The following is a 144,179-nucleotide window of genomic DNA, read 5'->3' on the forward strand; positions in this document are numbered from 1 at the left end:
ATATAAAAATATAAGAAGAAGAAGTAGAAAGTACAGATACTTGTGTAAAAATGTAGGGAGTAAAAGTAAAAAGTAGTCAGAAAAATAAATACTCAAGTAAAGTACAGATACCTGAAAAATCTACTTAAGTACAGTAATGAAGTATTTGTACTTTGTTACTTCCCACCTCTGGTGAGGTCAGACAGTGATGTTGGACGAAAAGGCCCGGCTCACAGTCTCCTCTCTAATTGATACCAACGGTGTTCTGTTGAGTTGAGGTCAGGACGCTGTGCAGTCAAGTTCTTTATGGACCTGCTTTGTGCACTGGTGTGCAGTCATGTTAGAACAGGAAGGGGCCATCCCTAAACTGTTCCCACAAAGTTGGGAGCATGAAATGATCAAAAATGTTTTGGTATGCTGAAGGATTAAGAGTGCCTTTCACTGGAACTAAGGGGCAGAGCCCAGCTCCTGAAAAACACCCCCACACTATAACCCCCTGCACCAAACTTTACACTTGGGACAGTGCAGGCAGACAGGTATCGTTCTCCTGGCAACCGCCAAATCCAAACTGAAACTCGTCCATTGGATCCCCAGACGGAGAAGACGTCTCCACTGCTCTTGAGTCCTGTGGCAGCATGTTTTAGACCACTGCATCCAACACTTTGCATTGCACTTGGTGACATTAGACTTGGATGCCATGGAAACCCATATATGGAGGTTTGTAGTGATTGATTCTGCAAAAAGTTGGTGACCTCTGCACGCTCTGGACATCAGCATCCACTGACCGCACTCTGTGATTTTATGTGGCCTAACACTTCATGGCTGAGTTGCTGTCATTTCCCATAACCGTCACTTGCATTTTGCTGTCAATGCATTTTTATACCAGGGTCATTTTTTTTTTTCTTAACTGAAGGTGGTTCCTCATTATGCAACAGATGAAGTTTCTTATCCTGTGAATACTGAAATTACATATTCTCATAGTTATGCTCTGTTAACAGTGTATGCACAATAATATTAGATCCAGTGTAAATATTATTTTACAAGTTTGCTCAATTCTGTTTGATAGAAGTGTGGTGATAGCACGTTTATGTATTTAGACTGTAAGCCTTAATTTGATCTGTGTAAACACACTGATGTGATGCAGCTGTTTTTCAGTTCAACTATTTTTCCCCAGACAACCTTCCAAAGAACATGAGATCATCTTGGGAATCATTTCAATTTTATCCAGGCTCTCTCTCTCACTCACTCACACACACACACACACACAAACACACACACAAACACACACACACACACACACACACACACACACACACACACACACACACACACACACACACACACACACACACACACACACACACACACACACACACACACAGGATAGTTTGCTATGGAAATTACTTTATTTTAGACGAGCTTCAGAGTTCTTTCATGGGAGAGAAGAGACAGAATGCTACATCACTGAATATTAACCATACACAGAGTTCATCACAGCTGCACCGTATGGCTCCGGTGGATCTGAGAGATTTTATTTGAGCTGTTAAATATAAAGCCACAGACTGTAACCATACAGAGGGAGCAGGGCTGACAAAGCTGTTAGAATAGGATGAGACTGCAAGCCAGAGTACCTGCAGAGTTCCTGAGATAGTTTGGCTGTGTGAGATGGGACTGTTGTCAGGCAGAGTTGTTTTCCACAGATTGTTGCAGACCATAATTGGTCATTTCCATTTTTGTGCACCACTCGAGGACAGTGAGTCTGCTTCTGACAAGGCCTTTAGAGCATAATCAACAATTTAGGGGCGATATTAACAAACTATAAGAATAAACAATGTTGTAACAGGGTTATAACAATGACATGTTTTTTTTTAAAAAAAAAGACAAAACAAAGAGAACGTGTTCCCTTTCCCTTTCTGAATCCCAAAGTTCAGCCACTTCACTTAACTTATACACCAACAAGGAAAAACAGGTATAGAGAAGGTGGGAAAGCCCTTTTCTACTAAGATGCTCATTCTCTGCCCCAGACGAGCAGGTGCTCAATAACTGCGTCCAAACAAAGTGTAGCACTGGGCCGGCTCCTTGCCACTGACACACATCTGTCCAGCTTGGAGGGTCTTCAGGGGGGAAAATGGGATACAGAGACTCTTGGCTCCCATGGACGGAGCTCCAGGCTCCAGGTCCTGGTCCCTAAAAAATAAAGCAGCAAAAAGACCTTTAGTGATTTAAATTAAAACACGATGAGCATAACAAGCAAACTGGGGAGGACTCACCTTCCTAAAATTCCATTAATTATAGCTATACAATACCAAAATGTGGTGAAGTGACAGCATAGGGTGTGACCGTCACATGAAATATCAGACTTACTTGGCAGTGGTTTTCTTGATCCAGTCCTCGCATTCAATTCCTCCACAGAACGGGATCTGGACAATCTATCAAGCAAGGAAAATATAGGCGATCAATTATTTACTCTGACGAGGACAGACGGCGGGATATGTGAGCTGTTGTGGGTTGTGTTGCTCACCTTGCCCTGATCCAGCTCTTTCTGGAACTGCTCCATTGTGTCTACAGCCACCATGTGACTCTTCAGGTCATCCGAAGCTCTGACAAATACACATTAAGTCCCTTAATCAATGCTTCCGCATGGTTATAGGCACCGTGCAATCTCTCTTTTCATTGGCATAATTCAAACTGTCTTTGTCACAAACTGTGTACATTATTTCTAATGCAACATTGCCCCCAGCTGGTTGGTCTGTTTTAAGTTTGACACTTTTATGCCGTAATTATAATTCCACTAACACTCCCAGTTATGGTGTTGTCCTTGCTTGCTGATATGTCTTTTCTTAACAAAACGTCAGTGTCTTCCAATTCCAGTTCAGACCCTGATATGTAGTAAATAATACCATACTTTTTGAACAGGCTGTTCTGGATGTCCTCCAACATGCTGAGCAGATTCTTCTCCACCTCGGCCTCTGGTATCGTCACCTTTGCACCCGAGTCTCTCCTCACTGCAACACACTGCTTCTGCTGCATGTCTTTAGGGCCCACTTCCAGTCGAATAGGAACCCCCTGGATGAAAGGCGTCAGCACAGACAATAAGAGAGTCAGAAAAACAAAGGCCGACATCTCTTTTTTCATTTAATATTCTCCATATCAGGTTAAAACTGTAATTAGGATCATCATAATGTTGTTACTGACCTTCAGTTCCCAATGATTGAACTTCCACCCGGGTGAGTAATTGTCTCGGAGGTCAGACTTCACCCTGATACCAGCCTCCTGCAGCCTTGTCACATATTTGGTGCACTGGGCCAACAGCGCCTCCTTCTCCTGCTCTGGCAAGGATGCGGTGATCCCACATGGAATGACAACAACCTAGGAAAGGAAAGAGAAATCTCAGGTTGGCTGTAGCAGCATTTTTAAACCAATATAACAAGATAAAAAGAATGCATCTTTATGTCTTTGTTACAAAAATAAAAATCCATCAAGTATTTGTACTGTATCCCATGTCTACATGTGACTGATTGTTCACCTGGAGGCAAGCGACTTTGGGTGGCAGCACGAGCCCCATGTTGTCTCCATGGACCATGGTGAGAACACCGATGGTCCTGGTTGTGATTCCCCAGGAGTTCTGGAAAGCCAGCTGCTTCTCACCCGGCCTCTTGGGGTCCTCAAACACGATCTCAAACATCCTGGAGAAGTTCTGGCCCAGATGGTGGGATGTAGCACCCTGAGGAGACAGACACCTCTCTCTTTAATGATAGTTTACTTACTTACTTGAATAACATGAATAAGAAAATGAAGCTAGTGTATTACCTGAATGGCTCGGCCGCTGGCAGAGATGAATGCCTCCACAGTTGTTGTGTAATCTCCTCCTGCAAATTTCTCCTTCTCCGTCTTCCTCCCCTTCACCACAGGGATGGCCATCAGCTCCTCATACACTTTGGCATACAGATCCAGGATCTGCAGCACCTGCATTAACATAATGCATAAACAACCTTTCAGAAACACTGTACAGGAAAACCACTTATGCCTCCATACGACAGTTTTATGTCGTATGGATACATTCAGATACTGTCGTGTCTGTTACCTCCTCAGCTGCCTCCTCCTTTGTGGCAAATGCCGTGTGTCCCTCCTGCCACAGGAACTCTCTTGTCCTCAGGAAAGGCTGGGGATGCTTGAACTCCCATCTCTATAAAATGGAGAAGAGATGTACACTAAACTGGGCACTAGTCCATGAGCAACCTTTTTCTACCATTAATTAAAGAAAATAAAGCAACACTGACCACAACATTACACCACTGGTTGAGTTTGATTGGCAGGTCTCTGTGGGACTGGACCCACTTTGCGTAGGCCGGATACATCACTGAAATAAACAAAGAGAGAAAATTAGGTTCAGAGTATGAAACAACATTAAATGTTTTAAAAGCTATATGTTGAATGCAAGTCTGCAGAGCTTTGGCTTAAACAGGTTCAGACCTGTCTCACTGGTGGGTCTGACAGCGATGGGCTCTGCCAGCTCGGTCTTTCCTGACCGAGTTACCCAAGCAACCTGAAAAAAAGAGAAACCACCACCATTATAACAGGATATTGTGCATTTACAGGTCTGTATTTTTATTCTGGGGTTCTACTGGGTTATCTTGTCTGATTATCATACATTCACGATCATACATGCTCTTTCTGTAAAGAGCACTCATCTCTTTGTCCTGCTTCCACTGGCTGTTTTGACTTGCAGGGAGCATTTTTACATGCAGCCACCTTAAATATTAGAACTTGGCCATTTCAATATACTGACTTTTGACATCATACTAAAATAGAAATGACGTAAGATCACAAAGATCATGACAGAGCCCCATTTAAAGATCAAGTCTGAGCTTTTAAATTGGTACATGTGTAATTATAAAGTTTTTTTTAGCTGCTCATTTCTTCAATTTATGTCATTTTCCTGTTTCCTTTTTGGAAACATTAGACAATGCCAAGAAAAGTCTCGTTTACCTCTGGAGCAAAGTCTGCAATATGGGACTTCTCCTTCTCCAGAGCTGCCTGAGAGACAAACATGGGGAAGTAGCAGTTCTCCACACCCAGTTTCTTAATTTCCTTGTCAAAAAACTCTTTAATAGACTCCCAGATTGAGTAGGCCCAGGGTCGCAGCACATAGCAGCCGCTGACATCATAGTACTCAATCATCTCTGATTTAGTGATGACCTGAGGAGGAAAAAGAACATTAACAGGATTTTTTAAATAAAATTTCAGAAATGCTTGACCTCTTCCTACAATGGCACATAACATGATGTGCCATTAGAACAAAGGGTAGTACTCACCTGAGAGTACCATTCAGCCAGGTTCTCCTCTTTTTTGGCCTCCAAACCCAACCTGACAAGAGATATGCAAATGATTAAGTCTGATGGAAACCTTATATAGTTTATTTAAGCACAGATTATTGTTAATCACATGTTGTCTTCAACAGAATTTTATTTATTGTTCCTCACACATTTGAGAAAGCAGTGATGAAGCACTGACAGAGCAACGCAAACACAAAAATCCGGTAATTCATGGTTAGTGATCATTACTCCTGAGTGCAGAAACACTAAGAGTAATAACTGCAATCATGCTGCTCAAAGGAAACTCAATTTCTACAGCAAACCGCCAAACAGAGCCAGACCACGAGGGCAAAATGATAATCCTTTCTCTTTTTTTTTTTTTTGGCACAACAATACTTTTACTTATCTGAGGAACAAAAGCATCCATACAGATGTACGTCTGAAAATCATTCTCTCTCTCAGCAGGTTTCCAATTCAATTCAAATCAAATCAAAGTTTATTTGTCACATGCATGCAAGGTACAACCAGCAGTGAAATGCTGTGACGACTATCCTTACACCATTGCACAAGATGAGGATGTAAATTGGATGATTTAAAGAATATAATCAGAATGTACACTGAGATAAAATGAAGGGAAATAATTAACAAAATACAGTCAAAATAATATAAATTGTAACAAAATATATACACTAGAATGTATCAAATATCGAAAGTTTCAAGTGTGCAAATGTGCCCAAAACAAGACTAGAAGTCTAAAACCATGTTAGCATCAAGGCTTTATGCTCATACTCTACAACCTTAGCATTAGCATGCTTACATGCTAACTATTAGTTCAGTGTGTTAGCATTTAGCTAAAGCGCTGAAACTCAAGTAAAGTTGAGGCTGAGGGAGGTGTCAGCTCAGCAGGTATTCTGCTGAAAAGACCAATTTTTGGACACATACTATTTACACAATCATAACTTAAGAACCGTAAAAGTTGTGCATTATCTAGTAAACAAGGGGCAAATACAAGACTTGTGATTATTACATTATTGCACCAAATTCCATCACAATTCATGTAGTAGTTGTCAAGATATTTCACCAAAAATATCAAACTCTTTATGCTGATAAAGATAAAGTTTCCTCCAGGGATTATGAATGTCTACAGAATATTTCCACTCATCCGATAGTTGATGAGATATTTCAATCTGGACCAACAGTGGCAACAGTGCCCTGTCTTGACAAATGCTACTAGAATGGCTTAATCATGAATATACAAAATTAGTACTGTAGCACCACTTTAAAGCCAGTGATCTTGAGACTGTCAGCAGACAACAAGCACTCAATATGCAGAGAAAAGCACACCAACAAATTCAGACTCACCAAATCTGATTTCAAAACCCTCCTCAGTCACTAAAGCCACAGCAGCATACGGTTGTGCTTACAGATGATCCATCTTCAGTTTCCAAATCAACACAGCCAAATAGCAGTGTGTGTGTGTGTGTGTGTGTGTGTTTCACAACTGTTCTAAGACAAGCCACTAAAACTGACCGGCAGCTGGAGGTCTGCTCATACCAACAACAGTCCTGCTTAAAATGTGCAACTCATGGGAGAGCAATATCATCACCTGCCAGTGACTTTATGCTAAACGTTCAAATACAATTTACTAAACAGTGCATCTGCTAATGAGCTCAAATCAGAAGTCTGAGAATGTGACTCAATGCAAATGCTTTTTATTCAAGTCTCCATTTCTAGTCAACCAACTGCAAACTGCTGTATTATTTATGCACATCTGCTGTCGTCACCTGTAAATGTCTCCATCAGTCGTTACAGTCAGATATACCAAAATAAGACATTTTGAGGTCCTGAAAAGCCAAAGGCAAAAAGTAAAAGAAGATTTTGTTCCTCCATGTTCAATGTTCACGGTATTGCCTGTAATAAGGATTATCATTTCTCCTGAAATCAGATCAGAGCCGCGATTATGGAGACCCATTTTAAACCAAACACTGTGTTAGCTGGAAATGTAAATCTAAGCTAGAGCTTGTTCATCTGCATTTGGAAACATGTGAAAGGAGAGAGGTGAAGGAGTACATCCAGTCTCTCACCGTGTCTGTTTCTTGGGTCCTTGACCCTCTCCTGCACCTCCTGCTCCTCCTGATGACTCCTTGCTCTGACCTCCCTTGTCTCCTTTACCCTTCTTCCCTCCTCCTCCTCCTCCACCCTGTTTCTCAGACTTGTTCTCTCTCTCCTTGCGGTTTTTGTCCTCTCCACCAGTACCCCCAGCAGCAGCCACGGGCTTGTAGTCTTCTCCGGTTAGAGTCTTGTATTTGTTCTTCAGGTCCAGTAGAGTCTTCACAGCTTCGTCCACCTGGTCCTGAAAAAGGAGATCTGTGTGTTTATGTTCTTTCCCCCTGCAATATTAGCTGTATTTAATTCCACTCTGTAACTTCATACCTTGGGTGCCTTCTCAGACTTCAGCTTCCTCACCAGCTCTCCCTGTTGGGCTACCTGTGAGAACAGTTCCTGGGCCTGTGGGGAGGAGCTGGACTGAGCGGGGGCAGAGCTGGCCTGGGTCTGGACCTGAGCCGGGCTAGCTGGTACTTGCGATCCTGGTTTGTAATCTTGTCCAGTCTGCTGTTTGTACTCTGCCTTCAGAGCCAACAGCTGCTTCACTGCAGCATCTACTTGATCCTGAAAAAGAGCCCATAAGAGGAGAAACATCTAGTCACCCTGATACGTACAATCCCACTGGATTAACCTCCCTCGGTTAGCAATTAAAGGAAATGTGCATCTAATTTGCTTTTCAACTAAAAGGTGGAAATAATTCGGTGAAAAGAGTATGTTAGACACTAACTTAAAATATAAAACAAAGTTAAAGTAGTGCAGCAAACACCTGCAAATAAAGCCAAAGCACTGTCATCAGTGTTCATAAGGAGATTCAAAGACGTGGTGACATGTAATTTATGCCAAAGCAAGAAATAATCAAATGTACAGTCACAGTTTGGGAGCTGTAACAGCTCCGTTAACAGGAACAGTGTTGTGTTCTGTTATTAAGAATGAATCTAACAACTGGTTCTTCTTCTGGATTGGATGACGTGTTTCTGACGAACATTAATAACTATAAATAAGCCAAGAATTTGTTTTGCACAGGACAACTACTGTCTAGATTCTTCATGCATCTGAATACCTTGGGGGCTTTTTCCGACTTCAGTTTCCTCACCACCTCCCCTTGCTGTGCAACACGCTCATACAGGCCCGAAGAAGAAGGGGAGGGGGAAGATGTGGAGGTCACAGGAGGCGGAGCAGAGGAGGTGGGTGTGACCATCCCAGGTTTATAATCCTGACCGGTCAGCTTTTTAAACTCGGCCTTGAGAGCGAGGAGCTGCTTCACTGCAGCATCGATCTGGTCCTGGTTCCATTAAAAATGATCTTATAGTAACGGGCATTTCAGAATAAGCTTGACTGTCATGCAAATGGCACAAGAGGATGGGACACTTGACTTCACAAATTATATGGGACACCATGAGGAAATGACCAAACAAGCGATTATTGATGGAAGCATTCAGCGGACAATGAAAGGGGACACGAAATATGAGCGGACAAACGACGCCGGACGTAAAACGATGATCTGACAAACAGATGTGGATGTGATTATGGATTGGAAAACGCCCTTTACCTTCGGTGCCTGCTCTGCTTTCAGTTTCCTCACTAGCTCCCCCTGCTGGGAAACACATGTGTATGGGCAGGAGGCAGAGACTGATGAAGAGGTGGGTGGGGCTGGTGCTGAGGCAGGAGGAGCTGATGCTGAGGTAGGAGGAGCCATGCCTGGCTTGTATTCCACGCCAGTTTGTTGCTTAAACTGCTCCTGCAGATAAATAAAAGATCAGACTGTCAGTAGTTTGCTCCAAAGAATCAGACCTCGGTATTCGCCACAGTTGTCTTTTCTCACACACATCAGGAAACAATAGCACCACTTCAGTGCATGTCTTTATCTTTATAATATTTTTATTTAAAGCCAACATACCTTTAGAGAAAGCAGCTGCTTAACAGCTTTATCTACTTCGTCCTTGGACGCTTTGGCAGCTTTGAGCTGGCGGACAACTTCACCCTGTGCTACGATGCTCGAAAACAGGTCAGCTGCTGAGGCAGGGGCTGGGGCTGGCACAGAGGTTGTAGGAGCCTTGGCAGGGCTGGCAGGCTTTTACAACAGAAATGGAGAAAACGAAACTGACAGTTACCAGTTTGTCCGAGATGTCTCAGATGTTTAGCCCAGTTTCTGGGGTTTCCTTAAGTGTATTACAACCTCACATTCCTGATGGGGGATAAGCTGAGGTTCTACGCACCATGGATTTTTAGTTTTAGACAAAGGCTACAACAATTTGGTTATCTAATAAATCTTATAAGCCCACTATTTCCAATAACCATTTCTGTGTAAAAATGGCTCATAAAGATTTCATTTAGAAGTTTAAAAAAAACTTCATTAATGTACAGGTTAAAAACACATGCACACACTTTTCGCTTCATGCTAAAAGCGGGAATAAATAAACTTCCCAGTGTGTCCCTTTCATCCTGTGTGTGAAATTAGCATGACAGCAGCTGGATAGCTTTACACAAATAGTCAGTTTTTAAGGGGAAAAACCCTCAAGTGTAATAAAGCAAAAGGTTGCCTGGTGGCTTTAAAACTGGGCCTGTCCCTCATTTAGTCTCTGACTATTATTTGTCCAACCTTTGCTTTACTGGTTAAACCAGTTGGCAATTACAGAGTAGGTTCCTGCTACTGCTACAAATGTCCCTGTGCTTGTTGTTTTAGTCTTAGTACATCCATAACCAATGCACAAATCAGAGCATACTTAAGTCTAAGTAATTAACACGGCTTTAGGGAAATTGACTTCTGGTTATAGCTGAACAAGTCTTTCATCTGGGTCCTACACACTGATTTCCAGATACAACTGGAAAAAAAGGTGCAACTGGCATATAATTGCCAATCATTTTCTTTTTAAAATTTTTTTTTAAACTCACTGTGTTGTTGGAAGTCTGCGTCTTGTTCTTTTCCTTGGATCCAGCTGTTGGCATCTCCTTAGTGTGACCATCGGGAATGTAGATGAGGACACAAGGACTCTCCTTGCAGCTGTTAGGACTGCAGAGATAACCTCAGTTAATACAAACAGTAGGACAATCAAACTGGATAAGACACCTTTCAGGTGTGTTGGCGCTGAGCAGATTGAGGTTCTCTCTTCTTTACCTGACTGGCTCATAGGGCTCGTCACAGATGTAGAAGCCCCGCCTCTGGAGCTGGATGATGTCGCCTTTCTTGAGATTCTTCAGACAGGGGTCGCCAAGCATCTTCTCCTCCAACTGAGAGCGAAGACGAATACGAATAAGCACATGAAGCTCAAGCCGCACAGTAAGGCGCACGCACAGAGCAAAGAACTGACCTTGCTGTTTTTGTTAATGTAGTCCTTGAAGTTGTCGTCTTTGGTGATGACAGCTTTGGAGATCAGTGGTTGATAGTTGATGCAGACGGCCGGCAGCAGGGGGGCACTGCTTGTTTCAGCCAGCCATGTGATCTTTGTTGTCTTCTTGTAGTCTTTATTGTCCAGATTCAAACGCGCCTCTATGGACAAAACCCTACCATCGGCCCCTCTGTGATGAGAAAGGAGGACAACGGGAACAGATGAGAAGGAATTCTGATTCTTAACAGAAGAAGTGCAGATCTGCTGATTATAGTCATACTTTTTGATCTTGGTGATGATGAGGTTTCCCCAGTTGATGAAAGTGACCACCTCTCCCTCTGTGAAGGTCTCAGCATCGGCTCCTTCAATCAGAACTCTAGGACCATACCAAACCTCCTTCATCCCCACCTCGGTGTTCTAGACAAGCACAGAAATGGCATCAGCTCAATAACACTGCAGCGAAGTGCCGTTCACTGTATCACTGATACAGTCACTGAGCTGATTCACACTATAGTCAAAAGCTGCAGTTCTTGGAGTAGCTGGTTTTCGAGTAAGAGCGTCAATCCCCACTGAAGAAGCTAATGAGCCTTATAAATAGGAATCTTTCAATTAAAAACAAGGTCTGTTTCTCACAAGAGTTTTACAATGCATGAAAAGTCATCACAGCAAAAAAGACTGTTTTATCAGTGAAATCACAATTACTCTGAGGTATAAATGACAAGTGGTTTGATGGGAGAAAAATAAGTAATCAAATTAAAAATAGGCTGCAACCTGGACCCCCCCCCCCCCCCCAAAAAAAAACAAAAAAAAACTGCTAACCTTGGGATGTTTGGCCACTTCCTTCATCTCCTCCGTAGCCTCTGGAACAGACACTGGAACCACATAGGAGCCGGACAGAGCTGTGTACCTGGGAGCTACCGGGTCAATCACCTAAAACACCAACACAGAGAAAGACACACACACACACACACACACACACACACAGAGGTCAGTAAGAGAAAAGGCAGAGTAACACTTCACATACAAAATGCTGCGTAATGAAAGGAAAAAGCAAAATATGATGCAACTTTAAGGGTTTCTTTAAAAAGAAATCAAAACAAAAATCTGGACAGAGATGCCTCAGCTCAGTAAGTGATAAATAACAGGAAGCCAGAGGAGGAGGGAAAAAAAAAAGATGATGATTTCAATAGTGAATCGTGACTATGCAAGTCAGGAAACAAGCTTTAATTCAGCTGCTTATTCAGCCTCCATCCACTTCCACTATTTTACCAGCCAGCCGGAGTATAAATGACAGCTGAATGATTTGGGGGAGTTCCCAGCAGATTATACCACCACAGAAGAGTTGGTAGAAGAAGCATCTACAACTCTTCTACACATTACACCGAATGTATGGCTTTAACATTAAGGCTCCAATGAAAGCAGCCACTAAATGTGGAACCTGCCTCCCTTTTAACTAGCAACACATACACACTTGATTTTCATGTTTTTGCACAAAATTCAATTTATACTCCTGCTCAAAAGTTTGGAGTCAATTTGTGTACTTTTTTTTTTTTTTAAAGTAAATATGCCATTTAATATAACAAAAATACTCAGAAAAGTGGGAAATGACAATCATGAATGGAACCACTGACCATAAATCATTTATGATTTTTAATGGAATTAGCCCATGTACAGATTGTAGATATGCCGGCCCGTTTCCAGCAACCATCAGTGATGTGTTTCAGTGGCACACTGCTTTACCTAATGCAAGCTCATTATGTTAAAAGGCAAACAGACTATAAGTACAGATGAAAGCCATAGTACTGATTAAAGAAACAATAACTTTGGCTGGTTGATTGGAATATCAACCTTTAAGGATTTGAATGTAATCTTGAGCAAAAAGAATATGTTAAGGTGCAATTGTTCCACGTTTTATTTCTACAAAAATTATGATTCCACACACATTGTGTACAATCTTATGTACAATTTTATGAATCCGCCAGTTGAGGACCTGCAATCCATGATTTAATTTACAAAGGGCAACTTTTTTAATCACAAAAAAAAACTGGAGTGAAATAACAGATGAAAAGAGGCACCTGATGCAGAGGAAGACAAAGATGCTGTTTAGGACAATTAATATAGTTAAAATTAAGCTAACATATTGAAGCGTTTCCACTTTCCTGTATCAGATTTGACTGAATTCCTTCAGTCTGTGTAAATGTGTAAAGAACAAAAACTGCCACATTTACTTTACTCATGTTACTACATGCAGCATGTTTCTGAACTGAAGCTTAAATTCCTGTAACCCAAAATAACCACTTTATTAAAAACCTTATTTTATATTGACATAAATCTGTCTGTTACGTTGTGCTAACCTAGTCTTTAGAATCCTTTTGTTTTGGCTGGTAAAATAGCGCAAGCCATTGATGGACTTTCAGATTAACCAGCACAAGATGGAAGCAGGGAGGGTGACAATGAGGAAGAGGAGGAGGAGGAGGAGGAGCAGGAAGTGGAGGAGTACCTTCAGACAGCTAACGGGCAGCTTGGAAACAGAAGAGTGAGATGCTGTTTAATGTCAGATACGATAGAGGAAGAGAGAGGAAAGAGATAGAGACACATTTACACAGAATGATCCATTCACATAACTTATCCTTGCTGCTTTGTCCTTCGTTACGCTCTCCTGATTTGGTTGGTCTCTAACCTCAACCTCTAACTGAGGCCCACTTTGCTCATTTCTCCTGTTTTGGAAATCATCCAATGATGCTAATGTAGCCTCTTCTACTTTGTTAGCAACTGACAAACCCTGACCACATGTACATTTATAAATAAAATCTAATATTGTTTTTCTAAAAGGGACCAAAAACATTCTTAAAGAGACTCTACGCAGAGAAATCAAAACAGGAGAAGCAGAAGTGGAAGTGAAAGCTGAATTAATATGAGCAATGCAATGGTGGAATAAACTGAAAATATGCAACAGTGGCTACTATGGATTATACTTAATTTCACTGAGCTCAGTATAATCTCCATTTCATTCAATAAAAGGGGACTCATTCTACCTTTCTACATTAAACATGACCAAAGTTTCAAATAATGAGTTCAGTGTATGTACACATAAACCCTGTAAGCCAAAAACTCAGGCAGTTTTATTACTACGATGTCAGTATTACTGGATACCCCTACACTGCTCATCTGAGGCTGGCTGTGAGCACAAAAGCTCCTCCCACATACTGTTAACGAGGGGCACCCAATCAGACAAACAAAGCTTGCTTAAAGGGAGGGGGAGACGAGACAGTGGATGAATTGATTAGGCCGTTTAGGATGAATTTCACTATTAATCATGTAAATCCACTGCAGTCGAGTCCACGATCAAAAATATAGAGCTAGAAATCAGCATGAAAGTAACGTTTTGCTTTCACACAATGCGGAAAAACGTCTACATGGACAGCAAATATCTAAGATCACAACAGTATCAAACTACTGTGTGTAAATACCATCCAAAAACACCTAACAATGGCAGGCGTATTACTTCAGAGCTATGGGAGTATTACAGCTTTGACGAACAGACTATGCTGCAGAGCAGCATTTGTAAAAACCGAACTGTCCTGTTCAAGCACGTAAGAAGAACGCAAAAAATGTTCTGTGTGCAGATGTCATAAAAACAAATGATCTCTTCTTAGCTGATACAATACATAACACAATATATATAATTCATGATTTTATGTAGCACACTTTCAGTTTACCTTTAATTAAAGATTTTTATTATGAAGCATTCTCAGAGTTAATGTATGTAAAAAGCAAATAGCTTTGCTAGTGGTGTTTTTCTTTTTTGTGTGTGTGTGTGTGTGTGTGTTACTTGTGCAGCCCGAGTCACATGTTTCGATAAAGAACTGAAAATTATGACTCATCACCACAGACATTAAACGTGCCGTTTGATGTTTTGGCTGTGATTGTCCAGCTCTGTTTCAAACTTGTTTTTGGCGGCGCTTAAAATATAAGTGAAGTTCAATCAAAAGTTTTCAGACCCAAATGTCTGCAAACGTGCTGAGGCGTCGCAGTGGGAACTGTATGAGGTACGGGTGAGCAAACGGTCCTTTAAAAAAGCCACACAGTTGAAGATGCATTAGAGACGCACTGATCTGATATTAATATCGGTATCGGTCCCGATATTGAATAAAAATTCTAGATCGGGTATCGGTGACAATGTGACCATCCATAAAGGCAGATCTATTCAGATCTAATTCTATGCTGTGTGCTCTGCAACATCATAGATTGTTTTCAAAATGGAGCGAACGAAAGGATCAGCCATCTGGAACTTTTTCTGAACTTCATTGTCATGGATGGGCAGCCGCTCTCTGTTGTTTGGGATAAGGGATTCCGGGCGGCTAGTTAACCACCTGGAACCCGGGCTACGACACGGTGAGCCGAAAATATTTGTTGAAGACGGCACTACCTGAACTGCACGGTGAAGTGCGCAAACACATATTGAAGGAGACAAAAGATGTCAAATCGATAAGTTTCACGACAGACATCTGGAGCGCTGACGTTTCCCCTGTGTCAGTTTTAAGTTGGCTGGATGAGAGTTTTGTGCCACACAGTGCAATGTTAAATGCAACAAACTTTTGTGGGTCACACACCAGCGAAGCGATAGCGGCTAGCCTAAAGGAAATGTTTGACAAGTGGCAAATCCCGTTGAGCAAAATCCATGTGATTCTGAGGACAACGCCAGCAGCATGAGAAAAGTGATGGACAACCTGGGGCCGCGTAGCTTCGGCTGCGTTGCACATACAATGCAGCTAGTTGTTAACGAGGGACTTCTGTCACAGCGTGCGGGTTGAATGTGTGAGACAGATTGTCAAGACACTTTAGACATTCTCCTCTAGCATATTCACGGCTGCAAGATATCCAGCTCGAGATGAACATGCAACCTAAACGCCTGCAGCAGGATGTCTAAACCAGGTGGAACAGCACTTACTACATGGTCGAGAGTCTGAACGGAAACGAGCACCGTCTGCTTATTCTGCTGACCATGAGCTGCACAGTCTCTCCACCATCCTGGATGAGAAGTGAAACGGACTCACAGCTGAGAAAGCAGAAATGCTAGCTTTCTTAAGCAAAACCTGCCAGTGATGCTTAAGCTTGATCTTGAGAAGCTTGAAATAATCTGCTTCATCAAAACTTGACAAGTAGCAACTATATCTGATTTAAAAAACAACAAAACTAAACTAGCTTGTGAAGTTTTTGTTTTAAGTTGCTTTTATAATGGATGGTTCATTTCTATTGGCACAATTGAACTAAATCATTGGAAAGAGCTGACTGCTGTTTATTTTAAATATCTGTCAACCAAGCTAGTGAAGCTATTGTTTCCTCTTATTTCAGCTCCTTATTTATTTTAAATTATATTTAGAATTCCTGAACCATTTCAAAGGTTTCTTGCAGTTTATTTTTTTCATGTTTGACCAAAGCTGTGAACCTATTGTTTTTGTCAGTTTCAGATTTGATGTTATATTCATAATTGCACTCACTGAACAAATGCAAGTTGTGCTGTTTTTATGTGTGTTTAAGTGTGCTGTACTGGTGCAGCATTTTCAGTAAATTTGTAATTCAGTACATTTATGTCTGTGTTTAAAAAAAAAAAATGATGTTTTAAGTCGATTCAGCCCCGTTTTTCTCTATCAGATCGGTATCGGCCGATACTAAGCCTCAGATATCTGTATTGGTATCGTAAGTGAAAAACGTGGATCGGTGCATCCCTAATTTATATATTTTTTTTAAAAAGGAGCTGTTTAGTGAATTAAAAGCAGGCAGCTGCTCACAGCTAAGAAGTCTTGATTAGCGTAAGGTGGCAAAACTCATCTACAACAAACACCTGAAAAGAACAGCAAACTTACTGTAAATATCCCCTTGTTAGTATGAAGGAAGTTTAGGGGAATAATGAAAATATCTGAAGAGGGCAGGAAGCAGTTGGTTAGTTGAACATGCACATGAAGGCCTTTGCATAAACAGACACAGCTGTCCTTAAATCCACCTCACTGTGACATGATCACTACATTTAGTAGCAGCTGAATGTGTCAGATATGCCCTATATCACCCTTGGACATCAATCCTTGTACCTGCCATTTGTTTAAAATATACTATTAATAAATAAAAACTGCCTTCACTTTCTGTACAGTTTTAAACTGATGGTTCACACTTTCTTCTTGACTCTGGGATGAAGCAGCAAGTGCCAGCAAGGAAGACCACACAGAGAAAGCAACACTGACATCCAGACAGATGAAAATGGAGACATCAAATCATGAATGCCAATATATGTGGGACGTGAAATGAAGCAGCTGGTTTAGTCTGTTACTGGGGTTAATAAGCAGGCTTTGGTTGGGGTAATGAGCCAGGGAAGGAGGTGGCACATGAAAGCATTTAAGAGAATGAAAAGAGCGCAGCCAATAAAAGCCATGCCAGCAGTGGATTTGCTGAGCCTGTGTTTACTACAGATTCATTCATTACCTATAATTGTACTCTGGTAGACTTGGGTTTGACCATGTTTGTATTCATGGGACCTCTACTCTCACTCATGAAATCTCAGACATACAAGCCCTTTTTTAAAAATTCAAAACTAATTTACAAAACAGGAAATAAAGTCTATTTTTGTGTGTAATTAACATCAAACTTCTATCCACTCTGCTATTATAAGACCAATAAACATGTAGTTTACATTAATTTGTGCTGGAGCAGCAAAGCCAAAAAAGCTTTGGCAACAGCTGATCACAATTCATGATCACAAAAACAATTTTAAATGCTGTGTTCACAAAGTTAGACACGGGTGAAACATAACATTTAAAATTTACCTTCTTATTGAAGGCCCAGATCTTGTCCCACTCCATGTTTACCACAGACCTTGATCCACCCTAGAAAAAGAGGGATAAATAAATGAAAAAAAATATAATTTTTTAGAATATACTAATTTGCAACGACACTGCGACGTTCAGTTGGCACAGAATATTGCATCCTGTTTAAAATGCACCTGGGCTGCTATGAACTGCTTCAGACCCTCCACAGTCATTCCTCTCCTAAGGACTCCTCTGACAGTGGGGAAGCGAGGATCATCCCTGGAGGACACATCAAAAAAAAAAAAAAAAAAAAACAAAGAGTCAAAAGAGCATGTAAGGGGGGGGGAGAGACAAGAACAAGAACATGAACTAAGCCAAACTCACCATCCATCGACATATCCCTGGTCAACAAACCAGGTGAGCTTCCTCTTGGAGAGCACTGTGTTGTTGAGGTTGAGTCTGGCATACTCCCAGATGTAGGGCTTCCTGATGCCCAGGGCACTGATTATCCAGTAGAACTGCTCGTCACGATCATGATACTCAGTAGTCCTAAGAGCATGGGTAACGCCCTCGAAGCTGTCCACAATGGGGCAGGCAAAGTCGTATGTTGGATAGACTCTGAAAGAAATGCAGACGGGGTTATTTTCAACCATGTTTATTCGAATATGTTCAACATTTAACACAAATACCTTAGATGTGACTGTGTTTTTGTGCATACCTACCATGTCAAAGTCTGCTTTCTTAAGCATCATGCAAACAAAACTGGTTCTAACTGGGGCAGAGTAAAGGAGGAGCCTGACTTTGCCAGGAAGGGGTATTGTTTTCTTTCTGTCAGTCTCTGTGTTAACAATATTACAGCAAAACTCCCCAATTATGGCAAAAGATTTAATCAGGTAATCTAGGGATAATTGGGCATCTTTCGTGAAAATTTGGTATGACTCGGACTGGTAGTTTTGCTGTAATACAGTTAACAAACAGACAGACAGACGTACCAAAAAGTATACCCCGTTTTCTCCTCCGCGGGTGGAGGTTGAGTTTGAATCTCCACGACCTTGACCTCAAGGTAAAGGTCAAGTTTTCTGAACAATCTTGTAAACGTGTAAACTCGAGAACGATGTCACCCAAGATGTTCAAATTCACACCACAGATGCATCTACTAAAAAAATCTGGGATGAGTTTGAACCTTGGTGACCTTGAGCTAAATGTGAGGTCAGAGGTCAATTTGGTTTAAAAGTGAAACTGATCCCATCCAGATTCTGGATTTGCTGGGTACCTGAATATGACATGGAAAACTACATGTCATAGACCGCTGTGGAAGGCAGGTCGAGGACCCAAAGCAGGACTCTAGACAAAACTCAGCTTAACTTCAGCTTTTACTGCTGGAAAAACTAGGAAACTCACTTTACCTAACAGACAGACAGATGAGAGAGCACACAGCGGGAGGAAAACCAATGATGACGACGTGACAAGAACTAAGGGAAATGCAGACCACGCGCGCACACAATATCAGAACAATCAGGGTAATAGGACACACTAGGGAACAGAGCTGAACAGAGCACACGACACCAAAGCAAAACAGGAACTGGAAAATAGAGACTCAGACTAAAATACATGAACCTGACACAAAGACAGACTAAAGGCAGGGCACCAAGGACTAAAGGCAGAAACGAGACTAGGACAGAATATGGGAACACAATATCCATAACTCAGGACAAAGCTCCGATATCTGACTGAGAATGATACCAAGACAAAACACCTGAAAATCCAAAAACAGAACACAGGGTCCAAGACCCAGGACCATGACACTCCATTCATAAAATTAAAGTTATTTTAGTTCAACTTTTTAAACCTTGTAAAATTATGGGCATGGACAACAGGACCTCTGTGTTATCTCTGTGATTCAGTGCTTGAACAGTGACATGTTTGTGAGAGACAACATTCAAATCAGCTACAACGTCTGCAGGGGGGGAGTTTGTTGTGCTCGGCACCACTTCTTGTTTTTTTTTTTTCCCCATCATCCATAGTTTTCTTTATGTTCTCAGAGTCCATCAGATGGACTGCAAAGTGGCTTCTGTCTTGCTGCTCAACAATAAAAGCCTTTGACTGATAAACTGTTGCTGTAATGTAAGCTTTCCCGTGTTATCTCATCTCTGCAGAGGACCTCCTAAGACAGAGCAACTATAGGATCCCGGTCACAAACTCAACCAAGGTTCTACTTGCTGGGTTATTAAATTTACCTGAAGCCACTGTGCTTCACTCAACTACAGAAAAATGTTTAAACCCTTGCATGGAATCTGCCTTGATTGCTTTTTTTTTGTTTGTCATGATGTGCAGTGCTTTAATTTGGTTATTGTGTACATAAATGCAGCAATTAAGACTAACAGCTGAACAAAGCCACATACTTGTAGGTGTCTCCTGTGCGAGGGTGGGGAGTGTTCTTGCAGCGGTAGAGGGTGGGGTCTCTCATGCAGCCATTGTTGGAGTTCATGTCAATCTTTGCCCTCATGCAGCAGGTCTGACCGTACTCTGTTCCCGCTTTCATCTCCGCCCACATCTTCATGTTCTGCTCCAAGGCTGCAAAAGAGAGAAACAGAGAGCAGTTGTACAGAAAACTGCATGCTGTCAAGTCACTGACTAGTTCATCATGGCGTGTCCCCCACCCCCGGCGTACAATTCTTCCTGCATTTGGACTCAACACGCTGCTCCCTCTCCTGCTTCATCTCCTCAGGTGGGGTGTTGTCGATGTAAGCCTTGCCCTCAGTAAGCAGCTTCTCTGCAAACTTCATTATGATGGGAAAGTGGTCACTGGTGTAGGTGAACTGGTCTGGATGGATCTGGAGCCTGGCAACATCTTCCAGGATCACCTAAAGCATGGCGAAGCGAAGATGTAGAAATAAGAACACAAAATTTTATTTATCTGAATAATGGCAAAAAATACTAATAACTAATGAATAGAGAATTTGGATGAAATTACAGCTTTCTCACCTTCTCAAAGTCCTCCTTCTCCTTCTCAGGGTTGGTGTCATCGAAGCGCATGATAAGCTTGCCCTTAAATGTGACCTGGTAGTGCTGGTTGAGCAGGGCAGCTTTGGCATGTCCAATGTGCAGGTATCTGTCCAGAATGAGGCAGAGAACAAGTTAGGAAAGGCAGTAAATAAATAATAGCTTCTTCTAAACTCCACATTCAAGTCGTACCCGCTGGCTTCAGGAGGAAATCGAACCACCACCTTGCCCACTTCAGCTCCTGGCAACTCCACAAACTTCCCAACATCTGGCTTCTTCCCGTTCGACTGTTAAATAGAGAAACAGTCAAAAACATGGCTAAAAGGTGCATTTATCTCTTAATCTTTCCTTCAATCCTTCAAGATTCATTCAATACTCGGGTAACAAACATAATAATCAAGTAATAAATATGAAAATATGAAGATTGAATGTATCAGTTTAGTTTAAACACAGAGAAACAACAGGTTTACTGGCTTTGTAAACATTAACATGTTTTTTTTTTTCTTCATATCTTCAGGTTAAGGCTCCGGTCAGTTTTACAGTCAGAATTTGCCACATTGATCTTTGAATGTTTCTTTAAACGATCAAAATAACACTCACGTTGGATTTGTTTGTTGGAGCTTTCTTACTGGTGTACTTGCTGCCCACAGTGGTGAAGGGAACCTGAGAGCTCAGGAAGGAGAACCAGCGACTGACATGAGAGAAGGATTTGCTCTGGTTTGTCCATTCCCAGTGATCTGTGGATTAACAGCCATAATCTCTAGTGCTGATTTTTAAAATTTTGTTTAAGTGCAATCAGACAGACTGGTAAGGCTGGTACATCCAGGATGTTCCTGACCTTTGAGGGCAGCCCAGACAGACAGATCAGCCAGGGTGAGGGCGTGCCAACCAGGAAGGTCCGCAGGGACACAGGGCCTTGTTCCAGTTCACCCAGTGCCACAGTCAAATCTGGCTGATTACACAGACGGCGAGCACTAAACTCCAGCCAGTGGTCAACCTAAAGACACCAGGACAAAAGAAATATCTCAAGTGAGCACCATGAATCCCGAACAATTACAAAAATATCACAGACGTGCACAAACATACACACCTCAGTCTGCTCCATTGTGTTGGATCCATAGAGGCCAAGAGTGGGAGCAACCCGGGCCAAGTAGCGGCTGATGGAGTTGGCATCGTTGAACTGGACCGAACTGAAAGACGGAAAGTGGAAAGAGAAAGTTGAGATAAATGAGTAAGAAATTCCACATTTTGTGAAAAATAAAACTCGATCAGCAGCTTGATAATGGTGGCACCCACTCTGAGACGTGAAGCTGAGTGTCTTTGCCTTCCTCCACTGATACCTTCACACTGCTCTTCACGTGCTCGGCTGCCAGAAGTGCCCCTGCAGGACAGACGAGACAATGCAGTGTGTTAATGTTTCTCCCTCAACCGCCCAGCAAAACAGTTCCAGAAAATAGCTTTGATCAGTCAGCTTCCATCACATATCTGACAACCAGCTGAACTGGTCCTGTGGTGCGAAGCACGCACACCGCAACGTTTCCTGTAAGTCTGCACAACAACCGCCACGAATTCAGTCTGCTTCAATTCACTCAGTCTGCTTTTTCTGCCAAATGCATATTCAACTCCAAATCTTTTATCTTAAGGCTTGTAATGGGTGATGCATATTTAATCATATGTTGGACTGTCCAACATATGATTAAATATGTGTGTATGTGAATAAAAAAAACATGTGTATGTACGTGTATGTTTACAGGTGTACCCCAACACATATTTCATATTGTATGATTATAACGTACTTGCAGCTTCTCTCTGAATTGGTTTTGTCCTGATTAACTAAACGTGCAGATCTATTCCATCTGTTTCACTTTCCAGTAGCAATGCAGGGACCCAGAACCCGAACCAGAGCACAGTGTAGGAGTAATCATCCCATCCACGACTCCACGTTTCAGGATGCTTGCATCAGCCGGCTGTATTCAGTACAAACAGCGACACAAGGGCGCTGTTCAGCAGTTATAAGCACGATGTATTTCATAAGCTCACCTTGGTGACTCACTTCCATACAGTAATCACTGGGAATGATTTTCCACACTTGATTAAACATGTCAGAGTGGACTGACACGATGCATTCAGTGTCAGCAGTTTCTAAAAACCGAAAGCTACCCAGCTGAGCTAACCGGCCGGTCTTTAGCTAATGTCAACGTGTCAACGGGTGTTTGTCATTTACAAGTTCAAAAATACTTTTTCTGTGTAAAGTACTCATGATATAGGTATGCTGCAGTGAAACGGGGTGACTAACACACACGACAGCTGCTTTTTAATAACAGGAACATTTCAGGAAGCGTTCACATTGTTGTGGTTTTGGTTTTAGTTTTATAAAAGCCTAGCCACTAGCTTGAGCTAGTGGGGCGCATACCCCGCTCACCAATCTCCACTGAATTACGGGTGAATTTACACACTTAACGCCGTAGTTTCTTTGGAGCGAGAGCTACTAGCTATTTCACGATATTTTAACAGTTTACCTCATCTGCTATTACATTCGGCTGGTTTATAATGATCAAATTGAGGTAATTTTAATACAAAACAAAACTTCACTGATTATTTTCACTGTTCATGTCTTGCGTTGATTTTAATACAAAACAAAACTTCACTGATTATTTTCACCTGTCTCATGTCTGCCTCATGAAATACGGCAGATTTCTCAAATTTAGGGCCGCAGTCTCTTTTTAATTATACATTATATATTTTCCAGTTTATTATGAAACACAGCGACGCTTACAACTAAGAAAGCTGATGCCACCTCTCCTTACATGCACACAGAGGGCTCGATGCAGAAAGTCGCGTTATTTAGTATTGCGGGATCTCAGGCTGCAACTCACCGAGAGGCGGATTGCTCGTGTTGATGATAAGATTTAACGCCATACTGCGAAATCCGGCTTCCACACAGGTGGTTACGAGATCCAGCTGAAGTTAACAGACACACACGAGGGACCAGCGACAATCCCAGAATCACTTCACTGCCCGGAGAGAGAGCTCGGCTTCTTCTTCGACCTTCTTGGGGATTTAGGGCAGGTGGCATCTCTTTCAGTTACACTACTGCCACCTTCTGGTTGTAATGGTCAATTGTCTGTTCCATAAGACGTGTAGAAATTCAGGGTTGCACCTGTTGTCTGTGCAGTTGTTCAAGTCTCATTTCACACAGTTCCAGTAAGCTGGTACCTACTTGAATATTATCTTTACTCCTCAGCTAACCTTGAGTTAACCCTTGTATAGTGTTCATTACTGTGGGAATGGTTTTCCATCTTTACCATAAGAAAAAATATTCCTTGGTATTTGTTCAAGATTTTTTCCGTCCAATCTTGGTTATGATAGTTTCTTTTAATTACAATATATTAAAAGAAAAATCCAAAATTGCTTTTACTCATAAATGTGCTCTAATATAGGTAAATTTCAAATGTTAAAGTAATTTTTGTAATCCTGCCACTTCAAACAAAACAATCAAACCAATCCATCAATACATAAAGTAGAAAAATACACAGTCAGAGGTGAAAGACATACGACCAAGGTTTTTATTGTTAACTAAAAAAAGAAACAAACTGAAATAATTCTTGTTACTCACAAAAGTCAAATAAAAATAAAAATGTAGGAAATATCCTGAGTTTTGGTCTTTGTCAGTATGATCAAAAAGCTTTGGTTCACGCATATATGGAGGATAGGATGTGTTTGTGTTGTAACTTCTTAATTCTGCCCCGACAAATACCTCAAAATAAATAAATAAATATAAAAGACTAAAGCCAAGAGTCAAACTGATACAAACTAATCTGAAATGTAAATTAAAATTAAAAAATAAAACAAAACTTAAAACTAATAAAAGAATATAAAGCAACAATAAATCTGATACAAATATATAAAGACACACTCAGTTGTATTCTTTGCTAAACTGGAAAAAACATCAGTACAATAAAAACAAACAAATCTAATTGAATAAAAAAGAATGAATCAAAAAAGATAATAAAATAAAGATAAATATAAAACCATAGTAACCTGTTTCCCCGTCATTTGTGTGACCTGCGTTTCTGTTTGCATTCGAACTCCGTCTTTGTGGCGGAACTGAAAGAAAAGGCGCAAGTTTCCACCCGGACCGTGATGCTTGTGAGTCTCCTGCGCCGCGGTTGTGTTTAATTGATGTTTTGTACGAAGTTTGATGGCTGTGGATCTATGAGAGTCTCTCCTGCCAGCAGAAACAACCGGCGTCGCTGCTCATTAATCTGATTCGGTAACAAACGTTCTGCACGACGGTCACGCTCTCGTTACAGTCTGAAAGCTTTGGTCCATAAAAGCTGTCCTGCTGTCTCTTCTGTGCATCTTTGTGCACAGATTTCTGCCCATTTCTTTAAGTAGTCTTCAGGAATAGTTCTCCAGGCTTTGGATGTTGGCTGCCTGAAAAACGAAGTTGTCAATCACATGCTTTCCAGATGGTATTGCATGGTGGATCAAAAATGTGACACAGTGTATTTTTCTGTGTTCATCAATCAACACCACTGGCTGAAATGCAGTCCTGAGCCATGACAGAGCCTTCACCGTGTTCTACAGATGGCTGTAGATGCTCACTGTTGTACCTCTTATGTGGTTTTGTGACAGTCTACAAAGTGCTTTTAAAGGAGACCAGGGCTGTTTTTTAAAGATACAAACGATACAATTTAAAATTAGTTCTTTGCTAAGTTGTCTGTAGTGTAGCTGGAACACTGGTTCATCCCTTAAGTTAGGTGTCCTTTTCTGCTTGAATAATTCATAGATCAGTTTTAAGTGGCTTCAAAAAAAAAAAAAAAAAACACACAATTCCTCTAAAAATGGTCAGATAAAGATGAGTGAAAAAAACAGCCAATGTCCAAGAAAAGCTTTGAAAGACCTTCAGAAAGCCTGGAGGACTGTTGCTCAAGAGCTCTATTAAAAGATTACATGAATGTCCGGCTCCTTGGAAGCAAAAAGAAATGAGGGGTGGCTCAAGAATTTTGCACAGTACTGTAGCTTTGGCAAAACAAAGACTTTCTCAGTTAGAAACCATCGAACCGTCACCAGGCTCTGTAATTATTCACACTAGATTAATAAAATTCTTTAAGCTGTTATTTGGCCTTAAGTCTTCTAATCACTGCAGATCAAATCAGGGGAAAGTTTCAGTGATACGCGTCTCTGTGCACCCTTGTAAATAATCACTCACATGAATCACTCTTGGCTTCTCTCACTCATAGCCTCTGTTTCTGTGATTCAGGCATGTCTCAGGACAGTCAGCATGGCAAGTGGACCATCTCCAGCAGTGATGACGATGATGAGGCTCTTCCCCCTTCCGGGACTGCAAAATCTGAGTGCCGTCGAACCACCGAGTCCAATCACAGCTCCCACAGGTCTGCCACTCCGTCGCCACCCGTGGAGGTGAAACCAGAGCCGGCCAAACCCCCCGTGTCCTCGCTTGCTGTCGGCTCCGAAGCCAGGCAGTCAGCTGCTAAGAACCAGTTAAATCCGGTGAAGTATGAAACCAGCCCTTCGCTGGCTGGAAAGCGGAAGAAAGTGGTGTTAGATAGCACAGGCTGGGCTCTCTCTGAGAGCGATGAAGATGATGGAGAGGTGAAGGCAAAGAGTCTGAGTGACGTGCCAAAGAAGGCGCCTCCGAGTCCCAAAACAAAGAAACCCAAGGTGGAGAATGAGCGTCCTCCAAGTCCTCACGGCCGACTTTACTACATCGATGAGCCAGATGACTTCTTTGAGTCCCGTATTCCTCCTCTAAATGACACCTACAGTTTTTACCTCAACAAAGTCACAGGACTGAACAAAGAGTACAACAGTGGAGCGCTGCACATCAGGGGTGAGTTTGGTTTGACACTTCAAGAAGAAAGAACAAAACTTCAGGTGAAGAGAAGAGTTACTAGTTACCAGTTAGACATCACAGACCAGCATTCATTTCATGTTTATTACATCACCAAAGAGCTCGTGTGATTGGTTTGGTATTCTCTCTGTTCATTAGCAGCTTTACTAAAGAAGTTTGATTTGAAAAAGTTTAAAGTGATCAACTTTAGGAGTGGAGCCAGTAATTTTTGGAAAGAACATTTTGCATCATGTCCTCTCAAATGCATATCGAATAGGAAAAATGAAAAAACATTGTCATGATGTTTTCAAGGAAATAATCACAAACTAATCCCCATCCATGTAGTTCTGGATCCAAGGACTCAGTTCATACACTGTGGTGGCTGCACGTACACTCACACTGCTCTTCATTGTGTATCAGCACCAATTCACAACAGTAACCATCTCAAGGCACTTTATGCTGTGGGGTAAAGACATTACAGTAATACAGAGAGAAACCCAGTGATCCCATTTGAGCAATCACTTACCAACAGCGGGAAGATAAAAGAAGAAACATCTGGCAGACCCAAGAGAGCGGCCATCTGCCAAACAGTGACAAACAATGCAACAAGGAAGGAAAAGCAGGAAAAAAGGGAAACTGACAGTTATATTTGCCATTTGTGGCTCAACTTGTTTAAAATAATGGTTTTTGCTTTGTTTCTGACATGTGATTTCCCCACAGAAATCTCTGCTGTGGAGCTGCTGCCTCCTAATACTTAATGCTTTACTTTTATCTATTAATCCAAACTTCTTTCTTTCATTCAGACATTCTTTCTCCATTATTTGGCACCCTGAAAGAATCTGTTCAGGTGAGTAAAAATTATCCTTTTTTTTTTTTTTTTGCAAAAATGTCTTTATTTTAAAAAAAAGAGTGAAGAGAAACCAAACAGCAACCTCCTCCTCATAGTTAACACATTGTTTTCATCTGCTTTCTCAAAAGGAAACATCCACTCCAGGAAAAAAAAGAGCAATTAGAAAATGCAAAAAAAAAATCCAAAAACTACATATTTAAAAAAAAAAAAAATGTTATGGTTGACTTTTTGTTAGACTCACATCCCCTACAAAACTCCAAAACGGGCCCCCAAACCTGTTCAAATACCCCTTATTTACCTTTCAATACATGTTATTCTTTCTAGCGGAAGGTTTGAAGTGATCCACTCTGTAACATTTGGTCTGAATTTGTTTATTTTTATTCTTTTCAAAAATAATATCTTATTTACATTCATATTAACTAATGTTTGTTCATTTTCGGCTCGGCTGTTTCGAAGACAAGTTTGAGCTGTCGGTGTCTGTTCCACAAAAACTTTGTTGGCCATAAATCGAGAACGGTGTGATCTAGGATGTTCAAATTCACACCATAGATGTATTATTCACAGCCTTTACTCTAACAGTATGATGCTCTCTTCTGGATAAAACCAAATAGAAACAGCTTTTGGTGGAAAATCTGTCCGCCATTGATCTTCAAATGTTTAAATCTCTGTGCTCTTTTAGGCTCTGTGGAGATCTTTAGTTAAACTGAAAGCTCTCGATAGAAGTTACTGGGCTTCGGATGAATAGTCTAAAAATGTTACCCCCTGCATCTTTTCCTAAACACTTTTCCTTCACTTTGATTAAAAAATGAGGTGAAGGAGAATTCATACGGAGTTAGGAAACAGAGAATCCGACTGCACTTGCACGAGGCTGCTTAGTAATATGACACGATGTTGTAGAACAAAGAGCCCATGAAGGGAAATGAAACATTTGCCACGTTGAGATTAGTTGCTCATCCTGTCGACTCATATTTTCTTTTGTCGGTGGAGAGATGTTCCAGTTTAACTCCTGTTTTTATTAAAGCTTTCTGTGACTGAAGTCAAAATACAGCATTACTTAATCTGAGTTATGGTAAACTTTAAATTCACCGTGATCAGTTTAATGCAGCTCATAATTGTACATAAATGTCTACGCTCTTCATGCAAGGTCGCAGCTTGTTAAAGAAGCAGATTTTATTACAGCAGCTTTATATTCAGAGCTCACCTGTGGGTTTAACAGGTTGCTTAAAACATATCAGCAGGTTCTGGCATGACATAAAAAAACACTATTAATTGCCATTTACGTCATCTGCATCACTTGTCAGTCATGGTGGTGTCTCATGGAGAGTTGTGGGATGACTTTTATCTTCTTTCCTTTTTTAAAGGATGGCCCAGCATATCCTCTGCTTAAGGAGGTCACAAAGGAGCTGTTGAAGCCCATTTTTTAAGCGTTTTAGAGAATTTGACCGGCTCTTACCTGTAGTTCACCTAGGAACCAGTTAGGAACCTTCCTAAACAAACTTGACTATCCACACAGCTCCGGTCTCCAGACTTTCTGTAGTTCCATCATGGGGCTGAAATATGTGGTTAATGTAACAGCTGACACATACATACAGAGCCCTCAGGATGAATTTGATGCCTTTACTTTTAATGCGTAAGGTGCACCATCAGGCGCAAACCTTGGCTCAGTGCAAAGAAATAAAAGTATGGCTGTAAACTCTCATTAATAATGGTCCACTCTGTCTTTATAGTTTAACTACTGCTTTGATATTGGCTGGATGGTGAAGCAGTACCCATCAGAGTTTAGGTAAGTGGGGGGTGGGGGCCGTGTATTCAGCAGTGGACTGAATGGGCTGACTCCATCAGGGCGGAGGACGGTAATGATGCAGTGAAAACTATACTCTCTGTTGTGTTTTCAGGGATCGCCCAGTTCTGATCGTCCATGGTGATAAGAGGGAGGCCAAAGCTCGGCTCATCCAGCAGGCTCAGCCCTTCCCACATGTGCGCTTCTGCCAGGTACAGAGTGAGCCACACAGGAAACAGATGTTTCTCAAAGGCAAATGGTTGATTACTATGTTCATTTTTAATTGCCCTTTAAGTTGAGCTAATGTTTTTAATAATTTTTTTTTATTTTTACAGGCCAAGCTGGATATTGCTTTTGGAACTCACCACACGTAAGCATTTCTCTTCATCAATGTTGCTGCTCCCTGTTATTAATCTAGTCCCATTTGTTGGTTAAATTATGATTCTTTCTTTACTTTGTGTCAGTACCTTGAATATGGGGTGGACAAACGAGTGTGTGTTGACATTTTGACTTTGATAACTGCACCACATGTAAGGTTTTTTTTTTCTTTTGCTTACTGGAATAACTCAGCCATAGGTGGAGTTTGTATTTACATAAATCTAAATTAAAAGTTATATCACAAAAATAAAAAAACTCTCAGCTCTGTGTGATGTCATAGAGCGAGGATATCGAGAATGTGTTGACCACACACTTCTAGTTATGAGCACAGAAGCCCCACCCTCCTGCTGCTCAGATCTTCTGTTTGTGAGGGGCATCCAATCAGAAGAAAGATGTCTTAAAGGGGAGGAGCTAAAACTGTTTCCTTCATACATAGAAAGAACTTAGTGGCTGCACAGAAGCACATTAAAAGTCAAAGATTACTTTGAACCGTGAGTCATGAAAAGCTACCACAGAAGAATAAAAATACAGAGATGAGCATAAAAAGTCCCCTTTAAAATTATTGATCATTACAAACTAGCATAACTGTGTTGCAGTAGGCTGTTGAAACTGTTACGTAACCATATCACACTTTGCATCATATTTTGTTATTTTTGTTATCATGTTAAAAATTGTATTAAATTTCATTGTATGTGGTACGAAAAGGTCATGAATTTAACTTGGAGAACAGTGTTTAAAAGACAGTGTGAGATATGATGATGATGCGAGAGACTGATAAAATCATACAAAAATTATTACTTCAAGTTATTGCTGCTAAAGATAATTTGCAAGCTGCATAATAATGGTGTGCACTTGTCACAAAACTGTGTCCTGTAAAAACATTCTTTCTCACGTGAGTGTGCTTACGTTTATGGGATTCACATTATACACAGTATAATAAATACATATTGTTATGTGTCATCAGGAAAATGATGTTGCTGTGGTATGAGGAAGGATTCAGGGTCATCATTTTGACCTCTAATCTCATCAGAGCTGATTGGTACCAGAAAACACAAGGGTATGTCTTTAATCTATATTTATTGTCATCATTGTGGTTTGTTTCTGTGTTTTGTCTGTCATCAAGAACACAGAAAGACTATTGAGCCAAGTTTCATGCAGCGTGGCAGAGATGTGGCAAAGGAAGAACACAGATCCAGGTCACTTTGCTTAAACTGGATGCAGGCTCTAAGTGCCCTTCTAGTTCAAGAAGGGTTGCCGTACTGCTTATGAGCTACTTTAAAAGTAGAGATACTCATACATGAGACTTATATAATGCTTAAATGTCAGGTTTGGTTGTGGAAATGCCCCTAAAACAATTTTTTTTCTAACCTAGGATGTGGATGAGCCCTCTGTTTCCTCGGTTACCAAAGGGAAGCAGTCCGAGCGCAGGTGAGTCGCCCACCTTCTTTAAGAGAGACCTGCTGGAGTATCTGGGCTCGTACCGAGCGCCAGAACTTGAAGAGTGGATCCAGAGAATCAAAGAGCACGACCTGTCAGAGACGAGGTATACACAAGGCACCCACACCCACACCCACACACAAATACAGCACTATCAGTGGCCGCTTTTCCTCCGACAGGGTGCCGGTGCCAGTATTTGAACCATTCAGCATTTTTTTCCACTGTGAAGGCACTCGGTGCTCGGCCAAAAATCTGGTTCAACTCTGCCCCACAAACTAGCTGGTCTCGAACCAAGAAAACGTGACGAAAGTGGCAGAAGGGCGTGACTCTGCCATCTCAACATCAAGTTTTCTACCATATTACATGTGTATTACATGAGAAAAGCGAAGTGATTTTTCACGGCTGTGAATTAGGCTGGGCTCTAAGGCTGAACTTGCTGCTTTGTATCAGTTCATATCGCAGCTAAAAGGACACAAAGTGCGTACTTGTAGTCTTGCTCATATTTTCTGTCTGTGTTTACCTCTGTGCTGCACACAGATGCTGCAGTAGTTTTGTTTGGACCATAAAATGTGTTCGCAGCACAAGAAAGGGGAGCGTGTTCTCCCACGTTTGCACTCTTCGGCTTCCGTGTCCAGACGAGGACCCGCCCACACTCATACGTAAAGGAGCAGTTCACAGAAACGCGGTGGAAACGCGGGCCCGTTCTTAAGCGTTTAACCTGGCACGAGCACCGGGACATTGTTGGTGGAAAAGTAGCACAGTGAACTGTTGGTACAAGGCAGGAAGGATCCACATGTTGTTTGTGCCAAATTCTGACCCTACGATCCAAGTGTCACAGCAGATATGAAGGCTCATCAGGCAACATTTTTCCAATCTTCTGTTGTTCCAATTTCAGTGAGCCTGTGTGAATTGTAGCTTCAGTTTTCTGTTCTTAGCTGACAGAAGTGGCACCCACTTCAAGGTTGTAACGAGTGGTTATTGTACTGTTTTCCTCTCCGGTCGAAGCCGTCTGGCCATTCTCAACAAGGCATTTTCACCCAGAGAAATGCCCCTCACTGCATATTTTCTCTTTTCCAGACCATTTCTGTAAACCCTAGTTGTGTGGGGAAAATCCCAGCAGATCAGCAGTTTCTGAAATACTCAGACCAGCCCGTCTGGCTCCAACAATCATGCCACGTTCAAAGTCACTTACATTAACGTTCTTCCCCATTCTGATCCTCTGTTTGACCTTCAGGAGGTCTTCTTGTCGATGTGTACATGCCTAAATTCATTGATTTGCTTCCATGTGATTGGTTGATTACAGGTTGCTCTACCTTTTTGTTTTCTGTTATCAGGGTGTATTTAGTCGCCTCAACACCAGGCAGATACGTAGGTTCAGAAATGGAGCGCTGGGGCCACCTGAGACTGAGGAAGGTAAAGATTTTGAAACTTGACTGTGTGACTTTACTTTAAAAAGTTGTGGTATGGTCCAATGGTCTGTAAAATCAATTAGAAGCAACACACAGGAATATTTCTTTAATGTTCTCTCACATGACTGGATCTCCCATTTTTCTGTGTTTTTTGTTTTGTTTGTTGTTAAGCTGCTGTATGAACACACAGACCCTATTCCTGGCGAGGAAAGGTGGCCCGTGATTGGCCAATTCTCCAGCATCGGCTCTATGGGATTGGATAAATCCAAATGGTTGGCAGGGGAATTTCAGCGCACCCTGACCACGCTAGGAAAATCCTCTCTTCGCCCAGACGCTCCTATGCACTTGGTCTGTTCCTCCAACACACTTTTTTTTCCCTCACAAAGTGCCATGAAAAGTATTTGCCCCACTACTGATTTCTTAGGTTTTTCCATATTTGTCACACTTATATGTTTCAGCTCATCAGACTAATTTTAATGGTAGACAAGGTAACCTGAGTAAATACAAAATACAGTTTTTAAATGATGATTTCATTTATTAAGGGGAAAAAAGCTATCCAAACCTGCCTGCCCTGTGTGAAAGTTAATTGCCCCTAAACCTAATAACTGGTTGTGCCACCTTTTGGCAGTAAGAACAATCAAGCGATTAGTGGCTGAATTTTAAAATTGGAGGATACATAGGAGCATGACCAGCCTGTTTAAGATGATGCCAAAGCATCTCAGTTGGATGTAAGTCTGGACTTGGACTAGGCCACTCCAAAATCTTTTTTTTTGTTTTTTTTGTTAGTCATTCAGAGGTGGGCTTGCTGGTGTGTTTTGGATCATTGTCCTGCTGCATAACCCAAGTGAGCTTGAGCTTCAGAGCATGAACTGATGGCTGGACATTCTCCTTCAGGATTTCCTGGTAGAGAGCAGAATTCATGGTTCCATCGATTTCGGTGGGTCGTCCTGAAGCGGCAAAGCAGCCCCAGACTATCACACTACCACCGCCATATTTGACTGTTGGGATAATGTTCTTTTTGTGAAATGCTATGCTGGTTTTACGCCAGATGTAACGGTACTCAAACCTTTCAGAAAGTTCAGCTTTTGTCTTGTCTCTTTCTTATTGTTGAATCATGAACTCTGACCTTAACTGGGACAAGTGAGACCTGCAGTTCTTTAGATGTTGTTCTCGGTTCTTTTGTGACCTCCTGGGTGAATTACTCCTGATCCTCTCTTGGAGTCATTTTGGTAGGCCAGCTCTCCAGGGAAGGTTCACCACTGTTCCACGTTTTCTCCATGTGTGGATAACTGTGCTCACTGTGGTTCACTGGAGTCCCAGAGCCTTAGAAAGGGCTTTGTAACCCTTTCCAGATGGTAGATGTCAATGACTTTGTTTCTCATTCTTGAGCTTCTTTAGATTGTGGCATGATGTGCTGCTTTTTGAGATCTGCTTCACTTTGTGATTTCTTGATTCAAAAGCTCTAGCAGCACTCAGGCCTGTCTAGAAAAATTGAACTCAGCTTTCCAAAAAAATGTAGTTAATTATAGTTAATTAAAGATTTAACAAGGGGAGGCAGTTACTGTTTCATAAAGGGTCTGGTGGGTTTGAATGGCTTTTTTTCCCCCCATAAAAAATGAAATCATCATTTTAAAAATTGGATTTTGTATTTACTCAGGTTATCTTTGTCTAATATTAAAATTTGTTTGATGATCTGAAGCATGTTAGTGAGACAAATATGCAAAACAAAACAAAACAAATTAAATAATGAATGGGCCAAATACTTTTTCACAGCACTGTAAGAAAACTTCAGCACTAAGCAATGAATCAAAACTCTGCTGAGTTCAGTACACTCAGGGGTTTGTTGTTACTCTCTTACTTGGTCTAGTGGTTCCTGATGTTAGAAAACCTGATAGTACGAGGGTGGGCTGAAAAGTTCGTAGGCTGACCACGATGCAATGTTCGAACTTGACCAAATGTATTTTATTTTTCGACATAGTTTCCCCCGCGGTCCACACACTCGGTTTTGCAGCACTTGGTATAGAAGCTCTCATCCTGACCCTCAAAAAAGTCCTCAACAGCAGAGATGACCTCATCATCGGTCCGATACTGCTTCCCAGCCAAGTTTTTTCATGTTGGGGAAAAGAAAATAGTCAGATGGTGCCAAATCAGGAGAATATGGAGGGTGATCAACCAGCTCAAAGCCACAGTCGCACACTGCAGCCACTGAAACCATGGACTTGTGTACAGGAGCATTGTCCTGGTGAAACAGGACCCCCTTCGTCAGTTTTCCAGGCCATTTTGACTTGATTGCCTTTCGCAGCTGCCTCAGGAGGTTGGCATAGTATTCTCCATTGATAGTATGGCCTTTTTTTAAGGTAATCTATGACCACAATGCCTTTTGCATCCCAGAAGACAGAGATCATCACCTTCCCTGCTGATGACACCACCTTGGCCTTCTCTGGTGTGGGAGAAGATGGGTGTTTCCACTGCATGGATTCCCGTTTGGTCTCTGGCTCATAGTGATGAACTCAACATTCATCTTGGGCGAGGAAACGTTCAAGAAAACCGTCTTGATTTGCTTCAAAAAGTGCCAAGTTCACCTGAGACGTGACCAGCCTGGTGCACTTTTGATCAGGCGTCAGATGTCGTGGCACCCACCGAGCGGAAACCTTTGACATGCCAGTTTTGTTATGCAGAATGTTTTCAACTCGTCCCTGGGAGATGGCTACAGCATTAGCTATCTGATTAACAGTTAAACGTCTTTCATCCATCACCATGTGGTGAACAAGGTCAGTGTTTTCTTGGATAGTGGCTGTGGCAGGATGTTTGAACCTTGGGTCATCTTCAAGTCTCTCCCTACCCCTCTTGAATTCAGCTGCCCACTTTTGCACAGTTGATAAAGTTGGAGTATCATCCCCTAATGTAGCAACCATGTCAGCATGAATGTCCTTGGGGGTTATCCCCTTTTTCTGCAGATATTTGATAACACCACGGTGCCAAATTTCATCAATTTTCACAAAATGTCTCTAGTACTTCTTTACCAAGTTCTCAGTTTTGTATCCAGTGCAGGTTTATCTGGAAAGAAAACCTGCAGTTGGCATCAGTAAAGGTTTAATTTAAGGCATGCCAAATTTAATTACTGTATGGTAACTCCTTCTTAGTCAGCCTCTGAACCTTTCAGCCCACCCTCGTATATCATGCTGTTGCTCAGATTATTGAGCCACTCAGCTCATTTATGACTTTTCTGTTCTGAAGCAGTAACAGTTACTCTGTAGCTGCTGTGTTTGACTGGCAGTCACCAGGACGTTTTTTTGCAGCTGTATCCATCAGTCGAAGATGTGAGGATGAGTTTAGAGGGATATCCAGGTAAATGTGCCTCACATTTGAATTTTTATTAATGCTGTATAATTCAAGGAAACAACGCAATGTTTTCCAAAATGTTTTTAATTTTGGAACCTTTCATTTTTTTTTATTTTTCTGCTTTTATTATTGTGCATTTACTTGTAATCTAAACCTTTTTGCATTCTAGCTGGAGGCTCTCTTCCCTACAGTATCCAGACAGCTCAGAAACAACTTTGGCTCCACTCTTACTTCCAGTGAGTTTATTCTGTCAATGCAAAATTCAGATCTGCTGTTCGGGTGTGGAGTTAATCAGTCACTTCCAGTGTGCAAGTAAAAAGGATTCCAGGCTTTCTTTTTGGATTCATGGCCACTTTCTGGCTAAGGATTTTAGCGAGGTGGACGACCTGACCAGCAGTTTAGAGCTGCTACTCAGCGCTGTACCTTTTTAGTGCACTGAACCAACTAAGGCTCGTAAATGACCTGAATTATATAATGGTGTCCCAGGTCTAACAGATAAGCTGGGACTTGCTGATTGAAACAGTTATTAATAACCAACAAAATGTTACAGCTTGTCTGAGCCTGAACAGATGACGTAACAATGCCAAGACAGGAGAGCATTATTGAATGCTCCATGGCGTTTGGCTGCCAGGTTGTGTTGTATCATCTGTGAGCCAGTGGAATTCTGGTTCTAACTCCCAGATAACATAATCATTCATGTGGTCCATAGACCACATGAGAATTTTGGCCACTTCCGGTTTGCTCGGTTAACTTCTGGCTTACATTTGGCATTCGGGAAGAAGAGTTATTTCATGCACGACATGGTTCAAAACTAAGCCAGAATTTTTGCTTCTAGGCTTTTTTTCTGTATTATTTAGAATATACAAGTAGACCTACTATTGCTCTACATTCTGCACGCCTACTGAACATGGTTTAGGTGATCTCTGGTTTTGTGTGTGTGGTTTTTTAGCTGCTGGAATGCAGATGCTACAGGGAGGAGTCACGCTATGCCACATATCAAGACATATATGAGAACATCTCCAGATTTCTCTCAGCTTGCCTGGTTCCTTGTCACAAGGTGTGTGTGTGTGTGTGTGGTGTTGTGTGTCCTCTTATTTTGCATATAGTATTTACTGCTAAAATAGACAGCTTTACATTTTCTTACAAGGCTAGAAATAAGTTTTTTTTTTTATGGATTACAGAATTAAGATGAATGGTGGGTGCTTTTATAATTGTTCTGTTATATAAATACACTATATGGTTGATGAAATTAGCTATTCTATAAATTCTATAATCAGTGAAAGGATATTCTTATGAAATGGTTACACTGTGTGTTGTAGCATTGTGTTTGTCATCTGTCTGGTCATTTCCTTGTTGGCTGAGCTGTAATAAAAAGGTTCACTTTGTGTGTGCTGTGCGTTTCAGTGCCAATCTGTCCAAGGCAGCGTGGGGTGCGCTGGAGAAGAACAACACTCAGATGATGATCCGCTCGTACGAGCTGGGAGTCCTCTACGTGCCGTCGGCCTTTGTAAGAGGAACATACAAACAAACGTGGATGAAAGCGGCATTGTTTCATTATGAACAGAAGCTTTTCTATTGCCTTTAATAAAGGTGCATTATTATACAGACTTAATGTATAGTAATATGACAGTTGTCTCCTCTGCAGAACATGAAGATATTCCCCATTGACAAAATCCATTTCCGGTCTCCTCGTCCTCCTCAGGTTTCCCTGTGCCATTTGATCTCCCCCCTACATCCTACACTGCTAAAGGTACAGGGCTTCTGTATGTATGCATGAAATCTGGATACATCATTGATCCACTGCACTGTTGTGTTTTTTTTTTGTGTGTTTTTTTTTTTTAGGTTGAACAGCCATGTTTGGTAATAACACTATTGTGGGTTTGAGTGTTCTTAATCAGTGGGAATAATTTAAAACAGACTGTGTTTAAAAGATTGATGTAATTTCTGGACATCAAATTTTGAAGACCCACAGTTAGGCTTCTGGGTCTGACATTAAAAGATGAATATGAGACAAAAGATCAACACCTCAGCTTTATTTCCAGGTATTTACATCTGGGTTTGGTACACAGGTACCAAAGCAACCCATTTTTCTTATGAGCAAAAGTATTGGAACATGTGACTGACAGGTGTGTTTTGTTGCCCAGGTGTGTCCTGTTACATTGATTATTCAAACAGTAAATAGCGCTGAGTGTCTCGGTTTGGGTTTTGCCTGTGCAGACTGTGCATTTATAGTTAGAGGAGTCACCACATGAAAACCAGAGCGCTGTCTGTGGGTGCAAAACAATTGTGAAGACAGAAAATCAATCAGAGCCAATGCACAAACATTGGTCATAGCCAGCACAACCATTTGGAACATCCCGAAGAAGAAAGTGGTCACTGGTGTACTAAGTAACAGGTGTTGAACAGGTAGACCAAGGAAAACAACAACAGCTGATGACAGAAAGATTGTAAGTGCTGTAAAGAAAGACCCTAAAACAGCTGTTAGTGACATCAGCAACACCTCCAGAGGGCAGGAGTGAAGGGATCACGATCTACTGTTCACACTTCATGAACTAAAGTACAGAAGCTTCACCAGAAGATGCAAACCACTAATTAGCAAGAAGAAGAGGAAGGCCGGGCTGGAATTTGCCAAGAAGTACAGAGACAAGCCTCATTAATCTTCATTGATGATGTCACACATGATGGCAGCAGTACAATGAATTCAGAAGTCCACAGAAAACATTCTGTCCATTTAAAGAAGATACAAGCAAACTGATTGTGAGATCCTTCATCATGCAGCGAGATAATGACCCAAAACACGCTGCCAAACCGCAGAGGAGTTCATCAGGGGCAGGAAGTGGAAGGCTTTAGACTGACCTAGTCAATCTCCAGACTTAAAGTATGAACACTTTGAATTTTACTGCACTCTTTCTCTGCTTTCAGATCAGCCTTGGATCTGGAACATTCCTTACAGCCAGGCTCCTGACACGCACGGCAACATCTGGGTTCCCCTCTGATCATGTGCACACACACATTTCATTTTGTCTGTACCTGTCAGTACTGTGTCTAGCTGTTAGTGGTCAGTAGTTTTTTTTTTTCCTAAATATTTTATACTGTACTGTAGACTCACATGATTTCTACCAATAAACAAAATATTGTTAGAATTGCAGTGTCAGTTGTGTTGTTTCTGCAGTGTTGGAGCAGGATTTAAACATGAAAGGTTGCACCCAAAGAGAATTACAAACGTTCATTTGTGATTTCCTCACCCCCCCAACCGGCAGATGGCTGCCCCTCCCCGAGCCTGGTTCTGCCAGAGCTTTCCTTCCCACTGTTGCCAAAAGTACTTGCTCATAGGAGCTCGTTTTGATGGTTGGGGTTTTTCTGTGTTATTGTATAGCCTCTACCTTACAATATAAAGCAGCTTGAGGCGACTGTGAGTTGTGATTGAATTTCAATCTAGGATTCCAGGAAAATTCTGGTGGGATATTATTTTGCATAGTGGGGCAGATTCTGGATAATTGTGCTTGATTTAAAGCGACAGCATTGTATAAATCACTGCTTTGAAATGAAACCTGCTGGACAGCAACTGTTCAATAAGTATGTTTGCTTCTTAATATCATAAAGGATAAAGCTTGTACAGGATTTGGGGAAACCATTAATGTCTAGGTTTTCTTTGTTTTGTTTTTTAACCATGTTTTGGTTGTCAGGATTTACAGCACTTCATGTTTCTTACCTACCAGGTTGATGATTGCGTTTCTTTGTATTCCTTGGGCTAAATTAATCATTGAGCGGTTGAAGGCAAACCAGTATTGGTGATAAAGATCCATATCCAGTTTTTTTTTTTTTCCTGCTTCACTTGGGGAGTTCAGGATTGTGTAAGTTTATCTCAGCGATGGGCTTTTTTTTTTCATCTGTTTTTTAGTGTTAATTAACTACATGTTTAAACTGAGTAGAATTTAATCAATACCAGTACACTTCTTCTCCATTCTTCAGTCCACTGCCCTCTCTCCTAGACATCTCCATACCTCCACAGGTGTGCCATCTGGCCCAACTGCCTTTCCGCTCTTCATCCTCTTCACAGCTGCCTGCCCTTCCTCTTTACTAATTCTCCTCATTTCATGATTCCCTGACTGTCCTCCATCTGTCTCTCCCTCTCTCATTTTCTTCATTCATCAGCTCCTCAATGAACTCCTTCCATCTTCTCAACACACTCTTCATTTGTTAGTTCCTTTTCACCCCTTTCCTTAATCATCCTATCCTGCTGCACATCCTTTCCAGCTCGATCTCTCTGCTCAGCCAAGCAATACAAGTCCTTTGTAGTTGTAATGAATTTCCTATGTATTCCTTAGGTTAATTCATACATTACACAAAAATGCACATAGTGTGCATTTAGTCAGAATGCCCAAAGGGATTCAGCCACTAGACTAGGAATCGGAGTCTGAAAAGTTATTTTTGTGAATGTAAACATGGGTATGTACTTGGTGGTCTTTTTAAAACAAACAAAAACAACCAATGCGGGACAAATAAAGGGTTAACTTATCTTAACCCAAAACAAAAAAAAAAAAAACAAAAGTAAGATTACACTTTCAGTTGCTACTTGGTTTCATATTTCTTCTTTTTTCTCGACTGCTCCCTTTAGGGGTCGCCACAGTGAGGCATCTGCCTCCATCTTGTGGTCTGTGGTCTTCCTCCTTTCCTCCAGCCTGGCTGCTCCATATTCAACATCGTTTGTCCAATATATCGACTATCCCTCCTCTGCACATGTCCAACCCATCTGAACCTTGGCTCTGCAACTTTGTCTCCAAACTGCTCAGCCTGAGCCGCCCCGCTGATCTGCTCATTTCTAATCTTGTCCATCCTGGTCACTCCCAATGAAAATATTAACATCTTCAACTCTGCCACCTCCAGCTCTGCCTCCTGTCTTTTTGTCAGTGCTGCAGTCTCCAAACCATACTCATAGCAGGTCTCACTACCATCTTGTAAACCTTCCCTTTCACTCTTGCTGCTATCCTTCTGTCACAAATCACCCCTGACACTCGACTTCACCCAGCCTTCACTCTCTTCTTCACCTCTGAGTTTCTTGATTTCATATTTGTCCAAAGATAAATAAAGTTACAGTTTAAATTAAAGAACAAGGGAAAAAAAATAGCATAACCTCTGTTTCTATGATCTCTGTGAAGGTAAAAGAAAAGTGAAAGTGAGTGCAGCCCTTAAGTATGGAGGAAAGGAAATACTGTGTAAAAAGTGAGAGAAAAGTTAATGAAATAGGAATCCTAACTACAAACAGTAGTGAAAAGTAATACATTTAGACACTAAAAAAAAAAAAAAAAAAAAGTGGGCAAGCTGTCTGAAGCTATTTATTGCGATAAGCAAAAATTTATAGTAGACAAAATGATTATTGAAATCTCACAGAACTGCTTCCAGCCAGCAGCTCTCTGCCACCGCACTGGATCATATCTGCAGCCAGGTGTCCCTAATAAACTGGCACCTCTGTTTACTGTACGCTGTAAACTGCGACTCCCGTCGTTCTTTGCGTCGCTGTGTCAACATGGCGCCTGTCTGCCGGACAAAAGGCGAATCTGTCTGACGGCGGATTGAAGCCCAATTAGAAGCAGAGGAGACATTTTGGGAAAACTGTCAGTGTCTGTGCGTCCCTGCGCCCCGAGGCAATAGATTTATGGTAAAACAAACACCCGCGGAGGCTCTTATACTGGAATAATAAGGTAAGTTAAGTCCTGCAGCTCCAACTACTGCTGTCTTCAAACGGTCCTGCCAGGAGCCCGATGCATTTCCTTTTTTCTGTCTGATAACTGCAAACTCCTTAAAAAATCCCCAATGCCGCCGCGGCGGTGTTTTCCCGCGGCGGTTAAGTTTCACACCACCTAAACTGATATTAACGGTGTTGACTGAAAAATAAAGACTCGGGCTCTTATTCGGCAGCTGTGTAGTTCTCCAAGAGTCCCTTAATAAAAAATAATGTCAACTTTTCCAGTTGCTGTACAACGCTTCCTAATGCGGCGCACGGTGTATGCCAGCAGAGCGTCGTAATTAAGCTGAATAATGAAAGTCATAATAAATGCCTTATTATAGGGTGCTTACTAGGAGTTAGTTTATAAGATATATGCCGAATTGACGTGTTGTTTCCCATTATTTGTAAAACGTCTAAACGCACCTTCTACCGGACAGTCCCTGTTTCCTCGAAGCAGGGAAAAATTAAAATCCAATTTTTTTTAAACGCGATTCGGCGTCGAAGTTGATCTAAAGACGGACCTCTGCATCGGATTTACCTTATTAAGACGGGGGGAACTGTTACAGTGTAACCTCTGGCTACAACAGTCGACTGGTCTTTTTGTTTTTTTCTTGCAGGTTTCGAGTCCAGTTGAAAAGTTTCCTACTGTAATTTAAGGACTTTGTGCATGTGCACAGCTGGCACATGCCTGCGACCAGTTCATGCCACGTCTGGATAGGACTATAAGTAGGTCACTGGGTTCAGGAATGGTGATAGTTTATCTTTACGTCTTTCGCGTTTCTTTCTTCAAGTAGAGCAAATAGAGTAACAGCCCGGATTTGCACGGTGTGTAGTTTTTTTCAGGGAGACAGTTGTTGAATTGGTTGACTGATTATAATGTAAAAATATCTGGAGAGTAAAACTTTGATGTCCTCAAGATCCTGGTGTCCTACAGTGTCAGCATAAATCAAGAGGGAAGAGCTCCAAAATTTTGTTTACAGAAATAGCAGATGGAATAAGAGTCTGGATTTATTCTCCGAATCTAACTTTGGGAAGAACAAGCATTCGCTTTTAATTGGAGATCCTGCAACTCGAAGGATGCTGAGGGTCCAAAATGGTCCCAAACCGTTCCTCCAGATGCTGAAGGTCACTAAAGGTGGCACTGGCAGTCTTGGAGCACACCTTGACAGATTTCTCCAGCTTGTGCCTAAAGTGGCACAATAAGGGAGGAATAAAACATTTTCATTATTGTCATGTTTACAGTAAAATGTATCCACTTCCTTAAAAAGAGGAACCGTTGACTTGACTTTTTACATATAGCACAAATCAATCATATTAGGCACTGTTCTTGACTGCACCTCAAAAGGAAGCGTGTATATGTGTGTGTTCATGCACTCTAAACAGTGCTTAGCAGGCATGACACAGGAAATAAAGCAGTGCCAAACACTATTCAGTTATTATTAAATCTGCATACATATCCTGTCAGTCTTATGCTGGTTTGGCGGCAAAGCTGCATGCATCCATTTAAAAACTAAACAGAGGGTTATTATTTTTCTGGCATTTTGGCATCATATGAAGGGCGTTTCTCAGATTTTGTTTAAATGGGGCGGCACAAGAAAAGAACAAGGCAGGAGGGGCCCACAGGAAATCAGAATATTTGATGATAAAATTAAATGCACTGCAGGAACTCAGTGAGCATGATTTTTAAAGTTTCACAAGAACATGAACATTGCAAAACTTTTCAGTACAAAACAAAGTGGTGAAAAAATGTTTCGACCTTTTACTTAAATACAACTCAGAATCCTACTTAAGTAGCCTAATGGTACTAAAGGTTTACCATCAAAATATACCTCCAGACTCATAGACATTATATTATCTCATCATACTTATTGATTCATTGATGTGTTGATCACTTTAATGCTGCAGCTGGAGATGCTTTTAAATACTTTATATACTACTAAGTAACTTTATCCATAATATTGCGGTAGATTTCTATTTTTAAAGCTTCAAAATAATAAGTGCAGCTTTGAAATAAATGGTATGGAATACAAAATGTAGTGAAGGGGAGCATAACAAATAGAAACAGAAATACTTAAAGTACAAATACATTAAAATGCACTTCAGTGAAGTTCTAGAGTACATTTACTGGATGCCTGTGCTGCATCCTTGTTATAATAATGATTAAAACTATTAAAGGTTAAATTTGGACTACTTTAACACGGTACCTTGTCTGTGCCTTGCCTGTGTTGTTGTTTTACCAAAATCAGCGTGGCTGCCAGACAGTGTTAACACTTTTTTAATGACAAACCTCAGCTGGCTGGATGAAAACCTGATCTGGAAGCTGCAGTTTCAAATATAACAAATAAATGTTGGTTTCCTGTCTTAATATGGTTCACTGCTATTGTTCCTTACTGAAAGGAAAGCTTGGTTTTTGGTGGCATTCACTCATGTCTGCTGGGCATTGGTAATCGACCCTAGTCTGACTACTTTCTCATTCGCCTCCTGATCACATGTAGTCATTGTATGTTTAAAATTGTGTCTCTGAAAAACGTGTTTAGTAGAGACTGATTTTGCTGTTGCTCCGTACAACAAGTAAGAAATAAAATATCCAAGCTTTCCTGTGTTAACTAAAACTGATGGTTTTTGTGACGTTCTTTGCTTTCTAACCTCTTAACATCCTCCGGGTCACCAGTGAGCAGATTAGTGTTAGACTCACCATTCAAATCAAGACTCTGACCTTCTGTTCTAATTAAAACTACTAAACTAAAGGGGTAGCTGTAACATTTTTTAGTTTCTGAAACTATGCTTGTTTGTTATGTAACTAAAATGCAACCCCATCCCTGCTCCTACCCCTGAGCAGCTCACCGGTGACCTGCTGGATGTTAAGAGAGGTTCAGTTTCAGACTTTAAAGTCCGACTGTGATCAGTCCCGCCAGTCTGAACACACAGTACGTTTTCTTTTAAAATGCCTTGATTGGAGCTTTCTTTGTTTAAAACTTAAATAAATGTAAAAGTCTAAATTCAAAGTATGTTTGTGCGTAAAGTAAGTTTGTTAATCTTAGTTTACAAACTGGGGTTGAATCTACAGATTATGAGAATTCAGATGTGTTTGATTAGAAGCTTGTTTACCCCTTTCTTTTCTTTTAAAGTCATTTTTGTTAGCACATCTTCCTCCTGCTGGACCATAAAACCCAATCTGGTTTCATGCAGATTAGCGAAATTACCGTTTTCACACGTGAACCCTGGACTTTATCCGAAACTGCACACAGTGCTAGACAGTTGCTTCAGATGCGCTGTCCTGGCTCAGGTGAGGGTGCTGCCTGGGAGGAGCGTGCAGGAGGGTGTCCACTCGCTCTCTCTGAATTCTCTGGATGATTACTCTTTTTAATTTCTCATATGGGGTCAATGGAACATCACAAGGACTTTGTACTGGGGAGCTGGCAAGTTAAAGACTTTTTTAATGCTCGATTTGATTGAGTCGGACATTTGCGTTCTCAGCTACAGCGCTGCTGGGTAACGAGCAGAAAAAGTTCAGGGCTGCAGTGCATGTGTGAAAGTCAGTTCCCCTCAAAGTAATGTGTGTAAAACATCTTATATTAATATGTACAGTGATCAACTAATTTACCAGGGCTATTTGGATATTTCTTCCTTGCATGCTTCAGGTTTGTCAGAGGATACCTGGTTTAAAGACTCATTGTAAAGAATACAGATGCTGTGTAATGTTTGCATCTGTGCTAAAACTGAAAACCTTTTTTTAGTTTTAATTATATGTTTAATTAAGTAAAGCAAAAAAACTGCAGATAAAGCTTCATAAATGCTACACCGAAACAATAGAAAATGGTGCATATTTGATTTTTAATATGCAGTAAAATATTGCACAGGTGATTGTGATCAGTGATCATCAAATTAAACGAAGTATATAAATAGTTTTTCGAATCGTTTTGCAGTAATGTTTTCTTTATTGATCTTGTGTATCAGTCCAACTTCATTCGGCATGAGTCATCCTCTGCAGCAGGGAGGGAAAGTATGAAGCTTTGCTGCCTGAAATGTAAATTTTTCTTGGCATTCTTCCCAAGATGCACACACACACACACACACACACACACACACACACACACACACACACACACACACACACACACACACTTACACATACGTACACACACTCGCCCGCAACCTCCCTCCCTCTTATATCTGTACGTGTTGATATGCCTGCTGACTTTGATTTTCTGCTGTGGCCTGTTTTTCTTCTCTGCGCCAGAAAGAAAAGCACTGAGACAGATGTTTTATCTCTTATTTCTCTGTTTATCTTCCTCTCTTGCTCTCCCGCTTTTTCCCCCTCGGTTCAGCCTTGTGACTGTTATGACAGTTTTTTTTTTTTTTCCAGATGAAAAATTTGCTTTGCAGTTATTGATAAGAATTCACTTTAATATGCTAGAGCTGCACTGAGAGGAGAATGCATTCGATTTAAAATCGTACAACAGTACACAACAAACTGGGTGAATAACATATTTGTGTAACTTTAAATGATTACACGTGTTGAAAAGTCATTAACTATAATAAAATCCTTATTAAATTTGTAGGAATGCACTTCATATCTGGACAGCAGCTGCTGAGTAGTGATGTCTTGGTGTGTGTGTGTGTGTGTGTGTGTGTGTGCGTGTGTGTGTGTTGTAAATCTGCAGGCAGGAAGCTACCAGATGTGACTGTACTAGCATTTTTTTCTGTGATTGTTTCAGTGATGTGAAGCTCATTGTGCAGAGGAAGGTCTCCAATGAGCTAAAAACTAGGGATTTTTATTTTGCATTATAGTACGGCAGTATTTATGGAAAGCATTTTTCCAATAATCATTTCAAGTGTGCACATTCTATAAATGCAGCTAAAATGTAAGTAATGTTGTCAGTACAACGTTCATTCACAAGGTTAATATTAATGTGCAGGGGACATTAATTACCTTCAGCTAGGGGTGGATGATGTAGCCTCAGAATTTTATATTTCTCATTATACATATAAAAAAATTCTGAACAATGTTTTATCAGTGCTTGCAGCTTGCAGGCAGCAGCATTTATAAGTGTAAGTAAATGAGGGGCATTTTCCATCCCTCTTTTCCAATGAGCTGCTGTCACTGATGACTAGTCCAAAGTAACTGCTTAACACTTAGTTTACAATAACTAAACTAGCTTAACCTTGTAAGTTGCACAGTATTGTTACATAATAACCCGCTGATTAAAGTCCTGCTTTTCCACATCTGTAATTTCCATCCACCATTTGCTCTTTCTGTCGTATGCAGTGCAGCTTGTGATGCTTGGTTGAATAATTTTTTTACATTTGGGTCGCACGTTGTGAGCTGCTAGCATCCTCTCCTTCCTAGCCTGGTTGGACCTGATGCTGTGTTTTTGCCTCGAGTGGTGAAACATGTTTGTGGTTTGCATCTTTAGTGGGAACAGTTTTCTTGCATATTTTGCAAAGCACCGGTGCTTTATCAGAAGGTTGAAGTAGCTTCCTTTGTAGGCGCTAAATTGTCATCGGAGTCTGATGTGTGGCTCTCTCAGACATGTCAGGCTGGTTTTGTTGCAAACACTCTGGAACGTAAACGCACGGTGTTGCCATAGCAATCATATTGCAATATGACATTTTTATATCACGTAAAAATGAATGCTGGTATCATTGTGGACAGTATGATATGGCACATCCCTGCTCCACAGTGGGTTTTAGTCTCCATTGATTAAACCTTTTTTGTTTATTTCCACCTTTTGCGGGAACACTTTTCTTGCATATTTTACAAAATATTGTGCTTTGTCGGAGGCTGTTGAGGTAGCTCCCTAACTCGTTGCTGTTTCACTGTCAGACATGCCCAGGCTTGTGTCCTTGTTAAGCTCACAAGCGAATGTAAATGCATGGCATTGCTATTGTACAGATATCGTGATATGACACTTTTATTTATCCATCCATTTTCTTCAATTTGTGTGTGTGTGTGGGGGGGGGGGGGGGTATTTGATATTCTGAAGAAATGGATTTTATCTGACTTACACATAAAATGGATTTTTTCTTTTACAAGTCGGATTAAATTCCATGGGCCATTTGAATCTGACTTAGGCGATTTTTACTGTATCAGATAGGTTGGGGTCTAATATCAAATTTTGCTGCAATGGCTTTCTGCTTCACCCCGGATTTGCTTCAGCAAATTTTATGATCTCATATTTTTGCTCATAAGGGCGAGTTTGTAGCTTATGCTTGAGTCCTGTGCTTGCCATGATTGTCTCCAGTGAAATGAACTGATTTGCCCAGTGCAGCCAATTCAGACATCACGTGACTGCATAGACACTCAAGCAATCTCCAGGTGTCGTTTGTGTATGTAGTTGTACATGAACAAGCCCATGCATGGAGTTTGCCTAGATAGTAGATATTGGAATTGGGCGTGGCGGCAGCTGAGGAGGACTTTAGCGCTAAACTCATCCTCCTTCACATTTAATTGAAAATGCATTACAATGGGACCAGATTTTTCATCCGAGGCAGGCGAAAATCCGACTTGTATGATCCAATTTAGGTGATGATTTTATTGAAATTAACGTTAGAAAAAATTGGGACCTGCAGAAGCCATCTGACTAGAGTGAAAATCCGATTTGTGCATCTTCGACTTAGGTGATGTCTACTGTAATGGTCATTAATTGTCTGTAAACATGTTTATTAAAATCTTCTGCCTGTAACAGTCATAAAATAATCTCCTGCAGGATGTTCCAGCAGTGTGAGGAGCCTCGCTTCACCATTGAGCAGATTGACCTCCTCCAGAGACTACGGAGGACGGGCATCACCCAGGCGGAGGTCCTCCACGCGCTGGACACCCTGGACCACCTGGACCGGCAACATGGGCACAAGTTGACCCATAAACCTTCTTACATGCCACCCTCGTCTTCCAACACGGTCGCCGCCTCTTCTTCCATGACTTCGACCGCCACTCAGACAAGTTTTCCCAACAACCGACTCTCATTGTCCCCTAACAACAACTTTGACACCACCTCCCCACCTCTGCCGGTTCCAGTAGCGTCACCTAATACCATGACAGCAGTGGTGCCAAACGGTTTAGTTTCCGTTACCAATGGGAAGCTTTCACCGCCCCGGTTTCCTCTTGGTGTGGTTACGGCCAGTGTTGCCACACCAGGGTATGCGTTTGAAGCCAGCGAAGAAGACATAGATGTTGATGACAAAGTGGAGGACTTGATGAGGTAAAACCATCTGGTATAAGGCCAGGTAAAAGCAGGCCACAGTAGCTCAGATCAGATTAGGTATTCTGGGAAGTATTTTGGGTGGTTGTTTTTCAGGGTGTGCTTTCAGACAGCAGTAGTGGGAAACAGCTTTTTTTAAAATTGCTTTTTGAATTTTTTTAAGTGTTGGCCACAAGGGACAGCAATGGCTCCATTTCCCATTCAAAGACTCACAATGGTGCTACTTCTGGTTTATTGAAAGAGATTTCTAACACATTGTTTTGGTTGAATGAAAGGCTTCAAGACTGAGGTGTATCAGTTACATCTAGTGAACTTATCTATTTCTAATAAAGCACAGCAGACAAGTGCTTTGCCAAGTGTTTCAGTCCGGTCCTCCACACAGTTAATGACAATAGACCAGCTTTCCCTTTCTTCAATAAAATAAATGAAGAGGATACTTTATACTAATGAGTATAGACATTTCTAACGGATGTTGTTTCACTGTAGGCAAACTGGAACTCAAATGGCTGCAGTCCTGTACAGGTGAACTTATAACAGCAGCTGTTATATTTACTGTTTTTACAAACTACTATTGAAATTACATAACTGTTATCTTAAACAATAGATAAATCACAGAGTGCTTGTTTACTTGCTACTGCTTGCTCTGTTTTCACCAATACCCAGATCGTAAGTGATCTCAGAGTGGTGACTGTGGACCAGCGGCACCTTGTCTAGCATGCTAGTCTCCTGTCAGTCTCCTGCCAAAGACCAGGGGTTTACCTACAATGTGCATGCACAAACAACCAAAACAGGTTGCTGGTCTCACAGCTTGACAAGCTCCAGCCTTTTTTAACGGGGTGCAGACATGCACGTGCAAATGAAATCGACAGGTGTTACTGATTTCAGTGTCTCGTAGTCAAGTAGAGTGTAGCAAGATAGCGGTAATTTAAAAGGATGAATGCAAAGAGGGGAGAAGCTTTATGACAGAACACTTTTGCTACAGATTAATTAATGCCTGTTTTTTAGTTTCACTGGTCAAGCACTGCCTGCCTTGCTTGCTGTGAGAATCAATTATGTTAGCCTTAAGAAGAAATTTTAGACAATGTTAGCCTAAAGAAGATGACAATAACCATTTGTCAGCTTTAAATAAGATAACATTAGCTGCTATTTAGCCTAAAGATAAAGTTAGCTGCTGCATTAGCCTAGATAAGATAACATCAGCCACTATGTTAGCCACTATCTTACACTAAAGAAGATGACATTAGCTGCTGTGTTAACTGCTAGATTAGCCTAAATAAGATAGCATTAGCTGTTATGTTAGCCTAAAGATGACCGTGTTAACTTAAAGATAACATTAGCTGCTAAATTAGCCTAAATAAGGTCACATAGCCAATATGTTAGCTAAAAAAAGATAGCACATATCAGCTTTAAAGATAACTGGAAACCTTTCTAAAATTTGCTGATCAAATAAACATTTTGTTTTAAACATTTTGACAATAAACTAAAAATGTAATGTAAAGTTAAACACCAACTTCTGCAGTCAAGCCTACGACGTAGCTTACACAAGTGGTTTACACTGTTGCTAGCATTTATACCTGTGCGTACTACATTGGCTGTGATGTTTAGTTACATCTCTAGGGAGGTGCATGTTGGGTTATATTGGGATTTTTGGTTATATCGTACCCACGTATAGCTTGTCCCTGATCACCTAATAGAAATGTCTCCATACTCAGCTGGGAGTGTATTTACTTTTCTCGTGTCACTGCACTTGAGCTTGCCACCACCACTGTTGGAGTTCAACTGTTGTCCTGCAGAGACCTCAGGTTGCATGTATTTGTTGTGGTCCAGCATCTCCTACATTAAACAGTGAAGCATAGGTTTTTGTTCATGTATGTAACACATCACTATTAAATAAACTGGAAATGGTAACAAAGTAGGAACTTACATGTGCGATAGTTTGATAGTGTGCCCTGGTAAAGAGTGATTGAACTCATGGAAAAGTGACTCTTGCTAACCAACTTCATTTAGAGCTGTAAAATTATAACAGTATTTTCTTTAGTTTACTGCAAACACAATAATAATTAGTCATTCATAAGGGTGGATGTTGCTTTTAAAGACGCATACAATCAGCAGAGGGTATGTGTTACCACAGAGAGCCCTGATGGTTGACAAGCCTGCCTGTAGCTCACTCTGAATATGAATATGATGTGATGATTACTGCCAAACATACACTCACACATACAAAACGAACACAAGTACACACATGCAGTCTAGTGCCTCTCATCTGTAGTCTGCAGCCAGACGGCAGCAATCAGCGGTATTGATTTGAAGATGTGTGAAAATGAAATCAAAGGAGAAGGAGAGCAAGGAATATTACAGCAGCATGTGTTCAGGTACAACAGCCTGTAACATATATGTGAGCTGCAGACAGTTACATCTGGTATAAGTATAGTGACTGTTGTGTTGTTGTGTGCGTTAATTAATGGCAAACTTGTAATGTTGAATATTTAAATATGTGTTGTAATTTGTTCTTCTCCCTGCTCGAAGGAGGGACAGTGCTGTGATCAAAGAGGAGATTAAATCCTTCCTGGCGAACAGACGTATATCCCAGGCTGTGGTTGCTCAGGTAACAGGTGAGTATATACTCATTTGTCCAATAAGACACAAGCAGAAAGAGCTGGCATGCGAGCAATCATCAGACCCCCCCCCCCAGATCTGACTCTGGTCCTCTTCCTCCAGGGATCAGTCAGAGCCGGATCTCCCACTGGCTCCTACAGCAGGGATCGGACCTCAGTGAGCAGAAGAAGCGAGCCTTCTTCCGCTGGTACCAGCTGGAGAAGACCAACCCTGGTAATGCCTCCCTTCTCTGCCAGCTCCACATCTCTCACATAACTTCTGACTTTTCCACCTGTGGAAAAAAAATACTGTAAAATAAAACAGTAGGGGAGAGTTTATTAATAAATAGTGTGCTGCTTTGAATCCATGACTCACTCTGCTGTCTGGTTTCAACATGAACTGAAAGATATTTTTTTAGCTGTAATCAAAGATGTTTAGAGTCTAAACACTAACATTGAATATTTAAAATTACAAAACAACATGCAACCAATAGATCCCGGATAAAAAGGATCACAGTAAAACAAAACAATAGACAAGTACAGTTAATTGAGAGACAGCTCAAGTAAAATTGGCACAGACAGAAGATAAGTAATTTAATTGAAGAATTATTAAGGAATTCATTTTTAAGGGTGCATTGTATTGAGTTCCAGGTGGTCTAAGCACAGAAAATAAGCTCAGCAGACTTGAGGGTCTTGCAGTGACAGATAGTATCACTGCAAATGTTGTAATGAAATATTCTTTTGAAAGACAATAAACCATAGCTTTTTTTTTTAAACATTTTTGGGGATTTTTGAGAAGGCTATAGTTATGGAAATAAAGTGTGGAATAAACAATGACTACATTGTGTTAAACATGAGATCAGCATATTGGAATGTACAGTATGAAAAAAACAGCACAGTCTAATTCTAGTTTACTGTGTCCTCCCCAGAGGAAAAACAAACTAATATGTTACTTCTTCCAGAAATCATCACTCTGATCTGGTTTACTTACTGATTTACTTATTTATTAAGAATTTAGTTCGCCTGGGCCCTATTTCAGAAAGCAGGTTTAACAAATTCTGAGCCTATCAATAAACTCTGAGTTGATTAACTGAGATCGACAGCTCTGAGCGCCCCGTTCCAGAAAGGCTGATCAGAGCAAGTTCAAACAACTCTGGGTATGAGTTAAGCATTTGTTTATCTTACAAAAACCCGACGAGAGAACGGAGGCATTTTAATTAGCTTGGGCCACTCTGTCACCATATCTGAGCATAAAAGTTTGATATAAAATATACATTTTTGATACTGTCGGTTGAATTTTCATTAGATCAAGCTGGAATCCTAATTGTACATTTGATTTTTAAATCAAATTATTCAGCTGTAACCTGGCAGGGACAAAGCGTAGGTGAAACATTAGAGACTGTTTACTTATGGACTTGTGATATTAGTTACCCGGAGAGCAACAGGGTCAAGGGTGGATCCACCCTCAAAAGTAAGCGTTTTATTAAATAAAGAAGTAAAAATGAGTTTTACTCAGCTTTAATGTTCCTCAGTGTAAGCATTTAGAATGTCAGCCTTCACTGATAGATACCGGTGCTCTTACAACCACAGCAGAGATGTTTTACTGAGTTACAATTAGTATTAAGAGTTAAATGATAGTAACTGTTTAAAGTTTAAAATAGCAAAAATATGAATACAGTTTTGGAAGTTATTTTAAGTGTGATTAGTGGTAAAATTGTCAGCTGACCGTATGGATTAGCTTATCTAGTCCTGTCCCCATTGCATTTTACAAGTTCATAATTAAACTGGATTATAATATTAACCAAACATATCTATGCACATGCATACACTGACACAAGAATGCATGGCTACACACACACCTACCCACGCCAAAGTACCCAAAGATACAATCTACCCAATCCTCTATAGATCATTTTAATGTACATGAATCTACAATTCAATAATAACAAAACATATCTCATTTGTATTTATACACATTATTTATATGCTCCTTATATTTTTTCTTGAATTGTGCAATATTTGTACTTAGCTTAATTTCATCATCTAAACCATTCCACAAACGCACTCCACAAACTGATACACACATACTTTTAAGATTGGAGCGAACACATGGTTGAACAAAATTATATTTCCCTCTCAGATCAAACCTTTCTTCTCTATTTTTAAAGAAATTTTGAATATTCTTTGGAAGCATACTGTTTTTTGCTTTAAACATCACCTGAGCAGTTTTAAATTTTACTAAATCCATAAATTTCATAAGTTTTGATTTAAAGAATAGTGGATTTGTATGTTCCCGATACCAAATATTATATATCATTCTCAGTGCTCTTTTTTTGCATAATACATATTTTTTGTAGAGAGCTCTTATATGTGTTACCCCAAACTTCAACACAATACTCTAAATATGGTAATAACATTGTACAGTAAAGAGTGTGCAAAGTTTTAATATTCAAGATATGCCTAATATCCCTATAATTTTTGCCATCTTATTACACACATTTGTTATGGGGTTTCCAACATAACTTATGATCCAAAATTACTCCTAGAAACTTATGTTGAAAAACTTGTTCAATCCTTACATTATTAATTTCTAACTTTACCATTTTATTAATTTCTTTATTTCCAAACAACATAAATTTTGTCTTAGTTAAATTTAAAGATAATTTATTTCTGTCAAACCAATATTTAAGTTTATCAATTTCTTTGCCAACATCATCCAAAACCTGTTTCAAATCATCCCCAGAACAAAAAATAGTTGTATCATCAGCAAATATAACAAAATTTGGAAATTTTGTATTGTGGTTAGTGGTTAAATTGTTAGCTAACCTAATGAACTAGTTGAAATTATAACCTAAAAGTACAAATGAAACAGTTCACTCTAATAACTAACAAAGTAAGAACTAGAAGAGCTGTCATACTCCATCATAAACTACTAGGTCACAAATATTAGAACAGATAAAAGCATATATATAGTTGGGATTTATTTTATTCAGTTTATGTACAATACTATCATCCTCTAAAATAACTAAATGGAAAAAAAGGAAAACAAAGCATTTGCAGAGATATAAATTGTATATGTGTATGTCATTTTTGTGTAGGGTTTGTAGTTCACTTTGTAATATTTTAATTGAAAATAGAAAAGATGATGAATTACCAATTAGTATATACCCGAGTACCAGATTTCATCAGGAAAGATGAAAAATTCTCTATGAATTTTAAAATTGCCAGTAATGACACAGAAATTTTTCTTTTTAATTTTTGAAAATTATTGTTTACCTTGAGCTTTGACATTGAAATTGAAATCATATGTTCTTGTGGCCCCTAAGGAATATTTCCACAAAGTTTAATTCATTTTGGTTCAAAACAGGTGAAAACATAATCTCCCTCCACCCATCGGTGGACGAGGTAATAATGGATAAACCTCTAAAGTAGCTGGTTAAAGTGTGAATAAATATTGGAATGGTTAGCAGTTAAATTGTTATCTAGGTCTACAGATGAACTGTTAAAAAATCTAGATGAAATAATGTAGTAACATTTTAAACCTTTAACAGTGGCAATCGCCGCTGATCCCCCTGTTACCTGCCCTTACTGCTGGTTAACGCTGAGGCTATCACCGCTGAGACGTCTGATCAAACGCACTTTGAATTACCGTAATTACGTGACCGTGTGTCCTATTAAAAAAAACATTCAAACTGTTCCTGAAAGCTGAGAAATTGCACTTCACACCCAACATAGGGTTATTACATAATTGTTTCCGGAAGTCTGTGAATGGTGGCACTTTTGAAGTTAACGGGCCCGTGGTAAATAAAGGGGTAAATTATTGGATAACAGTACAAACAAAAATGTTGGTTCAACAGCAGATAATGTTAAATGGAGTGGTAGCTAAAAGTAGTAAGACAATACTTGTAGTTGGGTGAAATAATAGGCAGCTTAGATCCAACTTAAAAGCAGTTTAAATGAACATATTTGGGTGTTTCAGATGAAAAGTTTGGAAACACAAATAAACATCAAGAAAAATAGTTCACCATTTGTCCCATGACTTGATGATTATGATGTTGGTAATCCAAAGGAAAAGCACAGAACATAGTAAATGTTGTTATTAATGTTGTGTTTGATGCTCCAGGTGCTACTCTGGCAATGCGAGCCACCCCCATAGCACTGGAGGAGGTGATGGACTGGAACCAGGCCCCGCCCACGTTTGGTTCGGCTCCCGGTGGCTTCCGTCTGCGGCGAGGGAGCAGATTTACCTGGAGGAAGGAGTGTCTGACTGTCATGGAGAGGTGAGGAGGACGGGTACTGAGGTAGAATTTGAAAAGAAGTGAAAGTAACAAAGCGCAATGTGTATCTGCAGCTACTTCAATGATAACCAGTATCCTGATGAAGCCAAGAGAGAGGAGATCGCCACCGCCTGCAATGCTGTCATTCAGAAACCAGGTAGAGTATTATTGGCTAATGGCTATGAATTATTTATTAGCGAATGGGTTCTTTTTATGGGTAAACTTAGTATAAATATGTGATTTGATGTTAACTACTTCCTTGGCTTTAAGTGTATTTATAAAATAAATACAAAGAAATCAAGCTTAATTATATTACAAGTTATCCACTAGACTGATTCCGTCTTCCTGTTAAAAGGAAGTTCGTCCTCTCCACTGTCATTAAATGCTTATTCATATGTGATCATTGGGGTTCCATACAATTAAAAAAACACCCGGCGGGCTGTTGTTGTGATCTGGTGCTAAATAAATAAATCCAAATTAAGTTAAAAAAAAGAAAGTAATATGACTTTTTGTTGACTTAAAAGATATGCAGTACTTGAATATGCTTTCAAAAACAAACGCAGTCAGAGATTAAGGAGTCCGGATGTCTGATTTTTGTGTGTGTGTGTGTGTGCGCGCGTGTGTACACGTGCATGTGTGTTACAGGAAAGAAGCTGTCTGATTTGGAGAGGGTAACATCCCTGAAGGTCTACAACTGGTTTGCCAACCGCCGCAAAGACATCAAGAGGCGTGCTAATATTGGTAATGTCTATGTCTGTGTGTGCGTGTGTGTGTGTGTGTGTGTGTGTGAGTGAGAGACAGAAAAATGTTAGATGTTGCTAAAGTTTTATCTACAGTATGTTTTGATGTAATTAAAGGACTCAGCAACCAGCTGGGACTCGCTTGTACTCTATGTTAATATTTAAGAGCATTATATGCAAGTGGCACACACAAGAGCTTGTGTTGCTCTTTAACACAAATCCTGATTGTGTTTAATTTTTTTCCTCCTCTCTGTCACCGAGCTCATGCTGGTCATCACAAACCAGAGTGTTAGATTTCTCACACACCTGAAGAAGAAACAGGATGTTGTTTTATTTCCCAGAAGAGCAGCTTCTGAATTGCGTCACTGTTTCTTGCATCTCGAGTGCGTTGCTGTGTAGAGTCGATATGCTATGATGACGTTTGTGTTTTTGAAGAAGCAGCCATCTTGGAGAGTCATGGAATTGAGGTTCAAAGTCCAGGAGGTCAGTCCAACAGTGATGATGTGGATGGCAATGACTTTCCTGACCAGGTAAACATCTTGGTGTCTGAACAAGTCAAAACTGTCTTGCACAGTTATGTTGCACTGCTGTATGTTTTATATATTATAAAACTGAGGGGACAGACTATCGTTACAATGATAACTGACACAATGTTGGCTATTACGGTTGAAAGCATATATTAGTTATACATCTTTGCTTTGTAAATCTGGTGATGATTATTTGTAACTTTATCAAATTATTTATCTGGCCATTTTCAAATAAATTTATCAGATCAGCCCCGAGACTTTGGATGAATGAACCTACTGTATCTGTTCACGACAGCGTTCTCAGAACATGTAACAGCTTGGATTTCATCCATGTTACAGGCACACTAGCTTTAGTCACTACTTGTCAGAATAAAGAAAGCTCTGGGTTGGATTTTATCCTGAAAACTGAAACATTTGTCCCAATCCTTCATGTAGAAATCACTCCACAGGCTGTTAGGGAGAACAGAGAGGTGGGGATCTTTACAGTTGGTCCAGACAAAGGCCATAAAGTGTCTGATACATGAAGAAATAGCACAACACAAATTTAACTCATGTTCACTTTCCCCTCATGTATTTGTATAGCTCCAATATGATGATTTGTTAAGTAGTGACTCTGATAAGTCATCTCAGTGTGGGAATTTTTTTCCTGTATGTTGAATAAAAATTAATCATTGAAATCACAGCAGTATATAGTGATATTGATAACTTGCCCCTCCCCTGTATAACCTGTTTGCTGGTTTCTCACAGGCTTGTGAGGTGTCCTTATTTGATAAGAGAGCTTCAGCAAGGCAGTTCAGTTTCAGTCGAGCTGACCTATCCTCTCCAACACAGGTACAGCTGGACTTCATCTACAGCCCCCCCCCCATATGCAATTATCTGAAAATCCACATGGCGCTACAGATCCACTGACCCTCCTCTTTTCTTATCTCCTCACTCAGGTTCCCACGCTGCTTCCCAGCTGGTTTTCTGCCCTGGGTAGAGGGGGCGTGTCTGGACAGAGGGGCACATCTCTGATTGGTCGCGCCCTAATATCAGGCACAGTTCCTCAGGCAGAAGGCTCCAGACTAACAGGCGTTTCGTGGTCCCCTCCTTCCCCCTCTCTCCAGGATGAACCCACGGTTCACAGCGCCTTGTCCGAGGCCCAGGATCCAATCAGTTTGGAGAACGTGGCGGTGAGTGACAGCAGCCCAGTGGTAACCAATCAGGTGGATGGTGCAGGGTGCAGCATGGGGAATGACATCAAGACGGAGACTCTGGAGGACGACTGAGGGGAGTGGCGGATATCGGAGCTTTCAGAGTGCTAAACAGGTGTCATTATATGCAAGCAGATTTTATAGGAATGTAATAAGTGGAAAAAAAAAATGACCAAAAGTCGTGTAAAGTCCAACCCTGAGATACCTCCCAACCCTACCTCCAACCACCAACCTGCTCTGCTACGCTCGTATAGGCATTATTAGTGTATTATAATTATAATATTAACAATAAGCTTTTGTTTGTTAGTGTTCCCCAGCAAGCTATGGAAAATTTAAAATGTACCTAAAAACAAATCGAGCAAAGAAAGTGAAGTAGGGCGCACATATAAGGGAACACGCCATAGCAGTCTTTCTTCGCTGACTTGTTTATTTCTCGGGATTTTAAGTCTTCCATAGCAGGCTGACAAACAGGACTTTCATGCATTGTGCAGATTTTCTTGGAAAACTGCTTTTTCACAGCAGGACAACACTGTATTAGACATGGGATTCAAATCGTTTCAGGGTCTTGCACTGTGATCACAACACAACTGAACAGCCTCAAAAGATAAATGCATTCATTTTAGTTTATATTAACTGATAGTTTTAAAGTGTTGCAGCACATTTCTTCACAGTTCTTTATATTTGAAATTCCTGCTGTTTCTCCAGCAGAATAATCTCCGGGCCGCGGCGCGTAGGTAACGTTTCTCTGAGCCCAAAATGACTGAAAAATGTAAAAAACTGAAAGAAAAAAAAACAAACAGTATGAGCCTTCCCTGCCTGATAAAATAAGCTCAATGTATGGAAGCAACGAAAGGCCATAAAATCTAATTTCATGAACAACCCAACACCCAACCCAACACCATTACTGTCATTACCGAATCCTTCAGAATTTATTGTATTTAAGGATTTTGCTTGTATTCCTGTGATTAATTTGAAATATTATTTTGGTCTTCTTTAGTTTTTTTGCTTTTTTCCCCTCTACTGCCGCAAGTTTATATTGAAAATTCAACGGCCTAAATTTGGACTAAAATGCGATTTTATTTGAAATTACCCATTATAAATATTTAAATACTGTGAATTTAACGGCATTTAAACTAATTAGGGCTTCAGTTTCCATGGAGATTATAATCCTGAATGGCTGTACTTTGCTTCCAGATCAATAACAAGTGTTTTTTATTTTTTTACTTTAAGCCAAAACTGTTGACAGAGTTCTATAAAAACTAGAAACCTGGGCATCCATGTGACCTGGTCATGTTTATTCATTTGTACCCAGTTACCTGCTGGGTTATATAATTAATAATCAACACATATCAGTCAGCTGAGAGGAATTCAATAGTGTCATAAAGCTGTTTAAATACTAAAGATTCAAGTGTAAAGTGAATACATGCAGATGGGTGACAAATTAAAGGAAACTGAACCTTTGACCTCTACAGTGTTGCGGTCCAGTGGCTCTGTTGTGCGTTTTGTTGGCACGGTTTGGGCCTTTTTGTTAGCAAACATTTCTACCTTAATGAGAGCGTTCTCTCTTCCAGGCTGGCAGCTCATTGTGTCTGCAGGCAGTAAAAATTTAACAAAGCAGATCCTGTCTTTGGATTTTTTTAATTGATTGTGTTTTGAGATGCATTTTTTTTGTTTTTTTTGATGAACCCTCTCATTGATAGTGTTTGGTGTTGATGGCACTGGTTATAGGTCATTGCTGGAAGGTGGTGCTTTATTAGGGGGCAGGTCATCCATTAATTGGAAGGTCAGTGGTTCAATCCCAGCTCCTTCTGTCTGCATGTTGAAGTGTCCTTGGGCAAGACAGTGAATCCCAAGTTAGAGCCTGAGCAATATAAGCTTTTTAAGACAGGTATTGATATGATATTTGGCAATTTAAAAAAAAAATCTGATATTCGGATATATCGGCCAATATTTTTTTCTTTCACACACATGAAACACAATCAGATTTCCCTAATATTTTCCAAGCGTAGGTATTTATTTACTCGTTTACACTCTGCCCAACTCTGCTTGGATCAGCTGATGATGCCTGTTGGCAACAGGGAAGATGCATAGTGCCCTCTGTTGGAGAAACTCTGGAACAGCAACACTCATAATGTGTTTCTGCCGTCTCTTACTGTTATAATTGCAGATACAATAGATTGGTAGATAGCTAATATTGGCTGGTAATGTTAATGCCCCCAGATGTAGGTGTGCACAATAGAACACTTAAAGGCCCAGAGTATAGAAGCACTATATGAGCACCAGTCAATTTAACATTTATCACTTTGGCAGTGTTTGGTTGTGAGCAGATGAACAGCTCAAAAATGAGCCAAGAAAACAATTTTTCATTTTTTTAGGCTTTTGAGACTAGAAAGAAAACTCTCGTAAGCTGTGAAGAGTCTGCAAAGGTTTGTGCTGCACCGTGGAAGCTGCCGTTAGTTAGATCTGCCCGCATCTCTGCCCATGCACCCACCGCTGAGCTCTCCTTCTGTGATGGTGCATGGGTACTGTGAAATCAGGTCACGCCGCACGAGGTCATTGACTGGTTTAATGAGGATGAAAGTGATGCGAATCATACTGTGTGCTTTTGCCTTCATAGTCACCAGAATTTAACCCACTTGAGCACCTGTGGGAGAGTGTGGGCTGGCATGTTAGACAGCACTCTGAAAATACCAAGTAGAGTTTTAGAAATTTGGAGAATGACTGAATCTGCAGCACATGGAGGACCAACACCTCCACAAGACACTCGGTGTTTGTTTTTCCTTTAATTTCTTACCCATCTTTTTATTATGTGTGTGTGCATAGACACACAGACTATACTTATATACAGTATATGTACCCAAATCCATTTCTATATACAGTATATAGACATATTAGCTTCAAATGAGAGAAACTTATCAGTATGAGTCTATCATGTTGGTGAAAGATGAGTGAAACATTAGCCAAAGTATTAAGTTTAAAATTTTTTGTGTATTTTCTGAGTGTATGAATGAAACTGTGTGTGAGGTATGCTAATCAAAGACGCATCAGATGTGTCAAACAATTTCAAGCAAAATGCATCGTTTTTAATTTTCTTTTTCAGGCGTATCCGTGTCTGTGCTCGATATGCCATGTGTTCGAAACACACACTGTCACTTTTAAGTTTTTATTTTCATTTTGAATGACACTTAATTTGTTCATGGTGCTTTGAGTCCTTGTTGAAATATTTCATTGATCACTAAGAGTGACTGACAGACCAGAGAAAAAAAAATGTTCTCGTTAGTTAAATTCTCTTGAAATGAGCGTGAGAAGAAGTCTTCTTTAACTAAAAAACTACTAAATATCTGACTGAGGTGAAATCGAGAATATGTAAGGTGAGTGCAGCCGTTGTAGAAGTCCAAAAATACGTTTCTTTTTGTGCGTGTGCTTGTCAAACAATCACTGAGTCACATTTTTAACTTTATGTCGTAAATATTTTAAAGTTTAAATACACAACATCACAAATGAAAAATACTAAGTGTTGAATTACACAGAAACCCTGACATTTACTAAACCTTTAGGTTTTAAATGTATTTTTTAAAAACTGGGAGCATGGATGTATGTTGTTGGCCATAATTTAACTGTCTCAGTCAGATCCACTTATTGGTTCAAACCACCCAAGATGTGATTTCAAAGAAGTCCAGATGTGACTTAATTGATCAGTGGGTGATGTCACATCTGGACTACATCTTTGCTGAAGTGTTTGTTGTTTATATTACTGAAGCTCCAGAACCCCAAAATGATTTCTGGAGCAGTGAGTGCAAAGTGAGTAAGGGCTTTGGGGCCTCCACCCTGCTGGGATGGAAGGATCCAGTGTTGAGGCTGAGTTTGTGGGCCAGAAAACCAAAACAGTGAGAAGTGACTGCAGTCAGCACTGTGAGCTACTCCTTTCACATCACACAGACATTCATCCACCTTACATCCACAAAATAAATTAAAAACTGAGTGCAGCATTCAGCTCTGATGATTGAACATGATCCTGTAGGCGATAACTGCTGACCCCATCAAACACTATCAGACATGAACAGTCTTAGGCTACGTTCACAGGGCAGCCTGAAGTGACCCAAAAACGATTTTGTTGGCCTTATGCGACCTGTATCTGATCTTTTCATGACTGAACACCACAGATCCGATTTTTTTCAAATGCGACCGAGGCCACTTGGATATGTGGTCCTAAATCCGATACGTATCCGATCTTTTCAAATACGATCTGTGTCTGTACGGCCAGCTCGCATTCATCCGACCAGCACGTCATTGATACTCGTCAAACGTCACTCTTCTGCGGCCTGCTACGCGGAAGTGGGAAGAAAAACAAACTTACTTCCGCAAACACTGAGGACGCTCGCTACGTGTGATGTTATTGCGTCCTCTACTGCGCATGCGGGACACTTAGGTTCGTTTGTAGTTCATCATGTCTGTGTAGATTCTCAGTTATCCAGGTCATAGTAGTCTCTGGAGCTTGAAAACCAAATTTGGTTGAGAACCAAATTTGGTTCCAAATTTGGTTCTCAACCAAATTTGGTTGAGAACTGAAGAAGCCTTTCGGATGAGAGGTGAAACGTCTTCAAGAAACAAAAAGAAGTCCAGTCGCCTTTTTCAAGCTCCAGAGACTTTGTAGTTCATCACATACACGACCACGCAAAAAAAAAAAAAATCGGAATTGGGTCGCTTCAGGCTGCAGTGTGAACGTAGCCTTAGTTTGCTTTGTCGGAATCATCTGCTAACCTTTTACAGCTGACACTAAAACGTTAATAATACTAAAGTGCAGTGTAACAATTGATGGAAACCTAAATGCTAATGAACACAAGCTGAACTGTTTTCAGTTTTACTCTTTGTTTTATGTTGAAGTGCCTCATTTCTGTCAGTGTGCTAACAGACTTCTACAATGGCTGCACATTCCTGCTCGTACTACAACTAACAACACGACGTTCTGTTACAGCCAGCACTAAAGCGGCTTCACTCAAACCGGTTCATCGTCACCAGGTGCTTTACAGGCTAAGCTACTAGTTGAGAGTTTAAAAAAACTCAACGTATATACCTCGCTCACTCCCGTTCTCCTATAAGCTACTCCCCGCAGGTTCGTCCACAATGTGAATCAAAGCTTCAAAACTAACCGTAGAGCCGGTTTCTGCCGGTCCCGCCGGGATCGAACTGTGACGAGGTCGTAAAGGCGCTTCACGCTGGCTGACAACAGAAAAGTCAGCGGCTCTTCAAAAGGGAAACCCCTCCTCAAACTACAGCCAGTAAATATCAAATTTAAAGGGAATTTACTCATTTATGAGCTCCGATAAACCCCGGGGGCCATAAAATACCAAAATGGTTCCTCCATCATTCTGGTGGGTTTCAGTGTTTCAGACTAAAATGTGTCTTTAATCGTGTGGCAGCACAGCTGTCCTGAGTGTCTTTGACACATTGTCAGTTATGTAGTTTTCTGTCATTTAATAATTATTTACACCAAAATTTACAAACCCGTGAAAGGGTTACAGATTATTATTGTTTGTTTTTAATCTGCTAAGCAGAAGCCTTTCTGAAATGAGTCTGTGGATTCATTTAGGACATTGTGCTGTTGGAGATTATTCTTTTCTGGACCTGCCTTCACGACCTCCTCATGATATTGCGTTTTGGAGGACTGAAGCAGCCAGTTAGTGTGAGTTTGTGTCATTTAAGCTATTTTGTAAACAAAAAAGAAAAAAAAAATAGAAGCTGAAAAAAGTAAGAAAAAAAACTGCAAATGAAAAGGAAAGGCGAGTCCGCTGTCAGTTTGACTGCCCATCACGGTCTGATAAAACGATTGGATCAGTGAGTCTGAGGTGGATTTCGTTATGTGTCAATAATTTGTTAAGAACCACCAGGAGACCTTAGAAAATTAAGAGCAAACACTGATTTAAATGTTAAAAAAAATAAGCTGGACTTAATAACTGCTTTTAGTAACAGAAACCTCACAGTCTTTCCTGGATTTCGCTGTGCTTTCCATTAGTTTCTGTTTCGATCTAAATTGAATATTATTTGTGCCAGAAAGTGTATTTTTAAACTGCCTAATATACTTCGAGTTTTCATGAAATGAAAACGCAGTAGGACCGAAACAGAAAAGCCTTCGCTCGTGCTGCTCTGTCAGGCCATTCATGCCGTGTCTTTCCATCGGTTAGAATGAAGTTTTACCATCTGCCTTCAGTCCTCTGTTGCCTTGTTGAACTGTTTTCTTTCACCTACCTGTACAAACACGTTTGGCACTGACTTAACCTCGACTCGTCTTTACCTGTGCCATATCCAGCAGCCTCTTCGGGCGAGGGTCCAGACAGTGCAACAAATACTTTGTTCAACAGGGCAGTTTGGATGTGAGATGCTTCCTTTAACACTCAGCTGGGAAAAAAAGAAAAAAAAAAAAAAAATCAGGGTGCATGTTGAGGATCTGATTTGAGAACTGATACCTCAGAGCTGAGATGTTGTCATTTCTCCTTCATTGCTCAGTGTTGTGATATGCAGTTTCATGTTTAAAGAGCAAAAATGCTGTTTTTTATTAAGGTGAAAAACACATTTATCATTCATGCAGTCGACATGAAGCGGAGACGCTCCGGTCTTGATGTTCTCATGTAATCAGCCAGAAGGGAAACAAGCAGCGGTTGCCATTTCACTCTGGCAGTAAGCTCATCAATGAATCTCTGTAAAATGAAAGAAAAAAAGAAAAATCAAACCTCAGCAGGATCTTTGTCAGTTTATCAGTTTAAATTGATTTTTTTTTATCTGCTTCTTTTCTATTTCAGGATTTAGTGCCTTTTTGGACAGTAGACTGTTCTGTAATCGCTATGTAGAAAAACTACATGGGCCTTTTGTTACTTTTTCATCTGTTGGATAAACCTTATGTTATATTTAAGGCGTGTTTTTATTGATATTCTATTTACAAAGGAATAAAAACTGATCAGACTCCATCAGTGTGCTGCTGTTTTGTTTTCCTGAGCCAAATTGCCTAGTGGTCACTTGTGGTATTGCAACAACAAAAAAATCCCATGGATCTAAATAATTTCTGTAAAACTGAGTGTAACTGCAGTATCAGAACAGTGTGGCCTTTATGAGCTGAGCTGGCCTCACCCATGGGGAGGACACTAATGTCCTAAAATCTTGTCTCGTTCTTGCACAAGGTGAGCTTTTTAAAAAAATAAATTAAAAAAAAGATAAGGTGCCTTTTTTCTGGTTCAAAGACAGACCTGAAACACTAAATACAGTATGATTTTAACATTTTATATCTGTATAAGTGTTGCAAATCTGTATATCTTAATGTGATCTCCTTTTCCCATCTGAGCTCAGCCCACTGACATGAAATAAGCAACTCAATAAGCTGCTCAGGTCTGCAGTTTTAATGCTTTAATCAACGGCATATCCTACAGCATCAAGAGGTTAATCCATCCTGCTGTATTCCCATTTAATGTGGCTGAGAATTACCAAATTTGGGGAAAAAAAACCCCCAGCAGCTTTGTGAAGTTTTAAAAAAAGCACTTCAAGTATTTTCTACGTGAAGCGTTTTAAAATATGGGAACAAATTCAACTCTTTGGCTCACTGTATGTTGTCTTGTGCAGCTAATTGTTTCTCACATGTACAGCCAAAGGGGAGAGAAACCTACCTTTTAAACGAGTTTTATGAGGAATCTGACTGAATTAAGGTGATTTTAAAGCAAAGAGATTTTGTCTTGACCTTGAGTGGTGTAAACGACCTGAGGAAAGAGGAGGCAGAGCTCTCACAGTCAATCTGCTATAATCTGAACAAATTATACAAACTGCAGACTTTGCAGCGAGACACTCATTTGGTTCATTCTTTGCAATTTCCACATTTTGCAGAGCCATGCCCTGGGCCACACCGGACTCTTTGGTGGCTCAGTTCTGGTCCACAGGCTGCATGTTTGACATCCCTCCTCTAGCAAAGTTTCAGTAGTGTTTTTTCAGTAGACACAGCTGTGTTTGATGATAATAAATACATCTTATTTTATTCCTAAAAAAACACATTTTAAGCATTAAATCTGTTCAGGACAAAAACAACAAATACTCTTAATAATCCGCGTTTTTTTTTTTTTTTTTTATTCTTACCAGATTACCATTCAGATGATTTAAAAAAAAAAAAAAGAAGAAAATAATAAAATGTATTATAATACATGTTTATTCTTTGGATTGCAGCATAGAATTACATAAAACAATTAAATTAATCAAAACCCAAACTTGTGCTCAGATTTTTTCTTTTTTAAGTCTTAATATAAGCATACACCCACACACCCACACACACAGACACACACACACACACACACCCCAAACGAGCACTTGATGGTGCATTCCACACACAAATGACACATCAGGACAAACCCGCCCCAAAGGATCAATAGTAGCAGTGATTGATAATGATTAGTTAGGATGATAGATGGCCTTTATTAATACTGCTGACCAGGCTGAAGCCCAATAAAACAAACATTTGACTATTTAAAATTTTCAGCTGAATGGGTGAAAACACACACGACTGAAGAGGCTGTTTGTTTTTGCAGGAGTAACAATAGGACTAAACTCTCTGACTCAGCAAACACCAAACGCTCAGCTCAGTAAAAATATGGCTGTTGGTACCTCAGAGGAATATTGGTGACAGCAGCCTTTAAAATGCACCAGCAGAAGTTTTATCTGAAGCGAAATGATGCGCATGCAACAAGGCTGCGCTGCATCACCTGATGCCCTCGTATTGCTCGTTTGTGTGGTTTATGCACGCACAGAAGAGGAAGTGGCTGTAGCCACATCAGCAGTGAAAGGCTCTTTAACCCAAAAAAAGGTCTCAGAGAAGAGGGTGGCACATAAGCAAAGGCCGCCAGAGGTAGTTACAAGGTGAAAACTTAACTACCCGGGCCAGAAACATATGCTTCTGTCCAACACAAATCTAAAAATCTATAATTTAGAAGATGCGATTTGATCCCAGGTAGCGGTTAGGCTACTGCAGGGCAGTGGTGAGTTATTTTCTGGCTGTATAGAAAATTCCCTGTTAGAAAGTTAGGCATGGTACCCACAAGGGCGGCAACACATTAGCCTTTTTACTTAAAAAGAGTAAGAAACCTAACAGCTCCTGTGGACCAAAGCATCAAAAATTAACACAGACTGGCTTTCTGTGGTTTTGGAATGACCCACTTTAATAACGCTGAGTTCAGTGCAGAGCAGAGCTGAGATTGTTGCTGCTAAAACTAGTCTGGCTCCAGGCCACATTAAGGCAGGGGGTCGCTCCAAACCAGTGATCCCATAATCAGCACGGAGCTGCAGGCAGTGCGACAGACGATGCAGACGTGGGATTGAATGTGAGCAAAATAAAAGCACTTTAAGTAAGACAACAAAATTTTTAAAAAAAAAAAAAAAGTGAAGAAGAAACCACGTGAGGGACTGAAGATTTGTACAGACGGGGTGCGCTCTGCTCCAAATCACAGGAATAAAACTAAAACTAAATGTGGTTCTGATGGTTGTCAGAGTCACAGAAACAACACTGGTGGCTCTGCTTTCATCTCTACAGCAGCAGAGATGCAGACCACTGACATTAAGCTACAAAATTACTAATGCTAATTTCTTTTAGTTCAGTTCTTTATTAGAATGACTTTTGTGACCTGTAGATCTTGAGCATCGAGCAGCCTTTGGAGCTGCGCTCTCATCTGCTTTATACCCTCGTCACACCTGATTGGACGCTGTGGAGAGTTTAAAGAGGAAGGTGTGCTGGAAAAGAAGAGCGACTACATTTGAGCTCAACTCTGTTGTGGCATATTTTACATGTTAACTTGGGGGTGGGGGTGAGGTGTAGGTAGTGAATAATCTTAAATAATCATACTAAGAAGAAGAAGAAGAAGAAGAAGAACAGGTAACTTGAAAAACACTTCATCTTAAAAAACAGGTTGTATTTTTCTTCTTACATATACAATTGTTCCAGAAATTTAATCTTCAATTCCCTCTGGAGACGTTTGTGCAAATGAATTGAAGCGTTGATATGAAAACAGTGTGTGGAAGATACGTGGTCACATGGTTTCTGAGGCACAACAACATAAAGGAGCATCCAGAAGCCTGAAGTGATCTCAAACCCACAAAGCAGAGCGGAGACCAGGACGGGAAAGTCCGCCGGCCGCATTTTTTCCAGGAGAGCAGTGAGGGCGAAGGTCGGCCGCTCTCTGCTGAAATCCCGGGAAAAGTAGGTAAAACGGCCACAGCGGCGGTCATTCCCATCTTGGCAACAACTCAAAGACAACTGAATCAGAGACAGGTCCACTCAACTCTCACTCTCTCACACACACACACACACACACACACACTTCCTTTATTACCACCCAACTGTTACGAACCACATTATTAAAAACTAACCCAACAAGAGTCCAACCTACAGAGCACTTCACAACCTGCTAACTAATGACATACCAGACAGCCACCAATCACAGGACTCCAGAGGCCTCGACTTTATGGCCAGACAATAAATACACAGATAATAAAATAGACTGTGGAGCCTCATCTTATATTTCCATCATAGTTTCCTACACAGAAATATCCTGACCATCTCTCCTTGAAGGCTCATACGACAAAGTGCCTCATTTGTAGGAATTTTACTGCCTCACAAAAAATATATTGGCCACTGAACCAGAAGCACGAGTTAAAGTTTCTTAATTTGGGAATCAAACACAAACTACTGAGATCCAAAATAGCATACAGTAAGAGACACAAGTAATCAACTGATCCATGTACAGGTAAATTTACAACGCTAATAGCAGCGATTTTCATGAAATCATGTGTGCAACATTTATTTATTCAGATAAAAAGTCTTTATCAGTTTGTGTGCGATGACGATGGCGTGTGCACAAGCATTTATGTATAAATAATAACTTCACGCCTTTTAAGCTAAGAGTGAAAAGCATGATGGACCCATAAAGATAATAGTGTTTGGACATACTGAGCATGTTTATATGCACGCAGTAATCCAGATAATCATTACATCATCAACATCAGGAACCTGGAAACAGTTACAAACAGCGAAAACATGTCTCAGCCTTCAATGAAACATACTCAGGTTCGTCATAATCGTCGGGCGATCTGAACATAACCCAGAACTAAAGCATCCCGAGAACATTTAACTGTTTATATTCCACCTTTAAATCAAACCATCCTGTGCTTATTCCCGCTCTCTGAGACAAACTGAACACTTTCCCCACCTCAGTCTCCTCGTTAACGTCACTCCAGAGCTCTGATGGTCAAAAAGAGCCGACTAAATTAAAGAAGCAAAAGCTGAGGCAGTCACACTTTCAAAACTCCAAACCCTCCAAAAAACACATCTCCCATAATGCAAGTCAGTAGCAGCTTTTGTTAGATCCTCCCCACCGGATTAATGCCACCGTGGCTTTACGTCATAAATTTATGGAAAACTATTATTTTCTCAGATTTATGAAGTTCCTTCTCAGAACTACATGAGATTTACTCGGGTAGTAAACTATTCAAGGTGAACTGAACTGTACAATGACCAGACAATATCTCGAATGGCCCTTTAAAGGGGATCTATTATGCTCATTTCCAGCTCCATATTTTTATTCCTGGGCAGCTTTCCACACATTACTGGGTGACAGTATAGTTTGCTTTGTATCACTTCTCTCTTTTTAGGCCAGTTTTCCTGATTGGCTGCCTCTCATAAACAGTGGTTGGATGGGACTCCTGAGACAAGCATATTATTATTATTATTATTATTATTACTACTACACCCTCAGCCTCCTGGCAGTAGAATTTTTAGGAGGCACAAATCCCAGGATACAAAATTTCAGGTCTCAGCAGATCTTAATGGGGTGCACATGAAATGCTAAAACATAATAAACCACTATGAATAGTCACTTTCTGTGATTGGCATTATTATTATGCATCTATGGAATGAATTTGAAAATCCTCAGTCACATCGTTATCAATTTACATGATCAATATCCGCCTTGAGGCGACTGTTCTGATTTGGTGCTATATAAATAAAATTGAATTACCGTGTTCAGAATGTTGAAAGTTGGCTGCAGCCTTTTTTTTAGGCTGAGAGGTTAAAAACAATCTAAAACGGTGTTCAGAGCCATCTGAAGCCTCGGATTTTGGCTCATAGGGATTACAAACAAGTTTGATATGATCATCCATAAACGTAACAGTACATACATATACAGAAACTAAGGAAAAGCATAATAGGTCTCCTTTAACTTATAGAATAGTACTACAAGCACCATCTTCATTCCTTTGAATGTAACTGTATAAAAACTCAAAGTAACCAACGATGGTCTGGTGCACTGAAAAGGATTTTCCATAAATGAAATCACAAGATCATAATTCAGTGTAAAATGTTACCATCTCTCTGGAATGTTTCATAAAACCTAATTAAAACAAACAAACAAAAAAAAGTCTACCACATCATCTTGAACTTTCTGCTGCAGAGCCGTCAGGACCGCCTCTGGGTTTAATACTTTCCCAAAATGTACGTGTAGCTCCCTCTCCCAGATGAGTCAGTATTTTAGAAACAAAGACTAAAACCGTGTTTTTAAAACCATCAAATGCATAGAAGCAAATTCAACCTCTTTTCAAGCTTAAGTCACTTTCTTTTCCTCAGCACATACTCCTGTCCATTTCCACCCAACAGCGCCTCCTGGTGCCCAAATACCATCAGTCATTTACAGGGGATGACTTGGGAATTTGCTGACAAGGACACAAAAACGACAAAAAAAAAAACAAATAAAAAAAAAAACAAAACGATATCTTCTCGTTACCTCATCTGGTCGCTGCACCATAACCACAGAACACGTTATGTTCACGTACAGAAGCTTCTTATCCAACATCTCCAGTGCAAAATCGACTTTTAAAGCCTCCCAGTTTCATAGTGGCTTTGTCCGACAAGGACACGACTATTCCTGTTCTACACAGCTAATCTTTAACACCAGCATGACAACATTAACTTAAACACACGCACGCACACACACACACGCGCGCGCACACACAGTGCTTTTCCCTCTGCAGTCCCTGAGATCACCTCACATTTAGCACAAGGCATTCTCTTCAACACAAACACAGCTACAAGGACTTAAATATACAGACAAATGCAAACAAAGCCATGGTGAAGGCACATTCTGGGAGGATCAATCTTCAAAAGAAAAGAAAGAGTCCAAGAAGGACTGAGTCAAAGTGTCAGTCTGCAAACTGGACCTGGACAGTTCAGGAGGGTGGATGAATTCTGTGACTCAGAGTCTCAGGACTACCAAGTAGAGGCCTCGTATGCAGGGATGCAAACACACCATGTGTGAGGTAAATAAATAAAATGTCAAAGAAATACTGAAAGACACTCCAATCGTCCCCAGTTAATTGTCAGCATTTAAAAAAAAAAACTGTAAGTCCAAACAGGATCCTTTTATAGTAGCTAAAAAAATATCAAACTACTACTAAAAAAAAAAAAAGACGGGCAAATAAAATCACCTTGTCCTCTGACAGTGTTTCTTTCCACTTTAAAATGCCCCACTCCCACCCAAATTATTCCAATGTGACCCTAAAAAAAGTCACGTTTGCATCCCTGTATATCAGCTAAGAAAGCTTCATCCAGCCTGCAGCGTTCAGTCCTCACTCCGGGTCCAAACAGTTCTGCTTCCATTCACTCTCAGCAGTCTTCCCATTGACTGCTACTTAAATAGCATCATCTTCTCACATGATAACAGTCCTTCCATGAACTTCTACATATTCTGCATAGTCTTTCATTATCTTACTTGCATTCTTTTTGAAAAGGTCTCTTTACTGTTTTTATTCTATTTCCATCCATATTCTGTGAATGGATGCAGTGAGTGTAGTTTCTAACTGTAGGTTAGGCAGTAGGTCAGTTGTGATGTGTGAGCCTGTTGCATAGCTCAGAGAAGGACGGCAACTGTGGGCTCCTAGTTTTCCTGTCTCAGCTGCTCCAGGATTTGCGATTCTCCCCCCGGCGTGAAACAATGGCTTCTCCTCGCAGGACGGGGACGTGGGCAGAAGAGGAAAACTCTCCCGTCTGCTGACGGGTGCGTTCGCGCGAGGACAGCCGGTCTGGGCGGACCAGCACCCCGTAACCCGGCTTACAGTGGAAATACCGCTGACCACCGACTGAGCCGTCGTTCTTACCTGTAGGGAGAAAACGCAAGGTCATCTCCACCAATCAGAAGACATTTAGCATTGTGATGGAGTCTACTGATCCTTTTAATTGGATACGTACCTACAGGAGTGTCCAGCTCCACCCCAACCCAAACTCCTTCAGCAAACTGCGTCAACCCCGATGTAGCGCACTGTCCCAGCCTTATTGTTTCCTACTGTAACATATACTCCTTCTGTCAGCCAATCAGGCAGCAGGTCGTCACGACTGCGCTCTTCATCATCCACAAAGATCTCCAGCCTCTCAAAGCCTTCACCTCCTCCTGAGTTTATCAGTTTCTGTTCAGAGGAAATGTCCAATGGGACGTTATTGTGATTGGCTGAGCTGTGGGAAGAAGGCGGAGCGACGACGGCCATCTTGGCACCAAACTGAGAAGGAGAGGTCACAATATCGTTCCTGTCAGCGCCCTGCTGCCGGGGGTTCGTGGGTAACGAGGGTCTCAGTAGCCAGGAGGGAGGAGGACGAGGAGGAGGGTTGGAGAACATCAGACAGGGTAGCTGTAGAAACACTAGTGGAGAAGTAGCCGCTTGATGACTGGCTGAGGGGGCTGAGGGGGGGGGGTGTCATGCGGGTCATGCACAGGAAGAGGAGGGACTTCTGGGAGCTCTGCCCGCCTGTCTTTGGCTGCGGGCCGTAGAATAGCAGTCTACAGGAAACCGAGGGTGGGGCAGACGAGAGCATGCAGACAAGGGAAAACAAAACAGTAATCAACAAGAGTAATCAGCCTTCTAAATAAAACTTCACAGGAAGGAGTCTAACCTCTATAAAGCCCACAATGCTGTTTGGATTGCTACTTGTGTGCTGGTGGGTCTGAATTACTCTGCCATCACGAGTGGAAGTGATCTGTCACGGTGGACTTGGAACTGATAAATCTTGAACATTTACTTTTATAGAAATGCAGGAAGGAGGCCTCACAACCAGTGAATCTACACACGTGTTGAATGGAATATAAAAAACAGTGTAAACTGGCTGAATATTCACTTTTGTGGTCTGTGTGATTGTTATGTTTCTTCAAATGTACACATCAGACTACAGCATGTTACTGTATACAGTGTGAGCTGCACTGCAGATTCAATGCAGTGCTATGAATCAAGCACAGTGCAACTGCCCTGATGAGTGAATCATTCAAAAGGTCTTAAACTGCACATAAAACACAATTAAAAATGACCAGATTTAAAACTAATGTGGAATTTGGATCTACTGCGGATGCCATCTCACAGAGGCTGTTTTTTCAGCTTCCCCTTTACTTTCCAAAGATAAATGAACATGGATGTGCACATTAACTTGGTACAGATTTTACACCAGACACACTTCCTGACATGGAGAAAAAAAAAAACACTCCTGATTAAAGTTACAAATAAACCAAACAGAGTTCGGGGGGAGAGGACGGGGTTTAATCTCACCGTCTCAGTCTTGACTTTGTTGTCGTCCCCTCCTGGTGAGGCCACAATACGAGGCACGTGCTGCTGAGTAACACACAAGGACACAACATAGAAATAAGAGCTCTGTTTACTGGAAAGTCTGGCAGCACTGAATCAATGCTATGTATTTAACATCATATCATGCTGTTTATGCTTCCACTGAAAACACGGGTTACGTAACATTGCTGGCTTTGATTAAACCGACTGCCGAACAAAGGTCACTTTTCCAGTTATGCCACCGACATTTAAGCCATTCAAACCCCCGCAACACCGAGGCAAAGAGCTCCAGTACTCACTCAGTATTACACACTGTGTGTGAAATTAGACAGTCCATCAAATGATACACAATGCATGAGGTTTTAGCTTTTCTTAACCTTCAAAAAACCAAGTGGGGTCATTTATAACTCAGTTGTATATTTCTATGAAATTGTGATATTTCTAAATGTCAATCTAGAGTAGACTGGAGAGGAGAGACTGTCAATCTACTTCTCCTTCAACTTAATTACAGACAATTATGATTATTATTTTTGGAATTTTAAACAGAAGGGGGCCCCAGGGACAGGGGAAAAGGAGAGAGAGAGAGAGAGAGAGATAAGAGAGACAGACAAGAGGAGAGAGAGAGACAAGAGAGGAACAGATAGACAGAGAGACCAGAGAGACAGACAGGGAGAGCGACAGAGAGAGCGAGAGAGAGCGAGAGACAGACAGAGCGAGAGACAGACAGAGAGAGACAGAAGAGGAGAGAGACAGAGGAGACAACAGGAGAGAGAGACAGAGAGAGACAGACAAGAGAGACAGACAGAGAGAGAGAGACAGAGAGAGAGAGAGACAGAAGAGAGCGAGACAGAGAGAGAGAGAGACAGAGAGAGAGAAGAGACAGAGAGAGACAGACAGAAGAGAGACAGAGAGAGAGAGAGAGGGAGAGGGACAGACAACAGAAGAGCGAGAGAGACAGAGAGAGACAGACAGACAGAGAGAGAGAAAGAGAGACAGAGAGAGACAGACAGAGACAGACAGAGAGAGAGAGAGAGACATAGAGAGACAGACAGAGACAGACAGAGATAACAGAGAGAGACAGACAGAGACACAGAGACAGAAGAGAGAACAGAGAGAGACAGACAGAGAGAGACAGACCGAGACAGACAGAGAGAGACAGAGAGAGACAGACAGAGAGAGAGAGACAGAGAGAGCTACAAGAGAGAGAGACAGAGAGAGACAGAGATATCACAGAAGAGACAGAGAGAGAAGAGAGGAACAAGAGACAGAGAGAGACAGAGAGACACAGAGAGAGACAGAGAGACACAGAGAGACAGAGAGACACAGAGGACACAGAAGAGACAGAGAGAGACAGAGAAGACAGAGAGACACAGAGAGAGACAGAGAGACAAAGCGACAGAGAGAGAACCAGAGAGAGAGAGAGAGACACAGAGAGAGAGGAGGACACGAGAGAGAGACACAGAAGATAGAAGCAGACGAGAGAGACACAGAGAGAGAGACCAGAGAGAGAGAGAGACAACAGAGGAGAGAAACAGAGAGAGAGACACAGAGAGAGAGGAGAGACACAGAGAGAAGACACAGAGAGAGACAACACAGAGAGAGAGAGAACAAGAGAGAGAGAGGACACAGAGAGAGAGAGAGACACAGAGAGAGTAGGAGGAACACAGAGAGGAGAGACAGAGAGACAGAGAGAGAGAGAGACAGAGAGACAGAGAGAGAGACAGAGAACAGAGAGAGAGACAGGGAACAGAGAGAGAGACAGGAGAGAAATAGCGAGACAGAGAGACACAGAGAGAGAAGAGAGACAGACGAGAGCGACAGAGAGACAGAGATGCGACGACAGAGACAGAGAGACAGACAGAGAGAGACAGAGAGACAGAGAGACAGACAGAGAGACAGAGAGAGACGAGGAGACAGGAGAGACAGAGAGACAGAGAGAGACAGAGACAGACAGAGAGAGACAACAGAGAAGACAGAGACAAGGAGAGACAGAGACAGAGAGAGACAGAGACAGAGAGAGACAGAGACAGGAAAGAGACAGATGAGACACAGAGAGAGAGAGACAGAGAGAACACAGAGAGAGAGAGAAGAGAGAACACAGAGAGATGGAGATTACATAGAGACAATACAGAAGACACAGAGATGATTGAGATATATAGACAGTATATACATACATAGAGACACATAGATATCTAGTATAGGACAGTATGATCATACCATATAGGACACATATATGATCATATTATAGTACATATAATACATACCTATATACATACATATATAACATACTATATACATATATACATATATATAGGGCTGCAACGATCATCGATTAACTCGATTAAATCGATTCTAAAAATTTATCGACACAAATTTACTGTGTCGATGCTTCGTTAAACTCGGTGTAAGCGGCGCTCCCACTAGATTAAGCAGCACTAGTGCTGACGTTTTTTTGTGGGTTTATTGGGCTGGCAAACCAACATAGAACTGCATACGCCACCTACTGGACTGGAGTGTGAATCACTCAGTATACACAAGCACACATTCTAAAAAAGCTCTCCGTCGCTGCGATGGATTTCATTTAACACAGCGTGGATCATCTAGAGTTGCCACCTGTCGCGTAAAATACAGAACCCCGTATGTTACGGGACTCCGTGGAATACGGCTCCGTAACATGCGGGGTTCCGTACTTTACGGGGCGGGTGGCAACTGTCGCTGACATGCATTTCCACGCCTCCACTGCTCTCTGTGTGTCTGTGTGTGTTGTGCTCGCTGAGAATTTCAGCTGCTATTTTTGTCTTTACTTCAGCTGTAGCTACCAGAACTAGTTTGCTAGCGAGCGCAGGCCATTAGCACTAGCGATGGTTCGGTACCGGAAGGCCGCCCCCCAGGACTGAGGGGCTCCTTCAAAATATTTTTTATACTTTAATCCCTTATTAGTGACCTAAATATAGACCTGCAGTAGAAACGTATTTTCGAGAATGCTTGTGAATACAAAGCATTACACCATTACTCACACATGCGCCATGGCTCCCGCAGCCACTAGTTTTTGAAAACACTCATAGCAGGCAGCGGTTTTAACTGCGCAAGCGCAAAGAGGCGAAGCTGTGACGGTGAGCTCAAGTAGTGAAAAAAGGAAAAGTTTTTCCAGCGTCCAAAACAGCAGCTTTTTCTTTTAGTAACCACCATTAAATCTGTGAAACAGCTGGAGGGTCCTTCATCAAGCACCTGATCAGCAAGTGTTAAGGTGAAGAAAGAAGAACTTTGTAGCTGCTCCATTCACGCTGGTTCACATGGCGAGAAACGGCAGGACGGAAGTAAAAAGAGGAAAAACTGGTAAAAAAAAAAGGAGGGAGGAGCCGATGAGCGATTAAGCGCGGGAAGAAGCGAGAGAAGGACCGAGGACGAAAAGAAGGGGGGAGGAGCCCGAAGAGAGAGACAGAGAGACAGAGACACAAGAGAGAAGAAGACACAGAGAGACACAGAGAGACAAGAGACACAGGAGAGACACAGAGAGACGAGACACAGGAGACAGAGAGACACAGAAGAGACAGAGAGACACAGAGAACAGACAGACACAGAGAGACAGACAGACACAGAGAGACAGACAGACACAGAGAGACATAATACCACATACACACATACATACATACAGACATACATACATACATACATACATACCTACATACATACATACATATATATATATATATATATATACACACACACACATACATACATACATACATACACATATATATATATATATATATATATATATATATATATTATATATATATATATATATATGTTTCTGGAAGAGCATACGTAGACTGCCATGACAGACTGCTACTTCCACTGTACAGTTTTATACTTCCGGTTGCCCAAAGTTAGAGCCAGAGTTAATGACTAATCACTACATGATTTCCCTAATCGCTGATACAGAAACAGCTGACTGTCTCCTCCACTCCACTTTCCCTTAGCATGACCCATGCTAAGCGCTTAGCTTGGCTGATGCGCTGGCTCAGCTCTACAGCTGCTTTAAGGAAAACAACGTTGCCTTGTTTGTTCAGCATTACTTTATTGATTTTATTGCTTTGAAGGTAATCTGGTGCTCTTATAATTACATGATTCCCCGCCATCAACACCTTCGGAAAAAAACAAGGTAACTGATAATGTCGATGTAGCTAAGGGCCATAATTTCATGTCATTTACACAAGTGACGGGTGAGGCACTGTTACCTCGCTGCTTTTTAAAACATCATTGCAATGTATCCACCTCCGATGTGGTACCATTTATGCCAGGTAAAAGAAACTGCAGTGTCAAAATGTTTAAATGGACGGCAAGTGTGTAAGCCCGCAACCTTAAACAACAGCACAAACGGAAGTAAACTACCGGCTTCCGCTATGAATTATGGTGCGAAGTCAGGAATACTGTAGATATGGTAAATTGTTGTCATAAATGTTATGCAACCATCTGCCACCAGATGGCGCTGGAGCTCTGACAATGTTTTAGAAAAACACCATAACTCTGTTAATCTAGGCCTGAAATTTTGGTTAGGCCTATAATTGTTCATTATTTTGAAGGTGAAAGAACGAGCTCGTCGATACAAACGGTGGAAATGAGCTTTCCTCAAAGGGTGGCTGGGCTCTCCCTTAGAGATAGGGTGAGGAGTGCAGCTATCTGAGAGGGATTCAGAGTAGAGTCGCAACTTCTCCACATCCAAAGGAGCCAGGTGAGGTGGTTTGGGCATCCTCCTTGGTGAGGTGTTCCAGGCATTTCCTACCAGGAGGAGGCCCCGGGGCAGACCGAGGACACACTGGAAAGATTATATCTCTTGGCTGGCCTGGGAAGCCCTCAGTGTTCCCCGGTATGTGCTGGAGGAGGAAGTGGCTGGGGAGAGGGAAGTCTGTACTTCCAGAATTTGGTCCAGAAGTTAATATCCAGCATGCTAACCTCTGGACATACAGGTACAGCATTACATGTCTCAGGTGAAGGGCACCACAGTGTTACTTGCTGCTACTTGAGGATACATGTTGAAGTGTCCTGGGCAAGATACCGAACCCCAAATTACTCCTGATGCATCCGCTGAAGTGTGTGTGAGGATAGTGGGTATAAAAGTGCATAAAAGGTATCGATTAAAACCTGTAGGATTGTGTGTGAATTGGTTAATGTGCAGGCAAAAGGCACTTTCAGTGCACAGCAAGTAGAAAAACATTTACCATTTATATCCTGATAAACCTCGTCTACATTTTGGGGATACATTTTTGTAAGTAATTAATGAATTTATCACTTTTGTGCCATGTGTGTAATTGTGTGCAACTCTCCCACTTTGGAAATGCTTATGGATGGACTATGGTGCTATCTGATACTGCTGATATGTAATAAACTCAATACATGACTTCTAGGAAATTGCACCGCGCTGTAATATTCCATCTGCTGACCTGCTGGTTGTGTGGTGAAGGTCTCAGCTCCTTCTTGTCATCTCGCACTGGAAACAGAGACTTGAGCAGTTTGGGCATCTGAGGAACCAGCGCCTTAACTGAAAGATAAGAGGCAGCAAGTCCTGAACGACCTGGGGGGGGGGGTTGAGGAGAAGAAAGGCGAGGCGAGAAGGGAGGAGGCAGAAGATAGGGAAGGAAGCGAGGAAACAAGAGGAGGTCCGGGAGGCAGAGGAGGTGTGAAAGATTAAGATCGGAAGTTGAAAGCGAGTCCAGAAAATGGCAAAAATCCCAACACAGTGATAAACTAACAGAGGGAGCTGGCTAAAAAAGAGACAAACACAAAGATGACTTTAGCTGTTAAGATATGATTTTATAACTCTAAATTACTGGACTGTGAAAGAGAAATTATTAAAACATCATTAATTCCGTTTATTTTCAAAACAGAATTAAACTGAAGGATATCACAGTGACATGAATTCAGATCGACATTAACATGAAATCAATACAAATTAGCCAACTGACAGACAATATTCAGATTGATCACAGCAGACATAAAAAAAAAAAAAGCTCTGGTCAAGGAGATAAGGAAAGAATGGAAGTGTGCACAAAGAGAGGAGGTAGATGGATGGATAGCATACTGGAAATATAAGGCCCAACATTTATTAATGTAAACAATGAAACATCAGATGGTGTGGTTAAATGCCTAATGTTCTGGGAACAAAAGAGGACAAACTGGAAGAGGAGCTCTGAGCAGCAGAAGTGGATGAATCCAGGCAGGAAAAGCAGAGAGCAGAAAAGGATGGCCAGGAGAGTCAGACAGAGGAGTAATGAGCAAAGCCAAAGAGCGTTTATGGGACAGAGAGGGGAGGGAAAGGGAGGAAAGGTGGTTTACCTTGCTCTGGTTCCTGGTTCTGGGGAGGACCTGAGGCGAAGGGAGTAGGTGATGAAGAAGGTGAGGTGGAGTAGGTAGAAGGGGAGGAGGCCGGGCGGGTAGGGTGCGGGGAAACTGAGAGGGCATGAAGATATCCTGCTGACTCTCCCATCGGACCTGAGGAAGCAGACAGAGGAGGATTAGATAATCTTGGATTTAAATGAACAAAACATCTGAGTCCTGCAGCATCGGCAAGTAAAAGCGTACAAGTTACTGCTCCGAGCACAAAGTATACATTTCTACTTTCAATGTACTACCTGTACTGATGCACATTATTTCTAATTATTATACATTGTAATATTTTAAAAAGAACAATAAAACAGAAAGAAAGGACAAGAAAACACTCCTTTTTCAATATACATCCTAATCCATATCTAAACAAATGTTTTGTTTTTTTTAATGCGAATATAGGCACAAAACATCCAAGTCTTTTTGTCTATTCAAAACAGTGAAAAAGGTTAAAAAGGGCCCCTAAACTGTCTTTCAACATCTTATCCTTTCTTGTCTAAGCTTCATGATCCAGTGTCCTAATGTGTGGGGTGCTGTGATTATTCTGACTAGTATTAAGTAGGTATATTCACCCACTCATTTTCTTAATTAGGTTAAGTAAATTACACGAATAATTACATGAATACACAAATTACATGTAATTCTCAGGTCTGTATAATAACTGAATGCAAATACAAAGATCTAAAACACACGAGTAGAGCTTGAGCTGTTACTGGCATGCCATCTTGCAATAACAGCACAGCCTTTCGACACTGAACAAAAACAAGTGAAGCTCTGAACCTTTTGCACAGACCTGCACTCCAGCAGTTAAGCCCAGTGCTGAGCAGTATGTATTACCTTGTCATCCAGCAGGCAGGTTGTGGACAGGTCTTGTCTACTTCCAGACAGCTGATGGAAGGAACAAGCAGAGAAATAATAATAATAAAAAAAGTCACATCATATTGCAACATAACATCACCTGTGATATGATGGACTCTCACTGTATTTCATGCTTTACCCTGTTAACAGAAGGAGAGCTTATGCTCCGTCTGTTACTCCTCCCTCTGCTGGTCAACTGCTCCTTCACTGCCACTTCCTAAAACACACAAAGAGCATTTTAGTCACATTAGGAAACAGAAGATCAAAGAAGCGTTTATTATATATATATAAAAAAAAAAAAGTGACTGTGTGCCTGTCTATCCAGGCAGTGGATCTAACTTTGAGCTATAGCTCTACTGTTTTCTCCACCTACCTGTCTGAGTCTATCCAGAGTCAGGATGTTCTCCAGACTCAGGACACTGCGGAGGTATTTCTCGATGGCAGCCTCGTCATCGCCTGACTGGCTGTTGTGTGCGCTTGCGGCGAGTCGGGCCAGCATCTCCCTGTCCTCTGAACCGGGAGCATCCTAACGAGACAAATCATCATAACAATTAAAGACTTGAGCTTAATAATCTACTTAAAACAATGGTCGTTTCCCTTTGGCCTTACCCCAGGGATGTTGGAGACCACCTCGAAGGTGACCCCACAGCCAGGTATGGTGCTGCGGGTTGACATCCTTCTAAGAAAGTTGTGGGCAAATCCCTGGCGGCCTGGGTTAACGTTGACGCAGATCCTTTTTCTCAGCACCAGCTGCATGTCGGCAGGGTGACTGAGCTGAACCACCACTCGTATGGTCAGATAGACACGCTGCTCAGGCCACGCTCCCCCTCGACTGAGCTGAGGACACTCGTGGACAGTAGAGTCCCACGATGCCTCTGCTTTAACCTGTGGAGTCAGCAAACACAGTTACTACCAGGCTCACCAATGAAAAGGCCTCCTTCATGACAATCACTGGTTGATCCTCACTTCTCCATCGTAGTGTTTGACAATCTGCAGGTCAAAAAAGTAATCCTCATCCTCTCCATTCAAGATAGCATCCCAACCTCCAGCCTCTGGAACTTCAAACTGGTCTTGAGAGCTGAGGTCATCAGCTGGGGAAACAAAGATACTTCCAATTAACTTGTGCATAAGGAAAAAAAAAAAAACGAGTAGAGATTATCTACTATTTAGCAAAGAATTGCCGTACGTTTGAGATTCAAGAAGAGGACAGGGATGTGAGTCTCCATGCCTGGCAGAGGAACCCTGTAACAAACACAGCTTGTTATCAGTTTATTTGTTCACGCTTGTTTTAACGTCTGTGTCTCCAGGTGTTATTGTGGACCCATTATACTAATTTAGAGCTGCATATTTTTATTCTTATACTGCATTCCTTGTAATCCATTTTTATCTTATACTTGGCCTAGGTGCAGTCCCTCCATTCAAACAAGCTGCTTTATCTCCCTTCAAGCTAAATTACTATAGACTACAAACAGAAGGTCTGAACAGCAGGTGGGTGGAGCTTCTGTGGCCAGAACTGTGTGCCCGACTAGTTCAGATGACCATATTAGGGATATCTGCACTCACTGACATAACAGAGCCATGAGTCGTTTAGAGCAGTCTGATGGGTCATACCATTCAGCAGGTGCTCCGGGAATGCCGCTGCCAGCAGAGGGCACCATTACAGCGTTTCTCTCCTCTGTTAGAGTCAAACGCCATTCAAGCAGCTGAGCCTCCCTCTCCATGTCATCCTCTGTTTTTTCTGTACACAACATGCATATGTTAAACACCTCATTCACCTGATTACAAAGACATTTGCAAAGTATAAATGACTACAACTGTGATTTAGGAGCAAAAACTGATGTTACAGACCCGCGAATGTTTACATAAGTTAAATACTGATCTCTGTATTTTTTTTTACCTGTTTTGCTAACCAGAGTCTGTAGGTGTTGATCAAGGTATTCCTGCCTCTTGGTGAGAGCAGCTAACCACTGCCGCCGCAGCCGTTCCAGGTCTCTTTCCTGTCCACCAAACAACTCAGTTAATCACTCCATCTTCTGTTTCAGGTCAGCTTCAGGTCAGCTACTTCAGCTACGTAATTTATGAGTCAGTGAATGAGAAAATCAGCCTGTAGACAGAGTGGTATTAAACTGGTTTACCTGATAACTGTCCATCTCATCTCCTTCCTGGTTCGCTGTGGTGTTTCTGATCTCCACACAGCCCACTGACACAGCGAGCACGATCTCTGCTATCAGTGGCATAGTGCCAGAATCCTGAACTGAGCGCACGTCCACCTGGATTCTTCTTGACTGACCCTGGATGAGCATGAGGAGAAGGTTGAGCAGGATTCAGAAAACAAGACACTAGTTTAGAATATTTAGAAGCCCAACTTTTCCAGTTGGCTCTCTGACGCAAACAAGTCGACTGTATTTACTGTGTCGTGTTAAGCCTTATCCTCACCTGCCGAAGCTGGAAGATTCCTCCAGTCCGCACATCTCTGGCAGGTACCACTTCCACTGGGACAAAATCTCCATTCTCATTAATCTCCAGGATTTGAACCCACAGCTCAAGTTTACGTGTTACTTCACTCCACCTGCAAAATCAGACACTGTTAGCATGCCTGTGCCCTTTCGCATAAAAAAAGTCAAAGTGTACTCTTTGTGTACGTGTATCTACCTGTCTCTTAATGTGCGTGTCTTAGCCTGGATGATGCTGAGGTCCCACAGTGCAGGGTTTCTTCCAGCATCAGCCTGTCTGTGTCCGTACACCTCAATGGCGACTGCCCCCTCTGTGAGGTACTCGATAAAGTCCTCCGTTACTGACACAGCCAGCTCCTACACAGCCCCCGAAAATAAACCGTGTCATTCAGAGCAATCATCACCACTGTTACACATTTCCACACAACTACAGATCAAAATATAGATAGATACGGAAAGCTTCTGGATTTGTTGATATTAGCTTTAAGATTCTTGTCCTCCCTCCTGTGTTCACCTTGCAACTGTCAAACACCACCATGCAGTGTGGGTCCTTGTTGCTGGGCGATGAGGACGATGTGTCGACTTCAGGAGCCACGATAATGGGCTCAGGCTGGTCCCAGAACGAATACTGACAGAAGACGAAATTGGACAGGTACTGAGGAAGACCAGTGGCCTGCAGGATTTTAATCTGTGGATGATTCACAGGTAAAAGATTATTTTAGAAAGTATACACAATGAGATGCAAACTAAACATACCCAATACTCCTTGAAGTATGACCAAGATCTCAAACCTGACTGAACCTGGTCTGAATCTACTACACACTCTGATGAGCTGCGAGCCTCACCATGCAGACCAGTTTGCGATCCTGAACTTCAGCGTCTTGGTTGTTGTCAGGCTCATCTCCTCCAGCCATGTTATCCTCCAGGCCCCCTCCCACTCTCACCACCTCCACATGCAGGCGCCCTGCAACCTGACCACAGCAAGGAGAGGAGAAACAGAGAAAACAAGATCAGCTGAAAGTTCTGAAAGTATCTTCCTGCATTTTTTGTTATCATACTTTTAATATTCTACCAACATAATTCTATTCTGACTCTTAAATTCTGATCTCACTGAAAGCCACCCTGGATCTGTGCCACACTGAAGAACATCCCAAGTCCTGAGGCTGTGTTTCTGTAATTCTTCTGTAGGAATTAAAGTGTTGATAAACCATGTTCTACCTCTCCTTTCTGGTTGATGATGGGAACAGCATACTGCAGCTTGACGTCATAGAAGAGACAGGAAAGGAAGACGTTGGCGACGCCGATCAGACTGTGGTTTTCCTGCTCGTCAAAAAACGGGTCTGCCCGGCGGAAATATGAGCGCATTACCTGGACAAGGAAAATTTTAATAGATAGATGTCAAAGGTGCTTATGTTTGGTTTCCAAAGCTTACCAAGAAGTGTGTCTTCATTTCACTTTACAATACATAGGCATCCACTAAATCCCATTATAATTTTACAATAAAGCCGTCATGCTGACATATGGCTGATTAAGTTAACTCACAGGGTCGTCTGGCTGGTGGTGGTGGTAGTCCTGCCATTCCTGGTACAGCTCTCTCATGTCGACCAGACGGTTCTCCATCTTCTCCAAACTCCATATCTGTTTCCCTCGACCCCGTCGTCGAACCTGAATTGCTGGCTCGCTGAGCACTGCATCCCTCTACACACAGACACACAGATGCACTTGTGAGCTGTGGGGAAAACCAGAAAACAGGGCACCCACATGTGATGTGTTCAGATTTGTGTTTAGGACCTTGCGGTTTGCATTGAGGTTGTCTGACGGGATCTGCAGAGTGACTCTGTACTCGGTGTGTCGTTCCAGCTCCTCAGTGATGAAACATGCTTCTTGCACCAGGTGGTTTGCCCTCACAATCTGCTCCCTCAATCTTCGAAGGCTCCTCACCAGCACAGCCTCCCTGCAGTAGGACAGCAGATGGCAAACAATGAGGGGGGAGCGAGAGGAAAGGAGGGATTAGGAAAATCTAAGATGGTATTTATCAACACAATATGCATGTACCTAAAACTCAAGGACACCGTTACCTGTCCTCACTCCACTGCCTCAGTCTGCTCTGAGCACTGGTTGAATGGCTCATCCCCCCCATACTGAGCCTCTCCATGCTGCGGTAGTGAGACTGCTGTCCTGGACCTTGCTGCCCAGATGTCGGCCCTCCAGACTGACCTGTGGACAGTCGTTCTGGGTTGAGCTTCTTGCGCAGCTGCTGGAGCTCCTGCTCGTACATCTGCCTCTGTCGCTCCAGAGCAGAACGCTTCTCCTCTTCATGCTGCCTCTCGAGAGACTGAAGGACTGCCTGCATGGGATCTGAAGGGACATGACATTAAGGAGCAAGATGGGAAACTGAAGAAATGCTGTTTTATATCATAGTGTCCTCACACATCTTACCATTGCTGCCCAGGGCCTTCATCATGACCTCTGTCTGGGCAAACTCATAAGAGAAGCTAACTTCACTGGACACTTCACTGGCTGTATCGCCATCTGCATCCAGCTGCTCACTGCTACCACTGTTCTTCATCACACCACCCTCACCCTCCTCCTCATCAGCAGCAGCCCGAGAACGCCGCTTGGGCAGGTTGATCCTGATAGTGGGTTGAGCACATTTGTCAGTGACTCAGTAATATCTGACATAACTTTAAAGAATGGCACAAACTGGTTGACAGGGATGGGAAAAAACTGGAACTGATAGGCGGCGGGACTGGACCAGAGAGACTGGGGTTTTTTTGGTAATGACTTAGAAATGTAAATGAAATTAAAACAACAGTGGTTACCTAAAGAAGTGGTTGTTTCCCCAGAAGATTCGGTCCCCATGGTGGAGTTGCAGAGCACTGGTTACTGGAGAACCATTAACACATGTCCTGTAACGCCAGCAAAAAAAGGTGACATTAGTTTGGAGTTGAATTGAGTGGTCATTAAGACTCTAAATGTGCTATATAAAGGCTCTCTGTTTAAAGATACGAAAAAAAAAAAAGTTGGGAAAAATGCAGACTGTGCAGGCTAACAGACAGTGATAATGTTAATAGACATTATCACTGTCCCATCATTAAGATACGGGGATATCCAACTATAATTACAATTGTGTGTTCTGTTTGTGTAGCTCAGAAATATTCTTATGCCATTAAAGACAGTTTTAGCCCCATTCTTTCAACTGGAGTGGCGACAGTATTGAACTATTCGAGAGCAAGTAAATAACAAATATAAAAACACAATTCAAACGGGTAAGTATGATGCCTTGTAAATTCCATAAGGTACCATAAGAACAGGGACTAGGTTTTTCTGTAGCCAGCAGGAGGCAAGAAGAAGAAGAAAAACACAAACAGAAAAAAACGGTAAATTAAGTAACTCCTCTCTCACTGATGCTAATCAGGGAAAAATAAAAGAAAAACAGGGTTTAGATGTTAGATGCACATTAGAGGCTGGAGCGATCTTTCTGGAGTTCAGCTGGTCAGTAGGCAGTGGTTTTGTACCAAAGTAACGAAGTCTCAGTAAGAAATGAACCACCTTCTTATCCCTGAAAACTCTGAGTTTAACCTGAAGGTACCCAATTAAAACCTCTAATCTTGCTTCACGGTGTAAGTCTCTGGACTTTGGTTGCGTTACACTTGCGTTCCTTACCGCGCGTTGCGGTAGGGGGTGAGAATGACAGCTGCCTCTGCTGTGATGTCAATGACACAGTGCTCTGCCTGGATACCCATCCCGCACAGCTGGATGTCCTGGGAGTCTGCTGAGCCCACTTTAGTGTGTTCCTGAGACACAATGTTCAACATGTTACAATCAGCTGAGTCAACCAAATAGGGGCTAAAGAGTCTGTGTAGAGGAATACAGTGCACAGTTTGTGTGATGTATTTGTTTTACAGTTATAAATGCAATCACAACCGATCTAAATTTTAGCTGCCACAGCCATGAGCGTTTAAGCTTCATCTGTTCTGACCCAGCCCATTGAACAGCAACATGATCGTGTTTTCACGAAAGCTGTGCTGTGTTTCAGCTTTGGTATAAATTCATTTCCCTCTCAAGTGTGTCCAAGAACCCAGTGGCAGTCACATGATAACTGGCTCCTCCTCAGCTAGTTATTTAGAAAAACAAAACTTCAGTTTCTATGTGTAAAAATATTAGTATTTAGAGAGCAGAGGCTCTGGACAAAGACTATTCATTAAATTGTAGTTACACAATACTGTCTGGTATTTTTTTATAATCGGGGATAATACTTTACAAGGCATTAGGTAAAGCACGATGGGGAAAGTTGTGTGTGCGTTAGTGCAAACCTTCAGGTAGTACACAAGCAGTTCATTGAGGGCAGGATCAGCATTAAGGTTGACGAGGAAACTCTTATCATCTCCGACTTTAATCCCCGAAGACTGAAGAGAAATACCCAGACTCTCCAACTGCTTCTGACGCTCCTGCACACAAAGAAAAACCATCACCACCACTTTTTTACAGTTCTACAAAGTAAAGAAATTTTGCACTTAAATTCATGCACTGTAGAAAGAAAAAAACAAAAAAAAACAAAAAACCACAATGTTTCTTGTGTGTCTCACCTGTGCAATTTCCTCAGTCTTGCGAAGCTTCTCCTCCCATGTGATGGTCATCTCTTGAATCAACTTTTCAGACTCCTCCAGACGCTCTTTCAGCTCTGGAGCTTTTAAAGACTGGAGATAAGAAAGCAGGTGAGAAGAAGGGAAGCAAACAGTTCAACATGATTACTGCTAAGATTGTGAAGATCTCTCACCTCTGCCTGGGTCAGTTGCACTCGTAGTTTCTCGACTTCCTCCCGGAGCTCCCTGATGATTCGTGCGTTGGGGTCTTCATTAACGACAGCATGGTTAACTATGTTTTTCGCTCGGTCGGCGTAGCGCAGCGTCGACAGCGTCTCCTCGTAGTTGTCTGCTGCTGGACTCACAGTAGCAACCATCGCTGTCCGGCTGTTACCCCCCAGGCAGTCCTGGAGACAAACAGCATGCATTAGGAGAGAAAGAAAGGGGCAAAATAGTAAAATATAGTAAAAATGTTGTAACAAATGGTGTTTTGCTCTGGTGGATGTTTATGTTTATCATACCTTCAGTAACCATGTCAGAACAGAATCTCTGTAGGGAACAAACTTGGTCTTGTTCTTGGCAGTTCCCTGTTCAGCCAGAGCTGAGATCACCAGACCCAGTGTAGTGAGGGATCTTGCAAACACAAACACACAAAAGTATTAGAGTTATTAGAGCATTTTATTTTCTTTAATCTACCAGCTCATGGACTGACAGCACTTGTGTAGCTCTCTGTCTGCTTGTGCACTGGGATACTTTAACATCAAACTTGCCTGACCCATGCATTTAACATCCTGCTGTGGTTCTGGTGACAGTAACAGTTGTGTTATGTTTGTGAAGTAACACTAAAAACAATCTTTTTTGGGGAAAACATCCAATCAAGGGCTTATGTATTAAGCATTTCTCTGTGTCTGTGTTTAATTGCTTTCATTACTTGTTGATGTTGCTTCCTTCCTTCAGGCGCTCTCCTGCTGCTCCAGTTTTTGCTGCTCGCTCACTTCCAGCCAGGTCTACCAGACTCAGCCGGCTCACCTTCTCCCCACTCGTCTGCAGAGACAAAGAAAGGGGAGAAACAAAAAGAGGCTGATTATTGTTCCATTTGCTGCTGCTTACTGCTTCTATGATGCGTTGTGGACTAGTATGCTCTAACAGGGGCCCCACTGCCTAACCTGGATTGATATTTCTGTTCAATGTAAAAATGTACAAGGACCCCCCCCCCCCCCCCCCCCCCCCCCCCCCCCCCCTTTTCTGACTTTTCACTGATGAGTTTTTTTTTTCCCTCCTGTGTAATAAACAATATACAAGAAGCCAATGACCAGGCTGGTCTGCAACATAACCAGGAACTGTGGTAAAAGATGTTGATCTTCTATACTTTTTTTTATTCCTGTAATGCTACCAACCAGGGCACACCTTCACCTTTCAGTGTCTTGATGACAGCTTCCCTCTGTGGCTTCCTAACGGCTGCTGAAGAGGTGGATATCACATCCCCATCTGTATGCCATATCGACTCCTGGCTATGAGAGGTCAGCAGCTGACAAGGCTGAATGTAACACCTGATCAACACCTGCTGAGAAGCCAAAGCAGCCTTTCAGCTAAACATCAGCAGCTGCAGTGTGTGTCTGCAGTGTTTGCCAAGCCACCTTACCTCTTTGCACACAGAAGTGTTTTAACAAAGTCACATTCAATGCCACGCAATTACTGAGTAGCTCAGTGGCTCTGTGGTGCAACACGTCTGGGCTCTCTACCTGGTGTTATAATGTCGAGCCTCCAAATTTAAAATGTTTTGGCTGAAAGGGCATGCAGATCCAGCTATAATGGTGTTCTCGTAAAAAAAAAAAAAAAAAAAAAAAAAAAAGGACTGTTCACTCCCACATAACTCCATAAATCTGTATGGACTCCACACTGCTGCACTTCAGCTGTGGCCTTGCAGACAAAAACAAGCCAACTTCACAAAACTAGACTACCTGCCCTCTTACGCTAACAGCAAGCCCACTAAGTAAACCTCCAAATTCATTACATGATACATACAGTGCTGTGGGTGCAGCTGAATTTACCTGAACCTCTCCTGCTTTCTTTTTGGTGCGACCTTTGTTGAAATTTTACTTTACAGTTCTGGCGTTAGAAGTCAAACACCCTCTTTGCTACTCTTTGACATCCCTGCCTTTGATTAAAACACACAAGCACTCTGTTTAGTGAAAATTTTTCCAGGTTCTAAACTTTCAAAGTGTCATCTTCACAAAAAATCTTCAACACCTTTCGACACTTAATGTCAACCTATTACGGGCTTTTCCAGCTCCATATTTTTATTCCTGGACTCTACTTGGTTCGTCTGCAGTCTGAAACAAGCCACTTTAGCACATCTCCAATTAGGGACACCCTCTCTTTGAGCCTGTGGTTCTCAAACTTTTTGGAATTTTAATTATATGAAGGTCAACATAATATAATGTGAAAACTGATTTATTTTCCCTGAAAAAAAAAAAAAAAAAATCTCATTATTCACCTTATTTGCATTGCATATTTTCACATAGTTTTCTGCACCCCACCTATTTGAGAACAACTGTTTTAAACCAACTTTCCTCTTATTGGCTGCCCCTCACAAATAAAAGGTTTGAACAACAGGCTGAAGGGGCTGCTGTGCTCACTGCCTGAGCTGCACCCCATTGGGGCGGGGGGGGGGGGGGGGCAGAAACAGAGTTTAGAGCAGTCTGAAACCTGGGCTCCTTGCCAAGAGGGATTTCATGCATATAAGATGATGTCATGATTTGAAACTCTGGCCTTGATTCATATGAGCATCCATTATTGCAACAGTATACCTAAATGACATAAAATAAGTTAACTTTAGCCACTGTACTTTTGCTTTTTGTTACTTTTTAAACATTAAATTTAGCAGACGTTTGTTTGCAGTAGTGAGATGTACATGTGTTACTAAAAAATAAGCATCGCTTAAGAGGGTTTTGCATTGTGTTCGGAAAGCAAAGCAACCTTATCTGGTGAAGTGGATAGGTTTAATCTTAAACAGCTGCACTGTATCTCACCTAGAAATCTCAGGTAAACTAAAAAAAAACAAACAAACTTGAATCCCAAAAAGACCCATTCATGAGATAAAGATCATCCTCAGGGAGCGGTGATACAGATCAGCCTCACACCAGCACAAGATTAGATCCCTCAGGAGCCAGCAAATTGTTAAACAAACAAGAGATGATTATCTAGAACAGAGAACTAGAGCTTGTCCTAAACTAAGAAGACATGTCAGAAAGCTAAAGAGAGGGGGAAGGCAAAACTACATGATCAATGACAGGATCTGCAGCCTGGAAATATGAGACTTGGTAATAAACACCAGTACACCAAGTCCACTTTTTTTCCCCTCTGAAAATGTGTATGTCCCTCATTTTTATCAAACGTGTACAGTACCCGGACACTCTCGTCTTACTCAAAACACAACTTTCAAGTTGAAAAGAAAAAAGGAGGAAATACGTCATTATTAAAGGACACTGTCAGCAGGAGATTTGATACCCAAGTCAGTAACAAAATCAGCAGGCAGGACATGCAGCCTGTCAGGCTGCTTTATGTTGCTAGCACATAAAATAAGTGTCAAGGCATCAACACACAGATACACATGGTGCAAAATATGGTCGACTCTGGGGTGCAAAAAAAACAGCCGCTTGAATTTATTTTTAAAACTTTGCATTAAATACATTTGGTAAGACTGTATAGTGCGATGTGGAGAAAAAACAACTGAGATATAGAGGTAAATAAGGCCAAAGTGCAACCAGATCTGACCTTTGGGTGGAGAGCGTGGCTGAAAAGTCCAAACAGGACACGGTACTGAAAGGGAAACCTGTGACGAGTTTCTCAGTGTCAGAATGACTCATCCAGCGACAGGTGATATCGTTACCTGTCAAAGGTTGCCTCAATTTAACCTGCCCCCAACACTGGCTGCACCATTAAAGGGCAGACACAAACTACACTGGAAAGAGCAACACTCACTATTCCTCTAAAACTGGGGATGGTGAGAAATTATTTAGCTTGAAGAAGCTTGGATGCTTAAATGCGTGTGGAATACTCTGTAGTCACTGAAGGGAAATACATTATACACTGAGTACTGTAGGCAGTGGTAAGCAGTATTTCTGTGGCCCTGAGAACATTATTTAACAGTTTATCATCAGGTTTCTGTGTCATGAAATTAGTCCAACTTCTCTCATGACTAATGCTCCACTAGTCAGAGGACTACAGAGCAACAAAGACAGGAATGTAAAAACCAAGCTAAATATTACAATCAGGAACAGAAAGTTACTCAAACTGCACCAAATGAACAGCACGTCAGGCCTAATGGTCCAAAGTCGAGTTCTTTGGCATTATGCAAAGCTATGTCATGCTATATCCACTTATAATGATGAGACAATAAAATATGATCTTAAAAGTAACAGAATGATGTGTCAGCTAAGTGACACATAGGACTACACAGTTTATGTGCTGGCTGTCTGTTAGACTTTGCTCAGCTCGATGAAACTACCGGCGAACTCTCTGGACAACTCAGTGACTGACTCTGGGCGTGACCTGAAAGCAGAGCAGGCTGTATCAACTGACAAACTCACAGTCACGTCTGTGAATTATTAACAGGACTTGCCGGTAGCAACTTTGGCTGGAAATAAGAGCAAGGATCAGGAGAGACTATGTGGGTCAGTCAGGGTGGAGAATTAGTCATTTAGATCTTTTCTTAGAGTGCCTGGTCACATGGCAGCGCTGACATCATCCCCTTTGGTAGCTTTCTTTTTTTTTTTTTTTTCTCTCGCGGGTTAGATATTATTAAAAACAGAAATAGCAGCATTATCACATCCACATACAAGTTCAGCAATCACAGATTAAAAAGTAAAGTCTCAGGCATTTCTAAGCCTTATGATTTCTCGTGTGTCGGAAAAATTCTTGAAGGCTTTTTAAAGAATATCTGCGTCTGCCTGATATGGCTAGACAGTGTAATGCATATTTGCGAGCTTAGAAGTGGGTGGAAGATGCAGCAGCTTGATGGTGCAGAGGGTAAGATTATGGTGTGGGGACTGAGGGAACATGGTTTGAATCCAAGGTGGAACAGACGTTAGCTAGTCATCTTTAGAAATAACAGATCAGCTGTGTGTTGATATATCTTACCCCAGACTGTAAATCTTTGAGTGTGTGTGTGAGAATGATGTTGAAGACAGCGTGCGATCGACTGCTCTCCTCATTCATGTTGGTAGCAGCGACAGTGCGAGACTTATTGCCCTCTGACATTAGAGACTCGATGTCCTGATGGAGGAAAAGACAAGCAAAAAACACATTAATATTGCTTATATTTTCCGTGTCTATTGTGCCTTATGCAAAAGCTTTTAACAATGTGATCCCAGTGTTATCTGTTTTTTGACAGTCTAGACTATCCAGATGTTCCATCATTTGATCACACTTGCAGATTTATTAAATTAGCCTTTAAGTGAAAGAAAAAGCCTTTGCCCGGACAGACGAATACTGCTCATCTTTGAAGAGTAAAGAACACACATGCCAAATTTCATGGTTCAGCTTCTTGTGCTTTTAAAGTCTAAAGACTAGAAAGGTAAAAACCTCGCGGATGGACAGTATGACAACAATATCGAGCGGAAGGATAAAAAGTACTTAATGCTGAAAGGAAATCAATAGTTTAGCAAATACAGAAGCAAACTTTCACAGAGGACAGCCATGTGTTTTTTGACCCCAACTTCTGAATCACACAATGGAGATGCTGCTGTAATTTCAAAAACAGATTACATCACCGTACTTTGCTGCACAGAGAAAAAAATAAAGAAAAAAGGTGTGCTAAAAATATTTTGATGTCTCAATAATGCAACTGTTTTGTCATATAAAAGCATTGTTGCAAAGTTCCACCCTTCAAGATCTCTGCACTGTCAAGTTCCTGAGTGAGGATGGATGAATTCAGAGCTAAAGATATTGTAAGCATGACTACACTTAACTGTAAATTATTAAATTATTGTTCGTATCAGTTTCATTTGAATGGGCTTCACCTTGCTGCAAAGAATACTTTATGAGCATGTGAATATGGCCACAAATGAGACTGTCAAGCTTTAACATTTAAAGATTACTGCACAGCACATTCTATGCATATTTCTACATTTTATCATTATAATCTATAAATGGTGCCTTTGAGTCACCTGAAATACACACTATAAAACAACAAAATACTACTCCCCTTTTCGAGTATGGTTGGTGAGACCACTAAGTGCACTTTCAAGTGTTTAAAGAGCACCATGAGATGAAACAGGAGTAAGAAACTCTGTTCAAGTGTCACTGAAAAACTGAACAGAGTGACTGATCAGACAGGATGTACTGCAGTACCGAACAGTGGATGTTAGAGGTGGCAGTTTTGATAAAAGCATGGTGAAAGTTTTTATTTTGTGTGTGTGTAATTTTTTACCTTGTAGCTGGCCACCGCTAGCCGGGACAAGCCATCCACATATGGACCCAAAACTTTATGTTCTCTCACCCGCAGCGTTTGTCGACCCCTGGGCACAAAGAAAAATAGGTTTAAAACAAAGACTAGCATCGCGGCCACGCCTGACCAACTGATCTGATGTCCCACCAGGGGAGGCAGTATAGGCTCGACTTGTTCTGGCAACCAATGAACCAACTGTTCAGACTTTGTGAGCACTTGGCTCTCTGACCCCGATTCTAACTTGCTCGGGTCTAAGAACTTCATCATTATCTGACCCACAGCACAGCACATATGGCAGTCAGATGGTCTGCCGCTCTCTGGCCTGTTTTATTGAGGTTAAAGGTCATGCGGTGAGTGAAGGTCAAAGGTTATGGTGTCTGGGACAGCAGGCACAGGCCTGGGGTCCTGATTTACAGCTGACCTGCTGGACATGAACTGGACAAAAACAGTGACTGCAGGGCAGAATGCTAATCTTTTTATGTACTGACCACAGCAGCTGGTGGCTCCAGAACAAACCACAGACTTTCACTGATTTAGCAGCTAGTCTGAGTTTATGTTAGAGCATAACTGTAGGCTGCTCATCTGCCTTACAGAATTCTAGATTATCAAAATTGGTGCACATATTTTTCTGATGATTGACTTATTAATAAATTAAGTAATTATTACAACTATAAAGCAGTGACTTAAATTTTATTGAAATGCTTCAGTTTCTATTTACAGCCTTTTAAATATGCAAAAATAGGTTTGCATTTGAAAACAAACCTAACAGGGATGTAACTCTACACTTGCTGGTGCTGCTACAACCTTTGTGGGTTTCACAATGACTCAGCTGTAAGTTGCTGAATGTGCTTTAACAGGATATGAATGTTAGAACGGCTGAATCTGCATTGAAAGGATAGCATCACTTAAAAAAAAAAAAAAAAAAAAAAAAAGCTTTCTGTAAATTTGATATTCTATTGATTTAAATTGGGCTTGGGGAAAGAAAATGAATCCAAATGCAAAGGTTGAAGTGTTTAATTCTTAGCTATGAGATTTCTCAGAGCCACTACACCCTGCAGATGAAAAATGAAAAATCTATCATATCTGTAGCAGGACTAAAAGATTGGGTTGAGGTCATACCCTTTGGGGTCGAGCAGATCTCGAACCTTCTCGTTGTAGATCTCCATGTAGGACACCTCAACAGTGAAGCTCTCCTCCTCCCGCTGTTCCTTCTGGGTTCGTTCAAACAAAGCACTGCACAGGCGAGGGATCAGTCCTGGCTGGTCCACTGAGCCCATCATGGTGTACGACTTTCCCGAGCCTGGAAACACACACGCAAACGCAGAGACAAATATTTTCATTTAAGGAGACGGACTCCAGCAGGCATGATCAAATATAAAAATAATGCCCTGTCTTTGTGGCAGCTGCCATCACTACCATAAAGAAACAAAGTAACGATGGTATTTAAGATATTGTCTCAATTTAACTCTTACAGGTGCGAAATAAGTAAAGCATTATTTCACCTGTATAACATCTCATAGTGCTACAACTCATTCTGACTTATGTGTAGACACTGGACCGATTTATCAGCTCCAAATTGTTATTCCAGGGTCAAGATTACATTCAAAGTAAGAGTAAGATAAGTGCTGTTCACATTATGGGACAGGAAATATCAGAAATGTGCATGTATTTTAATGTTTAACACTTTTTAATGTAAAAAACTTCAAAGCAATTTGCTATAAAAGGTAGATGGATCAAGTTCACATATTGTGACCAACCCCTGTTAAGCTGCATAAATGACTGTAAATTACCAGTTTGTCCATAGGCAAATATACAGGCATTGTAGCCCTGGAAGGCATTGTGGAGAAGACTTTCCCCAAGGCACTGGAACACCACCTCCTGACCTGCAGTGAAGTAACACGGACACACACACATCGATCAGTATAACTGTGAAATATATTGTTGCTAATATGCACACCTCAGAATGGTATTTTTGTGATGACATTTTTAACTGAAATGAATCTCTTTTCATAAACGTGCCTGCAAATTTTTCCGTATCTGTCTCGTCCATGGACCAGAAACAATAATCGTAGGCAAACACCTGAGAAAACAGAGAGAAAACAGCATCGACATGAGAGGAAGTCTGATTCTGACGTTCACTTTAAATCAACAGATTTTTGTGGGGAAAAAAGATCTTCAGTGTTCATGTATGTTATACTGGAATGTGTATTTGAAAAAGCTACCACAGACTTGGACTCAAAAGGTGGGTATTCTGCTTTTTAATGATAATCAGTTGGCAGGTTCATTTAGCTTTAAACTGGGAAAGGTAACTGAAAACATAAATTTTTATTGCTCAAATCATGTAATCATAACGTCCATAAAGTGTCAAACAACCATGGGAAACACAGCAAAGTGAATCAACAGAAAAAACAAGTATTGCTTTAGGGTTAAAAGTTAATAAATTAAAACTATTCTGGCAAGAGGCATCAGGGGGTGGCCTCCAGCTCGCAGTGGAACGGTTCGCAGCCGAGTGTGAAGCGGCCGGTATGAGAATCAGCACCTCTAAGTCTGAGGCCATGGTCCTCAGCCGGAAAAAGGTGGAGTGCTCTCTCCGGCTCAGGAACGAGTTCTTACCCCATGTGGAGGAGTTCAAGTATCTCGGGGTCTTGTTCACGAGTGATGGGAGAAGGGAGCGGGAGATCGACAGACGGATCGGGGCTGCCTCTGCAGTGATGCGGACGCTGCACCGGTCTGTCGTGGTGAAGAGGGAGCTTAGCGTAAAAGCGAAGCTCTCGATTTACCGGTCGATCTACGTTCCTACCCTCACCTATGGTCACGAGCTTTGGGTAGTGACCGAAAGAACAAGATCGCGAATACAAGCGGCAGAAATGAGTTTCCTTCGAAGGGTGGCTGGCCTCTCCCTTAGAGATAAGGTGAGGAGTGCGGCCATCCAGGAGGGGCTCAGAGTAGAGCCGCTGCTCCTCCACATCGAAAGGAGCCAGTTGAGGTGGCTCGGGCATCTGATTAGGATGCCTCCTGGCTGCCTCTTAGGTGAGGTGTTCCGGGCATGTCCCACCGGGAAGAGGCCCCGTGGTAGACCCAGGACACGCTGGAGGGATTATATCTCTCGGCTGGCCTGGGAACGCCTTGGGGTCCCTCCGGATGAGCTGGAGGAGGTGGCTGGGGAGAGGGAAGCCTGGGCTTCTTTGCTTGGGCTCCTGCCCCCGCGACCCGGCCCCATATAAGCGGAAGAGAATGGATGGATGGATTCTGGCAATACTGTTTTAAATCATTACTTTGTATTGCTGCCTGCACGGTTGCACACAGCTAGGAAACGGAGCTGAAGTAATACAGCGGTGTCTTTGTTTAAAACAGAGATGATTCACAACCATGGAATTAGCTCAGCGTTGAAAATATGTGTGCGCATTTGTGTGCCGTTACCTTGGACTGACTCCTGATGATGTTGGGAGGATCGAGGTCAACAGGAGCATGTGGAAAGAGAGAAAGATGACATTTAGTGCACATTCAAAGGATGCAGTATGATGGTTTTTCTGGACCCTCATGTGTCATAAAAAAGAAATAAAAGGAGAAAAATTTATATGTGGGTGGACAGAGGCATAAACTGGATTAGAGTCATTTGCTTTAGGCTTTGCTTGTTTTTAGCAGTTACTTTAAAACATAACTGGTCACCATTGTTGTAGCTGTTTACAGCTTCTGTGTCACATGTCAAAAACTGCTTCTCAAGGGATTTGGGCATGTCTCTGGGTGTCAGGGTGGGAATGTGTGCGTGAGAATAGTACTGTATGTGTGGAACAGAGTGGTGGTGGGGTGGTACCGAAGCTGGCAGAGTGTTGACAGTCTATTGGATTCAGATGATAGTGTAGAAAGGTTACTGGGTTCAGGTCATGCACAAAAATTGAAGGAGGCAAGTGGGGGGGGGGGGGGGGGGGGGGGGGGGGGGGAGCAAATACAGAAAAACTGTGACATTTAAAAAAAGAACCGCCCCCATATTTCTGTGTGAGCTTTTAAAGAAATATACACAAATGCAGGCTCAGACAGACACACACACACACACACACACACACACACACACACACACACACACACACACACACACACACACACACACACACACACACACACACACACCAGTATCAGGAGCTTCTAACCTACAGCCATGTCCTTTAAAAGTGGTTTCCTCCAGTAAACAGACGGTAACTCCATCTGGTTTCTCTGCATATGAGGAAATGTCAGGACAGGCTAGCCTAATTTTAAACAGTATGGACTAAGAATGAAATATAAGCTATTACGCTGGCAAATCAATAACTTGAAGTTAAAGGAGCATAAACATTTGGTGTACGTATATCAGCAAATCTGAGTGTCCCACATTACAAGCATAATTATATACAGTTCATATTAATTAGGTATGTGTGTGTTATTAATTGGGATTTTGCACCATTTTGAGACTGGCAGTGCAGCATGCCTTTACATAACATTGGTAAATGTCATATATAAAGCTTTTTGTTCATGTGAGCCGATTTTCCACATCTGTGTTAATTTTGGAGTAAATGAGGCCCATTAAGATTCATTAAGTTCACTTATTCCTGCAACCCACAAAAAAAATTAACACCAACCACACATTTTATGATCTTCATTACAACACAAGGCACAAATCATGCCTTAAACACCAGCAAATCGAGGCTGGTGTAAGATTACTCGCAGCCAGCTAAACTGTCAAATCTCTTAAAATACTTGCATAACAATGTGAGTTCACTTCAGGCCACACTGTATGAGATGGATCTTTTAAACTTAGGCAGGGCATCATGTTTGACGGCTGTACTGAACTGATGCCAAGATGTGATTATTACAAAAAGGAAAAGAGCTGGAGGCCGCACACAAATAAAGCTTCTACTGCAGCAACTCAACTGGATTTTCCATGTTACTGGAATCCCAGACTTTTTGTTTTATATGATTTACTTCCATCTATTCTGTTTCAGTTTGTTTTTCACTCTGTGCCATGTACTAAGTGCCAATCTCTGTCGATCAGCATGTCACTTCATGCTGCATTCCTATTGGTTGATTAGTAGATACAGGTCATACCAGGGCTCACAGCATGAGAGTCATCCAACACTTCTGACGGTCTGAATTTTGTCCGAGGCTTAAACTGCAGAAATGGCCAACACTAAACCTCTCACAGTGCGACACACAGGACCAGCATTTTGAACCCATGACCAATGATACAACCACAATTCTTTCATCCTTCATTTGGGTCAGCCCAAACTCACAAACTGCATAATGGCTTTAGGTCTGCAGACTATATGCTGATAAATTTAGTCATTTTCATGACCCTGTGTGGGCTGAAGCAACAAGCACTGACTGAACTGGTGGTCCCTGAGGGAAGGGAGTCTTTGGCAGTGTCTGTCTCATTCTACCATTCAGTTCCTATTCAGTTCAAAGGCTATAAGGTTTTGTCTGTTGTCCTTTATTCTATTCATCCTTACTCTTCTCCTCGTCACCTTCTTCCTCCATTAGCTCAGCAGTGGCCCTGCCCACAGAGTGAGGGCAGCTGTCAGCCAAAGAGCTGCATCAAGTCAGATCATCATCTGACTTGATGGCCTCAGGAAAGAAACTGCTAGTGTTTTACAAACCCACGCTCAGAAATACTTCTGCCACTAAGAGGACCTTTCACTGACTTCATTCTAAAACATGTTACTGTTCATCTTAATATTTGGTGAGATAAGCCTTACCTGCATTATTAATTTGTCTAAATGTCTGAAACTCATGTAGGCCCTCTTAAAGATAGCATCGCAAGAACACACACACACACACACACCCCCGCACCAAGACACTCACACCTGTTTCCTTTTACCCTTGCACATTCTTTACAAACCACCATAGCAGCGGTCCTTGCACAAACGAGCCAGCAATCTGTAACATTTCATATTTCCGAGATGATCCACTGCTGATGTGCTGCACAGAGCAGATGCATGCACAGCGATTCCTAACTGCTGCCTAATTCATTTCAGTAGCTACTGTTCGTACACACGAAGTTGAAAAGTTTATTTATTCTCCAAAAACAAACAAACAAACAAAGAAGGGACACTCAAGGGCTAATTTTGTGCACAATCTTGACAAACTACAGTTTATCATCCACAACACCCTGACTTCTAGATCTTTTTGTTTGGTTGAATCCTCTTCTTGGGGGAGCTTTTGAGCATCTCCCTGCCAACACATCTCCACTTCAATGTTGATGTACATAGTGATGACAGCTGTCACGGCTGCTTCAAAGGCTGCAGGCAAGAAGGGTCGTCCACGTTTTGCGCGTTAAAAAGCTAGGGACCCCCCCCCCGACCAATAAGCGGGGAGAATGAGGCGGTCAGGAGAGCTGTGAACCCGCCTCAAACACTTCTATCCGCCCCTCCCCGCTTCGGCCTGCTCCTCTGCTCTGATCGTCATTTAAAAAATAACTTAATGCATGGTTGCTTCCCCTCCCTCCTCCTCCTTTCTCTTCTGTTCTTACATTCCTTTTCTCTCGCTCTCTCTTGGACTGTACCATCCATGGCGAAGCAGGGAGGAACAGGAGTGGATGATGGAAAGAAGGCTGAAGGTAGCCAGGGGGTTTAGGGAGGAGAGAGAGCCTGAGTCTGAGACTGGAATGCTAAGCTGAAGCACAAAGGGCGTCAGAGCAACGCAGCACATACTGATGGCACATGACAGGCTAATGTTTTCGTACAGTGCACATAGGCTGGTATGCTATAGAACAACTGGCAACCATACAAGCAGCGATACATTTGGCACTCACATGGTGTGTAAATGATTAAATGACCTATGTTTATCCTACATACACTAATTGTACTTTCCAGGCTGCATAAAGAATATCATACATGGCGCATCAAACGTCTGCACACTCACTGTATGTGTGTAGCAGCCTGCTATTGCTGAAACAGATGTCATGTATGTAGAGGTAATTTTTCTAACACACAGTGATTCAGTAATAAAATCTGCAGTTTCTCTCCCAGCTCTTATTGCTCAACGTTCCAAATGAGCATTTAATTAAGCATAAAATTAAACCAGTTGTATGTATAAATTGTTCATCTTCCAAAAAAAAAAAAAAAAAAAATTGAAAGAAAATTTCAAAGCCAGAAATAATAAATATACATTTATTAATCATTGTACTTAAAGCGCACCAAGTCTGCAGTGAGCATGTGAGTACTGCTGACATTAAGCCCTTACACCCAATTGAAACCCTCGTATTTATTTCAGTTTCTCAATCCCTGCGATGCACTTTAAGTGGACTTCTGGATAGTTATTACTTTCCCTGCCTGAATTCAAACCCTTTGCAGAAATCTGACAGAAAACTTGACCTACAAAATATAAACAGACTGCATGGTTTCTATCATCAGCCAAATCATGTGGAGCCATTTATATACCAGTAAGACAGAACACGCTGTTTATGCAGCTTTGATACGAGCATTAAAACTAAAGCTGATTTTTTTTATGTTTAAGATGGGAACAATAAAACTTATTTTACTAAGTGAAGCTAATGTTACTGACTGACTTTCACCATCTCACACAGTCAAGGTTAGTTTACCACTGCTAAAATCCAGAGCAGCAGTGACTATAGTAGCCTATTCAATTTATTGATTGTTTACATTTAAGCCCTCTTATCACTGCACTGCAGGCAAACAAAGTCAGTTAATGGAAAAGTCCAATATTCAAACCGCTGACTCCAATGTCATTGTACATCCTGTATAATGACAATAAAGGCATTCTATTCTATTCTATTCTGACAGCAAAACAACTCACACATTTTAGTTTTATTTTTTCATGTCTGGCACTTTCAGACAACAAAACTTATGAATTAAAAGATTACTCTATACCTGACTTACGTTCCTTTGCTGGTAGCTTTAATATCTGAGAATTATGTTACACAATCTTATATGCATGTGCTGCCTGCAAAATGTTTACTGGTTAATGTAATTAACATTTCTTACTCAAATTTCCTTCACTGATATTGCTAACTCAGTGGCATAAACTGTCCAAAGCCCCTTCCTTAGCCCAAGTGGTCCAAAAGTCTTAAACCTGGATGTCACCATGACTGGGTCAAGTTGAAGACCTCTACAAAAAGCAGCTGGAGGTATTTAACATCTGCATCACCAGCAGCTTTTCTTTGTATGTTTGCTGAAGATTTCACTTAACTGTGGCTAAAGTGAGCTGACAGTGAGATGCTGCTTTGGCTTCTCTCACTCACTCATTAACTTTCACTTATGTTCAGTCAGAGACATTACACGGGGTAGAAGCTAGGACATTAGTCTCATTTAGAAGCTTTTAATCACAACATATCATTATCATCATCTTAATTAACATAGCCTAATAAATTTGCATTCCTCCCACTGCATTTGTGTCAGGGCTGTTGCTATATTTGTCACATTTTACTGTCGGTTTTTATTAAAGATTGCTTCCATAACTTTGTCAAAGTAAAGCCTGATGATGCCTTAAAGAATCATTACCAATCACTTCCTCACAGTCAGGAAAACATTAATTTTACACTGATATGGCACTGGTACTCCAAACACCCAAAGTCAAGGTATCGGTATCATTTCGGAAATGGAAAAAGACGGATGCACCCCTACTTAAGAGGAGGAACATTCTGGGGTAATAAGCCAGTGTTTCAGTCTCTCTCTTTCCTTCTAACCCAGACAGTTTATTACCAGTCATGTGGTTCAGACTGGACTAGTTAAGCACTCCCCCTTACTTTACATTCAAGTACCATCTTTTCTACATCAACACAAACACTGTAGAGCATTCACTCCCAACACAAATCTTAGTGAGCACAATAAAACCACTCTTACAAGCACAATGTATACTGGCCTCAGACATATGGTGTTACACACACACACACATATCGTCCACCATCAATTCAAGATAAGGGGCCACGCAGTCACTTTTGTGTATCGCCTTGGAAACCAAGCCGCCTGTATTTGCCTCGCTGACATCTGATGGGAGACAGATCTTTGTCAGAGTGTGTCAACATCCAGCTTCACGAGCCCAATGCAAACAGCCTCAGGTCATCATGCAAACCACTGTGACTGATGACACGGCTGCAGGGCAGTTAGCTGCCTCCTTATCAGACACACAAGTGCAAAGTACCCTGGCAGAGCACTGCAGACCCCGGAGGCAAGGACATCTCTGGTGAGAAAGGACACATGGAAAAACACTAAGGATACCAAGTTTAATGAAAGATTTAATGAAGAGAAGAAGAAAAAAGTAACTAGTATCTCTACTGTAGTGAGTCACAGAGTGGCACCATGATCAATTGAAGTCCGGTCTGCCCAGGAAAACCTGAATCAGACCCACATACAGGACACAAAAATGACAAAGGAAAAAATAAAGTAATGCCCTCTAAATCCTTTCAAATATTTGTTGCTGTATCTGCACTACAGAGATGATCATTTTTGCTGCCTCCCCAAAATGTTTTACCAAGAGCCACTGAGAAAAACATCACCTGAAGTCTAACTATAAATTTTTACTCAAATATAAATCAGATTGTCTATGCTTATCAGATGGTCAGAAGTAACAAGAAAATGCATTTTTTTCTGAAAAAGATAATACAAACTCACTGTTTTTAATGCATGTGGTCTGATGGTACTGAAGTGTGTTGTCACCCAACAGAGTCATTAATGGCCATGAAAACACCCAGTACACAAACTGTCTTTATGATGGTATGTAATTTCAGTCCATTGCTAAAAAAAAGTCTTGCAGAGAGAATTTTTGTGGTTTAATATTTTTAAAAAGTTTGATATTTAATTATTTTCGTGCAGTCCAGGCTGTGGTAACGAGGCTGCGAGCAGGGACGAGCTCTGTTGTGTGTTGGCTTTTGTTCAAGGTTCAGGCCTTCACCAGTCCTGTACACGACCTTGTCTGCTTTCACTGATGGGTGACCTTTTTTCCCCCCCTCCATGCCAGAGTGAACATGATGGTCATTTCCAAGTATAGTAAGAGAATATGAGCTATTTTGAAAAGTCTCTTCCTTGTATTTCATATGCTGATGCATGTATGAGTTTACACTTTAAACTACAAGTCTTCAAAAAGATAATCAACCGTCATTTGCTCTCTGAAAATATCTGCTTAGGCTTGGTTGATGAAAGAAAAATGTCCATTGCATCGACTTATATTAAACTGGAGGTATGTTTAAACTGAAACAACTGACAATTGCTTGTGTATCAACTATAAGGCATTCAGCCAAGGATATAATCCAGCACCAAGTCTGCATGCAGTTACTACTTAGGAGTAAGCTTGGCAGCATTTTTAAATGGAAGTTCTGCTCTCAAGCTTCCATTAGATATCAGATCAAGTGATCACATCAGTGGCCGTGACTTTCCCCCATTTGTCTGGATAGAAAAACTGTTTCTGACAGCCGAGAAGAGAAAAAGAGAAAAAGAAAATCCTTCATTTGTATTTAAACAGAACTAATCCTGAGCTTCGGCAACAACCCCCAACAAAAACAGTACTGTGGACGGTTTTGAAAAGCGTCTCAATGCACCAATTAGAGGTCTACTGCATCACAAGGTGAACATTTACAGAGGTGAACTTTTCAACCACTCTTTTAATAAATAACAAGGCTGCGTTTTTTTCATGCACAGCAAGCAATTCTTCTTTAAATGAGAATATACTTCAAACCTTCATCTATCACTCTACCAGTACTATACTGATAATATATAGCATTGGTGGGGTGTACATAAATATATATTGTGCTACTCTTAAATTAAAAAAAAAAAAAAAAAAAAAAAAATCTGTCATTGCTCTGTAAATTCTCCCCATCCATTTGTGAGGGCCACATGTCACATGACCTCTGACCTAGAACTTCCTTTCTTGAGCTCATTTGTGTAGCAAATGTCCTGTCCAATTTTCAGGCTACCTATTGTTCCACACTAAGTGCTTTTACACTGCAAAAACCATAGTTGCAGTTTAGCTCTGTGGTGTTTTATTTAATGCTTTTTATTAGTGTTCTAATAGTATTCAAAAGAACAGTAATAAGACTATTTCATACCAATTAAAGTAACTAAAAATCAAATGAGTAGAAATATCTAAAGCCATGAGTAAGCTTTAAACAAAGAGCATCACTAACTCCACTACTTAAGCAAACAGTGTTCACCTGCAGCATCCTAACTTCTAGTGTACCCACTCCAATCTCTCTCAACCTTAACAACCGGCAAAACTGGTGAGTAAAAGATTGTCCTCAAATGTAAACACTGTGTCAATGAAACCTGGACCCAAGCAAACAAAATAAAAAACAGCATCTGCACACAGCAGTCGGCCCATCCTTCTGTCGCTCCCTCGGCCCTTTGTCACTGAGAGGCGGCAGGAGAAGTGGCAGCGCTGCTCTTGTTCAGGCCACCATAAAAGTCACTGTTAGGAAGTTTATGGCCGACAGATGCTCGTGTAAATGAGGCTTTTCCCTCCCTCTTCCATCTTCTCCTCACTCAAGGAAGGGGCTTCACGGTCACTGACGGCGACCCGGAGTTAACCTCCTCCCGTGTTGCCACGGAAACGGAAGAGTTGAGAAGGAGTGGAGTCTGTCTTTTCATATATAACTGTCTCCGTGCGTCTCGATGGTGCTGTCTTTCTTCCAGGCATCTCTGACACACGGACGGACACACACACACACACAGACACACAGAGTGCTGCTGTCAGCTCATGAACCTCAGCCTGAAGCCAACATTATTCATCACTTCTGATCTGGCAGTCTGCAGTCAGCTCCACCAGTCACAAGGAGGTCTTTCTTCTGACACAGCTGGCTTCCTCCGATATAGTGCATCAGTAGTCAAGAACGATAGAATAACAGCTGATCCCAAACCATGAGACCCGACAAAACAAACAAAAGAAGGTTAATTATAAGTTACTATAAGCTTACTTTAGAACATTTCTTTTCATAATTACATTTGTGATAATTTGATGGGTCTCTGGAACAATACACACATTCCTGTTCTGTGCATTACAACCAACTCTAACACACCTTAATGCCTCCTTCATTGCAGGAACAGAGAAACTCAAAGCACAGTTTTGCCTTACCCACCAACAGCAGCTGGTTACCAAGACTAGACAGAGCGAATGCCAAGAGGGGGAAACAAGTGTCAAGTGATGCGAGTTAAAATCCACCTGTCTTGAGGAGGCCCAACAGGTGGCTGGTCTGCTTCCTGCCAAAATCTACATCATGAGGACATTCCAGACAAATCTGAGACAAGACCTCTTGAGAAAGAGCAATTAGTGAGAGGATATAAGAAGATTCCCAAAGCACTGCATGCCTCTCAGAGCACAAAAGGGGGAAAAAAAGACAACTGTGTGAGAAACGGGCCACTGGCAGCTCGTGTGACAATCAAGGCTGTTAAAATTAGGACACTAAAAGCACATCAATATTTATTTGCTTACAATTTGGCAAAGCTGAAACATTAAAAGTATTCCTATTCAGCCAGTATTAGCATGGTGGCTCAGTGGTTAGCAACTATGCCTCATAGCAAAAGTCTCAAACCCAGGCAGGACCCTTCTGTGCAGAGTCAGCCAAGTCATAGCAAAATGTGAAATTGCACAGCTTTGTAACTAATGTATTTCAAAAGAGCATATTTCATGTTTGGAGCATATATTTTGTCTACACAAAGTGGGGACATGTCACTGTGGCAACCAAGAAAGCAGAGCTCAAAAAGTGGCAACTGTTGTAAATAAGTAAAATTTATTTATATAGTACTTTCCACAGATAAAAACCACAAAGTGCTTCACAATAAAAGACAAAAATAAAAATGTAACATAATATAAAACAACAGAATACGACAGAAAGTAAGTTAATTAAAAGCTTGTCTGTATTAAAGTGTCTTCAGCTGCTTTTTAAAAGAGTCAGTGGAGTCTGTACAGCATAAAGACAGCGGAAGAGAATTCCACAACCTTGATGCCACTGCCTGAAAAGCCTGATCCCCACGAGTTTTGAACCGAGTGCGTGGGGCTGGCAGCAACCTTTGACCTGATGATCTAAGAGCTCGAGAAGAAGAATGAGGTTTCAGCAGGTCAGAGATATACTGGGGAGCTTGACCATTGCCACAGCATTCTGCACAGTCTGAAGGCAATCCAAAGTAAAAAGTCCATTAAAATAATCCAACCGTGAAGAGATAAAAGCTTAAATAATCATCTCAAGTTCAGCCTTTAACACCAGTAATCGGAGTTTTGAAATATTCCTTAAAACGATAAAAACAATTCTGAGCCAGTTGTTTGGAGTGATGCTCAAGGCACATTGAACTGTCAAAAAATGACACCCAAATTTCTGAGGCCTGTTTGAACAGAAGAGCCTAAGAAGCTGATATGTCTCAGAATTTCTGAAATCATATGGTCAGGAGAAATAAAGTTTCAGTTTTATCAGTATTTAACTGGAGGAAATTGTTGTTTAACTATTTTTGATTTCTTTCAGGCAATTAGTTAAAATGGACAATTTATAAAACTCATAATGTCATCAGCATAGAGATGAAAAGAAATATTATTGTAACATCTAATAATTTGGCCAGGAGGGATTATATAAAGCAAAAAGAATTGGACCCAAAACAGATCCCTGAGGCACCCCACAAGTCCAGATTGTTGTTTCAGACATCACTTGATTGATATAAACAGTAAAAGATCTCTCAGATAGATATGACATGAACTATTTTAAAACACCAGTAATCCCAAACAGATCCCTAAGCATGTTTATCACGATACTGGGATCAACATTATCAAAAGCACAGGTGAGAGCTAATAAAACCAGAACCGTGTACTCTCCAGAGTCTGCTGCCATCAAAATGTCATCAAATACTAAGTAAAACAGTTTCAGTGGACTCCAATTTGCAAAAACCAGACTGGAAAATATCCACAGCATTGTCCAAGAAATAATTCATCCCCAGCCCAAACTATGACCTTTTTCTAAACCTAATCAAATAGTCTGTATGATAATGAATAATGTAATTTAAATTCATAATGTATTAAAATCATGAAGTGTATGACTTGAACTTGGGTCTCTGGTGTGAGTGGTGAAACCTTCACATTAGGGCTACAACAATTCCTCGAGTAAGTCGAATAATTCGATTATAAAAAATCCTCGACACAAATTTGTTGCTTCGATGCTTCATTTAAACTCTGCAGCGCTCGGGTAAGCGGAGTTTCACTCATATTAGCAGCAATAAAGTTCTCCGTCGCTGCGATGGATTTCCCTCATTTAACAATGAGTGGATCATTGCTGACATGTTTTTCTACACCTCCACTGCTCTCTACAGTGTGTGTGTGTGTGTGCACATTGTGCTTGCTGTGCTGAGAATTTCAGCTGTTATTTTTTTCTTTACTTCAGCTGTAGCTACCAGAACGGATAGCTATAACCACAGTTTGCTAGCGGGCACCACCAATGGTGCTAGCAATATTTCAGTACCAGATGAACTGTTAATACGAAAAAAGTATTTCTTATGCGATTACTCGATTAATCAATGGAATAATCGATATAATACTCGATTACTAAAATAACTGACAGATGCAGCCCTACTTCTTGCCTGGAGTGGTGGCCTAGGGGAGAAGAAGAGGGTTCGTCACTGAGAGGACCCTGGTTCAAATCCTCGGGCTGGCATCACTGTGTGCAAGCCCACCCCCCCAGGTTGCTCCCCGGGCGCCCTTTGGCTGCCCCCTGCTCCATGCTGTGCTGTGTGTACTACATACTCCATGTGTGTGATGGGTTAAATGCAGAGAATGAATTTCACTGCATGTAAATGTATGTGACAAATAAAGCTCTTTCTTCTTCTTCTTCTTCTACTTCACATTCATAGTTTTTCTACCTAAACACCAAGTCTTTACTTCACTATGATTCAAAAAACAGTTCTAGATCTAAACATATTTAGTAAGGCTGACATCACTACAAAAAGGAGTAAAATTGCATTTTATTTAATCAAATTAAGCGTTCTCTCTAGTTTTCACACTTTGCAAAACCATCCACTGGGCCGAACGAGACCTTTTGGTAAGCCGGATCTGGCTCCCGGATCGCATGTCTGACACCACTGTAGTGGAAATTACATCATGCTTGTCTGGATTTTCTCTGGGAGTTCCAGTCTCTGCCACCATCCAAAAAAACCCCACTAAAAACAAAAACCAAAACTTGCTGCCTATTTTTGCCTAGGACACTTTCACAAAAGTTTCACTTCTTGGTTAAATGCAGGCTAAACATGGTTCCCATTTCCTACAGATTTACTAAGGGATATATAGACAATTACCACTAGATAAGTTTGACAGACCAAGAGTTAAATGGGGGGTTTTCTTAAGCAAGTTCATCTTTTTTTTCCCCACTGATTATTAAAAGGATTTGTGGGTGTATACCTTTGATGGTCATTGAAGGTAATGTGCTCAGAACATTTCTCAGAATTTCTCAAACCTGTTCCACCCACATCCTCTTAAATTGCTTCAAAGAACAACAGTGCAAAATTTATTATGACGGTTTTCATTCAGTGCTGCACAAGAAATACGCTGCTGCCCTTATTGGGAGGGTGGAAAAAAACAAACAAACAAAAAATACGGAAGGAATGAACTGCCCGTGAAGAAATCAGAGCTGTTGACATGAGTCACGCTCCAAACAGACTTACCGAGAGTCTCCTTTTCCAAGGTTAGTTCCCGCAGGATGGAGGATGGTCTGGTTTTTCACCATTTCCACAACACATTTAGTGTTCAATTCCTTTTCTGTGGAGCAGAACACACAAAATGTTATTGCCAGAGGACTGAAGCTCACAGCCTCACACATCCCAGGCACTGCACCAGTTCACAAGCAAACATGATGTTTAGAAAAATGATTCAAAATGTTTAGTGTGTTGTATACAGGGCTGATATTTAGTAACTTTTACAAACACTATTCTGATAGCTACTTCCTCTCCATGTTACAAGCAGGAGTCAAATTGCATATTAGCATATGAGCAGTAATTTCCTATGGAACAAACATCATGCTTAAACAATTGGGTGTGCAGAATGGCGATCACAGGCTGGAAAGAAAAAAAAAAAAAAAAAAGACCTTTTACCTTGGAGTAAGCATTGGGCTAATCAATATCCTGGCTATGTTAGAAATGCAAACACATACAGGACTAAGGACAACCTATTCTGACCAGGGCCTATGACATAACACTTGGCCAGAACACAGCATAAGGAGTGGTCCTAATGCTGTGTTCACTCAGGAGACTGCTGCTTTGCTAATTACATTCCCCCAATGAACTATAAATGGAAGATATATATATATCTATATCTCTATCTATATATCTATACATACACACACACACACACACACACACACACTTGTGTATATAGTGTTCCACATTTTGTCTGTTTTCCAAAAACCCTAGTTGGAGAAGTAACCAGTAGAAACACACTAGTATGTCCCTGTGTCTCTCCATTCATCTGCCTCCCCTATGAGACCTAATGATGACTGTCTGCATACTCGCAGCATAGGTCCTGCCAGCATATCCTGGGCATCCAACATCTGGCAGAACTGCTTGTGCATTTAAATAAATTAAAAAAAACAAAACAAAACAAAAAAAAGGTTACCTGTAGGAGAACACCGCTGTTTTATTGGAGAATATTAGAGCCACAGGGGCTCTAATAAAAAAACAAAACAAAGCAAACACAACAAAACAAAAACTTACTGCTCGAATAGCTAGAATAAAACTGTGTGGTTAATGGCCACAACGTATTCAATAAATGTAATTAGTCCATTTGTTTTAAATGAGAATTAATGTCCAATCATAACAATAACACAGCAACATGCCATATCATTTCCGTGCCAGCAGGAAGCATGTTTGTAAATCCCAATTTCTGAAGATAAATATGTGGCTGGGATTCATGTTCTCCCCTGTAGATATACCCCCTTTTCTTTCAAGGGATCAGAGGTCACAGCAGGGCTCCTTCAGCTGCAAATGAATGTTTGCTCAAGGTCATTTATTGATAAGAAATACCACCTTTCCACAATATGACCTTGTTCTGGCCCATGTGTAAATATACACAATATACTACTATTAATTTTATTATAGGGAGTTGATATGCATCTTACCACCATAGCCAATCAACATTTTAGCCAAATCTTTAGATATGGGCTGCTAAACTTATTATTAAACAACCACAATATGAAACAGATGACTATCAATAATCACTTTTTACAATGTGCAGTAGGCTTGAAAGAACTTGTAAGTATGTCAATCATCAGCAAATGTGTTAGAACAGGAAAAACTGTTTGTGGTTTCAATTCCTTTTTGCTAGAAGAACTAACTGTCTAAAGCAGCATTACACAAGTGCTGTTTCTTCAGCTGCTTTTTTTTTTTTTTTTTAAACCAAGGCATCACTACTGCAGAGCACAGATCTTCACATACAATTTCAAGTACAGCTTTTCTCATGGTTAAGTATGAAAAGTTAGGTTTTTCCATGCTGAGTTATTAGCATGGTTGCCTTTTTCTAACAAATGCATGCAAATAGTCACTTTATCTGGCTGGTACAATTCCTTCCCTAGGATACAAATGGGAATCCCAGCATGTGCAGTTGTACATCCTGAGGCCTTCCTGGCTCAAAATGGAGCACTGGGGTAGGACTACGCATGTAAGCATGATTAGTCCACATATCGCTAGCACAAAGAGTCAGTGTTGCTCGACTTAACAGAAGTCTGTGCAGTTTATGGAAATTTTGGGCCATTTGGAAAATTGGGTATTTAAAACTGAACTATCTGCTTAGAGAAGCTCATACTACTGTTCCTGGCAGGAACATGAGGGTAGAGCCATGGACACTTCATATTAAAAGGTCAGAGAAACTGAATCACGTTCCAATTCTTCTGCTGTCAAGGGTACTACAAAGCAAAAAAAAAAAAAAAAAAAACCCAAGAAACCCAAAACAAAACAGGGTGATTCAACAGAGTGTCCATGACAGATAGGGCAAAAGTTAAACAAGGGGGCTGATACAAGCATGCAGGGTTTAGTAAGCAAACTTTCTGTTCCACTTTCTCTTCTGTTGCTGGTGCCTACATTGCCCATGTGCCCCGTGTGCTGCAGCTGTACTTTCTGCTCAGCAGAGGGGAAAGTGTGATGCAGCATGGTTGAGAGGATAAATGTACCCATTGTTATCTGCCTCTCGTTGCTCCATAACGGGCTCCCGCTTTCCACTGGCCTTCCCTGGGCTACCGGTGCTGAGGTTTGGCACAACAGCACTGACATCAGCCAGGAAGCTGATTGGCCGTGGTGTTGCCGTTGCTACGCCTGAGGTTGCTCTGTTCTTCGAAGTCCACAGCCATGGGAACATGGAGCATTATGCAACGTTAGCAAATACTCATTCAGACTCACTCCCTTCCTGCCTTTGTCCAGCTAGGCAGCTACACCACCTCTCCTCCTCAACCTGGGATACATGGGGACAGTGGCCTCGGGTTAAAGAGGCCTGCTTATTATTTCAGACTTGCAGGTCTGAATCACCACACCAGCTAAGGAAATGTGAGAGAGGAAAATGCTCTCCCTTAACTACCATGACTGTATCCTGAGACAGCTGTCTGATGGTAGGGAACAGAGGAAGAGCCACGGCTGAACAGATCAAAGGTGTTAATGTGTGAAGTGGAAAAACCACACAGAGAGCAATTTTTCCTGAGGTCTGAGTGGATTTGTGAGTGCACCTCTCGTGGAGTGACTGTTGCCCACTGTTTTTTATGAAATCACTAAAATATTACATGAACCCTGGTAGATGTGGACAGAAACCCTATTCAGAGAGAGAAACCATCGAAAAGGCACTTCTGGAAACGTGGCACTGCTGGTTCCAAACCCATTCCCACTGCATTCAGCAAGTTTTCAATTTTCCTACTTATTCCTTTTTGCCAAAATAATAATTGTTTAACTTGCTGGACGTGCAGGAATTTCTTTATGTACACGTTAACTAAGTAACTAACTAACTAACAGAAATGAAGGCTGGCTTTGATCTAACTTTTCTTCTATTAGTGAAAGTTGCTTTTGGTGGTTTGAAAAGTATGCATAAAACCATCAGTGAACTCAGTGTCTGCTCAAGAAACCAGTTTGAGATCATCTGAGCTTTATGACCTGGCACGTTATCCTGCTGGAAGCAGCCACCACCACCACCACCCTGAATCATTAGTACGAGGCAGGATGGAGCCATGCTTTTATGTTCATGTTGTTTATGCTAAATTCTGACCTTACAATCCAAATATCACCGAAATCGAGACTCAGACCAGCCAACAATTTCCTGTTGTTCTGGTTTGCTGATTAGATATTTAGGCTAACGAGCAGTTGAATAGGTGTACCTAATAAAGTGGGAGATGAGCATATCATTAAAGTTCAAGGAAATCCACTGAATTAAAATACACTTTTTTAATGTGTAGCAAATCCACAATTTTTTTCCCCCAAAGTCTGTGAGTAATCCTGTTAAATGATTGTGACTATGGAAGCACTGGCTTTGATTTTTGCCCAACTCTGTGTGTGGGAACCACTACTGACATCAGACTCGTGGCAGCTAAGTTTTTGCACACCTGACTCATATTTGCATTCTCAGTGAAAACCTGTGCAAACCTTTATTACTTATGAAATCAGTAAGCGAGGCCCTCCGTAGCTCTCAGCTGTAGCTGTTAGGTCAGACATCACACTGAAATGGGACAAGTGAACGAGGACAAACTGGGGTCTGATTAAATACACAGAAATATAAGACATAAAACAGGAGAAACGTACTTAAAATAAATTCCCATTACTCCCGGTCAAGTAACTTGGAGCTATCAGTGGAAAACTGGATTTTTTTAATGAGCAAAACTAATCTGTAATCTTACAGAGAGCCATCACTGGAAAAGTATTCCTCCCTGCAGAGTTTACTCTACATCAGTTCACAGTGTGGCGATCCACTGCCTTGATCTTGTGACCGACATCTCCAGTTCAAAGGAGGGAGATAGGGGGGGCACACGTGATTCATTCTGCCGGTTGTTGGTCAACCACTCTGCCTCAGCAGTTCTCATCCTCCTTTTATGGGACACATGGTATCCCATAGCACAAACACAACTTGGAAACTGGCCAGGAAATGTCATCTGTGCCTTCCTGTAGCACAGAAAAAAAAAAAAAAAAAAAAAAAAACTGGAATGTAACTGACCACTGCACGCATCTGAGCATGCACAAAAATTTGTGCAACACTGTGCCTTTGTTATCCAGGCTTTTCTAAAATTAGAGCTGAAAATGTACCAATGTGTAGATGTTAGCAGCCCAGGAGAGACGGTGGGACATGCAAAGACAAAAACCTCTGTTGGTGCTTCAGCATTAGTAGGTCAGCCTTCTGGGGATTCTTTACATTAAAAAACAAAAATACTCCTCCTCAGCAAGTGATAGATGAAGCCAAGAAGCTACTGGCATCTCTGTCAGCCAATAAAGGAGACAAAATGTCAGACTTCCAAACAATACACACAGCAGCTCAGCTTTAAATCTGGCTGGATGGCAGGCAGCCATCAGGGAAGCCCTATGGCGGCACTGTACAAACATGTGCCATCCAGACCAGTCAGGCTACAGCAGCTCATTTCACTAATGGGTGCTAATCTGACTGCCATCCCATTCCTATGAAATTAAAAGAGGGAGCATTTAAGTCAGGCCAGCCTGCAGTGAATAATCCATACACCATATAAGTATGAGATACACAGTAATGTCAGATTGGCTAACTATAATAATAAAGCCTCAGTGCATCTAAAGCTTTACCCTGAATTTAAGACGTCTACCCGTGGACTTTGCCACAAGAAAGGATTCTGTTTGGGAGACTACAGTAAGATATTTGGGCCACATTATCAGGAATGATGTACAATGCCAGTGATTTGAACTTTGAACAAGTATACAGATGATGTCAAAATCACTACTTTTAGAGCACATGTGGTGCAGCTGAGAAAGCTCCAAGTACAATGTTGCTACTTTTCAGGGTGTGCAGAAATGTATGTCAACCAATTGATTCTAAGGCATTATGTTCCCAGACACACTGGAGCAATTAATTATATCTTTGGGTTCTTTCTGCTTTCTCTTCTAGAATATGTGAAACGAAATAAAGTTTTCTATACGGATAACAACCCCAATCACAGCAGCCTGAAGCCCCCCTCTCACCTCTCCTGTTCATGGGCCGTACACGAACAGCCACCTTGACATTGGAACCGTCCAGGCTCGGCTCCCCCATGCTGTCTTCTTACCCGGGGAGGGAAAGCAGCGCTTGTCCAAAATAAATCCGCCTTTCAGCTGAACAATCATCCAAAACCCTGGAAATGCTGCGCTAGCCGGACTCTCGGCCGGCTAGCCTCTCTCAGCTTTGCTCCATAGACCAGACATGTCCACAGGAAAAAACAAAAAGCCTGGGTGAAATCCTGCAGGAAGACAGCCACCACCACCACGGCCGCTGGTGCTTATTTTCTTCTTCTGTTCATATTCCAGGCTAATTTAGATCCGCCCGGGCGTGGAGGCTGGAAGAGGAAGGACGCATGTAAATCAAGCAGGATATTACAGCAGCTGGGGTTTGTGACTGAGCAAACATATGCTATCTCCAAAGCCAAAAAAAAAAAAAAAAAAAAGGGGCTAGCCAGCTAATTTGGCAGGCAAACTGAAGGGGAGCAGCGGCAGGAAAGGAGCAAGTTTTGAACCTTTCCTACCACTTCACTTCATAACATGCCAAAACAACGCCCAGTCTACGAGCTACACACCTAACTGAACTCATCCCAGAGGTGGCACCGTTAACATGTCAGTGAAACCGAGAGAGATCCACTGAGAACCGCCTGCCGATGATCTGCAGCTTCCCAACGGAATCCACTGTCCTCCTTCGCGTCGAGCTACACACTGCGAGCAGCATCCGCCCTTCCGCCCCAGCAAGTCTCATTCAGAATAAAAGCACCACAACGTCGTTCGCTGTCAAAACGCCGACTAACTACACTGAATTGTCGTATTAAAATAACGAACTGTCAATAAGGGTAAAAAAAAAAAGGGGGGGTAGGGATACGGAATGTAGATAAACCACTAACTAAAATACAGCTGCTTCACTTTAGGCCTGCTCGATTTTAGACAATTGCCAACTCTACATACAAACTTTACATATTAATTTCTGTAGTTGTGCCGGTCTACGACAAAGACTTCGCTTTAAAAAAAATATATAATAACTTGAATTTCATTTTACTGATAGTTTAAAGTTTAGTCCTCGCTCATCCATCAGTACGTCATGGATACGCCCAGCCGGGTCCGTAACGGCACGTTAGCCACACAGCAGTTTGGCTTCCTAAGACGTTAACTGCTAACGTTAAATGATACCCCGGAGGAATAAATTAAATAGCAGCTAATGCCACCAATTTCTGGATAAAATATAGACAAGAAGATGTTTGTTTACCAGAAGCGTTCAATACCCCGGTCAGTCTATAGCCGGTCAGTCACGCGACACTTCCGGCGTCTACTATCAAATTAAACATAATATACGTGTTGCTTCCGATATTTTTTCAAAGTAAAATGAGCTAACTCATTTTAACTCACAGCACAGACCGGTCTTTGCATATTATTAGTGTTTATTAATGCCTCATGAATGGCAAGCTCTTTATTGCCTCCTCCTCCTCCGAGGTCATCTTTTTGGTAGCGTCATTCTGCCTGTAAACAGACAAGTCTAAAAGTTTTGAATGAATTCTAATAAAACTTTGTGGGGGTGTAGACTGGGGTCATGTTAACAATTCATTAAAATTTGGCTTACATCCACCAAGGTCTTCAAGGTCAAAGTAATGATTTATTGTTCAAAAATGAACAAAAAACCTTATAATTTAGTGTGTATACAGATGTAAAATATCATGTCACATTTGACCTCTGATCTCTCCTACAAGGTCAATGGATTGAACTGAAGGTCAAAGTGATAATAATGCTATACTTAGCTATTTAAAACTATGTGCCTTACTACCATTGTTTGTATTGTAACATATATGCATATAGGGAATGATATATGGAGATTGCAAATATCATGTTACCCCTAACCTCTGATCTCTTCTTCAAGGTCAAATAAGATGAAACTTTCATAAAATGTATTTTATCTTTAAAACTCTGCTTAAAATTCTACTGTCTTGGTTTACATTGGCACCATTTAGGAAATGGTACTGGTATATGTGGATTCTAAATATTCCCATACTAATAAAATAATATTGCATCCAAATATCACGTCACATTTGACCTCTGATCTCACTTTTACATTTCACATCTGCTTTTCTTTCAAGTTGACCCCAAAATGGAGAAAACACTACCAAAACCTACCAAAAGTATGACCTTGGAGGAAGAGAATTCATCCACATAAATAATAATTATGCTCAAAATTATGTCAGGTCTATTAAAATGGACAAATAACAACAACCGGCACTTTACACTTGTTTTTACTGCACTATAAAACTTCTTAATGTACGTTTACAAAGAACAAAGAAAACAAAATTAATAAATACAAAATACAATACTATTCCTCTAAAAGTAAATAGTGCCCAGAGAGTGAGCTGCCTTGGTTAATATATGTAATTTATAAATCTTTTTGCTCTTACTCCATATTTCTGGAAGTAAAACTGAAAAACATCTGCAGAAACTCTTTTGATTTGACTATTATTTTTGGAAAAACTCCGAAGTCAGGTCACGTCCTTAAATAAAACAAAAGTTTGTGAGTTCTGATTTTGATGTGTGTGTGTGTGGAAGGTTTCTGACACCTGCTGGACACAGGCGGAGACACAATAATCAATAACTGTTAGCTCATTCATAACACCACACATAACTATACAATAATGTGACTTTAGACGCTGCCTTGCATCATCTTGTCATATCATTTTATAATAAATCTGTGAAACTGAAAGGATAAGTATTTTATATCTGGAGCAGCAGAGACGGTAGTAGAAGTATAACTTCCTGGGGAGAAAAAAAACCTTACAAAACTTTATTTGGGGCTAGTCAACCAACATTTGCAGTATTTTTATTCTGCATATGCTGCTTTTATGTACCTGTGAGCATTGAAATTAAAATTACTTTTGATAATACTTCCAAATGCCTCTCAAATACTCAGAAACAAATTATTCCTTCGTTCTGTTTGGGATCGTATTGTTACAGTTACATATCTGCTGAGCGGTGAAATTATTTCTAAGGACTTTGGAGGATCTGCTTCTACTGTGGCTGTGAGGATGTTTCTGGATGTGAAGCCAGGTGGAGCTAAAGTTTGCAAAATCAGATGAGGAACGTCAGCTTTAGTGAGGACTGTAAAAGGCCTTTTAAAGTTCTGGATTTAAGCTTTCCAAAGAAGAAACATGTTTCTTTTGCAAGGAAAGATGGCTCTTCAAATGTTCATGCCAAATTTCTCATAATTTGTTAGCCTTTTTATAAATATATATTTAAGAAAGTAGCTTGAGCTTGACCTGTCTTCACTGATTTTTAACACAACCAAACAAAAATCTGTGAGTTGTGCATGTTTTTCTCTCACAGTCTTGTTTAGCAGAAGAGACAGAGATCAGTGTAGTATGATATGAGGTTTGATTTGTTGTTTGTGGTTCTTGAAAAAGAAGCAGTGGCACAGTTGAGGCCACTAGAGGGCGCTCTGTTGCAAGACGTGGCAGCGCTGAATGGTGATGCACTGGAGAACAACTGGATATGTAAAAATTAGCCTTTGCTGAGCCAATTTTATGGCTTCTTTTGCCTTTACAAACTGTAATTCTCTATGAGAAAATTATATCAGCCTCAAAATCATTTTAAGCTAAGAACATTTGTGGATGGTTCCCTCTGCATCTATTACCAGGACACCCTTCAGATGTTGACCGTGTCAGATGAAGTAGACTCCTTAAGCCAGCCACCTGCCAAACTGCTTTATGTAAGTAACATGATCTCTAATCTGTCTCATGCTCTGATGAAGGCTATGAAACGATATGTTGATTGACAAGGGCAGAAGAAATCAGTGGAACTGAGATGTGTTAACTTTTTCCTGAATTCCTTTTGGAAGTGCCTGTTTCAATATTCAACACTGGAGTTTGAATATTGATGAATGAAAATAATAATAATGAATGAAATCAAGGATCAAACTGGTAAAATGACCAGTTAATGAACTCTGATGACTGCCTCCTTCACTGTCTGATATTTCATTGTTTGTCATAAATCATGTTATCGTTAACACAATCTTGCACAAGAATGAGCACAAAATACCACAAAATAAAAAAATCAGAGTTTGTTTTTATTGTCTCTTTGTTGTCACCTTTTGTCTGCATGATCATAAATTTGTGGTTGTTTGACTCTTTGGAATTATTTGTTTTTATCACTGTGATTATTTTGTGTCTCTTTTTAATTGTTTTGTGTCTCTATTTGTTGTTTTTGTCTGCCTTTGGTAATTTTGTGTTTCTTTTTCTTGTGTCTCATTATCATATAATCATCTTGTTAATTTGTAGCTGTTTTGTGCCTCTTTGTAACTGCTCTCATTGCAGCTGTCTTTTTGTGTCTGTTTATAATTGTTTTGCTTCACTTTCTCATCATTTTGCATCTCTCTTTTTTTTTTTTCTGAATGCCTCTGTCATCATCTGATTGACTCCCTAATAACAAATGTTAGCATTTACTTCAAAGAGTGGCTCTGACTCAGGGACCTAAAGGGGCAGGAGACCTGGCAGCCCCATTCATTGATCCCTTCATGCCCAGGAAGCACGTGTTACACAGAATTCATTGTGACCTTTTATAATTTTGATGCCTGATAGGAAATCAATTGATAAATAAGTGTAAGAAAACATAGAACTTATTTATGAATGAATCCTAATGTGCTGGTTCTCATTGTTGTCTGTTATTTTCAGTTTAAAGGTCTGCATGTGTTTCGGTTTTAATACTCTGCGCCACGCTCCCATCTGTTCACTTTGCCACTCACATGACGTATGCGTCTACGTAAATGCTGAGCAGGAGTGACTGAGCGGATGTCAAATGATTACTGAGACAAACCACTCCTCTTATACGTAGGAGAACTGGAAATAGCCGACCGAAGCAGAAGGGGTGGGAGTGAGAGGAGACGGGGAGAGAAGGATGTTGCAGCTGTCACAAGTGACTGGAAAAAAAAAAAAAAATATTAAATTAACTTAATGTCCTGCCTGTCTGTTTACTTTCTTTCAACCTGGTTAATTTAAAGTTAATGTTTGCACCCCACAACTGAAGGAAAGCAGGAGCACTGAGAGTGATTAAGACTCCCGAGGGGTTTTCCTACGAGGCAAAGGGCAGGGGCTTTAACGAATATTAAAACACTGCTTCTCTCAATGGTTTTCAATTTAAATCAGCACCTTCCACTTTGGGCAATGAGGAATCAGCCTTTTATTATCGCCAAAACAAAGATAATATATGTACAGTATACAGATGCCAGATGAGAGGTCAGAGGTCAGATAAAAGGAGCAGCCAGGAAGGGAGCACAGGGAACAGTTCAAGGATAATTCCTGTTTAATACCTGAATCTTTAGAGTTTTGTTTAGTTATTTTTTGTATAGTTGTTTATTCATTAAATGAACTGCAAACAGCTGGGGTCTCAGCAACATTGCTGTGCAGGGTCACATTAATTTTACTCCCATGAACTCTAAATGAATACACCTAAAACTGAATTTATAACCCAAAACTGGCTTCATGTTGAAGATCTGGTTCTGTTTAGGGTCCTTCATTGTATGTTACACCCCTCTGCTGTTGGGTCTTCAATAAAGAAAACACTCCTCCCTGCATCCCTGCGTCCACATATGGGGACATCACATTTTGGCTTTGCTGCACCTTTTACTTCATTCTGCTCAATAGTGGTTTATACTTTGTGAAGCTGTGCTGACTTTGTTGTGTTATGCTGTAAAATAAATCTTCTGTCCCCGTAGCTCTTTTCTGTAAACCAGGTACAAAGTGACAGAATTATTAAGGGCAAATCTTCACATATAAGATCCAAGATAGCCATGTTAATGACTCTGAAACTGTAGGACACTCAGCCACAGTACTGTTTTGACCTAAATACTAATGTTAGCATGCATGTAAGCTTTCCCACAGTAATGACAGGTAGTAACGCACTGATGATGGGACTGGTTGGACAGTTCAGGATTACCAAATTAACCAAAGTTACTATCATTAATGCTGAGAGAGAAAGGAACGCCTGAACTGAATTTCATATCAATCTGTCATATTTCATCAAAAGAAGAATTCCCTCAGAAGGATATGTCATCGTTACATACATATACATTTATGCCCTGCATTAATTCACTGTGTGAGTTACATTTTTTCAGATTGTGTTTCTTCTCCCAGCTTTATGTTAAATCGCCTGAAATGTTTTATTTAAATGTCCAAACTTATCTGAAAATGATGATGGACATCTATAGGAAATGGAGCTTTCATCAGTATTTCTTGGGCTTTTTGTGTATGTGTGTGTGTGTGTGTGTGTGTGTGTGTGTGTGTGTGTGTGTGTGTGTGTGTGTGTGCCTGGGTGAAGTGAGCGTGGTGATTTCAGTGATAAGAGAGGCGGGGTGGAGGGGAGGAACCGACTCCTTATCTGTTCCTTTGTTAAGATGACACGATTACAGTAATTGTTCCGGTCACTAATCAGACCAGTGCAGGAGATGATTTGTGTGTGTGTTTGTTTGTGTGTGTCTTCTTTGTGTGCGATGATTTGCTAAGAGATGGGTGTTGGAGATTCTCAGTAGCTGAGCCTACAACCTGGCATACACAGCAGGTATTTAAGCGACCTGATTGGTCTGTGATTTTACTGTGTGGTGGGTTTCTGCATTCTCAGAAAATAAAGTACTTATTGTACATTTGAGTCTACAACAGTTTCTAAGATACTGCCACTGTACCCTCAACGTGATTTTTGCCCTTGCTGTTTGTACTTTAAGTAGTAGAGTAGTAAGAGTAGCCATGAAAATCAAATTGGTGAACATGCTATTCCTTTATTTATAAAAATGAGCCTTTAAAAAAGGTGCAAACTGTATTAAAGGCTTTTGATATAACATAAACAGAAGAAATGGTAAAGCCTTAAAACCACAGCATAAAATTCTTATTTTTTAAGCGTGCTTGGCTCAGTCTCCTGATACTTCAGCTCAAAACTTGGAAGAAACAGTTCACCTGATGTATCTTTTACTGCTTGGAAGGATACAATCACCAGCCACTTTGTAAGGTACACCTGTTCACCTGTGGTCTCCCGCCTTCCTCCTCTGGGGTGTGCACGCAGTTGCCATCGGGATGTGCCTGTGTGTGTGTATGGATGTGTGTGTGTGTGTATATCTACTTTTCTTCGATTTTTTTTTTTCCCTTTCTTCCTTTTGCCCCCCCCCCCCCCCCCCCCTTGTTCTTGCCCCTTCCTTGTTGCCTGTCAGACTTGGCATAAATAACTAACTAAAAAGATAAATAAAAATACAAACATTAACAAGAATAGCTTATAGAAAACTTATAGAGCTTATAAAGCAAATATGTTTGGTACATCAGTGCCTTCGGATCATCATTCCGATTGCGAAAAATGCCAGACATGACAGGCTTAAAAAAAAAAAAAAACACCTGTTCAGCTGCTCGTTAATGCACATAGCTAATCAGCCAATCACATGGCGGCAAATGCACTGGCATTTAGGGGTATATCATTTAAACACTGCAGCCTACACGAAGATTGTCGCTGCGCCCCTTTATGGCCACAGTGTACCCATCTTCTGATGACTGCAGGATAACCTGCCACGTCACAAAGCACAAATCATTTCAAGTTGGTTTAAACATGACAGTGAATCCACTGCCTTCAAATGGCCTCCACAGTCTAAAATCTCAATACAACAGCGCCTCTTTGGGATGTGTGGAACAGGAGATTTGAATAATCAGCAACAGCGTGATGCAATCATGTTAATATGGACCAAAATCTCTGAGGAATGTTTTCAGAACAGAATTTATTATGCCACAGAAAATATGGCAGTTTTGAAAACAAAACGGGGTCCAACCCTGTACTAGCAGGGTGTACCTAATAAAGTATTGAGTGAGTTTTTATGTACCTTTCTGGCTCCTTAAAGTATATATAATTTGTGAAGCTTGTACCTGTAGAGGGAGAAAAAGACATTTACTCCTGTTTGTACCCCTGTGCAATATCACATAGGTGTGGTTGTCTTCATATAAATGCACTGCTCTGACCTTACAGTACAGTCCACATTCTTTCTCCCTGTGTGTGATAATGTGATGTATTAAATGGTTCATGTGCTGTGGACACTAACCTGCTTTTCTTGGTTATGGGACTGTCTGACTTCAGCAGACAGCTAGCACTCACAGCAGGTTACAGGAGTCAGCCGGTGAGTGGAGGGCGGGATTGAGACATCATGGAGTGGCGCTACCCTCTGGTAGTGATCCACACACATAAGCACACACCCTTTTCAGAGATTTTTTGTTTTTTTAAATGATGTCACACATTGAAAACTGTACTTTTGTTTTTGCCCTCAGGCTCTCTCCAGACTCATTCAATTAAGGGCAAAATAAAAGCTGCGTGAGACTCTTGCTGTGTCAAAAACCACTCCTTGGATAAAGTGCACTGCATTTATTGATTTCATCTCAGTGTCTGGATTATTTATTTGTCAATCATCTGCAATATCCTGCATTGGAAATTAGACGATTAAAAAAAAAAAAAGTTATGTTCTACTTTCTGTTAATGCTTCTGCAATACAGTCCCCAAAAATGACAGCACCAGCTTTCATCGATAAGGAACGATAAATTTGCTATCAAACTGTTTAGTGTCAGTTATAAAGAAAGAGATAAAAAGGAATGATTCTGGATACAACCACGTATACTGTACTGTCAGTGTTGCACCATCTGACATCTTCATTAACTGCATTCAGTAAACTAGTTACAATGGATTATATAGAGAATATAGTGTGTGTGTGTATATATATATATATATATAATAATAATTAGTTTGACACAAACCAGTTTTGGCTGTCACCCCTGAGCTCAGGAAGAGCATTCAATGACGTTGAACGTCCGGACACGACCTGACCTGGAGTATATCCGTCTGTGGACAGTCACGACGTGAGAGATGTGATGTCAGCTACACGTGGAAAAGCAGTGCATCAAAGCCTCCCACACTTCCCAAACCCAAACCAAAAAACTCCAGCCAACCAAAACCTAATGGGATCTCAATGGCTGCTTAATATAATTGTCTTTATTGCCTCTGTGGAGGGCATGGTGGATTGTAGGGATGCAGTGATTGCTGGATGTGACCTAATGGGTGGGGTGGGTAGAGGTATGAAGCTAAAAGCCGAGTTCTGGCAGGAGACATCAGAGATTGCACTTTATGGCCTTGGTGGCAGAGATCCATGGCAGAATATGGCTGTCCATTACAGTGAGCTCTATTAGGGTAATGACTTTAGCAGTTTTATGGGCATGAGCTCATTACTTAGACAGACCAATCTAATCATCGGCCGCACCAACGACCATGGACATAGCAAACTGGTTTGTGGGTAAAAATGGACCCATGGGTTTTCCCTGTACAGCCTGGGATATATTGTGGTTTCTGTCTTGTTGCGTTAACCATGAATAATAACCAGTTGATTCACTTTTACATACATACAGCCTATATTTACTACATTAAACTTGTATAAGAGACTTTGCATTTAATTTCCAGTCAACTCAGAGTCAGATTAAGATATGTAAGTATTTCGATAATGCCTCTGTATGCCACTACAGAGGATTTGAAATCAAAGAATCAAGATGTGATGTAAGAGCAGATTTTCAGTTTTAATTAAAGGGATTTAATAAACTTATTGCAACTTTTTAGGAACATATTTAGGACATTTTCTGAGGCAAGACTAAATGTGACATTGACAGCTGAAAGAATTCCAGTTTGGAGGAAAACGGCTCCAGAAAAGGCCAATCCAAAGGTGGTTCTCTCCACAGGGAAAAACACTCAGTGACTCACTCAGGTTTTCCAGGATTTCTGTGCAGATGACAAGACTGATTAAACATGTAGAATGAAGCATGACACTAACTGTTTCCAGCTTAACGATCAGGCACTGACTAAAGGTCTTCCTTCTTCTTAAATAGTGCTCAGCAAATCAAATGATTATCAACAGGTGAGTAGAACTGAAGGGCAGGAACACAGGTAGGCCCCACCCCTGAGCTACAACATGTTGTTAACACACAAACAAACACACAAGACAAGTTTGAGACCATCATTAGGCTGAAATAAATAAAATAAACATATCAGAGAGACAGCAGATACTTTAGGAGTGCCCAAATCAACAAACTGGTACCGTCTTAAAAAGAGTGCATGCACTGGCCAGCTCAGCAACATCAAACCGCCCGGTGAACCACAGAAGACAGCTACAGTGGATGATTGTAAATTCTTTCTTTGGTTAAGAAAAACTTTGATCCAGCCAAATGAAGAACACTGTTATGGAAGTAGGCATATCATTGCCAAGGTCTACAATCGAAAGAAGCCTTCATGAATGTAAATACAGAGAGTTTACAACAAGGGGCAAACCTACTGGTTACACTCAAGAAGAAGAAGGGGAGATTAGTACTCCATCCATCCATCCATCCATCCTCTTCCACTTATCCAATTAAGGGTCGCGGGGTCACTCAGCTGTCATAGTGTGAGTGGCAGGGTACATGACATTGGACAGTTGGAGGAAGCCGGAGTACCCGGAGAGAGCCCACACAGGCACGGGAAGAACATGCAAACTCCACACAGGAAGGCCCTGGCTGCACCACCGTGCTGCCCCCTCAGTATTGGATGACGACCCAAAACATAACGCAAAGCAATCCAAGAGTTTCTGAAGGCAAACAAAAGGGATATTGGTCATTTGCAAAGTCAGTCACCTGATCTCAACTTCAGCTACTGAAGACAAACTGCAGACACATAACAAGCAGCAACTGAAGGTGGCCAGGATGAGCATCTCAAGGGAGGAAATACAGAATTTGGTGATGTTAGTGAGCTCCACATTTTAGAATTATAATTTCACAGTTATGTTAATTTCTCCAATTACTTTTGAGCCTCTGAAAATGGGGTCTGTATAAAATTACTGTAATTCCTAAACAGCAAATGCAAAATTGTCATAAAACCCTTTGAATTATAGCTGAAAGGCTACACTTTAAAGATATCATTGTTTGATTTTTAAAAATCCATTGTGATGGTGTACAGAGGTAAATTTACAAAAATTATGTCACTGTCCTTGGTCCTTACTGTAGATGTCTTATTTGTTTTATTGCTGTGTTTAATGATCTTTATAACAAAGGGAAGAGTGTACATGACAAGAGGAAGTCTGGAGTACCCCCCCAGCATATAATAAATATAAATTTGATTACTTTGCATTTTAGATAAATCACTGGCCCTTTTGGATGTATACATGTCTGTAATTGTGAGTAGGGGTGTTTTGCGTAGATGCCCACGAACAGTCAGGCAGACAGTGATGAAAAACAGCAGCATCGTCATCATCAACTCTTCCCGCATTGACTCACCAGCCTGATGCTTCCTGGGTCTGCAGTGTTCAATATGGAGCTGCAGGAGTTTGTTTGGTTCATCTCACACATCAGCCACTGACAGGGTTATTTTAAACCCACGGTTTGACGGTGCACAGTGGTCTACAAGTTATGGAACAGGCATGTGGTGGTCAGGGTAACAGTAGAGCGTCACTGCAACTGATCCAATCTAGAACCAAACAAAGTGGGCCATTTAACATTTTGGCATCTTTGATTAAAAAGTAATTAATAAATCTAATTGTCAGAGAGCTCTCCTGCTGCAGCCTGGTGTTCTGTCCAGCCTATGGCATGGAAATACAAAGTGGCAACCTCCAGTGCTCCAGTGCAACTGCAGCAATTTGAGGAACAGCAGTTCCTCAAATGGTTACTAGAGTCTGGCTCAAGAAGTGAGTCCATCCCCATAGACTTCCGGGGTAAAATGACCAACTTTAGAGCCAGAAAACAAACAAACAAACAAACAAACAAACAAACAAAACATGTTTACAATCGGATACAAAACTGGATTTGGGCTCAGTAGGTAATTTCCTCTTCCTGGCAGCTGCAGAGAATAGTGATTTATTTTTTTATGTTTTACTCAGTTGATGCAGTTATCTGGCAAACAATGTGCACTGCTGTGAGGTGGATTTCACAAACAGTCCATACAAGAGGTCTGTGACCTAGTTTTTGTAAGGGGAATTCTATTCATACATCCATTTTCTTAATAGTTTATACAGTTTAGGGTCCCAGGGAGCTGGAGCTCATACCAAAGGTCAAAGGGCAAGCTGGAGACATGATGGTTAAGCGGTCATTCCTGTTATATGTCTTTGATGTGTGCTTTGAGTCTGCTGCCTGGGGCACATTCGTAATTGATGACGAGTCCCAGTGGTCATAAAAAAATAGGCAGCCACACAAACGTCCGCACAGATCCTCATGACCCAAGCAGACTCTCAAAGCATAGTGAAGTCTTAACATAGAAAGAGACACAACATTCACGGTCACATTTGTCCAATTTTTAGACAGCAGGTAACTTAACATACATGTCTTTGGACTGTACAAGGAAGCCAAAGGGAGAACATGCACACAGAAAGACCCCCAGCTGGCTGGTGGATTTGAGCCAAGAATCTGAATGCTGTGAGGCAACAGTGCTAACCTCTGCATCAGTGTGCTGCCTACTTCTAGAACTTGTTTGTTTTTGGGGTTTTTTTGGTATGCTACTTTGCACAAATTACTCACAGAAGTGTCTGCATGGAGTCAATGGATGCAGCTTGCTAACCAAGCTTGAAGTCGTTAGTTCCAACTCTACTCTCCAATGCAAATAGAATCACTACTGACTGCAAAAAACAAACATGTTGGTGGCCAAAATGCTAACACTGGGGTCCTGAAGCCAGTGCTTGACATCATGCTGGCAACACCCATCCTTCATGTACTTGACTTTTTGTCAGTTAGAAAGCACATTATAAATGCTTGCATAATAACTACACTCTCAAACATGGAATACAGAGAGCAAAGCAGAGAGAGATGGATATATATACATGATGTGTCGTGAAGTTATCTGATAATTGATATCTTTTTTTGTGATATTCAAAGGCTGAATTTAAACAGCATAAGGCAAAGCTGTTTGCAGTTCTGCTGTAAAGTTTACAGTAAGTTGACTAATTTGCCACTGTTAGGCTAAGGGCAGTGGTCATTAATTTGAATTTATTATAATGGTGCAATTGCCTGATATCCCATACAACATTTTCTAACATGTTGTAGATTAGAGCTGGCTAAAAACACAAAGAACAGAGATTTTATTGGCAATTTTCTTAACTGCTTATCCAACTTATGGTCGTGGGGGCCTTGACGAGCTGCCGTAGGGAAAGAGAATGGATACACCCGGGATAGATCGGTATCACAGGGATAGCACAGAGAGACAGACTACCCACGCACTCAGCAGTTCACACCTACCACCAATTTAGAATACCCAGTTATCGTAAAAATGCAAGTTTTTGGTCTGTGGGAGGAAATGGGAGGAAACCCACATGGGTGTAGGGATGACACGCAAACTCTGACATGGAGGTTCAAACCCAGAGCCTGCCTGCTGCACCACCGTGCTACACAAGGTGTCTGAAATTATGGGTTTTGCTAGAATTACCCAAGACATTGTTCCAGCTTTTAAATCCAAGCCAGTTTTTCATTTTAGAGCATTTTCATGCTTTAAAGAGGATTTAACTGTAGATTAGGTGCTCAGTGCTGCTTACCAAATTCAGGCTGCTGCTGCAGCTGTGTGTGTGTGTGTGTATGTGTGTGTGTGTGGGACTGTGTGTACTTGCATCTGAGCACGATTGTAAGTCAGTGAGTGTTTTGTGTGAATGTGTGAGACAGAGACATGACAGAAGTGAAGCGTCCAGGGAGCACTGGTAGATAAGAGAGTGTTCTGTTCTCCGCTCCACTGAATACCAATCACTTTCTCTTTCAGATAAAACCCAGAGGAATGAAAACAGACTAGTGAATGTATGGCTGCGTATGTGTGCTTTCAACTCTATGCAGGGATGTGTGACAACCATTTACTAAAGCCCAGTATTAAATATTTCTAAAGTATTGCTGAACCAGCTGTCCTTGAGTCACTTTTCTCATTTTGGTTTGGACTGACCCTCAGGTGGAAGCAGAAATCTACAAACCACTCGATTGGGTATCGCTCAGTCCCTGATGCTTTGGCCTACTGTCCACATCCAGATTTCTTAACTAATGGCTCTGACCTCTATTAGTGCCCCTTTTCCTCACAGACTCACCTCTTCCATCCTTCTCCACATACCGCTCTCCTCCTGCTCTGTTCCCAGCTCCTCCTGCTTCTTGAACAAACACTTTCTTTTCAACTATCTGCTCCTCCTTCAAGTGCAAGGAGGGTGCAGCTGACCCTCGTTTTGACGACATCAGCACAGCTTCAAGAGCTCATGATGCTCCAATGAGGTTAAACCATGAGTGTGACACAGCCTAAAGAAATTTGCAACATATCATGATGGTGTTACTTTGTTTAGCTACATCTGCAATATATATTCTGAAGCTGTAAATGTACATAGGTGTCATCTAGTAGGAATAACTTGTGATACTCAAATAAGTGGGAATCATAACAAAATATGTATAGAACTAAGAATTGTTCCTCACAGCCAATAATAAGAGCATGTTTTTAACAGGTTGTCATTACAATTAAAATGCTTTTGTTCTAATTTTATCAGTTAATATATTTGAATTTAAAAGAGTAGCCTTCTTGTTATGCTGTTTGGTGTCAAAGAGAAAAGAAAGCTAGAAGGAAAAAAGTAATTTATAGATAAGAAAATGAATACAAGGTCATCTTGAAACAGGCTGAAGCAGCCTTATGGTGCCTTTGCTAACTTCCTTGTGTGTAGCCAGAAGAGGGAAACTGATCTAAAGTTGAAAAAAATATTTGAATGACGGTAAAAGAAAGAAGGATAATGTCAAAAATGTACAAACCAAGATGAAGGAAAAACAGCGGATTGCAGCAGCATTTATTGCTTTCTGAACAAAACTGGGAACCAATTCCTGGACTCAGGAAGACCCGACTTATGACAGACAAACATGACAAAGGCTGACTGGAGTTTGTCAAATGCATCTTGACAAGTCACAATGCTTCCAGGAGACAGCTTTCAAAGAAAGAACATCGTCCTCACCGTGAAACATGGAGGCAGCTCTGCAGAGTCGGGGGTCTGCTTCGTTGTGTTTGGCAAAAAAAGTCTGTTTTGAATTTGAGAAGAGCTCAGTGAAATCAGATCAGAGGGCATTACATGGAAGTACAAGGCGAGAAACATGCTCCCCAAAGCCACCCACTCAAAGGTTGTCAGGACAGGATAATGAACCAAAGCATGAGTGTGAAAGTATCCAAGAACTGATCTCCACCTGAAATTAAGGTATTGCACTTGTACTGTAACATTTCACACTGAAAAATCCACAATTTTTAAATGTAACTTTCATCCCCTCTAAATTATGCACAATATCATGAATGTTTTCTTCTGTCTTCTACTTTTCCCACATATTAAACTAACATATTTAGCAATTTCAGCATCTTTGGTGCTGAAATGACAAAATATTACAATGAATCATTTTCAGTTATTTAAGAGGATAAATTATTTTGTTATTTGCTTGCTGTCTTGATTGGACTTCTCTCCTGGGTTGAGAATTGCAGCTGGTTGGCACACCACCTCAAATGTCCACCTCAGCCTATTAATAGAGACCTTCATCTCTATCAATGATCTGTCTCCATCCAGATAAGGAGCTCTTTGGGCCGGGGAGGGAGCAAATCAACCCATTTGACGCAGATTTCCCGGCTGGGTCCCTGCAGCCAGTTTATCTTAGAGCTGAGGTGTGTATTAAATTCCTTCCCTTTCTCTGACTAAGCTTCCTCCATTTATTCACCCCATTTTCTCCATCATTTCTTAAATGAACAACCTATGGCTAGATTATTGACGCTCTGACCATTGACCAGCAGATGACTTCCTCCTATAAATTATGGGCCTCACGCTGAGTTTACAGCACTATCCCGGCTCTCTGTCATCTTTAATTTCTTAGATGCAATGGGCCATCACAAGACAATGATGGAGAAATATATTTATTCAACCACCTGCTCATGAGTTCAAGCCAATGCGGTCATCACGGTGTGGCTTTTAAAGGCTGATAAATCAGCCAGTGGAGAGAAGTGGAATTGAACTCTAATTGGCCTTAGCCTTAATATCTTCTGCTAAATAAAAGCCAGTCATCAAAGCTATAGGCGGAGTTTTCATTATCATTTGTCTGTTTATCTGTTTGTTTGTCTATCTGTCAGCACAAACTACCAGGCTAAAGTTTATGAAAACAGAGAGGCGGAGCTCACTTTCTTTAAACTGCAAGAGAGAAGCCGAGGCGCTGTCAGAGCGCCCTTTTAGTTTATAATTACTCAGAAATTTGCAAACCTACACTGAAAGCAACTGAAATTGGAGTCTAGATTTATTGTAGCTAAGCAGTGCTTGTTTTCTACTGAGAATATTCCATAAATTATGTACACAAGAGGTTTTTGCTGTGAACAAACACTTGATCAGAAGTAATGCTGGCAGTGACAGGATGGCCATTAGTCCTAATAGAAAGCACCTAAATTAGATGTGAAAGAATAGCTGTGGACCGCAGTGGACAGGAAAAGGGCAGTCTCAGTAACCTTTCTGACACATTGGAGGGCAGGAAAATGACACGGTCTGACGTCTTACAGAGTGAATCACATCTGTGACATTTGGTCCACAGAGAGGTTTTCACGTGTGCTGCCCACAGACGCCCCTGGAGCTTCAACCAAGCAAAATCATGGCTCGGAAAAGAAAAGTTTAAGATTGTTTTAACCTCCTAAAGTGCAACAGCTGCATACTTCACTGCCTGCTACATTGTCTTGTATTGGAAGTCTGGTTTAGGAGTATATGTGCACCTAACATGTGTGGCCTAAAAAAAACATATGCACATATGCTGTCTCACTTTCTCTAATCCCCCCCCCCCCCCCCCCCCCCCCCCCTTCACCTGTTCAGCACATTGCTCCTTCAAGACAAATTTTTAACATAAGAATTTCTCCGCTCCCTCCTGAACCCATTTCTCATCGAGGCTTTTGTGCAAAAGTCGATGAATTGTTTTAACCAGGTCTTGATTAGATCGGGTCTCTCACCGTCTGGCAGGGAGAAGATAAGACCTGTTATCGCTTTCTGCAACCTCTCTGCCCTCCCTGCGAGTGGACAGGTAGATGGGGAAATTGAATAAAAGAGATGGAAGACAAAATCAACAGAGATGTAGTTAATGGTGTTAATGCTATTACAAAGTGTATAAAAAAGGGGCAGGTCTAATGAGAACTCCACTGGCTGAGTTTAAGGTTGACCTTCTCCCTATGGACTGAACATAACTGAACGAGAATGCAGACAGTGGTGCTAACGAAGTCTCCTGACTGTCACCTCCTGCAACAGGTATCCTGTCTAAACATTGAATCCAGGGGAAATTGAAATTCTAGTTCAGTTATAATGATATACTATAATGAAACATGTGTCAGTGGGATGCCATGCATTTTTTTTTAACACTCCAGAACAGAATTGTGGTACTGTTGTGTTTCATTTTGAGTAACTGGATTGTCTAGTTGCCCATTCCTCCATGTGGTTAACTTTGTTTGGGGCAAATCAGGGTGGTCAGGCGGGACTTTAAGCCTATGGAAACTGCCTCAAACCTTTTTAACTAAGTGTTGTTAATCTAAAATGAAAACAGATTTAGTAGTTGCATGGTTCACCTCACCTCACTTTTTCAGAAACACGTTTAGCAAGACTTATAACACGACTTAATACAAGAGAAAGTTTGCAAAGGAGCCGCTATACTGGGAGTGGTTTAAAATGCAGGAGCAGACAGCCTATGAGAGGCATTTGTGCAGGTGCAGCTGAGTCTTTGCACAACTGTAGGAGTAAGAAGCCACCTGTCAGTCACCCATCATAACCCTCTCTAGTGTCTTGCCCATCAAGCATCAAGTGGAAGGAAGCAGCACAATCCATAGAGTGCAAAACACACATGTGGACCTGTACCATTACTTACACTGCAGAAAACATCACATTCATTGATTTCCTTTACAAGGGCAATGGTGGGGAAGCAATTAGTCCATTATCTTACCTAGAAATGATAAGAAGATAACACATCAAGGCTTAATAATGCTAACACATTGCACTGATTTAAGCCAATATGACTAAAATCTGTTTATTTGCACCACTGAAGAAAAATATAGTTTGTAATTTTGATAAAATCTTGTAACATAGGCAGTTCAGGCTTTTTTAAGTTGCATTCAAGGTTATTTTAACCAAGTAATTATCTTTCTGAAGGCATGCTTGCAGGTGATTAGTCCATTTAGTCTGCTCTCTGTGACCTCGTATGTCCTGCCAAAGAAAAGCAAGTGAGCTTATAAGAGGAACTGGTAAATAAATAACCACTTAATTTCAGTCACAGCAAGACATGCTAGCTCAAATGTAGGTGACTGTTGTGCTTTAAAGGATTCCTTTCCTCTTATTGTTTTGCAGCAGGCTAAAATAAGCATCTGTTGTGGTTCTGTCTAATTAACTATTTAGCTATCAGTCATTTCCCTCAGGAAAAGTCTTAACGAGTATTTAATTAATGACATTGATTCATTTGGTGGAGGAAAATCTGCTCCATGGATCGGACACCGAGATCAGACACAGCAGTGTCTTTAATTGTTTCCCAGTCCTTGTCTTAGTTTGTCACTTTGCGTTTTACAGCACTCTCCATTTCCTTAAATTTCTCTCACATTTCTTTCACACAGACTAATTTGTTGCCTTTTGTTCTGTTTGGTTTAATTGGAGGTCAAGTGGAAGCACTTAGCTGTGGAATGGAAGCCAGTTGCTCGTTTGGTATTTTGTATCTCTTTTCAGTTTGTCAGGATCAGGAGTGGGCGCTCGATGAGCTGAAGCAAACCCTGTAAGTCGGTGATGTAGACCGTCATTACTGTGACGCAGAGGCTTACTTCCTCCATTTGGGTTGGTCTCTGAAGATGGACGAGAGTGTGACTTTAAAGGGAAGGAGATACGCATCTGTTGACTCTGCTCTCATTATTACATACTATCTGCCCTCCGCTAATTTGATTTGTGAATGAGCTGATTCAATGTTGATTTGATCTGAGCTGAGCTTTGCTGAGTTGAATCAAGCCAAATTCTTTCTGGCATTTTTTTTTTTTTTTTTTTGGATGACCAAGCTACCTTTTGTCAGGACAAAATTACAACTCCATCCATTTTCTTCCGCTTATCCTTTTCATCCCAGCTGTCACAGGACGATAGGCAGGATATGTGAGGAAAATTTCATTCAGTTCTCTGTGATTGCTTCAAAAATGATTATGCAGGTAATAACGAGACATTTAAAGCGCAGTATTTGCAGTGAAGTTATATCACTAATCAACAGTGAACTTTAGATGATCACAGTTTATAGAAATGAAAGAAGAAAAATGATTTCCTTCCAGAAGTAAATGGTAAGAAATTAAGATTTTTTAATAGTTAGTGCTTTGAAGTGTATCATGATACAATGCAGCAAAGTGAATGGAAACATTAGGGGCGCTGGCACTGAAATTTGTGTCTCTATAATAGGGAAGTCTTTTGGATTATTTGACCGAGCTGCTTTCTCTCCTGTGATGGCTATCTACTAATGAACCTCTGAGTAGAAGAGACAAACACAGTAATGGCCTATTGACCTCCAGAGGGCTGCATTTACCCCTGCAACAACCTCTGTCTGAAAACGCAGAGGTTTGATGGCACCAACATCTTTGACTTCATTTCACAGAGCTGCGACTCTCTACCTGCATATTTGCAGCAATAGAAAGTGTCACACATGGATGCTTGTTCAGTTAAGCTTTCTAAAGTGCAGGGTTAACATCATAAAAAGTGTATTTCAACCTCAACCACAATCTTTTCCTGCCATAACAAAATACTTCTGGTGCCTAAACCCAGTGAAACAGTGAGTGAAAGTTAAAGTGAGCTCCCAACTTGTGATTCACCCTTTATGCTGACTTTGCAGTTGCTGTTGCAGTCCAATATTGCTCCAGCTGGTGCATCAGTTCATGTCTGCGTGACGCCAGTGGCTTCTGACCAAATGTCCTTATTAGGGATGAGAACTAGTTAGTTAGAGAAGGAAGCTGGTGCCAAGACACAGTTATCTCTCTCCAGTTACATCTGTTTAATGCATTTAATTTTTTTTTTTTTTTTTTTTTTCTAAAAAAAAAAAAAAAAAAATGCATTTAATTTTTAATTTTTTTTGCCTCACTGTTTCCCCCACTGTTTGTGCTAAGCTGAAATAGCTTTAGAAGAAATCAAGTATATTTTCCACCTTTTTAAGCCATCCCTTTAAGAGCAAACAGAAATTTCTGTCCATCAGAAAAACAGGGCTTGAGTGCTGGAAAGTCTGGATGTGTGCGATGACTGATGAAGCACACCCTTCTGCAGCTTTTAGATTCCATCTCACAGGGCATCCAAAGGAAACCAAACATGATGGACCTGAGGCAGGAGATGGTCCAGAAATAGTAAACTAAGCCACTTGGTTGACTAAGGTTGACATGAATCCTCATAAGAAATGACTGCTTGACAAAACCTATTTAAGTTACTTCGGTTTCTCCCAAATCGAACGAAGCCTCCTTAAATAATTCACTCTGCCTTTTGTGATTGATTTATCATTCACAAACACATTAAGATCCAAAGTGAGGCTATCACTGTTTGAACCTTTTTGACTTATTTGTTTGCTCCATTTTTACAGAGTGGTCCACTGTTGAGTCTAAACCGCCCACAGGTCTGCATGTGAGTGTAAATGCTGATCTGTCTCCGTGATTCAGCCCTGTGATTGACCCCAGCGGTTGTTCAGAACAGGCAGGCGTATGGTTTATATCACTTATATACTTATATACTTATAATGTTGTAACTCATGTTGTTTTTATTTTTTCATTTGAAGTTCATACAGTGTTATATTTATGGATATTTGCTAAAGAGGGATGTTCAATACTTGTCTTCTGTAAAGACAGGATTTAAGGGCAGTCTTGAGTTGTTTTTTTTCTTTAAGGACTCCAGTGTGTGGATGAGAGTTTTGGTGCAGCACAGCACTCATAGTTCTGAGTCTGCCAGCGGACCTGTTGATAAAGATTGCAGGGAGCAGGAGGGAGGGTAAGTCTGAAGGAGGTCATGGATATATGTAGGGCAAAAACTATGAAGAGCTTTAAATGTTAATAAATTAATTTGTTGCAGTTCAGAGAGCCAGTGTAATTGAATCAGCAGGGGTGTGATATCAATTATCAGCTGTATATATTTGGTGGTGGTCTAATAAATTTGTTAAGCCCTGTTTAAGTGAAAAGAGACTGTGAGAAACAAAGACCGTTTGGAGGGAAATCAAAAAGGGTGACTCAGCAGATGTGCTGGGAAGTTACAGAGAGGTTTTGTGTTTCGGCAAGCATGAAATGCATGAAAACCTGCAATATATCATGGTGACAAAATCCACTGGCCTATAAGGTGGTTGATGGCCCACATTTTAAGCAACTGCCCCCAGTGTGAACGACCTTGCTTAAGGAAAGGCTAGTTTAAATTTAGGATTTAAATTTGCCCTTTATATCGACATCCCTTGTATTATATTTTTCCTACTGGGACTCTGTGAGATTATTGTCAGTTTACCTGCTGTAGTGTTAAAGCTTTTAGTCATTGTAAATATCATTTTTATTGTTAATAATTTTTTGCTTTTCCCCCATTACTCAGAGGATTTTGGTTACCGTGGCTGCTCTCCACCTAATACAATTTAATTCAGTTTTATTTATGTAGCACCAAATCACAACAAACAGTCACCTCAAGGTGTTTTATATTGTAAAGTAAAGACCATACTAACAGAGAAAACCCAACAGTCAACATGACCCCCTGTGAGCAAACACTTGGCGACAGTGGGAAGGAAAAACTCCCTTTTAACAGGAAGAAACCTCCAGCAGAACCAGGTTCGGGGGGGGGGGGGGGGGGGGGGGGGGCAGTCATCTGCTGAGACTGGGTGGGGCTGAGGACAGAAGACATGCTGTGGAAGAGAGACAGAGAGGAATAACTAATGATGCAGAGGTGTGTATAAAGAAAGTTAAAAATACTCATCTGATCTGATTATTATAAATCACAAATACCTAAATAATCTTTATTGGTCTCATTAATTTTTTAATTTACAAGACAATCTTACACCTAGTAGTCAAATTAGCTTTCCTTCATTCTGATAACTTAAAGGTAGTAGTTTTTAAATGTACTTGTAATTTATCCAGTCTGCCAGTTATAGAAAAGCCCCCCTTTGCGGTGTTGGTTCCAGCTTTAAAAAAGTGAAAAAGAAATGGTAGCATGGATGCTTTTGTTTTAATTTCCCTCCATGCCCTCACTCTTTGACACAGATCAATGTCTTGGTAACATATCTGCCCCTATATGTGGTCCAATGCTCTTACACCACACTGAAAAATCATTAAAATGTCTGTGCTAACCTGAAAATAAAGTTTGTGGATAAAGAAGTTGTACTCACAAATACACTAAAGAAATAAGATTCTGCACTATTTTTAGGTCAGCAGTGAAACTGCAACAAATTCGTGGCATTGACTATGTTAGCACATTTGAAGGGTCAGACTTCCCTGAGTTTCCTAAGATGACGCTCCAGTGGATTTGATTTATTAACTACAGCCTTGTTTAAGTGAATCAACTTGGAAGTGTTTACCTGTTAAATATATGGCTGTAGTTTCCAGCAGAACATTGCTGACTAAGTAGCAATGTGATAGCGGAAACAAGGCATCAGAACTAAGTCAAAGTAGTAAAAGTTTCATTGTAAGTAAGGAGATGCTTTCTCAGCATCAAATATTGGCTAGATTGAAGGTTTCCTACAGGGCAGAGCATGGCACACTAAAATGCTTTGCAGAAACTAGATCAGCTGCATCCAAAGCACGATCAGTCAGTCCAAAAGTAACACACTAACAGAAGATCAATACATCAAGCTTTGTTCACTCAGAGATAGAAAAGCAACTTCATCACAGGAACAGAATTTGGTAAATTAAGAACAAGACTTCAAGCAGCAGAAGTACTGACAAAAGAGGCGGCAGTCTAGTAGCGGTCTCAGAGGATGAAAAGGTCCCTGAACCACTCCGCATGAGGGGAAACACTTGGTGTGGGCTGAGACATCTCAGTATTTCACAGTGGTTGACTGGAAAAAGTACCATTTACTGATGAATCCAAGTTTGAGATTAACAGAAGAAAGAGATGAAGAGGAGAGAAAATGACAGCACAGTGAATCACACCCACCGTGAAAAATGGTGGGGGGAAATATCCAAACGATGGGGTGTTCTGCTTTCACTGGAGTTGGACACCTGCAATAAAGCAGGTCCGCCTCAACCAATAAGCAGTAACTCCACTTCCACCCTCGGATCTGAATCTCTGCAGCGGGTAATGAGCCAAGAACACACCTCAAAGCATTGAAGAGCTACTTTAACATAAGTGCTGACTGACAGTCATATGACTTCAGCCCCGCTGAACTTTAATGAGGGCACTGAAAGACTGAATACTAAATACTCCCAGTAATTTTAATCTGAAACAAACACAAAATAAAACTTCAGTAGCTGTCCTACACTATTGCCTTTGTTACTTGCATTCTTTGTGTATTTTTATGTCATAGCTTTGTCTTGAGTCTTATTCAAATGAACATTTTCCTAGATAAAGTTTTGTGTGTGCATTTTGACCTTTGGTCCACACACAAACACACTCTGACCTTTAGGAATATCAATTCAGCTGCTGTGATGTCAGAGTTCCTCTAGAAACAAGTCTTGTCGCTCTCTAGCTGTTCTGGTAACGCCTCCTGCAGTTACTCTGAAGCTCCTATCAAAATGAATACGGAGCTATGCAGAAGTATCGTGCAGACTCAAATGCAAAATGCAGGAGACAGGAGTCAAACTCAAAACAGGCATTTATGCAGACTGATCATAAGCATTTCCAAAGTCCAAAAAAATTGAAAGAGCAAGCCAGAGAATGCAAATCAGAGAACACTGGGAATTCAGCACGAGGACTCACACAGACAACACAACAAAGACCAAGGGAAGACTGAGACAAAATAAACAAGAGGTAATGAGGGAAAACGGGTGGGGAACACAGCTGGAGACAACATAATGAGACAAGAGAAGGTTAAAATTAACACGAGAGAACAGCTGCTACCAAATTAAAACAGGAAGTAAAACACAACTGAACAGGGAAAACAAGATTCACTTGACACAGGAGACACCGAAAGACAACAGCACAGAGACAAAACTAAAACACAAAAGGGAACTAACTAAATATTACCTGAAAGTAACAGTAACTGAAACTAAGAATGGAAGACTAAAACAAACCATACAGAATGTAAACAAAACATTAGAAGATGATCAAGCCTCACAAACACGGGGAAAATAAAAAACACAATTCTATCAATAGAAAACTAAATACTGACCAACCAAGACACACAGAAATCCAACCCAAAGATAACCTAAAACGTAGGACTTAAATAATAGACAAAATACAAACACAGGCCGCTGAGAGATATAATAAATACCAGCATGAAAAATATAAAGAATAAAACCTATATTACAAGAGAAACAAGGAATAAAAGTCAAACACAAATGATCCTCAAGTCAAAATTAGTCAAGAAGCCACAAGATACTCAAAACCGTGGGTCCAAAACCGAAGGACGGTGACAGGGAGCCATACTTTAATTTCAGCTGTGCCCACATGATCACCTTGCCAGATGCCATGCTAAGTCACATTACAGCTGTAAGTACACTTATATAAGTACACCTATATCTTTACTTCAGCAATGAGTAATAAGCATCATGAATCTCTTAGCTGCCGATTGTCTCTCTGAGGGGAGAGAAACACAGCGCCCTCAGTGGATTGCTAGTCAGGATTCTTAGGGTGTTCTTAGAGCATTTCTAGTTTCCTGAAATGTTTGTGACATCACATTTTGGGTCCCATTGTGAGTCCTCGAGCCACATGTTTAGATTGTTGGCATCTTGGTTTTTGAAAATGTGATCAGTGAGGGACACTTTGTGCAGTAGTGGCCTGTTACAACATAGGCCCGACCTAAAGCATACCCTGCTTTGGTAAATGGACTGGTACTTATATAAATAATGTACTTATTTTCTACTCTGGAAACTCAAAGTGCTTTTTACTACATGCCAGATTCATACACATATTCATGCAGTGCTTAATTCTAAGCCTTTGAGCCATTTCTCATACTCACACACTGATCGATGCATTGGGGGCAGTGCAGGGTTCGGTATCCTGCCCAAGAACACTTCAACATGTGAAGTGAAGGAGCCGGGGATTGAACTACCGACTTTCAGACTGGTAGGCAACCCACTCTGAGTCCTTTTGACTTTAATGAAGACCATAATTTACAAAATGAACACAATATTGCAGTCACAAAGACGTGAAACTAGTGGTCCAGGAAACTAGGAATGGGAGAAAGAGAGTTTCTCATTATTATGAAACTCAGTGCTTCTGATTAGAAAGTATGTCTTTGGAGTTTGGGCTGCTGCCTGTTTGCCTGGCAGGGCCTGGACGGGGCTTTAGTTGTATTTTTGAGCTTATATGTACGTGTGGTTATTGTGTGGGTATCTTTTTTTGGGGTTTTTTTGGCTTCCTGTATTAATGTTTATACTCGCTCCCTGTGCTCATATTATATTTTGATTTTGCATCAGCTTAAAGGTAAAGCGCACCTCCCATTCGGCAACCTGCCTGTTTCCGTGTCCTCGGTTTGATTGGTCCTTTCAGAACAGTAACCTTAACAGCATCCTGTTTCCTCACTTGTTTATTTCTATATTGCAGCACTGTGTTTCATTGTGTTGCATCCTGAATTGGCAGGCAAACGCATGGCCAAAGCAGAGCAGCCCTAATCAGAGAGAAACAGGACACATCCTCCCCATAATGAAGGATGGACAGACACATAATAAGTAACTCTCAAATACACGCTTGTCGTGATTCTTTTGTTTCCAGCTCAGATTTTTTTTTTTTTGTTTATGAGCAGAGTGACAGTAATGCAGTCCTGCCACTGCCTGAAGAGAGGTTGGAGGACATCTGACTGTCACTCCCACAACATAGCGGAGGAGTGACAGTCAGATGTCCTCCAACCTCTCCTCAAAACAGCTCTGCACATTAAATATGACGTTTTTTTTGCTTTTATAAGAAAGTAAGATTACATGTGCTGCATGAGCGTATTAATATGAAGATCTTAGACAATAAACAGATCAAATGAAACATTAAACAGGACAGTTTGGATTATTATTTCCTTGCTCATGTTTTTTTTTTTTTTTTTTTGTATTTTGAGCTTGTGGTTTCAGATTAGTGTAATATAAATTAGTAACATGTTACAGATTTTTGGCTTTAAACTCCAGGGAAACATACATTAAAAGGGTTAAACTTGTCACATATATTTACTGGATGAATATTGTGGGATATGGACAGAGGTCAAGGCGGACTTGCTGTGGTGTTCACGTGAGGTTGCATCAAGGGTAGCAGACATCAATTTAAATTAAAGGTGATGACGCTGATTAGACTCACTCACTCTTCCATGCCTGCAGCCGGTACCGCAGACTGGGAAGAATGTCAAACAGTCCGTTAGCAGCATTGAAGTGAGATAACTTGTGAGCCAGAGAATAAGACGTCTAATCCCTGTAGCTGTTGTGGTTTGGTTAAAATAGATCTAATATGCTCACTTCCATGTACTAGAGGAACTTTGCATGATTCATACTTCCTCATTAACCCTATACTGGGCTTCAGTGCAGCCCCTCAGTTCACACTCTGTCTGAAACAAGCCTTTTTAGCTCCCATCCCTTTAAGACCACATTTCCTTTAAGCCAGCTTTCTTCTGACTGGCTGGCCCCTGCGAACAAAAGGTTCGAAAAGCAGGCGGGTGGGGCTTATGTGCTCACAGACACAGCTTTATGCCTGTGTCACACAAATCCAAGAGGGCAGCACGGTGGCGTGGTGGTTAGCACTGCTGCCTCACAGAATACTATCTGGGAGGCCTGGGTTCGATTCCACTGTGTGAAGTTTGCATGTTCTCTACTTCGGTTTCTTCCCACAGTCCAAAGACATGCACTTACTGGGGTTAGGTTAATTGGCCACTCTAAATTACCCATAGGTGTGAGTGTGGATGGTTGTCTGTCTCTCTGTGTTAGCCCTGTGACAGGCTGACGACCTTAAATTAGACTCAAGATACAGAGAAGAAGAGCTGGCAAAATGAAACAGGAAGAAAGCCAGAACAGAAAAGACCCAGAGATGATGACACCCCAGCTGCTGTAATACAACATATTTATGCTGAGTTTTTCAGTTTTTGTAAAAATAAAAAAACAAAATAATAACAGCAAAACTCATCAACTCACAGTGCTTCATATCAAACACTTCAAGGTTTCATATTTTATTAGCTATATGAAGCCTACACCCTCCTGTTATTGGAGGATGAAGTACAACCTGCTGGCGTGACCTGCACTCTGTGCCCTGAAAGCAACCAAATAGCTGAAATATTGGGGGGAAAAAAGGTGGATAGATCTGAACTGGCTGAAAGCTGCTAACATCCCATCATGGAACTGTTTGTGCAACGATGTCAAAGTTTAACACTTGGGGGCTGTTTCCATATTATTACTTTGTTATCACAACCCAACAGCTAAATGGGATTCGGGCATGTGAAGGATCGAGTTCACATTTATGAGGAATCGATCTTCTGTCAAGCAGAATGCCCCGAGCATCCAGTGATTAAACTTTTGGAATTAACTTTTGTTTCTATTCAGAGGGAGGAGTATTTTAAAGTACTTAGAATATTTTTATGTCTTAAAACATTTTATACACCTCTTCTTTTTGCAATTTCTTAAATTAAATTCATTTTTATTTTAAGTTTTCTTAGTATTACATATATTAATGTTTTTTAAATAATTTTCTGCAAATTAAAAACATAACAGACAGGTGTCGTCCTTCCTTTTTCTTTACCCCTTTCTCCTGTCTTCTCCTCTTTGTTTGCCTCTCCATCACCCTGCATTCTTTGTCCATTTGGGTTTTTTTTCTGTCTATCATCTCTCAGGCTATCTGTGTCTTCTCCTTGCAGCCCTGCTTCTCTACCTCCTGATTCCTCCTTGCTTCCCCATCTTGTTCATCCTCCTCCTCTCTCCATCCCTCTCTGTATTGAAAGAAGGACTTTTTGAAAGAAAGAGAGAGAGAGAGAGAGAGAGAGAGAGAGAGAGGAGGAGGTTGAAGTGGAGGGGTGGGTCCCTATAAGAGCAGCTGCCTCCAGCCTCCACGTAGCCAGAAACACCACACTGAGACTGAAGACAGGAATCATACGCTGACAAACTGCAGCTTTCACCCAAGGGACCTCCTACTGGCACCTGCAATCTCACCCCCAGAACAGGTAAGGAATCCTTGGCGAGTAGGAGGGAGGTAGCACAGGAGGAAAAGAAACTGCTTGACCTCTGACCTTTCATACAGAATGTTTTATCTTTGTATTTTTCTCACTATTGGCATTCACTGACAGTTTATTGCATGTATTGTCAAAGAAACCCCATAGGAACCCTACATTTACATCCATTTGTCTCTCATCAGTTCTCTTTAGGATGAGTGATGTTGCAGTGCAAGCCATATTTAGACAGCCCAAAAGAAAACAATGTAGTCTAAATTTAACATAAACTAAAAGGGAGGAAAAAAGAACCAGACTGTTGCTCCCGTGCTTTTGTGACCCCAGTAAAGCTTTATTATCCCCGTCAGTCCACGTCTTCATCACTTCTCTGTCACCCACACCTGAAGGATCTCCCAGGATGTCGCCGTGTTGTGACCTTCTGACCTTTGAGCTTGTTTGCACTGATCAAAAAACAGGAAAAAAGTAAGCATAAACTATACCTGACAGTGTGAGTCGACAGTGTTTCAGGTTAAACACTCTGCGTTCAGTAGTCTATGGTTCTCCTCTGAAAGAGCAGCTACAGACCATAATAAGCATGGTTACCTGTTAGAATGGATTAAAGGACATGCAGC

At 41.1% G+C, this 144,179-nt stretch overlaps 5 protein-coding genes across 8 annotated transcripts in view; 3 read left to right on the forward strand and 2 right to left on the reverse strand.

Moving 5' to 3' along the window:
- Positions 1–1,366: 1,366 nt before the first annotated feature.
- Positions 1,367–23,576, reverse strand: eprs1 (glutamyl-prolyl-tRNA synthetase 1). The gene is given in 35 exon segments (XM_030722221.1): positions 1,367–2,166; positions 2,344–2,408; positions 2,501–2,579; positions 2,885–3,045; positions 3,175–3,348; positions 3,506–3,703; positions 3,790–3,945; positions 4,064–4,165; positions 4,260–4,339; positions 4,453–4,525; positions 4,969–5,178; positions 5,295–5,346; positions 7,379–7,647; positions 7,728–7,964; positions 8,461–8,682; positions 8,950–9,138; positions 9,298–9,471; positions 10,293–10,410; positions 10,516–10,628; positions 10,709–10,916; positions 11,007–11,143; positions 11,546–11,656; positions 17,545–17,604; positions 17,721–17,805; positions 17,911–18,144; positions 19,929–20,100; positions 20,198–20,390; positions 20,512–20,638; positions 20,722–20,816; positions 21,130–21,266; positions 21,368–21,415; positions 21,418–21,526; positions 21,620–21,719; positions 21,826–21,910; positions 23,406–23,576. Coding segments are annotated over 35 exon segments (4,767 nt in total). The 5' UTR covers positions 23,449–23,576; the 3' UTR covers positions 1,367–2,015.
- Positions 23,577–24,667: 1,091 nt separating this feature from the next.
- tdp1 (tyrosyl-DNA phosphodiesterase 1) lies at positions 24,668–38,696 on the forward strand. The gene is given in 17 exon segments (XM_030757699.1): positions 24,668–24,802; positions 25,796–26,386; positions 27,190–27,233; positions 28,964–29,019; positions 29,132–29,228; positions 29,352–29,386; positions 30,359–30,451; positions 30,767–30,937; positions 32,166–32,244; positions 32,412–32,588; positions 35,540–35,588; positions 35,752–35,818; positions 36,532–36,639; positions 36,987–37,089; positions 37,228–37,252; positions 37,255–37,332; positions 38,505–38,696. Coding segments are annotated over 16 exon segments (1,845 nt in total). The 5' UTR covers positions 24,668–24,802; positions 25,796–25,797; the 3' UTR covers positions 38,579–38,696.
- A 2,404-nt stretch (positions 38,697–41,100) lies between these two features.
- On the forward strand, positions 41,101–61,797 carry LOC115778294 (homeobox-containing protein 1-like). 3 transcript variants are annotated; one of them, XM_030726357.1, is made up of 10 exons: positions 41,101–41,284; positions 48,021–48,512; positions 51,039–51,124; positions 51,231–51,341; positions 55,230–55,386; positions 55,458–55,540; positions 56,029–56,124; positions 56,559–56,653; positions 57,398–57,481; positions 57,589–61,797. In XM_030726357.1, the coding sequence occupies exons 2-10, from the start codon at positions 48,022–48,024 to the stop codon at positions 57,916–57,918; spliced, it is 1,533 nt and encodes a 510-aa protein (XP_030582217.1). In that variant the 5' UTR covers positions 41,101–41,284; position 48,021; the 3' UTR covers positions 57,919–61,797. The 3 variants fall into 3 exon arrangements, with proteins under 3 accessions (XP_030582217.1, XP_030582218.1, XP_030582219.1); XM_030726358.1 differs by having other exon boundaries at positions 56,562–56,653; XM_030726359.1 differs by having other exon boundaries at positions 56,565–56,653.
- A 4,286-nt stretch (positions 61,798–66,083) lies between these two features.
- kif13ba (kinesin family member 13Ba) lies at positions 66,084–116,616 on the reverse strand. The gene is given in 43 exon segments (XM_030720752.1): positions 66,084–72,009; positions 72,101–72,152; positions 72,154–72,471; positions 72,473–72,595; positions 72,597–72,683; positions 73,441–73,503; positions 78,900–79,030; positions 79,792–79,887; positions 79,890–79,947; positions 80,677–80,727; positions 80,837–80,914; positions 81,071–81,223; positions 81,307–81,582; positions 81,664–81,788; positions 81,884–81,939; positions 82,309–82,435; positions 82,595–82,694; positions 82,833–82,988; positions 83,134–83,266; positions 83,350–83,507; positions 83,665–83,838; positions 83,996–84,121; positions 84,369–84,518; positions 84,693–84,848; positions 84,942–85,104; positions 85,229–85,508; positions 85,590–85,783; positions 85,973–86,059; positions 86,817–86,947; positions 87,467–87,601; positions 87,740–87,850; positions 87,931–88,143; positions 88,258–88,369; positions 88,668–88,780; positions 92,879–93,013; positions 94,170–94,257; positions 95,307–95,487; positions 95,978–96,070; positions 96,207–96,267; positions 97,608–97,620; positions 109,799–109,892; positions 115,295–115,644; positions 116,556–116,616. Coding segments are annotated over 42 exon segments (5,427 nt in total). The 5' UTR covers positions 115,365–115,644; positions 116,556–116,616; the 3' UTR covers positions 66,084–71,803.
- A 26,850-nt stretch (positions 116,617–143,466) lies between these two features.
- Positions 143,467–144,179, forward strand: part of pnoca (prepronociceptin a) — a 16,873-nt gene continuing 16,160 nt past the window's right edge. The window contains exon 1 of one of the 2 annotated variants that reach the window (XM_030725734.1): positions 143,467–143,562. The gene's annotated coding sequence lies outside the window, so the exon portion shown is untranslated. The remainder of the gene's footprint in view (positions 143,563–144,179) is intronic. The other variant, XM_030725744.1, reaches the window with a different exon arrangement.

The sequence above is a fragment of the Archocentrus centrarchus genome, chromosome 3 (assembly GCF_007364275.1).
Source record: "Archocentrus centrarchus isolate MPI-CPG fArcCen1 chromosome 3, fArcCen1, whole genome shotgun sequence".
Lineage (NCBI taxonomy): Eukaryota > Metazoa > Chordata > Actinopteri > Cichliformes > Cichlidae > Archocentrus > Archocentrus centrarchus.

What these genes read in the sequence shown, in the direction of transcription:
- LOC115778294 (XM_030726357.1), top strand. Translation starts at nt 48,022, where the DNA reads ATGTTCCAGCAGTGTGAGGAGCCTCGCTTCACCATTGAGCAGATTGAC. An exon ending in GCTGGAGAAGACCAACCCTG is followed by an intron (nt 51,342 to 55,229) that starts GTAATGCCTCCC and finishes TTGATGCTCCAG; the next exon opens with GTGCTACTCTGGCAATGCGA. An exon ending in TGTCTGACTGTCATGGAGAG is followed by an intron (nt 55,387 to 55,457) that starts GTGAGGAGGACG and finishes GTGTATCTGCAG; the next exon opens with CTACTTCAATGATAACCAGT.